The sequence below is a fragment of the Eublepharis macularius genome, chromosome 5, assembly GCF_028583425.1.
Source record: "Eublepharis macularius isolate TG4126 chromosome 5, MPM_Emac_v1.0, whole genome shotgun sequence".
NCBI classification, from domain to species: Eukaryota; Metazoa; Chordata; class Lepidosauria; order Squamata; family Eublepharidae; genus Eublepharis; species Eublepharis macularius.
The window spans coordinates 6,476,754-6,620,404 of record NC_072794.1 but is presented as its reverse complement, the minus strand read 5'-3'; the positions used below and the strand labels follow the sequence as shown (position 1 = coordinate 6,620,404).

The window sequence follows — 143,651 nt, the reverse complement described above, 5'->3', positions numbered from 1 at the left end:
ATCTCTTATTTGTTTATTACACCATATGGGCTTTGGAAACAATTTTCTTTGGATAATCAGAACAATTTATTCACAACCCTCAGCAAATTTGAAAGCAAATGGTTTGATCTCAGAAAAAATAATGATCAATAGGGGTACTAGACAAGGGTGCCCTCTATCTCCAACTCTCTTTGCAATTGCACTAGAACTCTTGCACTATTGATCAGAGAGAATAACCATATTAAAAGTATTAAAATTGGTTCAGAATCTTATAAAATAAGCATGTTTGCAGATGACATGCTGATTTATGTAACAAAACCACTTTACTCTCTGCATTACCTTCAACTTACCCTTACAGAATTTGGAATTATTTCTGGCTTAGTGGTCAACCCAACAAAATCACAGATACTCCCAATCAATATTGAAAATGACAAAACAAAACAAATTAACCAACTCTTTAAGGTTCATTGGTCAACAAAAGAAATATTTTATTTGGGCATTACAATTCCATCAAATATCAATCATCTTCTAAAAGCAAATCATCTAAGAATTATATCACAGATTAAAAATCATTTATACAAATGGAACAAGTTAAATCTTACACGGTATGATATATTTCATTTAATTAAATCATTTGTCCTTCCCAAATTGATATTTATGTTTAGGTCTGTCTTGATTATAATTCCAAACAACTTATTAAAACAATGGCAAGATATTATAAACAAATTCTTATGGCAAAATAAAAAACTGAGAATCACATTTTAAATATTAAAACTTAAAAGTCCGCAAAGCGGCTTTAATTATCCCGATTTAACATTATATCATACTGCGATAATACTATCAAATCTTCTTCAGCTACAACTCACAACAGAACCTTCTGATTGGATCGCAATGTTCCATCCCATTCTAAATCAACACAGTATGCAACAAATAATCTGGAACAAACCAAACATATGTCCATCTGAAATAAAAATAACTTTTTATTAGACTCAGTACTAACTATATGAGATCAAAACAGAAACAAACTTATGCTTGAGATATCGAGATTTTCCCCTTTGATGGAGAACGGAAAAGACTTTCCTAGCTCAAGTAGATTATAATTATGGAGTACAAATTAATTTCATGGAATGTTAATGGACTCAATTCACCCTCTAAACGAAAAGCTGTGTTACATTGGCTGTCTAAACAAAGAAGTAATATGATTTGCTTACGAGAGACTCATATTAGAGATCAAGATGTTAAATATCTATTTAATAAGAAGTTAGGAAAACAATTTGTTTCGGCAACAAAACAAAAGAAGAGGGGAATTGTTATATATATTAAGGAAGAATTGCAGCCCAAATTAATAGTTTCTAATAAAAATGGAAGATACCTGGCTGTGGAATTTTTATGTAATGCCAAAAAAACGTTGATACTTGGAGTATATGCACTGAATGGTTCTAAGGATTTATTTTTTAAAGACTTAAGAGAGCAAATGGAACAATGGACTTATGATCATATAATTGTAGCTGGAGATATGAATGGAGTTGTGGATTTACAGTTGGATAAAAGCTCATCACCAAGTAAAGTAAGGGCAGGGAAATTACCAAAGTCATATTTTGAAATTCAGGAACAAGAAAATTTAGAGGATATTTGGAGAAAATACAACCCTAAATCGAAGCAATATACTTTCTTCTCAACTAGTCATCAATCCTTTTCTAGAATAGATATGATCTGGGTGTCTAAAGAACTGGTAGTATTTGCTAAAGAGATTGATATTTTACCGAAAATTAGCTCAGATCATAATCCTGTGATGTGGAGATTTGGAATGAGAAACAAGAAATGGAGATGGAGAATTAATGAGGATCTTTTGGGAAACCCAGAATGTGTGGAGGTGCTTAAAAAAGAAACAAAGTTTTTTATTCAATGTAATGTTGATAAAGGAGTGTCAACACATAAGGTCTGGGATACATATAAAGCAGTAATTAGAGGTGTGTTGATGGATTTAAATGGTAGAGACAAAAAGAAAAAAGAAATGAAGTTAAAAGAGATTCAGGGAAAAATTATTCAAGTAGAACAGCAATTGAAAAAGAGGCCAGGTAAAAAGAAATTGTTGTATGAAATAAAGTTATTGCAAGAACAAATTAGGGTTATGGAAAATAAGGAAGTGGAGTGGGAATTGAAGAAAATGAAGCAAAAATCGTTTGAAGGACCTAATAAACCAGGGAGATATTTGGCGTGGCAACTGAAGAAAAAGAGAGAAAAAAGAACAATAAGTAAAATTATGGAAGAGGGGAAGGAATTATATGATCAAGGACTGATTGAGAGAGCATTCTATAAATATTATGCAAGACTATATCAGAAAAAAACAGTGGACTATGAAAAGATAAAGAGACTATTTTGACATGATTGATTTACCTAAGGTGCCAGAGAAGCTGAAAGGGAAGCTTGGTGCTGAAATAACAACAATGGAAGTGGTGCAAGCAATACAAGCTACTACAGTTGGTAAAGCTCCGGGACCGGATGGAATTACAGCAAAATTTTATAAAGTGATGGTAGAGGATTTAAAATAATTGATGCAAAAAGTGATGAATGAGATATTGGAGGGGGCAGAGATGCCAGATACATGGAATGAGGCTAATATTACATTGATACCGAAGGAGACATTAGATTTAAGTAATGTTAAGAATTATAGACCAATATCTCTAACTAATAATGACTACAAAATATTTGCTAAGATATTAGCGGAAAGACTTAAGGTGTGGTTAGTGGAATTTATAGAAGAAGATCAAGCTGGTTTCTTACCGGAAAGACAAATAAAAAATAACCTACGAGTATTGCTGAATGCCATTGAGTACTATGATAAAAACCCAGGGAAGCAGGTTGGGGGTTTTTTTTTGTGGATGCGGAGAAAGCTTTTGACAATTTGAACTGGGAGTTTATGTTTGCAACAATGGAGAAGATGCAGTTGGGAGAGAAATTTATACAAGCAATAAAAGCAATATATAAAAATCAATCTGCAAATATAATTGTTAATTTGGATGTAACAAAAAAGTTGGAAATAAGAAAAGGAACAAGACAAGGGTGTCCGCTTTCCCCACTTCTGTTTGTAATGGTATTGGAGATTTTACTTAGGCAAATAAGAGAAGACAATTCAATAAGAGGACTGAGGACAAAAGGATTTGAATATAAAGTGAGAGCTTTTGCCAATGATATAATGGTGATAGTGGAGGATCCAGTAGAGTGCATGCCAAAATTGATGAAGAAAATGAAAGACTTTGGAGATTTAGCTGGATTTGTTATAAATAAGGTGAAGTCCAAAATATTGTGTAAAAATATGACTAAACAACAGCAAAAGGAGTTGATGGATAAGGTAGAATGTGAAGTAGTGAACAAAGTTAAATATCTAGGAGTGGAAGTGACAGCGAAAAATATTGATCTATATAAGAATAATTATGACAAGCTATGGCAACAAATAGATTAAATGGATTTGTCATGGTTAGGTTGTATTGCAGTAATTAAGATGAATGTTCTTCCAAGAATGATGTTTCTACTACTACAGACAATACCTATTGTTAAAGATAGTAAACAATTTGAAAAGTGGCAGAGAACGATATTAAACTTTGTTTAGGCTGGAAAGAAACCCAGAGTTAAAATGAAGGTACTGTATGATGCAAAAGAAAGAGGAGGTTTACAATGACCAAACTTTAAATTATATCATGAAGCGGTATGTTTGGACTGGATAAAGGAATGGTTGGCATTGAAGCACTTGAAGCTGTTAGCATTGGAAGGATATAATAAACTATTTGGATGGCATGCATATCTATGGTATGACAAAGTAAAAGCAGACTCTATGTTTTTACATCATTATGTAAGAAGAAGCTTGTTTGCTGTATGGACCAAATACAAGAAATATATGGAAGAGACTATACCAATGTGGATTATTCCTGCTGAAGTAGTAAATCCAAGAACAGAATATGCAGGGGAAGAGTGGTTGACATATAAAGAAATTCTTGAGATAAAACAGACAATTATTTGCTTAAAGACAATGACGAATTGCCATTCCAATATGGATGGTTTCAATATATGCAGATAAAAGATTTGTATGAGAAGGACAAAAGGAAAAATGGTTTTAGGCTACAAAATTCTGAGATTGAGAACTGCTTGCTTCAGGGGGGGGGGGAGAAAATGATTTCTAAAATATACAAGATATTATTGAAATGGTTTACAGAGGAGGAGGTTGTTAAAGTTCAGATGGTTAAATGGGCAATAAACTGTAATAGGGAAATTTCAATGGAAGCTTGGGAAAAGGTATGGAAAAATACAGTTAAAATTTCAGCATGTACCACGGCGTGAGAAAATGTTTATAAAATGATGTATAGATGGTATTTAACACCGAAGAAGTTGGCCAATGGTAATAGTCAGATGTCTGATAAATGTTGGAAATGTAAACAACATGAAGGTTCATTTTATCATATGTGGTGGTCTTGTGACAAGGCAAAACAGTTCTGGGGGGATATAGTAAAGGTTATGTCGGATATTTTACAAAGGAATATAATTAAAACCCCGGAATTGTTGTTATTATGTATGAACCTAGACGACTTTGATAAAATGGACAGAGTTATGGTATTTATATGATTACGGCGGCCAGAATGTGTTATGCACAAGTTGTGGAAGACTCAGGAGATACCATCTATGGAAGACTGGATCTTGAAAGTTCTGAACATGGCAGAAATGGACAAACTAATGAGGAAATTGAAAGAGCAAGAAGTATTGGAATATACATTAAGCTGGGAAAAATTCAAGAAATATGTGGCGAAAAAGTGGGACATGAAGGGGAAATTGTGGTCTTTGGATAGTTGTTAAGGGGGAGATAGAAACTTACTTAAGGTTAAAAGGGGGTATATTTTAGTATAGAGTTATAGTATTATAGTATTATAAAGTTAAGAGTAAGACAGCATATTCATATGGGAAGTAATAAGGTTGAACAATAAGGTTGTATAGGTAATAGGGAGTATATACAATATTTTAGTGATGTAATAGAAGCAATAGATTTATAATATAGATAATAGGTATTTAAGGATTAGTATATTATATATATATAGATATTTTTAGTTAGTATATGTACCTGTTATATACTTATATATTTTTTATACTCTTAATTTAGATAAGTATTATATTAAGATAGTTAATACAACTAAATAGACTAGATTAGTATGTATTATATAGAAATATATTATATATATTATTATAGATTTTAAGAATTTATAGTATATATTCTTTAGGTTAAGTTGGGTATGGAAAACTGTTGGAAAATGCAATGAGGTGGAAAATGATAATGATTATTATGTTTATGTTTGTAAACCCATCCAATAAAAATTCTTTTAAAAAAAATACAGTAATGTACTAATTAATAAGAAGTTTTTGTTACTATTTTGTAAATACGTTTATGTAAAGTACCAGCAAAGATAACAGTTGTAACTGGCAAATTTTCAATAAAAAGTTAAAATGAAAAAAAAATACCAAATTTCTTTTAAACCACGAACCTCACATGAAATGGGGCCCATGTGAAAATACACCTTAGGGTTAACAGACTCCAGGAGGTGGCTGGAAATCTCCTGGAATTACAACTGATCTCCAGGTGACAGAGATTAGTTCCCCTGGAGAAAATGGCTGCTTTGGAGGGTGGATGCTATGGTATTATACCATTCTGAGGCCCTTCCGCTCCCCAAACCCTGCCTTTTCCAGGTTTAACCCCCAAAATCTCCAGGAATTTCCCAACCTGGACTTGGCAACCTTTGATGGTTTTTGTAAAGCTAGCTGGTGGTGGTGTAAGGCATTTTCTTAGCAACAACAATTAATGACTTACAACAGGACCTCCGAGAGGAATTTTATGAGGTGGTGCAAAAAAATTTCAGGGCCCCTTTCCTGCTCCATTAGCCATCATTTTTTTTAATTCGTAATGGCTTTAAGCATAAGGTAAAAAAAGGTTAAAAATAGGCTTTGTATTTACTTAAAAATGAGCTTTCCTTGCCTTTTTTGGTGAAAAATTTCTAATGACAGCACCAAAATTCATTGTTTTGGCAATGTTTGATTCAATACTCAGCCTGGCCAAATCCACAAGATGTTCTTGAGACATTGTAGAAATTAAAAAATTCTTAATCAGCTTGAGTTTGCTAAATGATCTCTCTGCAGAAGCTACTGTTGCTGGAATTGTATATTTAAAACTGCATTAATTAACTTAAAGAAAGTTGAGATACAACCGAAAATTTATGCTGACCATAATCCCTTACTGATAGAGTGGCAAGAAGAACGCATGAAAAGAAGATGGAGGTTGGATGATAATATATTATTACAAGATAATATCTTAAAGAAGTGTAAGAAAAACTTAGAAGAATTTTTTAAATTGAGTTGTACCAATGACGTTTCCGTTACTACAGTTTGGAAAGCAAGTAAAGCTTTTATGAGAGGGAACCTGATAGCTTGGATATCTAAAAAAAGGAAGGAGAAAGCAAAAAAGATGAATGAAATTATAGCCAAAATCCAACATTTGGAAGAACAACATAAGAAATCACTTAAGAAGACAATATTGACTGAAATTAAACAATTAAGAAATCAATTGAACTTATTGCAAGTGGATTAATGCAGGAGAAATTAAGTTTCATGAAGCAGAAACACTTTGAACATGCAAACAAACCAGGTTGCTTTCTGGCTTATTGTCTAAGAAATGAAACTGAGAGAAAAAAGATCACAGCAGTCAAAAAGCATGATGGAATTACATACATAGAAAAAGGAATACATCAACAATTTACTTCCTTTTTTGCTAAATTATACAAGAAAGAAATCTTTACAGAACAAGGAATGGAAGACTATATCAAAGATATATTAATCCCGAAGTTCAAGCTAGAAGATAAGGAAAAGTTGAATCATAACATTACAGTGCAAGAGATCTCACAAGCTATAAAAAAATGAAAAAAGGCAAAGCACCAGGCCCAGATGGACTAACCATCATGTATTAGAAATGTTTTGAAGAAGAACTGATACTGCCGCTTCAAAAAGTAATGAATAAAATATGTGAAGATAAGACTTTACAGGAAACATGGCAGGAGGCACATATATCGCTGATTTATAAAGAGGGAAATGATCCAATGTTACTACAATCGTATAGACCTATTTCATTGCTGAATGTGGAGTATAAATTATTTTCCTCCATTTTGGCAGAAAGACTTAGAATCATAGAATTGGAAGGGGCCATACAGACCATCTAGTCCAAGGGCGTAGACTTTCCATTTTCCCGGGGGGGGGGGGGGCTGGGGCTGGGCCAGAGGCACTGCTATATCTGGTCCTTAAAAGAACCGGGGTCCAGTGACATCATAGGGAGGAGCCAATGACATCATAGGGAGGGACTTCCATTACCACCATCTATGGAGGTGGGGCCATGGAGGATTTACGGAGGGGCTCCCCACAAATTTAGGGGGACCCAGGCTGGGCCAAACCTAGGAAAAGGTGGGAGTTGGCCAGTGGCTATAGTGCTATCTCAGCAATCTCCCATTGTGTCCTGTTTTTGAAATTCACTTTTAGGATAGTCACTTTAGGACAAACTAATGGTCACAAATTTGACACTAAGAAAGTCAACACAGAAAAGCCTGTAGGGAAAAATTTGTTGATTTCCTGGACGTTCATTTACAGGAGTCTTGATTCTGCCTTATTATAAGGGTGACTTAGTACTGAAATTTACTAAATTGTGGTATTGCAGATGCCTTCACTTGGTGAATGTGTGTTTGAAGTTTGAACCAGGGCAGAATACACTTGATTTCTGAGCAATGTACAGAGTTCAGAGTAGTAGCAATCTCCTTTTTCTCATTTCAAACTCATATCCACTAAGTGAGTACAAGCACATTTTGAGGCAATTCAGAACAGTGCTAGTCACGACCCCAAAGAAAACTCACAGTTATACTACCTAGGATTGTATATACCTTGCTTTCTTAGCACACTGCTTAAAAACTCCACCTTAAAAACACAGACATTCAGAACACATTATTAACAAAATCACATAATTAAGTGCACATTCCTTGCCAATGTTCTCTCCAGGCTGCACACAGGGCAAAAGGAATTTTTTAAAAGGCTGATCTGCATCCCCCCCTCCCCCAAATCTTGTTCATGCGGATGGGCTTTTTCATTGTTTCAGAGAGACAGCACTCAGGCCGCCATTTTAGGAATTGTCCTTTTCGGCAATAGATACCACCTCTCCATTTAAAAATGGAATTGAAATTGAAAGAGGAGCTTAAGAGTGGCTGAAGCACCTCCACACACTACCATGAAAAAACTAACTGTTCTCCCACACCAAGCCCCGCCCCACAAAAAAACAGCAAGCAAGCAAGCAAGCAAAGCTATTTCAGCAAGGAAACAAGGTCTATCCCTTCCCAGTGTTCCATTTCCAAAATACAATGTAATGATAAAATAACTGAAAAGTAAAATAAAATAGACTCATTTTCCCTATTAAAAGGAACAGAAGCTGTTCCTTAACAGAGTAGCATTAATTGCAGAGAAAACGAGATGATGGGTGGTTGGAGCATGCTGGCTGGTGTCAGTGTAAAAGAGAAAGAGAAAATAACAAACTTATACTTGCCTTAGTTTTAGAAAAGAAGTAAGAGTTCTTTATTATAGGATTTCTATACTTTGTTAGGAAAGTGGAGAGAAAATTCCTATCTACCGACCTATTCCTGAGGAGAAAGTTCTGAGATTAACAATCTACACATCAAAGGATTGTTCAGGGCAGTAAAGGAGTAAACAAATACCCTGACCTGTCTATCTTTCTAACTCTCTGGTTTTTCCTCTTCTGAAACTTGAAGAAAAGGACAGCGTTAGAAGTGAAGTCTTGTTGTTGTTATGTGCCATCAAATTGCCTCCGACCTATGAGGACCCTATGAATGAAAGACCTCCAAAACATCCTATCATTAACAGACTTGCTCAGATCCTGCAAACTGGAGGATGTGGCTTCTTTGATTGAGTCAAGCCATCTCATTTTAGGTCTTCCTCTTTTCCTACTGCCTTCTACTTTTCCTAGCATTATTGACTTTTCCAGAGAGTCTTATCTTCTCATGATTTGACCAAAGTACAATAGCCTCAGTTTCGTCATTTTAGCTTCTAGGGAGAATTCAGGCTTGATTTGATCTAGTATCCACCTTTTTGTCTTTCTGGCTGTCCATGGTATCTGCAAAACTCTCCTCCAGCACCACATTTCAAATTAATCCATTTTCTTCCTGTCAGTTTTCTTCACTCTCCAACTTTCACATCCATATATAGTAATGGGGAATATCACAGTTTGGATTATCTTGATGTTGGTTCCCAGAGAGATCTCTTTATTTTTAGGGATCTTCTCTAGCTCCTTCACAGCTGCTCTTCCAAGTCTAAATCTTCTTCTGATTTCTTCATTCTCCCTTTTGGGAGCCAAGGAATAGCCAAGGAATAGAAAAACTTGCACAATTTCAATTTCCTCATTCTCAACTTTAAAACTGTGTAATTCCTCAGTAGTCATTACTTTTGTCTTCTTGATATTTAGTTGTAATCCTGCTTTAACGCTTTCTCCTTTAACTTTCATCAGTAGTTGTTTCAAGTCTTCACCATTTTCTGCCAGTAACGTGGTGTCTTCTGCATATCTCAAACTGTTAATGTTCCTTCCACCAATTTTCACTCCACCTTCTTCTAGATCTAATCCATCTTTCTTTATGATATGCTCTGCATAGAGGTTGAACAGGTAGGGAGATAATATGAATCCTTGTCTGACACCTTTGCCAACTGGAAACTGTTCTGTTTCCTCCTGTTCTGTCCTTCCAGTAGCCTCTTGTCGAGTACAGGTTGCACGTCAAAATAATCAGATGTTATAGCACCCCCGTTTCTTTTAACAGTCTCGATAGTTTTTCATGGTCCATACAGACAAAAGCTTAGCTGTAATCTATAAAATACAAGCTGATGTTCTTCTGAAATTCCCTGATATGTTCCATTAGCCATCGTAAATTTGCAGTGTAATCTGTGGTGCCTCTTCTTAATCCATTTTGAAACCTGGCATTTCTTGTTCCATATATGGTAAGAGTTTTTGGTTTAGAATTTTGAGCATCACTTTGCTTGCATGGGAAATTAACATGATAGTTCAATAGTTGCTGCTCTCTTTGGCATCCCCTTTTTGGGGAATTATAATGTAGACTGAGCATTTCCAGTCTGTGGGCCATTTTTTTTAAAATGTAAATTGGAGCCAAGCAATTATGTTGCAATTATGTCCAACAGAGGCCTTGCAATCTGACTGTTACTACGTTGAATGTGGGTGGAGCCAGCCAGGGTTAAGGCCTAAGCTACTCAGTGTTGGCCATAGCCATAGGCGTTTTAAGGCATTGTATAAATTCTTTTTTATATAAAATTTTATTTTTATAAATATAAGCAGAACAGAGAAAATACAATAAAAATGATAGCACAATTATAATTACATCAAAAGAAAAAGAAATGATAGAGTAAACATATAATAAACAATATGAATAACTCAGGGTTTTTTATATCCAGTATATATCAATCCTTGAATGTGTTTGGCATCTGTCAGAAAAGAAAGTATAGTCTCCAGTATTCAGATTTTTGATCCTCCAAGCATCTTCTAATTGTAACATTGCCACATAATTAAACACATTTTGGGGAAGTTTGCCTTTGGTTTTTTTCACCTATCATTTTTTTCGATCCATTACCCCATTCATATCTCCAAAGATCATTACCTGCTTGAAAATTGAAAAAGGACTGGAAAACATTTTCATAAAAATTTTCTCTTGCATATATTGTTGCTAGTGTGTAAATCTTGCCTTCTAGGAGCCTGATTTTCAAAATCATGTATCTTCCGTCAGAGTCTCTTAATTCTTCTGTAGCATTTCTTTGTAAATTATTTATATAAACTGTAACTCCTTTTAAAAATAATAAATTCTTAATAAACATAGAAATACATAAGGGCAAAAAACAGGAACAAAGCCCCAAAGAATCATGGAAACTGTAATATAAATAAGAGGGGTGGACAGTCCTGTGCTTCATATGCCATTATAACTGAGTCCCTCATATGAGTTTGTAATTGCTTGCCCCCCTGACCAAATTCAAGGGGGATTGAGCCCCTCAACCCCCGTGTAGTTCACCGGTTGCCCGGGGGGGGGGGCTCAGCCCCCCTGGCCAAATCCGGGGGGGGCTCGAGCCCCTCAGCCCCCCCCGTAGTTTACACCTATGATCTAGTCCAACCCCTGCCCAGTGCAGGATCAGCCTAAAGCATCTCTGACAAATAGTCATCCAGCCTCTTCTTGAAAACTGTCAGTGAGGGGGAGCTCACCACCTCCCTAGGCAGCTGATTCCACTTTTGAACTACTCTGACTGTGAAAAAGTTCTTCCTAATATCCAGCCGGTACCTTTGTACATGTAATTGAAGCCCATTGTTTTGGGTCCAACCCTCTGCTGCCAACTGGAACAGCTCCCTGCCCTCCTCCAAATGACAGCCTTTCAAATACTTAAAGAGAGCAATCATGTCCCCCCTCAATCTCTTCTTTTCCAAACTAAACATTCCCAAGGCCCTCAGCCTTTCCTCGTAGGGCTCAGTCTCCAGACCCCTGATCATTCTCGTCACTCTCCTCTGCACCCTCTTGATTTTGTCCACATCCTTTTTGAAGTGAGGCCTCCAGAACTGCACACAATACTCCAGGTGCGGCCTGCCTAAGGCAGTATAGAGAGGGGCTATGACCTCCTGCAATTGCGACACTATGACCCCTTTGATACAACCCAGGATTAAATTGGCCAATTTTTCCACCACATCACACTGACTGCTCATATTTAGTTTACAGTCCACTCTTACCCCAAGATCTCTTTCACATATACTACTGCCCAGAAGTGTATCCCCCATCCAGTATTTGTGCTTCCCATTTTTGTGGCCCAGATGTAATACTGTGCACTTGTCTTTGTTGAATTGCATCCTATTCACAGCTGCCCACTTCTCCAGAGTATTCAGGTCTTGTTGAATTTTAATTCTGTCTTCTTGGGTGTTTGCTACTCCTCCCAATTTGGTATCATCAGCAAATTTAATGAGCAGCCCTCCCACTCCTTCATCCAGATCATTGATAAAAATATTGAAAAGTACCAGACTTAAAAGATGCATAGCGAACATAATACATCCTAATCAGATGGGTTTTGTGCCAAAGAGATATATGAAAGAGAACATCTGATTTGTAATTGATGCAATGGAGTTAGTGGAAAATAAAGGATATAAGTCGGCATTCATTTTCTTAGATGCTGAAAAAGCTTTTGATAATCTTTCCAGGACATAAAGTAATACAAAATCTAAACTGTGACTTAAAGTTTGAAAACTGGATAAAAGGAATTTTTGCAAAGCAAAAGGCAAAGATTTTAATTAACAGAGCATTAACAGAAGAATTACAAATAGAAAAGGGTACCAGACAAGGATGTCCGTTGTCACCACAACTATTTATCTTGGCAATGGAAATTCTTGCTTCAAAGTTAAGGCAAGACTCCAAAATCAAAGGTTTGAAACTGGATGAAGAATTTAAATTGAAATGCTATGCAGATGATGTGGTCCTGACAATTTTAAACCCACAGGAGACAATACAACATGTTATGGATCAGCTTGTGAATTCTGGAAATTATTCAGAATTCACAGCGCAATCCTATGGCCGGCCCCAACGCCGGCGTGCCTGCACAGACGGAGCAGTGGCGCCGCCAGGCCGTATCCTGTGCCAGCGAAGTGCAGCGGCGCCAGCCCCGGCAGCAGCGCAGAGATGCAAATTGGGAGAACCAGAAAGCGTTGTGGGCGGGCTTGATGCGCGGCCAACGCCGGGCGCAGCCAAAGGGCGCTGTTCCCCACAAGCAGCAGGGGGAGGGGCCAGGATAGGCGCAGCCAATGGGCAGCACGCGATCCCGGCCAGGCCCCAGAGCAGCAGGCAAATCGCGCCCATGCCGGCAGACCACCCCGGCTCGTGCGTTGGGCAGGGCTCGCAGTCGGGAAGGAGAGGGGTGGGCATGGTCCGAGGAGCCTTTCCACCGTTTGCCCAACGCAGCGCCAAGTCCGTGGCGGCCGTGTCCAGAGAGGTTGGCATGGGACTGGCAGGTGCCCTGCCATGAGGAATCCAGGGCAGCAGCCAGTCCCGGCAGTAGGGAACAGCCACCAAGTCACGCCGAAGGGGAGGGTGGGCCTGAGGCCGCCACCAAGAGGCAGAAACAGCGGGCCCGCCCCCGTCCCCATCCCAAGGCAAAGACCACAGACACCCGTTGCACAGAAATCAGCCTTTATTATTATACCATCCCACCTCCCCCAGCAGACGTGAGGAAGGGGAGGCGTGTAGGAGAGGGTGGGTGTCAAGGGACCATGGGGAGGCAGGGCTGGGCAGAGCCCATTTGGAAAGACAGGCAGCCAGGGGCGCTGCCTCGCCAGCCCCCCCCCCGCTCGCCCCCTGTGCCGTCCGGCGCCTGTGCGAGTGCATGGTCAGAAGCAGCTGCCCCTCCACCCAGCCTTCCCGGCTGCGGCGACCAGGCCATGCGACCAAGCTCCGCTTCGCTGCCCCCCCCCCCAGGACCCTTCCCCTTGTCTCCAGCAGCTGTATTACACCCTGGGCTGCAGCCCCGCCTGTCCAGCAGAACACCCCACCCCCCCGGAAGGTGGCAGCGGGGCTCACCGGCGAGGCCGGCGGCCAGACCCCCTTGGCCGTCCACGGGCCCGGCCTCTTGCACGCAACTGGGCCCGAGGGAGGGGCGCCTCTGGGGCAGGTGGAGCTGCTGCAGCGGGCAGGGCCAGCGGGCCCAGGATGGTGACGAGCCGCCCGAGCAGGGCTTCAGCACGGGCTTGAGAGGCGCGGAGCCCCTCTCCCACCTCCAATACCGCGGCCATGAACTCCCGCCCGCGGTTGTTCGCCTCCTCCCATGCAGCGTGCACCTCTAGCCGCTCCCTCTCGATCGCCGCCCACATCGCGGCCAGTGTCGGGGGAAGCCGCTGGGCAGGGCGGGGGCCGCGAGCCCGTACGTCTGGAAGGACCCCCTCCATGGGCCCCTCCCTGTCAGAGGCGGAGCCAGGTCCTTCCCGCACATGGCCCATGGCACCTGGGAGTGGGGGGGCTGGAGGGGAGGGTGCTGCAGCCTGGGGTGGCTCCTCGAATGGCTCTGTTGACGAGGTGTCCTGAACCAGCGGGGTTCCAGGGCCACCTTCACCCTCCACCGACACAGGGAAGCCGAGCGACTGCAGGAGAGCCGCTCCGGCCGCAGAGGTCCTCCGGGAGGGTGGCAGCCCGCGCAGCTGGGCAATCACATCCCCTCCTATCTCCAGGCGCATGGTCCCTGCCAGAGAGAGACGTGGGTGGGAAGAGGGCCCAGGGAAGGAAGAGCAGCGGCCTGGCATGGGCTGCCACAGGTCACCGAGCCGGGCCAGGCACACCCATCCCAGCCGTGGCCGCAGCCCCCCTCGAGACCGGCAGGCACCACGAGGGGCCTGGGATGCATGGCCGAGGCCTGCGGCCAAGCCAGTCCCTGGCCCCACCAACAGCAGGGCTACAGATACATACCATGCTCCGGCTCCATGCCCCCCGACGGGCCCGGTTGAGGCTCCTCGTCACTGGCAGCAGGGGCTTGCTGCGGCGGTGGAAGGGCTGCCTGTTCCTGGGACCCGCTCTCTGCCAGGAGGGGCACAGACCCTGGTGCCTCTGCCTCCGCCTGACTTGGGTCCGGACCCTCAGGGGCTGTGCCTACCCACGGGAGAGGCCCTGTCACACATGCCCCGCGATCCATGCTTTCCCTCCCCCCCCTCGCCTCCCTGAATCCACAAATACTAACCAGGCAGGACCTCGACGCCCAGGCCGCCCACCACCGCCTCCGGGATGACCGCTCGCATGACCGCGTCTGGGCCTGGGAGCCCCTCGTCAAGGGCCCGCTCATAAGGAACCCCCTGAGACATGAGGAGGCGCACTCGTTTGCGTGCGGGCCCGAAAGAATCATTCCAGCGCTTCATTGTGGAGTGAGCAGTGCGGGGCGCATTGCCCATGGCTGAGACCCTCTCAGCTGCCATCTGCCAGAATGCCCATCATCGAGACCGGGACGAGGCGCCCCTGTTCGTGCTCAGGGCGACCTCTGCATTCTCCACCACGAGCCCAAAAAGCAGCACTCTCTCAGCCTCCGTCCAGTTTGCCTGGCGCTGGCTCCCGCCGCCACTGGTGCTCACAGCAGACATGGGGGCAGTGCCCGCTGGAATGTCCGGTCCCTGAGATAAGTGGTGGGAATCGGCCACCTAGTCATGTGCCCACCCACTCCCTTGGCAAGATGGAGGAGGGCACAGGGAGTGCAGGACGAGGAAGGGCGGCTGGGACGGCCCATGCAGCGGACAGAGGACCCGCTCCCGAGCGCCACTCACAACGGGCCGCTGAGACTGGTAGGCTTGCTGCTTCCAGGTGGGGGGGGGGTTCAGGGTGCTTGAACTTAACCTGCGCTCCTTCCAGGCAGGACCCCGGTCATCCCCGCCTGGTGCCCACCACTGCTGCCGCGGCTCCCAGCCATCCGGACCAGCCACCTCCTGCCGGCCGTGTATGTCTGAGTGGCCCTCAGGCGGCGGCGCCTGAGATGCCGCCGCCGGTTCCAGGAACAAAAAGAAAATAAATGGCCTCTCCCGTTAATGTCTAGTAAAAATAAAGAAGAATCCCCAAGGGAGAGTCAAAATTACTCGACTATTTATACATATAATAAATGTATACTGTATGTCTTATCCATTGCAACACAGTGCTTAATAAACATACATATATTTAAACATATTTAACGAAACTCAAAGTCCTTGAAATTATTCACAAAAGCAGTCCTGTATCCAAATGGTCCAAGGCTTGTATTCCGTTGAACATGGGAGTGCTGAAAAAGCAAAATCCGGGCCGTGCGCCCAATCCGGGGCCGGCTGCACATCAGATTTCGTAAATTCCTTCTTCAGGGGCGTGGCCTAATAATAATAATGAAATAGTACAAAGCAGTCAACTCCTCCCCCATTAACAATATCCAAAACCAGACCAAATCCCTCTTAATACTGACCTCTGTAATCAACTTCTTAAACACTTTACACGGACGCTCCAAGGACAAGGCGGCAGTATCTTCGATAGCACGCCCAGAACGTCATTGGAGAACCAGTATAAGTATATTTCTTCCTTGAGTTCTTAAAGGGAACGCACCCACGCCTCACACCCCATTACAAAAAACAATGCAAAGACAAATCAAGATTCAGACCCAACGGATGCTTGGTTTGTAGCGTGTGTATCCAAAATGCTTCTTTTTGTAGCAGCATTTTATGATCACCTTTCTGTAAAACACTTAATACTGCCACCCGAAAGTCCACTCCAGAGTGTTGATGGGAGAGAAAATGTTGTGTCATAGGGGCCTCCATGACCTTGTTCCTGATGGAATTCGGGTCGTTTCACCCATATTTTCTTAAAGCAAACATCCCTTATGGTCAGCTGTTGCGCATTAAGCGGAATTCTACAACCACACAAGATTTTGAGAGGGATGGTAGAGCGCTTTGCCAGCAATTTGTAAACAGACATTATCCGCAGCGGGTGGTGCTGTCAGCACTTTCACGCGCACGGGCTAGGGATAGAGATTCTTTGTTTCAAACACAGGAACGTACTACTGACAACAGAATTAAGTGGGCATTAGAATTCTCTCCTTTAGCCAATGAAATTAAAAAGATCGTTAATCGTCATTGGTTGTTAGTTAAGGATATTGAGGGTTGTGCTTTACACCCCTTATGTGGTTTTCGACGCAACAAAAGCATACGGGACTGTTTGGTCAGGGCAAAATTAGCTGACGTCTCTGTTGACAGGCACTTACCGGTAGGTAACTTTAAATGTGGACATTGTGGGATATGTAAGAACATTTGGCAGGGCCAGGAATTGGTTATCAAGGATAAGACAATTTCCATTAACCACTTTGCCACGTGCCAAACATCCAATGTGGTATATGTAATTGAGTGCACCTGCCCCTTGTATTATGTGGGGTGCACCACACGACCACTTAGGACACGTGTTTGGGAACACATTTCTCGCATCAGGAACAAGGTCATGGAGGCCCCTATGACACAACATTTTCTCTCCCATCAACACTCTGGAGTGGACTTTCGGGTGGCAGTATTAAGTGTTTTACAGAAAGGTGATCATAAAATGCTGCTACAAAAAGAAGCATTTTGGATACACACGCTACAAACCAAGCATCCGTTGGGTCTGAATCTTGATTTGTCTTTGCATTGTTTTTTGTAACGGGGTGTGAGGCGTGGGTGCGTTCCCTTTAAGAACTCAAGGAAGAAATATACTTATACTGGTTCTCCAACGACGTTCTGGGCGTGCTATCGAAGATACTGCCGCCTTGTCCTTGGAGCGTCCGTGTAAAGCGTTTAAGAAGTTGATTACAGAGGTCAGTATTAAGAGGGATTTGGTCTGGTTTTGGATATTGTTAATGGGGGAGGAGTTGACTGCTTTGTACTATTTCATTATTATTATTAGGCCACGCCCCTGAAGAAGGAATTTACGAAATCTGATGTGCAGCCGGCCCCGGATTGGGCGCACGGCCCGGATTTTGCTTTTTCAGCACTCCCATGTTCAACGGAATACAAGCCTTGGACCATTTGGATACAGGACTGCTTTTGTGAATAATTTCAAGGACTTTGAGTTTCGTTAAATATGTTTAAATATATGTATGTTTATTAAGCACTGTGTTGCAATGGATAAGACATACAGTATACATTTATTATATGTATAAATAGTCGAGTAATTTTGACTCTCCCTTGGGGATTCTTCTTTATTTTTACTAGCCGCCGGTTCCAGGCCAGGGTGCCATCCCTGCTCCTGGGCGACATGACTTGCCTGGACCGCTTTCGCCTGGACAGGGCAGCCATACAGGCTCTGTGCAAGGAGCTCGCGCCTGCCCTTCAGGGGCAAGCTGTGGCTCCCCGGGGCATCCCCGTCCTCCAGAGGGTCCTGCTGTCCCTCCGCTACCTTGCGACCGGCTCCTTCCAGGGAGTGATGGCTGAGGCCTTGGAGGTCTCCCAGTCATCCGCCAGCCGCTGCCTGCATGCCTTCCTGGATGCCCTAGTTGGTCGGATCCGCGAGCACATCCACTTCCCCACCTCGGAGGCAGAGTTGGCACCCATCTGGGCAGGCTTCTCCTCTCTCGCGGGCTTCCCCAATGTGATTGGCGCAGTCGACTGCACGCATGTGGCCATGTGTGCTCCCAAAGAGGAGCCACAGGTCTACAGGAATCGGCACCAGTTCTACAGTATCAACGTCCAGGCGGCCTGTGACCACCAGGGAGTCTTCACGGACCTCGTTGCCAAGTTCCCGGGAAGCGTCCACGATGCACAGATCTTCACCACCTCCGGCCTGAACAGGCTCCTGTCATCATGGCCCGAGGGGAGAGGCTGGCTCCTAGGTCAGGAGTTAGAGGGGGAGCCGTGGGGGGACTGGGATGGGAAGGGAGATCCTAATGCCGCCTCCCCTTGCAGGTGACCGTGGCTATCCATTGCTGCCCTACCTCCTGACTCCCTACCCTGCGGATGAGCCCGCCGACAGAGCCAACTACAACCAGGCCCACCGGCACACGAGACTGGTGATCGAACGTGCTTTCGGCCAGCTGAAAATGAGCTTCAGATGTCTCCACCACACGGGCGGCCGCCTGGCCATGCAGCTGTTCACTGTGGCCAAGCTCGTGGCTGCCTGTGTCATGTTGCACAATATCGCCGTGCGCCAGCAGCTCCCCTTGCCAGCCACGGAGGGCCCCGGCGAGGACCCCTGGCTGCCTCCTGCCGGCCGCCTTTCCCCCGATGCCCCTGAAGAGCCCCAGGAGCATCACCAAGCTGTGCAAGACAGGGTCGCGGAGCACCTGTGGCATGCTGCGCGCTGAGGGCCATGCCTGGCCTTGGGGGGCTCGGCCGTCCAGACACTCGCCCTTTGCACCCTCATGGTGTCCCAGGAGGCCCCTCCAAGTGCCTGCTCCCGTGACCCCTGCATATAGAGAGCATGGGAAAGCCGCCCCGGCCGGCAGCCACCGCCCCCATGGACAGGCTGCACTGGAAGAGCAGTTAAGGAACTTGACTTTATTCCCAATCGTTTCCAGGGCCGCATCGGGCACCCAGAGAGCAGCTTGCCAACCCAGCATGCCGGCCTCAGCAGCCAGGAGGGTGAGGGCTAGGTAGCGCGATGGAGCAGGGGGAGGCAAGCAGCCCTGCCACAGTGTCCCTTTCACAGGGCAGGGGCCCAGCTGGGGTCCCAGATGCCTGTGGCTGGGACGGCATATCGGCAGCTGCCTGGCCCTCCACGGGGACAGACTCCAACTTCGGCCGCTTCCTGCCAGTCTCCTCCACTGGGTCGCCCTCTGGGTCTTCAGCAGGTGGCGGGTAGCGGGGTGGAGACCAGGCGGTGAAGCCCCTCCCAAGTTCCTCCTCATCTGGCGAGGGGCTCCGGGCGGGCGCTGCTGTAGAAGCAAGAGGTGGGGGATGGGGGCGTCAGGGCCCCTGTGGGCTCTGGGGCCTCCGTCATGGCCGCAGTCCACCCCACCCCATACGTCCATGCCCCCCCTGTTGTCGAGACTCACATGGTGCCGCTGCTCGGGCCTGCTGGAATGCCCCATAAACCCGGTCCATTGCGGCCATCCACCTGTCATTGATGGTCCCTGCAGAGGGGGGAGGGAGGAAGGGCACCCGTTGGTGGCAGCCCGGCATGTGCTGCAAGCACCTGCAACCTGTGCCTCGATGGAAGCGGCTGGGATGCCTCTGGGCCCTTATGGCCTGCCCTCCGCGACAGCGGAGGAGGCCCCCCAGATGGCGCTCAGGCCCGTCCGAAGTAGAGGGACCCCAACTTACTGCGTGCGGGGCCCGCAGCCACCTCCTCTTCCAGGAGGTCATGCTCCACCTCGCACAGCGCCGCGTCTAACCACGCTCGCACGAGGCGGGCCTCCTCCGCACGGCCCGGGAAGAGCTCCTCCAGGTAAACTGGGCGCGCTGTCATCGCACCCTCATCTGCCAGGAGGTCATTCCCGGCTGCCTTGGCAATGAGCTGGGCCCCGAGCCTGGCTGCCCACTGCTCCCGCCACCCGTCGCCCTCCATGCTGCCGGAACCGCTGTGGGTATTGTGTTTCTGTGCTGCCCACTGAACTACACCACTCGCCGGCATGACCTTGGAGGGTCTGAGATGTAACAATTCCTTATCTTCTGTCTGGCAGCTACATAGGCCAGGGATAGGCTCATCAGAGGCCTCCCGGCTCGGACCTGTGGGTTGGAGGGGAGGGGGCCGCGGCGGTTGGCTTCCTATAGCCCCAGGGCCCTCATGCCTTTCGAGGATGCTGCGCTGCTCAGGTGCATCCTTGCCACGTGCCAACCCTTTGGCCTCACCCTATGGCACGCTGCAGGTCTGGGAATAAAGCTTATCTGCCCATGGACCCGTGTCTGCCTGCAATAATTCGGAGACCTGCCAGCCATATCCTGTTCTGGCACCATGGGCCCATGACCAGGCCCGCGCTGACAGCGCATCCCTTCCAAAAGGGAGGGGGGTGGAAGAGAAGGATGCACAAGGACTGGCCAGCGGCCGCTCTGGCATGTCTTCCATATCGCCCTGACGCACCTGCCCTGCCTGGCATGCCGCCTTGAGTTGGGGTGCTCGCGCAACTTGCCATTGGGTGGGCCCTCCCCCTCCCCCTCCCCCTCCCCCTCCCGGGGTCTGGGGTGGCCACTCAGCCTGCATGGCCCGGGCGGGGGGGGGGGGAAGCACTGTGGTAGCCAGCCAGGGGACCCCGGGCTCCTGCGTTTCGGCCACTTTGTGCGGGTGGCGTACTCCTCCACTGCCCCTGTGGGCGGGGCCAGCGGCCTGCCCTGCAGGATTGGTGGGGCTGTCAGCCTAGGAGTGGGTCCCCCCCCCCCCCGCAAGGCAACGCAAGCGGCCACGGATGCTGAAAGCAGGAGATGGCGCCGGGCCAGGGCGGGGCCACGCGCAGCCTCGGACACACCCCACCCCTCCCAACAACCATGGCATGTTGGCGTGGGAGGCTGGCAACTGCCCCGCAGGATTGGATGTGAGGCGGGACACCGCGGGGTGGAGGGTGTTGGAATGACCAATGGGGCTGCCGCAGACACCTGAGGGGCTGGACCCACTTTGGGAGGCAGCCGCTCATGGGACTTTGTTGCTGTGGCTGCGGCTGCAACGGGAGCGACCCTCCCCAGGCGCACGAGACCTCCTGCCTGGGATATGGCATCTGTCTGCCGCTACCCTAGTTTCTTCACTGATGGGGCTAGGGATCCAGTGAGCGGACTGTTTCCCGTGCCATCTCCCTCCCCCTTGCAGCAGCACCCCCGGCCACCCTCTCCCTGGCTTATCGGGTGCCAGCTGCTCGCCCTACCAGGGATCGAGCGCCCTCGGTGGCTCCCCCCTCCCCGCTGACATGCCCTGCCCCAACCCTCTACCTGACGTTACTGTGAGGGGAGGGAGGGGGCGGGGAGGCAGAACGGGGTCTGTCAGATACATTTGTGGCAATGTGCAGGTGGGGAGATGTGACGGGAGTGTTGGGGGAGGGGCAGAGGACGAAGTCAGGCTCGCAGACACAGAAAGTAGTTGTTTTACAACTCGTTTTATTGCACTGGAACAAGTGGGCTTGTTTTTAGGCTAGCAAGGGAGCCGGGGAATTCTTCACAGCCCTCCTTCCCGCTCGGCGGGGCAGGGCTGAGATGCAGGTCGCGGCGCGAAAGTGCTTCCTGGGCTGCAGCCAACCCTCCGTCAGAGATGTTTGGGGAGGGAGGGACGCGGGGGAGCAGCCCTGCCCTGGACGTGCCTGCGGGAGAAAAAGACACATGTGGGCTTTGCCTCGTTCCACTGGCAAGGCAAGCCCCACACTCCGCCATCCGGAAGGATGCACATAGTCGAGGGGAACAGCAACCAGCTGATGCACAGCAGTCTGGCGAGGATGCACTCGGCCTTGGCAAGCCTTTACCTTTAAGGGAGGAATGAGCTGGTCATAACAAACACCTGGTCGCATGTGGTTTCTGGGGCGCCTGCCTCTGAGGCGGCCAGGGGCGGCCATGGTCGCCCCCCACCCCTGCTGGGCCTCACCCGAAGCGGCAAGTGAGCGGGTGGGGTCAGGTGAATGGGCGGTTTGCACTAATTCCCCCTCCCCTACCTCCACCTCACCTGTCAGCGCTCCGTCAGTCAACACCAGGCGGGAATACCGGAGTCAGGGTACCTGCAAGGAAACGGGAGAGGCTGCTGTAAATACGCCAAGTGTCACTCCCTTCTCTCACGGAAGGGTTAATTTGTTTGTGCTTAGTTAGAAGCAACTAGCTTGCATGAGTCCAGTTAGATGTTGAGTTGTTCTTCCTGTCGGGGTAAAAAGGGGGTTAGCCAGACATTTGCACTTCTTCCCTTTTATGGGAAGTGCGCCCACTTTTTCGCAAAGTCCCCTGAGTGCATTCTGTGCCTGCCACCGTGAATGCCCTCACCCCCGTTCGGTGTTCAAAGGGGCAACGCCACGCAGCACACGGACAGAGCCTCCGGCGACGTGCTCACTTACCTGAGGGTTTTGGCCGGCGCTGGCTGGATGTTTTGTAGGGCGCGGTCGCAGGTGATTGGGTGCGGAGAGGGGGGCTCGTCCACGCCGGGCGCGCACGCTGATTGGTCCCCGGGATAGTTCGCATCCTATGCTCCTTCGGGCCATGGAGGCGGGGCTGGGCGCTCGGAGAGGGGGCTGGTTTTTCGCCGTTCCATGAGTGCCTATGGGCTACGCCTTCTTTTTCCATGGCGTAGCTTTTTTGCGCCGCTGTGGGCGTTCCCGCTTCTGGAGGGGCTTAGGGAGCAGACTAACTCCGACCCCGCCCTGTTCCCCACCCCCCCCTATGCCGGCGCAGGGCTCTACGCTGCTCCTCCGCCTCCGCCCGGGCGCCTGAGGCTTGCGCCAGTGCAAGCCCGCCGGCGGGCCAGTGCCACGTCCCAGCGCGGGCGGAGGGCGACTTACGTGGGCGTAAAGCCGAGATACGCCGTCGCAAGCCTTAGTTCGGTTCCTATTCACTTTCCCCGCCCCTCTTAGGATTGGGCTGCCCAAGTTAATAGGAAGAAAACAAAAATAATTCCCAAGTTTTTAACAACAAGAAGAAAGAATTTGGGAAGCATCGGGATGTGAGATAGCAGTAAATGCAGGGAAATATTTGGGCATAAATCGAACATGACAAAAAGAAACATTGTTTAAAGACAACCATGAGGTACTATGGAGAAGAATCCAAAAAGACTTAGAAAGATGGTCCAAGCTAAAGCTGTCCTGGATTGGAAGAATTTCTCCAATCAAGATGTATATCTTACCAAAAATTAACTTTCTTTTTCAAATGTTACCAATTAGCATAAAAGATAAGACATTGAAAGACTGGCAGAGACAAATAAATCAATTTATTTGGAATGGCAAAAAACCAAGAGTAAGATTCAAGGTACTACAAGATGAAACAAGTAGAGGAGGGCTGGCGGTCCCAAATATCACGTTATATTATCAAGCAGCTGGCTTGGTTTGGGTTATTGATTGGATACGAAACCCTAAGAACAGATTAATACGACTAGAGGCGGTGGATTTATCAGATGGGCTACATAATCACCTTTGGGTGACAAGAAGAACAAAAAGACAACAATAAATTATGTTACAAGAGACAGCCTGATTCAAATCTGGGAATCGGTTAGAAAGAGAGTAAGTCCGCTGATATCGCCAATATTTTCACCAATTAATGCCTTATGTGACAAGAATCAGAGAAAAGACAACGACCTGATAACTTATGGAGATATGATAAACCCTCAAGGAAACAAAATCATGGCAAGAAATTCAAGATGAAGGAATAAAAATACAATGGTTGATATATTTTCAGGCTGTCTCTAGACTAAAAGAAGATTTTAAAGTGTACATAGGACAGTTAAGTGATCTTACTGATTTTGAGAAGATAATCATGAAGAAGAAGGAGCACATTCTGGATCAAATTTATAAACTTTATAAACTGTGGAGAAGTCCACAGCTTGGCCAAGGACCAATAAATGTCCAAAGATTTTCCCACTGTTGAAATGTTATTTCTTCTCCAAAATTTTACATACATTTTATCATGCAAATTTTAACTTGTATAAACTTTTAATGAGATACGACCTGTTGGCGTTAACAGGACTTACAAGGGGTTGGATGAGAGGTGCTGTAGATGTCCAACGTACACTAACCCCAGTGGATTTACAAATAATGGGGGACCCTGGATTATCCCCCAGCAACGTGGAGGAGACATCAACACAAGCACTACTCGAGAATTTACAAATACAGGGGGGTCCCTGGATTACTCCCTGGCAACGGGCAGAGTTCCCAGGACTACATAGGTGAGAACGGTACCTACACGCTGGACTAGAGTGCAGCCGGGCCATCAGACCCGATCGGGGGCCAGACACCACAACCAAGAGAGGTGGAAGACAGGTACCAGATCGTCGACACCCAAATGGCAATGATGAGAGAGGAGTTGGGGCAAACTGCCCAGCTAGTAAACAAAATGATGAGCCTGCTGGTGGGACCGGTAGTGAGGGAGAAGTCCACAGCTTGGCCAAGGACCAATAAACGTGGTGGGATCAACGCCTTTGGAAGGGGAAGGCTGCTTTTAGTAACTCCTGAACAGTTTATGGGAACTCAAATAATTCCCCCGACTACACAGTTTCCAGTAGTTACTGGAACGGAGAGAGGGAGATCCATTCCGCCTCCCATTATAGTGATTGCCTCTAACATACCTTCCCGGGGAGTGGGAATGGGTCCATCTGGGGGAGCACAGCCTTTGATTGTTCCTCTGGTCGTGAGCGGCTGTCAGACTATGGAATCCCAGTTATCCAGAGTTCGTCTCCCCCCCTCTTGCAAGAAGCACAAGGTTTCTCGATTCCAAAAGGTTTATTGAAAAGACTATGCTCATGATACAGGTGTCCATACTCCAAAGGCTGATGAGGCCTTGGCTGAACGAAAGCTTTGTTGAGAATGGCATGTAAAAGGAAAGTTACAACACTTCAAACACCCATTCCCAGCCTCCCCCCTAGTCCTGTCTGCGAAGCCATGAGAAGACGAGAACATCAAGGTTGTTGGCTGGACTGGATAGGTAAGGCTCTTCGCTCCCATGGGTATGAGTGGCCTGGTCGACACCTGGCCCTGGAGGGAGGAAAACTAGACAACTACTGATTATAACACAAGCTAATATGGCGTTACCCTGGCTAGAGAACTGACATCCTGACAGCGGTGCAGGGATGAGAGTGTCAAGGAACCTACAAGTTCAAGCTCCCCCAACAGTAATGACAGTTCTCATTTTACCACCCCACAGGGGGGTGGGGCTCCAGCAAGGGGGGACACAGCCAATGAGTGTACCACCTGCTGCAACAAGCACGGGGCATTGGTTGCCGCCATAGGGATGAGGGTGCCCCAAACTGGCCAACCACAGGGGACCCCTATCGTAGTCCCAATGGGGACAGGATTACAAATGGGCCATCGGCTCCCAGAAGGCCCCATAGTATATCCCGCTCAAAGAATATTGGGGGGTCAAGCACAAGCCTTTCAAGCACCCTACAGTGGGGTGCCTCAAGCTGCCCCTATAGTGTATGGAGCAAACGGGGCATATCAAATACCCTACATGGCACAGGGACCTTTCCAGCCACCTCCCAAGAGCGGCCCCGATCCAACAGCCAGCAGGGCATCAGGGAGTCGGAGCCCCTGGCACAGGACTGCTGCAGGGATGGTTTAAATTGATTTGATGGAAACCCTGAGGACTTGGGGTTTTTCATAGTACAAGCCATGGAATTTTTGCAGGATTGGGGGCATTTGTTTCCAACAGAACACAGTTGAGTGAGCCATTTAGGATCTCAATTAGGGGGACCAGCAGCCGCATAGTATGTGACCTTATATGCAATGGGAGCACCCGAATTATACGACTTAAATGCTTTTGTTTATGCTTTGAAAGCTTAATTTGAGGACCCATTGGAAGAGGAAAGGGCTTGAAGAAAGCTGAGAACCATAAGGCAGGGGTCTAGACCCCTACGACAGTATGCTGCCGAATTTAGGAAATTAGCCACAAAGATTCATGACTATCATGAAGGTGTTAAAATTGAACTATTTCGAAATGGACTAAATGCTGACCTGCTAGATAGAGCACTGATGCAAGACGACCCCCAGACTCTGTTGGGATGGATCCAATTAGCATGTGAGGTCGAAAATAGAAACCAAGTGGTGAAACTCGTGAGAATGCACCAACATTCGGGGCCAAGGAGACCAACCACTGAAGGAAGGGGACGTACACAACTAGAACCACAGCATTCCATCCTGGGAGCGGGAAGAGAATTACTATGGAGACAAGGACTATGTTTGAAATGTGGAGGCACTGGACATTTTGCAGTCCAATGCCCTGTATGGTCAGCACCAGGAGGAAGGAGCCAAGGCGCACCGATACCCACGAGCCCTCCTAAACCACCTGGCTGGAGATTGCATCCGAAATGTGGGAGGCCTGAGACCGGGTTGGACGCCGAAGAGAATCCCGGAGAAAACCAGGAACCCGCACAGAATGAGGCGGAGGAGAGCCTCTCCCCACCGTTGGGAAACGAGACAGACCTGCCGTGAAAAGGCCTCAACAGCAGGTCCCAACAAAGTCCAAGCCGCCAGAGGTGAGAGAAAAAGGGGCCAGTATGTTTACTTAACCCAAAAAAGGGAACACATGTGAGAGTGAGAGTGAGAGAGATTCAGGATGCACTCAGGACTTGATATCACCAGCCCTGGTCACAGGGTGTCAGGTCTGTTACCCACAGTCCCTCCATCTTTGTGAACTTTGCAATCATCTTCTGTGTGTATATGTAGTTTTTCACATAGGCGGTCCAGCTCCTGGGAAGACTTCACTCTTATCTAAGATGGCTCACCACAGCGGCCTTGGGACAGCTCCTTCCTACTCTCCCACTGACTATGCCCAGCTGGTCGGGCACTGAGGGTGGGGGCTTACAGAGAGGGACTGAAACTTTGTAGCAAACATTCCATACGTCATTCTCAACAAGAGTTCTGTGTACAGCCAGACGCTTTTATTGCCTCTATGTAACCTATGGACATATATACGCTGTAGTTATGATTTCTCATTAAAAAACCTTGACTCAAGAGAGCTTGGATTTCTTGCTGCAAGGGGGAAGTCAGCTCCAATGTATCCTGTTCTCCATAGTCTGACACAGGGTTGGGGCTATAGGTGGTGGAACTAAAAGACCCTATAGTATTTGAACAAATGGATGAGTCCAATATGACTCCAGTCCCTTTCAGAACTGAACTCCCCTCCTCGGGCATGGGAAATCACTGGGAGAACAGAACGTATGTGATCAGTGATATTGCCAAATATCCCCTAGTACTGGGAAGCTGCTGGCTTTGGGACCATGACCCGTACATCAAATGGTCCACTGGAGAAGTAATTTTCAAAGGAGATCATTGTGCAAGGCATGTATGGACTAAAGTGTGGGGACGAGAAGCACCCTCCCCATTAGAAACTGTATTATTAACCACTGAGGAGGAAAAATCCATTCCCCTCGAATACCAGGATTTAAAACAAGTGTTTGATGAAAAAGAAGCTGATGAGCTTCCCCCTCATAGAGACATGGACTGTGCTATTGAATTAATCCCAGGGGGAAAGTTACCTAAAGGAAAATTGTACTCTATGAGCCCAGCAGAAAGGAAGGAACTAAGGGAGTTGATTGATAAAAACCTGGAGCGAGGATTCATCTGCCCTGCCAGCTCCCTGCAAGCTGCGCCTGTGCTATTCCGCAAAAGGGACAGGGACGTAAGTCTGTGTACTGATTATCGTGGAATAAACGCTGTGTCCATGTTAAATGCTTACCCCCTCCCCTTAATCAGAGACTTGCTCAGTGTGGTGGCACAAGGGAAGATTTTTTCAAAGCTGGATTTAAAAGATGTTTTCTTCTGAATCAGAATACAGGAGGGGGATGAATGGAAAACTGCCTTCAATACCCCCCTGGGGCAATTTGAATATCTTGTGATGCCTTTTGGCCTGCAGGGGGCACCTGGTGTGTTTATGAATTTAATCAATGAAGTGCTACATGAGTACCTGTACAGAGGTGTGGTGGTTTACCTAGATGACGTGTTGATTTATTCTCCTGATAAAGAATCCCACGTGGAATTGGTCAGAAAAATGCTGACCGCCTTAAAGAAGCACAAGCTGCCAATAAAATTGTCTAAATGTGAGTTCCATAAAGAGAAACTGGATTTTTTGGGGTACTGGGTCTCTCATCAAGGACTAAAAATGGACCCGGCAAAAATTCAAGCGGTAGTGGGGTGGGAACCCCCCAAAACAAGAAGGCAGCTGCAGGGTTCCTAGGGTTTGCTAACTTTTACTGACCCTTCATAAAGAACTTTGCTCAAATCACACTCCCCTTAATGGACTTACTAAAAACAAAGAGGAGGGGACTGCAAGGGGAAAATCCCAGCACTAAGTTGAATTGGTCTACAGAGTGCCAGGAGGCTTTCGATAAGCTGAAAAAGCTGTTTACTTCTGAACCGGTTCTACAGCACCCTGACGAGAACCGGAAATTTGTGGTCCAGGTTGATGCAAGCGACACCACAGTAGCGGGGGGGGGGGGTGTCCTCCTACTCAATAAACAGGGAAAACTGTATCCCTGCGCATACATTTCTAAAAAATTCTCTGAATCTGAACGCAATTGGAGCATATGGGAGAAAGAAGCTTTTGCGGTAAAATTTGCACTTACCACCTGGCGGCACTGGTTAGAAGGGGCTAAATTACCTTTTGAAATATGTACTGATCATAAAAACTTAGAAGAATTACGCACACCCCACAAGCTGAATGCCAAACAGTTAAGGTGGGCAAAATTTTTTTCCAAGTTCAACTTCACGTTGAAGTACCTCCCTGGCCAATCAAATTTTCTAGCAGACGCATTTTCGCACATGCCCCAACACGAAAGCCAAAAGGAGGAAATAATTGATAGTCTTCTCTCCAGCTCAACTAGGAGGAGTGGTGACAACTAGGGGTGTGCAGCCTGAAAATATTCGGGTTTCCCTCTTCGGGTTTACCCAAAGCAGGGAAAAATTTCGGAAATACCATAATTATGCTATTTTACTTGCTTCAGTATGCTCCGTAAATATTCGGAGCATACAGAAGTGAGGGGGCAACTCCCTCACACCCACCTCCCACCCCTGCTGGGGAACCCCTCCACCCCCCGGGCAATCTCTCCCCCCACCCACTTACCTGGTTGGAGGGAGGGGGAGGGACATCAGCTGGGCTGCGGGGTTGCTGCTGCTGTGGAGCCCTATGCAGCAGCCTGGAGCCCTGTGCCACCGCACTACCCCCTGAGGTGCAGGCTGAAGCCTGCGACCCCCACCGCCTCTGTTCGCCCGCTAGTTTCAGGGACATCTCTGACACCTGTGGGTGAACTGAGGCAGCGGGGAGAGTGCCCGGAGAGGGGGGGCTGAAGCCTGCGATCCCCGCCCCCTCCGTTCACCTGCAGGTGTCAGGGACATCCCTGACACCTGCTGGTGAACAAAGGCGGTGGGGAGAGCACCCGGAGGGGGGCGGCGGTTGCAGGCTGAAGCCTGCGATCCCCACCTCTTCCGTTTGCCCGCAGGTGTCAGGGACGTCCTTGACACCTGCGGGTGAACGGAGGTGGCGGGGAGAGCGCCCAGAGGAGGGCGGTTGCAGGCTGAAGCTTGCGATCCCCCTTCCCCTCCTCCAGCCGGTTAGGATAGGAGGGGGGAGACTTGGAGGCGAAGTGCGTTCCCCCTGTGGCTTCTGACCTTGTACCCTGCTCACTCCCATGCACTATTATGTTACAACTTTGATCTCCTGCTTTCTCAGTGTCTAGACTTGATAGTACGAATATGTGAGACATTCTCAGGATGCTTTCGTGTCAAAATTCTTGTTTGGCTGATGAGAGGGGGAAGGAGTAAATGTGTGAGTTAAGAGGAAAGGTTTTCTCACAGGTTGCCATTCCTGTCAAATTGATCCTTACTGCTTAGTAGCTTACCTTGCTTCTGAGTAACCTTATGGACATATCTGTGGAAATAATTTGATTTCTGAATAAAACCATTTAACCAAGAGCCCGGATTCTTGCTGCAATGGTACAGGGATCTATCTGCCATAGCCTGTCATCCATAGCCTGACACCAATAGATTTTTTTTTAGAGTTTAATGAATAGTAAAGTGGCAAGTGCTCTAATAAATTAAGTTAACCAGTATGAATAAATGTATCATAAATACAGATTATTCCTATAAACAAAATGTAAAGAACAAGAAGATAGTTTTGCATAGCCGCCAGGCAAAAATGCTAAGCTGCACAGTGCCAGAAATAGTCTATAAATACTTGAAAGTGACGTAGTTTTTTCTTCTTTTTATAGGTGCAGCTGGAGAAACGATGTGAGAACATCCAGAGGGTAAGTATCACAAAGGTCAAAGGTATAGAGTAATAAACTGCATCTCTTTTTTCTTTAGGTGACGCCAAGAAGCCAGTGCCCAATAAGCAGAAACCCCTCCGCCCTACACTACACAAGGCCAGGCTGTAAATCTCGGTGTTTTGTCAGCTAGACTTCTTCAGAGGCAGTTTGGGGCTCACCTAATAGAACTCTTCATAAAGCATGGAATTCTCAAACAGTACAATGGTTCTTTCTTGTGGCGGGTACCTATTTAATTTAATCAGGGAATACAAATAATCCACCATGCATCCACTGACACACAGCCAAAACACAGGTTGAGCCATACACTGCTACAAAAGAGGGTCCATGTGTGCCAGTGGATGCATGGTGGATTATTTGTATTCCCTGATGAAAATACAGAGATTGCCTTTTGTTATACTTTGGATACTCACCGCTTTGAAGATTGTTTATACATTTCTTGTTCTAACCTGTTGAATTTCTGGGTGAATGTATTACTTTTTTTGGCAGTCTTATCCACTTTGAGAATATTGTCATTTTGTATAAATCTTAGATTTTTATTATACTTCTTAAAATTTGATATATTGTTAGTAGCACTTTGCACTTTTTCACTGATTAAATTATTACATTCTATTAGCTCCCAGTTGTGGGATACCATTCTTGGCTTAGATCTGTTTATCCAGGAGAGATGCTTTGTTTTTTGGCTTATCCACACAGGAAAGCCAGACCCCACAGGGAGATTGGCAACCCCACTGAACTTTGAGGGGAAGACTGGGAGGTGCACTTGACCTCAGGACACATTCAATGACTCCCAATAGCAACTGCGGCTGATTTAGAAGGTAGAGGGTGAGGACCAATCAGGCTGCATATGCAAATGACCTTGAGAGACTGGCCCAATCAGGGAAGAGTGGCTGAGCTGGCAGTGGGCGAGGTGCAAGGAGGCAGCAGTCTGCCAGCCACAGACGGAAGCTATATCCCTTTGGGAAAACACATTTGACCCCTTTTTACCCCCTTAGGAGGGCAAATTTCTTAAAATCTCTTCTTAGTGGGTGTTTACATTATGAATTTCATGTTTCTAGGTCTAGGGGTTTGGGCTGGGCATTGATGAGTCAGCCAGGACACTTGTCTTTATATAGATGATCACAGCCCCTTCATAACCAACCAGAGAATCGGAACAATCTTGTATCTGAAGAATGGAGCTTTGACTCTAGAAATCTTACACCCTGGAAATCTTGTTGGTCTCTTAAGGTGCCGTGGGACTAAAATCCTTCTGTTCAACTGCAGACCAACACAGCTAACTACCTGAAAGTAGAAGGGTGTGTTAATCTGTTGTAGGAAAATTGAACATGAGGCCATTGGCACCTTGAACACTTCAAAGTTTTTTAAAGCATGTATTTAAAACATCAAAAACCCTTTTAACAACTTAGGACCCTAGGAATTGTGAACCGTGACTCACGAAAGCTTATGCTGCAATAAATGTAAGGTGCTATCCAACTAATTTCATTTTACTCTTTAAGTACTTAGTCCTCTCCTGGAGTTTGCCCCCGTTTGCTCAAAAAGCTTATTTTTAAGTTGCTTAATCCTCTGTAGGATTTTGGCCCTTTTAAGACCTAGCTGGGTGAATTCCAGAAGATGCCTTCAGAATAGCTGCCCGCACAGCCAGGCTATTTAAGCTGAGGATGAGGAGAGGAGCTTTGCTAGATCAACTGGTTTGTGAGGCTGCTAACCTAATCCTAACCTTCCCAACGAACATCGTATCTGTCTTGTCTGGGTTCAATTTCAATCTGTTCATTTTCAGCCATTTGACCACAGCTGTCAGGCAGCAACCCAAGATTTCTACTGCATCCTGTGGGGACTTGGATAATGAGATATAGAGTTGGGTGTCATCTACATACTGACATCCCACTCCACAGCTGTGAATGAGTTCTCCTAAAGGCTTTACCTAGAGGTCGAACACGGGAGATAAGATTGCATCCTGTGGAATCCCGCAAGATAATTCCCATTCTGAAGATAACTGGTCTCCAACAGCAACCCTCTGAGTCCATTCCATGAGAAATGATTTAAACCAGTCCAAGGCACATCCTTTGATGCCCGCTTCTGTCTCTAGACACCTCAACCGGATGGTATGGTCTACTGTGATGCTGTTAACATGTGCATATACTATCTAGGGGGTGTGTGTGTGTGCACTTTTTTCCTGAATAACCCTAAAGTAATAAGCTTCTGGCCCTGAGGGCTGACAAAGGCATGGATGTGTGACAGAGAATGTGTACAGCAGCTGAGCTCTGATAAGTTCATTTATACAACAGAAATTCACATTTTCAGGAACGAGTCTCTGCCTTCGTATAATACTTAACATCTACAAGGTGCCATCTAGGTGAGACCTCCAAGCTCAGCTTCCAATGCGGTTCTGTCCCTTTACACTTAAAAATTAGCAAAAAGCTAATTGCAGTTATTGTAAACGTCTGGGTTTCAACTCACTTGTTTATATAGGATTTAGATGTTGCATTTCATTTTATTTATGAGATGGTTATCAATGACTGAATTATAGTTTGTGTGTTTATGTTGGAGTTTATTTGAAATAAATAAAAAAGCTTTAAAAAACACGTTCTTTTTTCTATAGGAGGAAAAAGAGGGTTACATGGGTTACACAGAAATATCAAATTGGAAAAGGTAAGGGATCTGAAAAGGATCTGTAACAAATAATTTATATGGATCACATCTAATGACTATTTAGAGAAAATGAAAAGCTCAGAGATTTGGATGTCAACCTACCAGGAATACTTTGGGTTATTGTTATTACCTTTGTTCCATTAACCATTCTACATTTGCAATATGATCTCCTGTGCCTCTTTTTTTTTTCTCGAGAGTCTTTTGCTGTAAGAATCTTAAGCATCACGTTGCCTGTGTGGGAAATTAATGCAATGTTCTGAGAGCTGCTGAATCTTTGGCACGTATTTTCAGAACTGGAATATACATTGCACATTTAACCCTGTGTTAAGATTTTGATGGTCAGTGAAATCAGCAAGTTTAGACTGAACATATGCATTTTTATTACCCTTTTAAGGGCTCTTGAGCTGAATAAATTCCCAATTCCCCTGTATTTTCATAATCCCAGTGACTCAGAGCCAAGCTACAAGTGACGCCTGACACAAGTTGGACACTTGTCAGCTTCCCTCAAGTTTTGATGGGAAATGTAGGCATCCTGGTCTATGGAGAGCCAAGCTGTAAAACCAGGACACCTACATTTCCCATCAAAACTTGAGGGAAGCTGACAAGTGTCCAACCTGTGTAAGGCGTCACTTGTAGCTTGGCTCTCAGACCTGGAAGGCTCATCAAATGGGCTCAGCAGCAGAGACCATAATTTGCCTAGCTACATGTGCCTGTACTCAACATGCTGAACGATCCAAATAGTTGAATTAGTTCCCCAACAAAACTTATTTTACTGCTTGAGCCTACTCATTTCCTGATTTTTTTTAGGAGTTTGTCCTTCATACCATGACTGAGCCAAGTGTGGCTAGTGCTTTAGGAAACACTATATTCAAATCTAGAATACAGATGATATAATGGAAACCTCTTTGTATAACCAAACTAAGATTACTTTTAATATAAGGAGAAGTGCTTATCTTTTTACAAAAGCCTAAAGGGGAGGCTACAAAGGTTTTTTTTTTTAAACTAGATTAATTAAGATAGCCCACACTCTCAAAGCTAAAAACATTTAAAGAGGTCAGTAGTTAATATTTTTCACATTACAGATCAGATAAAGGACTCATGGGGGGTGGTTGCAATAGCAAGGCACGACTTACAAGGAACTCTTGAAACAACAGAAGGGGACACATACTAGCCCTGCTGCTGGTCAGCCAGGGCTAGCTAATGCAAGCCAGATGGCTTCTTGGAGCTGTTAAGATGTGTGGAAGGCAAGCGCTTGGAAAAAATAAAAAGTGGAGACAAGTCTGTGTTTCTAATCCAAATGTATTTCTCTTTATTCAAACCAGGGATAATCACTGGTCAGTGCAAAATGCACTAATTTTTGTTTTGTTTTTGCCTGAGGGAAATCTACATCTTTGCAAGGCCTCCATTAACCCCTTAATGAAATCCACATCCCAAAAGGATATTTTTAAAGAATCTGAAGCCCAGATTGAAATGCTGTGCTTCGGAAGTGACACTGTGCCTTTCAACAATTCTGCCCCTGCGCTGTTACCAGCTCAGAAACGGATAAAAAAAAGAAACAGACACACACAGTAGATTCCTTCTTTTAAATTCCCAGAGTTTCTGGACCAACCACACTAACAAAGGAGGCTGGAAGCTGACCCTCGCTTGCATCTAAGCCGTGCTAACGGAAACCCTGTTTTTTTTTTTAAATTAAAAATAAGCCAGCATACATAGTAGAAAATTTTCTCTTAAAAATCTCAATCTGTAAATGTATATATTTTCTTCTTCTTTAAACATAAAGTTTACAATATAATGGTAAAACAAAGGCTCAGGAAAAAATTAAATTTCCAACAAAAATAGAGAAAGAAACCTGAAGTTTTTAATTAAAGCTGAAGACGTTTTTAAAACCCTGTAGTTTGAACCAGTGACACTCTCTTTATTTGTGCTGATGGGTTAGAGAAAGGAAAAAAATTAAAAACTGCAGTCCAAACACTGCCCACAGCTGCATTTTCAAAAGCCTCCTCCTCCCCGCAACACCCCCCCTCCCAAGATGTTATGTTTGTGGTTTTTTCCCTCCGGCAAGTAGGTGATTGTCACAAGTTCAGAAGTCTAGGATTCCTGGGTTCAGCTGGTACCAGATATCCTGCTCTGGACAGAACTCCCTGATTTCTAGGCGGTTGGTGCTAGCGTCGGTAGGGGTGAAAACCTTGAACGTTATGGTTCTGTCCACGGCCAAAACCACTGCCCCCTGCAGGTGGCCCACTTGAGGGTGGCACGGAAGGGCCTCCATAGGAGGGGGGCTGCTGGCTGGGATCGGAGAAGCCTTGTCCAAAACCACTCAAGTCTTGTCCATACCCTAGGCAGAAAAGAAAGGGGTGGGGGGAGGAGACGAAGGTCAGCATCTCTTCCACTAAGTACCCTCAGTGCCAGAATACAAAATGAACAACACAACATATCACAGTGCACAAAGAACCTCAGACCCGAGTTGTTAGGTGTTACTTTCAGATTTTGTTCTCTTGATGACAAGACTGTATCAAGGGGGGCAGGGAGGAGATGGGAGTGAAAAACAAAACTCCCAGACTTACACATTTGCCAGTGCATTTCTTACTTATTTACAGGAACCAGAAGTCCTGTTGCAAACTGTCTTCATTTTGTGGGGCTGAAAGGCAGTAAGTTGCTAGGCTCTTCTGAGAAGAATGCTTCTTTGCAAAATGGTTTGACACAATCAGATTGAGCAACAAAAGCAGACCCAGAAGAAGATGAAGGGCGGCCATGATCTCCCCTGACCAAAGTATAGGACTGTCCATGATTTCCCTCCCCAAACAAAAAGCAAAATAGAAAGAGGATGAAGTAGCAGATAAGCTAGTCTGGGGTACTAACTTATCTTGCTAGATATTGACAGGATTTTGCCTGTTTGAATTGAAAGCATGTGATAAACCTGATATATCAAAGATAGCTTGTGCTTCTTGTCCCTATGAGAGACATTTCAGATCCACAAGAACTCAAATACCACCCCTTTTGACTGAACTGTGTTAGTAGGTACCATGATGCAGCAAGATTTCACATAGCTACCTACCCACAAACTGAGCTCTGAACAGTCTCATCTGAATGCTAAAACCCGAGTAATTACTTTTAGTCAGGCTTCAGAGAGTCCAATTATATTTCAGCCAGTTCACTTGTGCAAACAGCTGCTTATATCAGCAGCATGTTTCACGTGCAGTGTAATGTCAGATGTCCAAAATCGTACAAAATCATGGCTCTTGCTTTGGAAGCAGGGAGACATTTTCCTGTTCACAGAAAAAGAAGGCTGATCAAGTGGCTTCTCTCCCCATATAGAGACCACCTGCATACAAAGGTATCAGCCAGCTTGCTTGTACAGGAATCTCACTGGAACCAACTCAGTCACTTCTTCTGAGCCTCCACAATCAAGGATGAAAGAACTGGAGGGGATGGGGTCACTCCTTCCACTTGGATGGCACAAAAACTGTGAAACGGACAGAACTGGATTCAGACCAGTACAGGAGATGCAGCTCCAAAGTGGCAAGACAGTCCCCAGGGGACCAAGCTACGGACAGCAGCAGCCTAGAAACTTGAGTTTTTTTATCTTGTCATTTCCTCTCTCACTTGGAAGTTCAACTCAAACTTGCAGAACAGCTTCTCAGAATCTTACACCTGCATGTATCTATAATGCATTTTCCACAGGCATCTCCTGAGCTCAAAATATCTATTTAAACATACCTACAAGTTTACAGGCAGCTTTGTATGCATCTTGATGGTCAAGTCAAAGGTTTAGAGAACATGAATCTCTCTCAGTGTTGTCTATGGCTTAAAGAACAACAGGCCTGCTCCCCTTCCCATGAGTGGAGGGCACCACAAGAGAAGCCAATTTTCCTATTAACTTGTGAAAATATTCCCTGTTCCATCTACCAACGTACTAGAAGCATAAGGACACATTGCTCTGAGGGAACAGCAAGGCTGGGACCCTCCCTATCTCTAGAGATGGCTCCATACTATGAGTCAGCAACTATATTGCCTGGAAGCAGCAAGCTAACTCCTTTCCCAAGTCCATCCAACAGTGTAGGAGGGGGACTCTTCCTCACCCTACAATAGCAACCAGGAAATATCTGTTCTAACACTATAGTGTTCATGCAAGTATACTGTATGTGAACCTTCCAACACCTCCACAAAGGAATACCACTCCACCCTTCATTGCTTCTGGGTATCCCTGCAAACATCAAAAGAGAAAGATGCTCTCATGTCTGACCTCTGGACATCCACTTTTTCCATTACAGGCTAATGGGTGAAGAAGGGATTTTAATCTATGTTAGCAATATACTCAGTATTCTAGGGTTAATATTTAATCCACTGCAACTAGTGTAATGCTTACATTTTTTAAAAGGAATGTTTCCTAGTTGTGGTGCTTAGCCGCAGGCAGGTAAGGAAGGGGAAAACTGCAGAAGATAAATTTTTAGCACACCCTCATCTATCTATCTTGGGCTGGCTTTAATGGGTCCTTTGCAAGTCAAATTTAGCTGCTGGCTAGTGTTGCACAGGAAGCATCACTACCCAAGCTGAGGCTGGCTGACTCTTCCCATATTCTGGCCTAAGAAGCATCAGCATCCTTAGCAGCTGCCTTCTCTAAAGGAAAACTATTGCATTTGGAGAAACAGTGCTGAGCAGCAAGTTACTGAACTTTGTCAGAGACGTACTATTTAAGTGGCACCTTCTACAGTCTACATAAGCAACAACATCTTGTGTAAAGGGTTTGTTCCTTAAAAAAAAATATCTGTCCAGGCCTAACAACTAGTTAGGGTAAAGGGAAGATAGGATCTTAAAAGCCATGAACACGCAAAAAATTACTGCAATTTAACACCTTTCTCCTTGCAGTGAGGGCAGAGCAGGTGTATGAACTCTTAGTTGGTTATCTGAATATGTGCTGCTTTGCCTCTCTCGGGGTGTCCCTGCCCATCACAGAGATGTCTGCTTCTTCTCAAGCAAGTACAACAGGGAAGAGCTTTGGGATATCCTTATTTAACTTCATGTCAAAAAGAGATGGGGGGGGGGACAGAGGTGGGAAGTTACTCTCAAATATCCAGTCTGTCTGGACAGAGCAGAAAGTGAATAAATGAGAATAGGTATCTTCAACATTATTTTCTGGTAGTGAATAATGATGAAACATCTGCTCATGGGACAGGGAAGCAGAATACTTTGAACAGGAGTTAGTGACTGCTTGAAGTCAAGAAGCCACGGAGAGGGCAATCATCTCCCCTCCAGCCTCTGAAGAGGGGAACCACCTGCAAGAAAAACAAGGTTACTTCTCCCCAACCCACCCCCAATCCCTTCAACACACAGATTACAAGCAAGAGGTTTGGTGTAAAGATGCTCCACCTACCTAGGGTAACTCACTTCTCAGCCTGACCATAAGTGTGTAAACAAAGAATTGGCCCGAAGCCTGAAGGGTCTTGAGAATAGGTACCCAGCCCTGGTAAGAAATGGAGGAAACCAGGGTGACTAAACCCCCAAGAGAGCCCTGCACAAAACCTACAATTCTCTTGGAAAGGGTGAGGGAGACTTACCCACAATGCAGTGTTTATGGTCACCCTAGCTGTAAAGGACTGTCAGTGTTTCAAAGACACTGCCTGAGGGTATGTTAGATGCCAGAATAATTTCAGCAATGTCTGTAGCCCCATTTAGAAATCTTACCAACTATGCATCTTAAAGTAAAAACGTGCAGAACAGAAAAGAAAACCCTGCTGATATAATACTGCTTAGTACTGGATGATAGAAACATACATGTAAAGCAAGAATTATTTGGAACCTGTGGTATATGGCCTTAAATGATCAGGTAAAAGGATCTGGAAATTTAACTGGCTAGCCCTGAACCATTCCAATCCTGAGTATCAAGCCTTTCCAGTCCAGAGAACAATCTAAGTTAGGATCTCTTATACTGCCCTATCTTGAGAGTTCAAGAAATGCTTTGTAGCTTCTTTCCTAGGAGAACATGCCAGACAGCAGGAATTATTTTCTGACTTTCCGCTGTATTTTTTCCTCACTTCTCTCTTAAATTTGAGGGACAAATTTCCAAATGTAAAGGAAAACCTCTGCAGTTATTGGAAATAAGCAGTGGGATTACAGCATGTTTATGAAATGATCATATGAGACACCTCTCCCCATATGCTTGCAGGGTCAGCTTAATCCTGACCAGCACAGAGAAGAAAGCCTTTAAGGATCTTCTGTAATTCAGAGGTTTGTATAGAGATGCAGTTTGCAGTGTGTGGATGGGGAAATGACACAATTTTCCTTTAAAAAACCCCACACAACCCCTTAACCCCACACAACCCCTTTCCCATATTACAATCCTGTCCATTTCCTTTAAACCAGTTAAGGGGCCTTTCTAACCAGCTGATTACAGTTTAATGGACCACTGCAAAACAGACAACAAAGCAAACTTATCCATTCAATAAGCCTCCTCTATCACATGCAGAAAATTTCAAAGCAATGCTTGGATTAGGAAAGCTTTCTGGCACATCGAGAATAATAATAATAATAATAATAATAATAATAATAATAATAATAATAATAATAATACAATTCAATATATATACTGCCCTTCAGGACAACTTAATGCCCACTCAGAGCAGTTTACAAAGTGTGTTATTATTATCCTCACGACAATCACCCTGTGAAGTGGGAGGGGCTGAGAGAGCTCTGAGAAGCTGTGACTGACCCAAGGTCACCCAGCTGGCTTCAAGTGGAGAAGTGGGGAATCAAATCCCATTCTCCAGATTTAGAGTCCTCCTACTCTTAACCACTACATCAAACTGGCTCAAGAATACATTTCTTCACCATCTCAATATTTCCTTAAGATGTTATCTCAAACTTCCAGACAGCCTCGCAGTTCCATCCCCCATATGCTAAATATAGTTTGCTGACAGAAAATTTCTTTGGACATCACAGAATCACAAGGTGTTCCAGAGCCAGCAAGAGCACCCAAGTCTGCAATGGGTTTTTCTGGTGCTAGAAATCTCCAGAGTCAAAAGACCCCTGTGCATTTTAAAAGTCACCCTGCAGGATCAATGTTGAACAACCCCCTATTTGGAACCCTCTCTTTACTCCACACCAGCCCATATAATCTGCCAGTCATATTTCCAATCAGATGATGCTATATTTGCAGTGATCATGAGAAGGCGACCTGACCACTCAAAAGCTTGCCATGATGGCCACATAACCTTTTCCCTATCTAGTCTGGGTTTTCCCTGTGGAAAATCTTTACGCTTAGAGTAGGTTGGGTCTCTGGGAAGGAGGAATTGCAGAACTGCAACAAGAGGAAAGCAAGATATCCAGGAACTTTAGGGACTGTGGTTCAGGGGGAAAGGGAGGGACTGATGGGGCCTGGGAAACTGGAGTTCATCTACGTAACATTAAAACATTTGTGACAGCCTGGATACCTCAAGAAAGTGATTTCCACACTGCCTGGAGATGAATGATAATTCTTCTCAGATTCAGGCCGACTCTTCCATTTTGCTTCCAAGATCAAAGCAGAAAGCAAGTCCATTTTGCTATGCCTTCCTTCCTCAAATGTCAACCCAATACCACCACCACCACCACCCCGGCACGTTTGTGCTAGAGTCCAATGCAAGGCTGTAGTCCTACAGAAAGGGGCATAAATGTCTTAAAGCAACCCTGACACAAATTCTCATCCTTCCAAGGATAACATGACCCCTCAAAACACAACAGTCAAATCCTCTACAATCTGGCTGCAAATCAAAGGCCCTGCTACCTCACACTATTGAACTGCAGGGACAAAGCCTTCAGGAAAAGTGTATATGTAAAACCTCTCCAGGAGCAAGCCCACCCCAGCCCATCTGACAGCAAGGCCAGAATCAGCTGGCTTAAGCCCCTGGAGCATTTCCTAGACAATCCAATATGTCTGGAACATGTGTCTAAGAGCACTGAAATCAACACGCAGTTAAATTAAAACCATAAAAAATTATAACCATAACTGATCCTGGAAGTTTTCCTCTGTGAAGCCCAAAGGAACCCACAATTTGCAGTTACAAAATATCCACAGAAGATTATGTAAACTTACACTGGCCAACTCAAGTTTGCAAATCAGCACTCCTGCATTTGTTTCAATTTTTCACAAAATTATGAGTCAAATGTTCTTTTAAAGCCCTTTTCAGGCCTGGAATATTACTTCCAAGAGGGGCCTACTCATATAAGCCAGGAATTCAGTTAGATGAGTTGCTCCACTCCAAATTCTTCAGGGTAACACCCCCCTTCTTAGACCTTAAGCTTCACTTGAATAATATTAAAAAAATAAAATTAAAAAAAAAGCTTCACTTGAATTGCAGCTGACACTCAGTATGATTACCCTAAGTCTTCTCCCACAAATGGGTATTGTGTTCATATGAGGCAGTTCTGCCAGATGTGGGAAAGTTCTCAAGGGTCAGCTTTTGCTTAACACCGACGATCACCGCAGGCCAAGTATACTTATTCCATAAAAACAGGCCAAGTGTATTAATTCCAAGAAAACACCTTTGAAAAGGCAGAGATGACCACAATCTCAATTATGTATGTTTTTGAAACTTTTTGCCAGAGTGATTCTATGGCAAGATCACCAACCTTTTTTCAGCCTGTGGGGCACTTCTGAATTCTGACACAGGGGCTGAGCACAACCACAAAATGGCCACTACAGGAAGTGGAGCCGATACATACAGGGAGCCCGTGCAGAGAAGAAGGGAATTAGAGAAAATAAAACTAACAGTCTAGTGGCAGCTATTGCTGAAACAACATTTTAATCTGCATAGTCAATCAGATATCCAATGACCTATCAGAAGCCCTGCAGGGCAAGAGCTCCACCCAGCCCCATGTGCTTTATAAAAACACTTGATGGGCACCAGGAAAGCTGTACACAGACACCATGTGACCCCACTACATTGGGGACCCCCTGTCTTATGCTACTTGCATGCAATCCCCTCCCAAGTCATTATAAATAAGAAAAAGGAAGCTGAAAAAGCCGGGAGGAGTGATTGAGACCCACAGATTCTATGCCAAACACTTACCAAACTGACTATAGGGGAATTCTGGTTGGGCGGTCGGTGGCTTGCTCATGTCCTGAGTTGGCTGAGATGGTGGTGGTGGTGGTGGGAAAGCTAGTGGTGCCGCCCCAGGGGTGGCAGGTGGTGGAGGAACGCCAGGAGGGGCAAACTGGTCAGGTGGAGGAGGCGGAGCACCATATCCAAAGCCTGAGAGGGGAAACAGGAGGGCGAACATTCACTACAGTATGACCACCAGGGCTCTGTCCTGGGCTACACTATGCTCCTACTTGTTCAGCTGAGGCCCAGGTGGGGAAGGAATGCCCTCAAGAAGCCTTCCCACTTCCCTGCCCCCTTTACAGACTTGAGATAAGGAGAGCAAATCAGTGTGTGCCTGCAAGCATCGACACGCACTGAACCCTGGGGCTGCTACAGTCAGGAATACTTACTGAAGGGAGGTGGGGTGCCATATCCTTGTGGGAAGCCCTGTGGGGGTGGGAATCCTCCTGGAGGTGTAGAGACGATGTACGAGGTAAAAGCTGGTGGTGGAGGTGGAGCTCCTCGACCTGGAGGAGGGGGGCCATATGCACCTGGGCAGAGAAGTAATGAGAAAAAGGAGTTTTAAAAGCCTGAGGTTGGTGAATTCTAGATCAGAATCAGCCCTTGAATGTCACTGTTTACTATACCTCAAACTATTTCAGAAATCTGTATAAATAATTATGTGTTTTGATTTTTCACCTTGGGCATGCAGTGCTTCATCTCCTCCCATCAGCAGAAGTCCAGGGGAAAACTTCTATGGAATTTTTTGCATTGTTTGGGGGTTGGTTGTATCAAATGTGTAGCATTACAGGGAAAATGTCTTAGGAGAGTAATCTGGTCACACATTAGAGTGCCACAAACGTACAGTTTTATTTTCTTTAGCAATGCAACCACATTATTATGCAGCATCAAAGCAAGTGCACAATACTCTCTACATACTGATCTCCCCAACAGCTGTTCACAACTGAAAAATCCTAGGCTTAGTACAAGAAAAAAACCAAATGCAGGAGAACAAGCTGTAGAAATCAGAGTTCAAATATCAAGAGTGCTGCCACACACTCTTTTAACAACCTCACAACAATGCAGTTGCTAGGGGCCTTTGGAGGATGTAGAAAAGAAACACATGCATATTAACTATTCTAGATCATGACGCTGATCATTTGGCTTCGCAAAAGTAATTCCTGCCCTAGGATCTTCAATGCTTGTAACACACTTACCAAGCGCTTGTCCTGCTGGTACCCACATACCTAAGGTGAGGGAAAACAAAAAGAGGCTACATAAGGCTCCTATACCTACTTCACCCAGAAGAGTACAGGTGTTATAATCATCTCTTATTTCCAGAAGGGCTGTGAGAACATCAAAAAAAATTAAGTCCACTAGAAAAGTTATTCACTGTGTACAGTACACTATTATTTTGATGTGAAGTATTCCTACCAATTGGTGGGAAATGCCTCACAGGACTTTTGAGATGGGGCTGCAGACTCAGAGGTAAAAGGCTAGTCATGTGAGATGCAGCAGACATCTGAGTTGAATGAGAGATCAGGTCAAATACCGACAGCCCATAAGTTTAAAGAAATAAGAGACAGACATACCAGTTTTAGAACATTTCCATGTATCCAGTAGCCATTCAGAAAGCAACAAATATTAATTTTCATTTAAACAGCTTTTAGGGCTTAAAGTGCTGTTGTAGCTCACTTTCTGTGCAATTCCAAATTGTATCCTTCCACTCTGCTCGGCTAGTGGTGGCACCTTTCTCTGATGCAGGGAATGGTAGGACAAAACCCACTGTCCACAAACATTTCAAACTGAATGGGATACAGACAGGGCTTCCAGTACACAGTGAGCAGAATATTCAGAATACCTCCCTCCACATCATGGGGTTGGGGGTTAAATTCACATAATGCAATCTTTCAACATAATTCTCTTAATGAGGCTGAGTTGCAACTTCATCAGAGGCACGTCAGTAAATTAGATACTGTCCAACTATTTTTGTTTGTGGTTGGTGTTTGTGGCCACACCATGCAAAGAGACACAGAGAAGACTCACATGGCCACAGCATGTTTAGCTGCCTGCTTGGAGTATGGGGGGAAAGGAGGGGCATGTATTCCATCTTGGAAACAAGATCTCTGCTTTCAGGGAAAGACTGAACTGGACTTGGGAGCAAACAGAAGAGGAGCCAGTTTGAAATCTAAAATAGAGCCTTAAAACAGTCTTGAGAAGTCAACCCAGGATCCCAATGTTCACTGGAAAGGGGTACCTTGAGGCCCATAGCTTTGCTGCCAGGTAGGTGGGGGCTGCCCTGCCCAGCCATTTGCAGCACTTGGCATGATCCGGCTTCCCCACTGGCTGGTGCCTGTAGGTCCTGGAGTCTGGCTTTTGCTATCCCGAGGTTCGGCCCGCTTTACCTCCACCTAAACAAAGAGACCAGATGCTCAGGCGGGAGACGCCATGTGGTCAACTGACTCCCTTCTTCCCTTTCTCACACACCCATAATTTACACTTAAAAACTCTATCTTAGCACCTTATGACTTATGGCTAAGTACTTTAAAAAGTATTAAAAGCTCTTATTTAAGGACATTTTATTTTTAAAAGTACATGTTTCTCAGGTACCGTGGATGTCAGAGCAAGCCATTCCAAGAGTCTTCTCACTTCATGCAAAGTTAGGGGAAAACAGCCCCTCAGCAAGATTTCTCTTGCATTAAAAGAAATCATTTTACTTTCTAGATAAGAAGCAATGGTAGCTACTCAAAGAATTTTCACTCTCAATTTACAGCTCTTTAACATCTTGCCTCACAGGTATGAAAGGGTTACAAGTAAAGTTGAAGAGAGCATGATAAAATAAGGTACTAATGTTTTAATAAGACTTTCTTTTTGGTAGTCGTGGTTGTGGGGTTTCACTGAAGGAAGCGATGGAATTTACGACAGAAATCCACCACTTCTAAAATAGCAATTTCAGCTCTGTTCATACCTGAGAAACACACATTTAATTTTCAGTTTCTTTTTTAAAAACCATTTTTAAAAACCTAAGGTTTTTTAAAAAAATTTAAAAGTCTAATGGAAGAGAGAGACTTACCTTCCCCAGGCTAACGCTTAAAGAACCTCTATTAACTCAAACAATGTCAGAAGGAATGGATGTGATAAGAGAACCTTACATTACATCTAACAAAAAAGTAAACAAACATGCAGGTAATAAAAAAATGGACAGTTGAGTCAATAAGAAGCAAAACCTTCATACTGTGTTAAGTCTGGGTGTGTGCGTTTTGCAAATAAAAGGTCACATTTCCTTTAAGAAAATGTACACCAGTGCTCCACAGCCAATAAGAGTATCTGGTCTACCTCAAGTGAGCTTCTCATCAAGTAATACACTTTGCTCAAAAACATACACCTTTAATCTAAATCCGTCAACTTAAAGCTTGCAATAATTTGATTTGTCTTGGTTACACTTAACCAAATCAAACAAATTAGCCTCTCTGAAGAGTCCAGGGCACAATCTGAAAGTTATATGGGGTACAAGCAACCCCCGCTGGTACTAAGCTGGCCTCGGTTTAGGAGGTATCTGCGTGGAGACCATCAGTGCCCTGAGGTCTTGAGAGGAAAGGTGAGTAGCAATGTAATAAATATACACAGTTGCACAGGCACTTCTACTGAATTGAAAGCCTGATGTATGGTGAAGGGAACAAGGAGGGCATACCTGTCAAAAGCAATGAGTCTTAATGCACTCAAGCAACATGGCTGCTATTCACAAAGGCAAGTTTTTCTACTGAACTGTCTTAATCACTTTCAAATAGAAACTACGGCTGTGGAGTTGCTTTGTTGGCAAGATGCTTTCAGAAATCCTCCAGACGGTGACAGTGTTTTAAGGACATTTAAATGTCACTTACAAGGGGATGAGATGTTCAAAGATGGCAATTTGGCATTTACCTGGTAAACAGAACATCCTGACAGACATGCATCAGAACACCTTTGGTCCAAGGTGCATCAATATGCTTTAAACATGGTTCTGCTTCAATTCGCATAAGACTGTATGTAACATTATGGCAACATTCCCATCCAGTTTGTGCTGGAATTTATCTCCATTTGCTGTTTTGGCATGCACTTTGTGCAGAAAAAGGATATTCCATACTCAACTGCAATAAGGCCTACTGAGGGTGCTGCCTTTGAAACTGATGCCAGCCCATTGTCTTGTACCAAGGTATTCTGAAGCCCCTGCCTGGTATGTTCTGTCAGTTTGCCAGCAGCTACTGAGTGTGATTTTGTGCTGAACTATCAACAGGGAAGCAAGAGCTCCAAGTTCTCACATGGGTGGATTATTCACCTAAATTGCCACTTCAATAGTAATTAGAATATTCTAGTAGGCATTTTCTAGAGAGCTCCAGGGAATCGTTGCATACTTATTTTTATCTTTAAAAAGCAAGTTTCTAGTACTTATTACGGTAAAATTAGCAGACCACTGAGAGGCTCCAATCAGAAAAAGGAGAGAAGAAAACGGAAATGAGATAGGGGCAAGACTTAATTCTGTATACCTGTTTTTCAGTAAAAAAAAAAAAAAGTCAGTATAACCTTTTAAAATTCCAGAGCTCTGCTATGACAGCTATCAATGTTGGCACCACCATGCAAAATTGGCTACCTGCAAACATTTTGGGTTTGCACCAGAATCTCTCATTGTCCCTTCAAGTTTCCCTCTGCAGTAGCAGGGGCAATTTCAAGGCTGAGCTTGCTGTGAGGAACTACTCAGGCCCTCCTTCTTCTCCTGTAGCTGACTTCCTCAGGGGAGAAGCTATGCTCAGAGGAGGGTAGCTTTATCAGAGTGAGAGCAGGAAGGCAAAGCCCTCCCACCCATCGAGTGCTAACAACACAGTATGAAGATGACAACAACCAAAGGTCACTTAACTGTACTGTGGTTAAAAATACTATTAGCTATAAAAGAGAATGTGAATTCGTATCAAAGTTTCACAGTAAGTGACCCAATTTTTTTTTGTTTAAACCATTCCTTCATGATGCTTTGTCAAATTTGTTCATATTTAGCCTTCAAAAAAGGCCATTTAAAACACAGCCTTCTTCCACTCCTCCCCCCACCCAGCAGAAATATGGAATATGGAACACACATCTGAAGGAGTGGTAATGGGAAACTGAGCCTTTGACAACACAGAAATTTCACTGGCGTTTCAAAACAACCATCTCCCCACCCAGTCAATTTGACTTTTCTACTTGCTTGTGTGCGTGTGTGTTGTGTGAACATGTTCATGTGTGGGGTGTTGGGGAAAGAGGTGGTGTATTCTTGGACATAAAGCACATGTGAACACAACAGAAGATACATCCTTCCAAACAAGGCTTGTGGAAGTACCTAACACCACTTGCCTTTGCCCCCATGAATGCAGCCACACAAGAATAATGCCCTAGATGCATTGGAATGAAATATTCTATACATGTCTTTGAAATTTAAGTCTAATTTTCAAATTTCAGGGAGCCCTTTTTGTACTGTCTGCTTGAGAACAGCTAATTTTGCACGGGGTTTGGAAGGGGATCCACTCTATAATGGTACTTCCTAGTTGGGCAAGGGACCAATTAGGTCTACTGGGTATAACTTTTGCCCTGTCCTCACACAAATCAAGGGTGTTTTCAAAAATGGGGCAACCCTCTCCTATAACTGTGCATTGTGGGTAAAGATGGATAACAAGACAGCAGCTCAAGCAAGCACATCTGCTGACAGGAACTTTTGATAAGGCTTCCATGGAATCCCTCCATTCTAGAAAACACAATTTGAAGAGCATTGATTGAAAGCCTTCTTAATAATTAGGTCTAGGGGTGTGCGCTTCGGGTTTCCCGTTCAGGTTTTTAACACGAATTGGGCCCGATTTGTAGATTTGGGGTTCCCAAATCGACCCCAGCATTGCTGAGCTGATTAGGGAATCCCAAAGCAAAGCTTTCCGAAGCATTTCAGAACACTTCGGGAAGCTTTGTGTAGAGCAGCAGAACTTACCTTGCCATTTGCAAACAGTGGCGAGAAAAGTGTCGCTGCTGCTTTCAAAGTTCTCCAATCTCTTTTTCACCTGATGGGAGGGGGAAAGAGGGAGTTCCCTCTTCCTCCCTCCCATTGGATGAAAAAGCCAGCCTGGAAGTTTTAAAAGCTCAAATCAGCTCTTTTCAGGGCTGCTTTGAGCTTTCAAAACTCCACAGAGGCTTTTTCATCCAAAAGGAGAGGGTAAGAAGGAACTCCCTCTTCTCCCCTCCCATTGGATGTGAGTGCTGCTTTGTGCGCTATGGATAATTACAGAGCATTCTGAAGCAGCTTAAATACCTGAACCCGAAGCAGCTTGCCACTTTGGGTTTAGGGTTATTCCGGATTTTTTCCTGCTTCAGGTAAGCCCGAAGCAGGAAGCCCTAATTTTTTTCAAGTGCACACCCCTAATTAATAATAATAAAAACAACATTAGATTTATATACCGCCCTTCAAGATGACTTAACACCCACTCAGAGCAGTTTACAATGTATGTCATTATTATCCCCACAACAACAAACACCCTGTGAGGTGGGTGGGGCTGAGAAAACTCCAGAGAACTGTGACTAGCCCAAGGTCACCAAGCTGACTTCAAGCAGAGGAGTGGGGAATCAAACCCAGCTATCCAGATTAGAGTCCCGCACTCTTAACCACTACACCAAACTAGCTTTCTAATTAGGTCTACAGAGGGTTGTTCCTTATCCCTGGACAGGTGGAAAATGAAGTTTCTATTAAGCTAAAGCAGATACTTGAGACGTTTCTGAATCTGACTTCATCCTTGAGGATTCTTTCTTCTTCAATACTTCCCAACAAACATTACTCTGAAGCTACCAGGTAATATTCGCCAGACAAATTGCCAGTTGCCCCAAGGCTCAGCTTTATCTTAAGGTAAAATAAAACTACAACTACACACTTTTTTGCCCATGATGTCGTGAAAATGCATGTTGACAGCCTGGTCCACTGATTGTTCGTCCTCGAAAGTAATAAATCCAAAACCTAGCCAACGACGAAGAGTGAATCAAGGTAGCAGGGTGTTGTGACACAAAACAGGATGATGAACAGTATTAGGGGCGGACCAAGGGTTCAAGCAAGGGTTTCAAGTGACATGGAGGCTTGTGCAGGTTCCCCAAAAGCCAACTTTTTGGAGGTGTTCTTGGGAGTGTAGGTACACAATAAGGGGAGTGCCCAAATATGTTTTAGGGGCAGTCTTCCTTGTGGCTTGGCACTTAATGTAAAAAAAAACCCAAACAAGCCCCTGAGATGGATCTGTGCAGAACAGCAAAACTTGTCCCACTGCTGAATGCCATCAACTCAGAGCTGCCATTCGTTGATGCAATCTCCACCTCCCCCGGTAAAGCAGCTTTTATTTTCATTTTAATTTAGAAATTGATAAAATTAAGGGGAAATGGTGCTGGGACAGGGCGTTATTTACTGAAACCCAAGATTTCTCCCTTGGTTTGCATTTTGCTTTGCAGCTAGTGCTGACAGCAGCCATTTTTTGCTCTAAAGCGTTCAACAGAAAAAAAAATACAGTGTCTGTAACAGTTAGTGTCTCTCTAAGCTTATCCAACAGGGTTGGGTAAGCCCATGGAGCCTTATTATAGAGAAGATTCATATTTAAAAAGACACAAAGATACAGGCCAAAACAGATTGCAGGAGGTCAAAATTTCAGCAACAAGAGTATGAAACAAATTAAACAAAAATATGTGGAATGGGGGACTTTTAAAAAGCATCTCTTGCATACAGGAGGCTGGCAGTATAAACGAAGTTAAGTCTGTGATGCAACAGCTGAAAGAACGAAGTCTTTTCATCTTAATATAATGATCTGAAGGTAGAAGAAATTTCTAGCAGCATCTGAGCAATGCCAAGTTATTGAGAGAGATTTCATTTAAGAGGCAAAACAGGTGGAATGGAGAAGTCATCAAGAAAATGTTTACTGATTGCCTTTACAGAAGATCATTTTTCTTCTTCAAAAGTAAGGGAAAAGGGGGAGGTGGCAAGAAAGCAAAGGGATTTCAAAAGAGAGAAAAGATGTGGGAATTCTAAGCAGGAAGTGGATTGGCTTCATGTGCCATTTCATAGGAGTGTAAAGAGAAATCAAATGGAGATAGAACCCCAGAAGCCTTTTTGCTGCTGGGAACTGAAACAGGCTCCAGGATAAGCTGAAGGAATTCCAGTTTCAGTAAGAATAGGGATAGGCAGAGCATCTGAGGGAGGGTCTGAATATTTGAGGAGATGGAAGAGGAGGAGGTTGGTGAACATGGTTTAAGATTCCTTGATATAAATAAAAGGTGTCCAGAAGTGGCTGAGAAAACTGTATGATACTGGAGGAGGGTTTCTAAGACTATTAAGCATTGGAGCTAACTGGACTTGACACCAGCAATGAATGTGCTGTAAAAATCTGTGCTCCTGAAAACATGGAGGAGTCCAAGAACTCCAATCTCTTTCTTTCTGAAGTCTTCAGATTCACAGAAAAATACCTTAATGACTTGGCCCCAAGAGATCAAAGCCCAAATCACAAAGCTCACTGGGGCAGTCTTGGGCAAGTTACAAGTTACCAGTCCTGCCTGCTCTCAGTTTTGTTGTGAGGACAGAGTGGGAAAATAATCTGCATAATCCCACAGTGGGTGAAATGGTTGAAAGAATGTCAGGGTTTAGGACACCTAGAGGGAGTCAGTATTTAGTCTTGGAGGCACTGAGTAATAGCTCAAAACAAGCCATTAACTACTCAAACTAAATGGCCTATCCATAAAAGGGGAATAAGGCACTTGGCAGAGGGATTCTGAGTAAAGCTTCCTGAATACCACATAAGGCAATAAAAATAATTTATGCAAGCAAGATATTAAGGAAGCAGATCTTCAAAGTAAAAAAAGAACTGTGCAGGGTCTTGACAGTGTTTTACAGGACGAGATATTGAGCAGAAAAAGAATCTGACTAAAAACCTAGCTGGTGATTATTTATTTAAAATATTTATATAACTACCTTCCTCCTGACCAAACAACAATCCAAGGTGGGTAAAGAACTGGTCCCCTTAGCATCCACATCTGAGCTGGCTTGCCAGTTATGAAAGTGGTTTGTTTGGGAATAAAAAGGCAAATGGTACCTGACCAGTGAAGAAAATTAGAGGACCTTTCTTTGGCCAAGTGTTTGCTTTAGATGTGGCACTTGTGGTAAGTGAAAAGAAATCATAGGATTATAATGGAACCTATGGGCCATCCAGACAGTGGCTAAATGCTGCATCTTACAAGTGACTAAGCTGCACATGCACACAGCTGCCAATAATTTGAATTCATTGCTAACAGTGTTGCTGTGGGGTCAGGCTTTGCAGCAACACAACATCTAGGCTGCACCCCTGCAACATGGACAGCAGCCCTGCCCATGTTTGGCAACATGAGCTGCCCACACTGGTTACAACACGGCACGCATGGGCAGCACCACCAATATTGCTACTGTCTCTGGATTTTGACTCACATTCGGCAAAACAGGTTGCCATTTTCTCCCTTGTAAGTCACAAGCAGTGATAACAGTTATTTGTGAAGAAGGCCTTAAGAAGCTTTAAAGACAAAACCACTTAGAAAGCCTTCAGAATTTCTTGCTTTGTCAGTGGGCAAGTTGAAAAGACGACTCAAAAGATCACACTTTGGTCTTCAGAGTGGACAAAGAGGACAGAGGTTTTGTCCAGAGGAGAAAATTCTTGTTGCCTTCACTACTTTCTTTTTAAAAAATTACCTACCCACCAAAAAGGTGTTGCTTTTTGCTTTTTCTGTGAATTTTTCTGTTTAAACAATGCAAAACTGTTGCAAAATGAATGAAGGCATCAAAATAAGTCACTCCCTGTTGCCCTTTCCCAAATATTGAAACTTCGTTTACACTCCGATAAAGTCAAAGCCTGATCCTGCCTTCGTTTGTTGAAATGGCCTGTACCTCTGTGATAAATTATCACCTAGAGAGAAGAAATCTAAAGAGATATTAATCACAAAACAGTTCACAGAGAGAAGGGAAAGAAAGAACTTATGTTTACTGTACTTTTACTATGAAACACTTAAATATGCCACTAAAGATGTATGTCTAAATTAAAAATAAAAACTAAGACTTAACAGCTTAATAAATATGAATTGAAAAACTGACATATTGTTTTTAAATAATGGAGTCAAGAAGGAGGAGTGGAGAGTCCAGATGGCAAACTGTTTTCCAGCATGTTCAACATGCTACAGGGTGGCTGGGTGCAACTCACATTTGATGACATTTTTTAAATACTGCCTCTGAGAGTCAACTGAAAGGTGAGTGTTGCAATGGAAAGTTGGACAACACAGCAGCTATTTCTCTGGGACTGAAGACAAGGCATGCTTATTACTCAGCCTACTGACTTGGGGAAAAGCTGTTGACATAAAAACGGAACAGCAGAGATCTTCAGTTACAGCACTTTTCAAGCAGCAGTTCATTAACATGGGTTCTTAACCATGAATGTCAACTCTAGTCACTGGACACACAAAAAAGCATAATAAAATTGGTTCTAGTCTGACAGCTAGAAATAATTGTAACCCTGAGAAGTGAGCTGTTAGGTCTTAATGTGTCTTCAGTTTTTGAAAAAAGGGAGTGACAAAAATTTAGGACTAGCTTGTTACTCCCCCCCCCCTTTGCTTTTCTATTTTGCTACTTGAAACAAGCATCTTAAATTCAGGTGTTGCATGTTTATTCAGGAAAACACCCAGTGCAGTGGGGGGGAGATGGACATGTAACATCCAACTTCAAAAAGACACATATACCAGATGAAATTGCATGAAAAGCCTACATGAAGAGAATAGTTCAATGAAATTTCCTGAGGCAATGGTACACAACAAATATATAAAACTGCTTTTCTGGGGAGAAGGGTAGGATGTTGTGAGAGTTTGCCATCTGACTAGAGGAAGAGGATAAAGAAATTTCCAGGACAAACTAAATTCTCCTTTACCTCGGGGCCGCTGCTTTTCTGCATCATAGATCATTACCACTTCAGTGACCTGGAAAAAAGAAGGGGAAATGCTACTAATGATGCTACAAGGGGAAGGTTAACAGCAGTAATAAGATGGGCTGATTTCCCAGGACTGGGCCACAAAACCGAATTAAATGCTTGGTGCATGGTTATCAATATCCATCTGCTGGAGAATAATACAATAATTGCCTAGCAAGGAGTTTACCATCCATAAGATCAGCTCATACTCTTGCTTAACATGCCAAACACATAAAAATACAATAAATAAAAATGTAAAAAGGTAGATAACTGGGAATGCAGACAACACAGGGTGAACCACCAAAAGAAAAGACTTTAGAAGCAAGGTCCCATCTCTCCATGATCAACTGCTTCTGTCTCTTTTTAAAATTCACCTAGAGCAGCCTTGATTAATTGTGCTAAAGGGGATGGTATTGAGGCTTAATACATATGAGGAAAAGGGCAGATGCAAAACCTTTCTGGAGAAGTCCTGATGTAAAGGACCAAATAAACGTAAGGATATTTTCAAGCAAACTCAATTGTTTCAGCCAAATTGTTCTGAGATGATGAATTCTCAGTTGACAGGAGCGAATGTCTGTACTAACTACCACTTACCTCCAATTTGTTTACATGCTTAAGAGGAGATTCAGAGGCTGAAACAAGCTGGTAAAAGAGGAAGACAGCCCTCCAATGACGGCCAAGGGCTAGGAGTTGATTCTTTGCTCAGCACAAGATTCTTTGCTCAGCACAAGATAAATGATGCCATATACAATCTTGGGATCATCATCTTGGGATCATCTCTGCTGAGACTGAAAATGTCTAAATTGTCCCAAACTGTGAGCAAGCGAGGGTTACTGGCAAGGGTCCAAGGACTTTGCCCACAATTCAAGTAATTGCAAATTCAGAGTTAACATCCCCAAATCTACATCTACTTCCAATTCAAGCATCCTGATTGAGGCCCTAAATGCCAGAAATTAGATGAAGCACATTATTTCAAGAGGACCCTTGCCAGTACAAATTTTAGTGCCACTGTGCTAGGTACTGAACAGTAACACTGAAGTGCTTTAGCCTGAGGATCTACACCTTCAGAAGGATGGGCAACTTAGTGACAGGAAAGTCCAGGGCTCTTGATCAAGAAGCTATTTCCTCCCTGGTAGAATGCAAGTCATCCTTTGACATCAAAGGCAAACTGTGTTGCTGACAATGCACATTTTACCCTGGTGCACCTGCACAGGAACACCAGGATAAAAAGTGCGTCATGGCTACTACGGCTGCCCTCTGCCATATTGGCCACATCCATCCGAGCCAGCCCGTCCCTCTGGAGAACCCTGTGTAGGTGAGATGGTGTTTTAAAAAAACGAGCTCTGTTACTAGTCTTGAGATATTTGTTCTCTGCTTGACTCACGCCAAGTTGTAGTTTACATAGGCTAAGGAATACGCCCTAAATATGGACTTCAGGTCTTCTTTCCCAACCTCAATTCACCCTTTAGTGTTGATATATTAAGTATATCTGGTCAGAAAGCTCCCTCCCCCTCTAAGACACATCCACCAGCTGGAAGGTGCTGCACCTGGCTCTGCTCACCAACCTCTTCCTTGGCTCTCAGTTTTTCCCTGTGGTGGTAGCAGAGGCTGTGCTGCTGGAGGATGGAGCAACAAAGAAGTAACACTGGAAAGAAGAAATATAACGAATGCCAAAAGCTTTAGGCAGCCTTTTCCAAGAAAGCCACAATTTCCCCTTAGGGAGTTGTTTTGGGAATAAAAAAAAGAGTAGCTGCATAATGAGAAGTAATACTATTAGATTCATGCAGCATGAAGTTTCAGTACTCATGGGGAGGGGGTTTCAAATTAACAACCACGAATGGGAATCCTTATAAAATGGATGGGTACTAAAGTGAAATAATTACCATGTCTCACCTACCCCAAAGCACCAGATTTCTGATTCACTTGGGCAAAAGTTGACATCAACTGCTGAACACGTTCAGGTTTGTTTGTTGACTTTTCAAAAGCCAGCCCCTTCTTAGAGCACATTGTAAATAAATGTATGTTCCGTTATCAAATTCAGCAAACTCAATTTTGCAGTAAAACCGCTGGCTGAGAGGAACTCACTAAGCCTTTACTTTGCCAGCTCTGGGGAGATCTTGAATCACACTTACAAACACAGCCTACAGTTCTAGTTTCAGGAGGCTGTATCCTCACCTCCACCAAGTAGCTAGACTTGCTGTGACTAAAGCCAGCATGGTTTCAGCCTGATCCACAGAAGACTAGAATTGGCCTATCTGCTGTGTTGGTTGTCACTGTTCATGTCTCAACCTGCACCTGCATTACCCAGCCACCCACACTATTATGCTGACAAGCTTGATCTTGTGGTTTGCTCAAAACTCTGAGGTACCAAAAATGCTGCCCAGCAAAAGTTTAGTAACAAGAGTGTCATAGGACAGCAATCAGTATTCAGTTTCAGACATTGGCCAGGACTATGTGTGGCTCAAGGCTCTGTAGACACCCGAAGAATTAAAAGCTTGCTACTTTTAAAGGAAGCAGGTTGCTAGTTTGGAAAGTCTGGAAAAAAAGGAATCTGATATGTAGGTGGACATACTATTGGGACAGCTGGCCAGGACTTCTCATAGTGGCCAAGGACGAACTCCAACAGCCTCCAGTTCTCTGTTCTCCTCCTCTTACCTCCAGCAGATTCTACTCCCTGACCCCATCATTTCCATGCCATTCCCTGAAGCCGCTGCCAAGACTTTTGAGCTGGTTTGAAAATTTGAGAAATGGTGCAAAATGAACATAAAACATGTATGTTTCCATAAGCAGGGACTTATTCCCAGAACACCGGAGAGGAATAAGGTAGGCGAGGTACAGAATACAAACAGCCTTGGTAGAAACAAGAAATTATCTGGAACTCATTTCTGGACACACCTGATTAATATCAGTTCCCAAAATTCAGTCATACGGTTACATATCACCTTATATAGCTCTGGGGTTAGTGTACATTAAAATAAACCAACAAATCAAGCAACACAGCCTATGTACTATTTTGATAATCATTCAATAGCCATGGCCTTCTCTGTGAGATAGACTCTAAGCCCTCAGCACCATACAAAAGTTAAAACTGGAAAGCATCTAAATCTCTGCAGGAAAAGCTATAGGAAACTTATGCTTTACGCTGTATGCATATGCTGGTAACACTCCCAGATTTAAGTTAAAACTACTAAGCCATTGCTGTTAAGATTAGACAGACTGTGTTGGATTAATAGAATCCTATTCTAAAAGCTTTCTGGTATGACTAATGCTTTTTTAAAGGCAGTACTAGGTGCTTGGAACGTAAACATAACAGCAAAAGTCATTTAGGGACCGAAGACGGAAGGGTGGGGGCAATTAGACCTTCAGTTATTTTATTTGTATGCTAACCAGATACGTTGCACTGATACAGTAAGATGGAACACACAAGGAAAACAAAAAGAGTCCAGTAGCACCTTTAAGACTAACCAATTTTATTTTAGCATAAGCTTTCGAGAATCAAGTTCTCTTCATCAGATGCCTGATACAGAGACTGGTCTCTGTATCAGGCATCTGACGAAGAGAACTTGATTCTCGAAAGCTTATGCTAAAATAAAATTGGTTAGTCTTAAAGGTGCTACTGGACTCTTTTTGATTTTGCTACCACAGACTAACACGGCTAACTTCTCTGCATCTATGACCAAGGAAAACAAACTGTACTTTCATGAGGGATTGAAAGCAACAACCATATTGTCATTCAGCAAACAGTTTGCTTCCAAGCAAGAAACTACAAAGAGGGAAGAGACCCTTTTTGCCCCTCCCTCATTCCACTGGCTTTTCAGTTCTCCCGGTGCAGTAGTAGTAACAAGGAGCCTGCCTGACATCATATGGAATTGTCAAGAGATTGACTGGGCAGGGAGTCTTGCTTCTGCCTGCATCAACCTCTCTACTGTAGAATCTTCCAGTATGAGAAACACAAAGGACAAGCTTCCCTTCAGTGCAAACACCACAAGACAGCCTACCTCACATCCATGCTCTTCTTTCAAGCTGTCAGGACTCTAACAGCAGAGCACAAGCCTGTTCCTGCTCCTTTGGGGGATTCCCCCTCCTTCCCTAGGTTTTATTTGAAATCCCACATTTTTCTGCATGCTTGAGGTTCCTCCTGGATATGCCAGGATATCCCTTATGGTGATTTTGTTATGCACATCAGGGCTGGCTGGTGGTAGATTATTAGAAGGTATGATAGGAGGCTGCTGAACTTCCTCCGAGTCTGCTGCTGAGTAAATAATTAACAGAATGTGAAAGCAACAAGAACAATTCACTAAATGAAATTACAGAGAGATCTTGCTCAAAGACTGGCTCGTCTTGGGAGATATTTCACTGGTCTCATTCAAGGCAAATGTATGCAAAGATGTGGTAAATATGGAGTAGCTTTCTCAATTTTGCATTTCAAGACCTTTTATAATGGCAAATTGATTGCACTGGACTTGCAAAATAGTACTTTTGGGGGAAGAAATGTCATTCCCACACAGTACAGCCAAAGGCTTTTCCTTACAAATTGCAAGAAATACAGCTTCAAAAGGGCGGGGGAATCATTTACTGGGCACAGAATGTTGCTTTGAGGATTATAAGATAAAAAAGCAGCAGATGAAAAAGGAAGTTGCCTTCAAGAAACTGCTGCCCACCATCATGGCAACTCACCACTCCAAACTTTTTGAAGTATTCCCTGAGCTCCGTCTCGCCACAGTTGTGAGGGATCCCACCAACAAAAATTTTATTTGATTTATTATCACTCCTGGATCCTTTCTGCTAAGACAAAAGGAACAAAAATTCTTATTAAAAACTAGCATTGCCTTGTAACATTTTTTTCATGGGGTATATTCTGCATGAGGGGAAGCAACCACAATCCACGTTGTGCTAAAACTGAATTTCTATCTTCAAGTGTAGCTATAAAATGCTAATGTAACAAGTAAAACCACAGACCATGATCAAATGCTTCAACTGCCTTGCAATCTGAAGGGTCAGTTGTGGTTCCAAGGGCCTCCTGTAATAAATAATTCTTTCCAGCAAGCTAAGGCTTGGAATGACAATGGCAGAATGCAGAGGCAGAGATCAGGAAGGAAAGATGCATGAACACCAAGTTGGCTGCTGCCATGAGAGAAGTGTTGGAGAATGAGAAAAAGACTTGAGGCCAGCTGACAGAGTTAAGAGTTAAGTCCTTTGGGCACCACTACAACAGAGCAACAGATGTAACATTTTAGCCAGATGAAATCAGTAAATAAAGATATTTGTCACACCTGAGAAAAGTTGCACAACACAAGTTGAGGCAATTAAAAGAACTACCTAAAACCATTTCATGAAGTTATCATTTTTTAAGGCATCGTGGAATGTTTTTGCCTTATGGCAACACCATTATGGAATGATCTCAAGGAAGGGCCACCCAGTTACCTCACTTCCTGTCTTTAGTTGTTCAGGTAAAATACTTATTCATCAATTCCTTTTCCTTTTCTGGCCTGTTCATGTTTTATTATTATTATTTTTTTAAAAAAACTATGTTCAGTTTTAGAATTTAGATTACTGAATATTATGCTTGTTTTTGTATGCTGCCATGTGCGATTCTTTGGAAAAGACACAAATATAACAAGTATTAAGTATTGTTGGTAAGAGAATCTGAAGACATCAATACAGATGGTTACAGTTTAACCCTCTGGGCTTCCAAACCAGATTCCGCACTCAACTGTTCTCAGGGCTTATGTATAGCATTTTACATGTCCACCTGTGATTAAGAAATACACTAGTGTCAATGTGACAGGCTACCCATCCCCAACCCTTATCACAGAGAGCAACAAGATCAGCTGAGCACACAAGATCATGTGGGCTACGATCAAATGGAAACCCAACTAATTATAAAGGAATGGCATCTGATGAGTCACCCACAGTTCTGAAACCACAATTTGTTTCTGTTGGTGCAAAAAGATCTCAACTTCTGCTTCAATCTCATGAATAAAGCTCCTCAAAACTTAGACAAGACAAAGCTAGGGGAGAAAGCCTCAACATTTCTGTCAAGAGTATGGAGGGGAACAATGCACAAAAGAAGGTCTACAGAGCTAAAGTAGCTCTCTTACCCATCCCTCCTTGGGCCGTGTTCTCTCTGGTTGCATTCCTCGGGGGGTACAGGGCTTTGGATCAATCTGTTAAAACAAGGTCACAGCTATAAATCTGAAACCATTTTGCTCCATACCAGCCCTCAACAAGCCAGCTGCCAAGTGCCAGCAATTGCCCACGCTTTTTGTCCCTTTTTCCAGGATGGCCGAAGCCCTTTATCTAAGTAACCCACATGGCAGACTAGCTTAACCAGTGGACAGAGAACTCTTAAACAGAGGCAACCATGGCATGTAGCTACCTGCCTCTCAGAGAAAACCAGAGTTTACCAACAGCAGAAGAAACCCCATCAGACCAAAGCAAAGGGAAGACAAACCCAAGGATAAGCTATTTGTAACCTTACTGCAAGGCTATGCATCTGGGGAGAAAAAGAGTGGCCTGCGGGCAACCACGAAGGAGAGCTTTTTGTATTTTTGGAAGAGAGTACGCTCTGTTTTAGAAAGTTGACATGCCTTCAATGGTACATATCAGTAAAAGGACAAATAATATTTATGGACTACTTTGCAAGATGGCCTTGTTTTGTAGCAGAATGGCACTTTTATCTACTAAATGGTCAACCCCACCTTTTCTCCATGGAGTTCAGGGCAGCACACACAGGTTTGCCCTCCTCCATTTTTATCTAACAGCAGCCACCTGTCACAAAGTATGCTCCTCTATCAAAAAGGCAGAACAAATAGCTACTACATTACCTTTAGCTGGGCATGCACAAATAAAAGGATTATTTGACAATGGTAGCAATTATAAAAATAGAAGAGTGGGGGGCTCATATTCCAATCAGGGGGTGAGATCCTCACCTTATACAACCAATTTCCCATCATGATCAGATACATATGAAACAGGCGAACTAGAACATGAGGAATGCTAAATGTTTCCCTTAAAGCTGAAATCTACTTTTGGCATCAAGTACCATCACACCTGGAAAAAAGGGCCGCTGATTAAAGCATTTAGATATTGAGCCAGGCAAGCCAACATACAGTTACATTCCCTCCCCTTCCCTAACTCCAGTGTGGGTTAGACTTACATTTCGTCCATCTAATGTATGGGGCCTGCTGGCCAGGACGGTTCCCACACAGTTGGGATCTTTGAACTTGACAAATCCAAATCCCCGTGACTGGTTGGTTGTCTTATCTTTCATTATTACACAGTCAACAACTTCCCCATATTGGGAAAAGTAGCTACGGAGCGTTTCTGTTGAAAAAAGAAAAGCACACAGATGCTTTTGTTGTGAATTAAGTACTTGTCAAGAAACAGGATGCGGGAAAATGTAGAAATGAATGGATCTATGAGCTTCTCACAATTATGTGTGGTCTCAAGACAGCTTACACTTATGGATAACATATTTACAAATGAAAATAGGAATCTCTCACCAAAACAATGTGCAAAAAGGTTTAGTTACCTTAAAATGTGTTTCCAGCCATTCAATGCTTAGGGAAGTATGGAAATTCTGTTCAAAATAAATTGGTAGGTCCACAGAACGATGGCTTCATGGCAAAAGCAAGAGTGCTGATGTACTCAAGCACTAAAAAGCAGGATTTCTTAAGCCTCATAATAAAATACATCAATCATCACCTTGCCCTGCAGTACTAGGAGGGGACAGGTGACATTACTTCAGACACACAATTCTTGGGGAGCGCCTAGTAGATGGGAAGCAGGAGATACATTTTCCTGACTATAATGGCCCCTTGGGGAAATCCCAGGTGATTTGGGATTGAGCTTTATAAATTCAAATCACATTATGGTTGAGGGCAGAGAACATTGGGGGAAGGCAGGAAGAAAACAAAGACAGCATGCAAATACAATGTGTTGCTCGTAATTAGGAGAAGGGAGAAGGGGGAACCTAAAATCCAAGTGTGTGAGGGGATGGCATTTTTTAAAAAGTTTATGATTGATGAAGGTCATTACCTTGTGTAGTGCTCCAATCAAGGCCACCCACAAACAACTTTCTGTAATTCAAAGAACACATTAGTTAAAACTGGCTGTTCTGAAAATACACCCCAGACATAACCCATGTGCATCTTATAGACGATGTGCTATAGTCACATATATTTTCAAAGGAGAAAATCATGTTTGTGAATAATCTGTAGATCCCAAAGCTATAAACAAACTGGAGACTTCTCCAGTTTGTCTTGCATTATGAAACTATTTTCAAGGTTGTTGAAATAGCTAATACTGAAATAAAGACCAATATATAAATATAGAAAGTTTTAAAACTTTTTATAACTACAAACACCTTTCATAAACTACAGGACAACAAGAATTTTTTCTCTTCAAAAACTGAAACAGAAAATTCCCTGTATTAGTTATTACCCTAATATCAAGCTGCTTCTTCACATAGCATGATATTAAGAGTAAGAACTTGTCTTTTAAAAAGTCAGTTCTTTACCATTCTTATCTATTCATCTAATAACATATTAAGATAATCACATTTTACAGAGGGGGCAAAATCATAGAGACAGCAATTTACCAAGGCAATCGAGAAGGTAGGCTGATCTTAGATCATAGGTAAGCCATTTAGGAAAAAGGTGTTTCAGAATATTTCAAGTCTTGACTAAATAAGACTGGATCTAGTCAGGATGGGAACTCCATGAACACTGCCTCAAATGAAAGACAGGACATAAACGTATTTTAATTAAATAAATATCCCCCAGTGCCACAGACAAGCACACATCTTTTAAAGCACTGAATAGGAACCACATGATAGTTACAGAATACCAGTATACTACACAAAGAAACCTACCCACAAATTCCCACTTACAGGCTTGAACAGCAAAAGGCCTGCAGTTGCTACAACAGGCAACAGGAGTACGTAACAGGGGGTAGTTAATTTCTCATTGGTCACATTCATAATGATATGCACACCACATGCATGCACACAGCCACATTCTACTTGCTGTACAGACAAGCAGGGTATTCTCACCCTCATCTCAGAATGCATTATGCATTTCCACACAGAAACCAAGCAAAGATTATAGTTGCTCCTATATGTAACCAGGGAAGAAAAAGAGCATGTATCCGTGTTCTGCCTTCTGCAGACATTTGGGCAGCATATACTCATAATGCTCCGTAAGAAAAAGAGGATGTTTACTCCTCTATGCAGCATGCCCTTTCACAAATGTCTTTTTGCATGAAACCTAAAAGACCAAGGGACAAGGACAATTCTGAGTTTGAAAGTTGGACAATGAAGAAAGCTGAGAGGAAGAAAACTGATTCATTTGAAATGGGGAGTTGGAGGAGGGTTTTATGGTAACCAAAGAGACAAACAAATGGGTCCGGGATCAAATCAAGCCTGAACTCTTCCTAGAAGCTAAAATGACTAACCTGACACTATTGCACTCTAGTCACATCATGAGAAAACTCACTAGAAATACAATAATGCTAGGAAAAGTTGAAGGCAGTAGGAAAAAAAGATCAAACATGAGACGACTCAATAAAGCAAGACACAGCCTTCAGTTTGCAAGAGAGGAGTAAAGTTTGATTGTGTGCGCACAGGGAACACACATGCATGCATGTGTGTGCATGCGAGGACACACACATGCATGCTTCATCTGTCATTCAAGGATACAGAGGTATGAAAAATCCTTGCACTTTTTTTATTTAAATTTTTTATTTTAACAATGAACAATAAACATTAAAGATAAACAGTAAATACAGAAGGTGTAATTGTGGAATAACAATAAAGTTGCTTACAACTAAACTTTTAACAACAGGATGTTGGAAATTTTTATCTTATACAACTTGTAAACAATGTGCAAAATGTGGTTAATGTAATGTGCTTGTAAAACTAGCTATCCAAATTTTTTTGATATAGATGATTTGGAGGGTGTGCTTCTGTCCTGTCTATAAATTCTAGAAAATGCCACTATTTTTCATAAAAATTAGATGAGGATGAATCTTTAGCTAAATTTTCTGTTATTTTGTCTATAATAAGTTGGTCCCAAACTTTAGATAGCCAGTAAGAAATTGATGGTGGTGTTTGTTTTTTCCAAAAGTAGGCTATGGAGGATTTGGCAATGGTTAATAAGTTGTTGATTAGGTCTTTCTGTGAGGAAGGTATGTTTTGATTTTGCCAGAGGTTTAGAAAAATTAATTAGGGGTCTAATGGAATATCATAATTCGTTATTAACTTTATTTGTTTTAGAATTTCTACCCAGAATGCATTTATTTTAGGACAATTGCCACCAAAGGTGAGCAAAAGTACCGACATTGCCGCAATTTTTCCAGCACTTGGGCGAATATTTTGATGATATAAGTGATAGTTTCTTAGGAGTTAGATACCAGCGTGTGAGAATTTTAAATGACTGGAGTTTTATATTTACTGCTTTGGAATTTAATGTGGAGGAAGACCATATCTGTTTCCATTGGTCAGAAGACATCAGAGCACTACAGTCTTGTTGCCATATTTTTTGATAGGCATATTGTTTTGGTTTATGGAGAGTCATGATAATTTTATAGATTTTGGAGATCAGTCCACGTCTTTGTTGGTTGTCTATATCCAAAAGCTCTTCAAATTGAGTTTTTGGTTTTGACATGATATTCTTTAGATGTATTTTATTTCCCATATTTGTCAGTTGTAAATATGTGAACCACGGGATAGTAGTATTTAGTTTCATTTCCAATTCTTGTTTTGTTAAAGTCCCCATATGAGTTGGTATGTCACAGAGTTTTATACTAGCCAAGAATGTCCATTGTTTGCGGTCGGATCATGTTGCAGCCTGGTGGGAACCAGTTTTGCATGAGTATGGTGGAATAACGTGATATTGGTGGGACTAATCTGGATTTATAGTGATCCCATGTTTTGAGTAAATTTAACCAGAAAATGTTGTTTTCAATTTGAGACGGTCTGAGATGATGCTTACACCATAGAATCTCCTGTATTGAGATTGGAGAATGTAGTGGTTCTAGAATTTGTGACCATAGTGTTCCTTCTGTAGATTTCATAATTTGTGTTATTGTTGAAAGGTAGATTGAGTGTGCGTAGAGTTCAATATCAGGATAATTAAAGCCTCCATTTTTAGTATTTTGACGTAATATATGGAATGCTATCCTAGGTTTTTTGTAGCTCCATAAAAATTTATCAAAAATCGACTGCCACTGTCTCATCAATTGGCATGGTATTGATACTGGAATAGTGCGAATTAGAAAGATCAATTTAGGGAGCAAAAAGTTCTTGATCAGATGGAATCTAGAATACCAATCGTGTTGTTGTTTATTCCATACTGAAATTTTATTTTTTATATCTTGGATTGTTTGTAAATGGTTAAATTTTATTAAGTGGGTTAAATTAGATGGAATATTAACTCCCAAGTAGGGAAGATATTTATTTGTCCATTGAAATTTGTATTCTGAGGAAATTTTGTTTTTATCTGATTGTGTCATATTAATTGACATTAGTGTTGATTTTTGTATATTGACTTTCAGACCAGAAATCTGAGAAAATTTGTCAAGAGTATCTTCTAAGTGTTTTAGCGAGGTTTCTGGATTTGTTATACAGATGAGCATGTCGTCTGCGAACATGCTCAACGTATAAGTTTTAGAGGCGATTTTTATTCCACGAATTTGTGAGTTGCTTCTAATTTCATTAGCCAGAGGTTCTAATGCTATAGCAAACAGAAGTGGTGACAGAGGACACCCTTGTCTGGTACGCCTAGAGAGTTGATGTTGTGTTATTTATTTGAATTTTTGCTTTGGCTTGTGAATATACTGCTAGTATGGCTTGACAGAAATTGGGTCCGACGTTCATCTTGTAACAGAGAGTGAAAGTATGATGTTTCAAGGGTATCAAATGCCTTTTCAATATCTAATGATGCTAACAATAGTTCTGATTTCTGTATTTTACTCAGGGAGATGATGTTTAAAGTTTTATGGATGTTGTCTGTTATATCTCTTCTTGGGATGAAGCCAGATTGGTCCTGATGGATATAATGTTTAATTATGGAGTTTAATCTTTGGGTTAGTACAGAAGTAAAAATTTTGTAATCCTGATTGAGAAGTGAAATGGGGCGGTAAGAGGCCGAATTGAGGTGATTCTTGCCAGGTTTTGGTATGACTATTACATTTGCTTCCTTCCATGTGGGGGGCTGTGTTCCCGTGTTTAGTAAGAGATTACATGTTTCTGTCAATGGTTGAGTTATGATTGTGCTAAATTTTTTGTAAAATTTCGGTGGAAAACCGTCGGGTCCTGCAGATATTATTTTTCAAGTTTTTTATTACTGTTTGAATTTCTATATTTGTGATTGGGTTATTTAACAACTGTCTGTGTTCCTCCTTTGTTTAATATGTTTTGATGTGGATAAAAATTTATTTATCTTGTCTGCTGACGGGTTAGTTGAAGAGTATAATTTGTTGTAAAAGTCTTTAAAGCAATTTGTAATATCCATTGATTTGTGTAATATTTTGCCATTTTTGTCTTGAATTGCATTAATTATCCTAGATGCTCTTTTTTCTTTTGTTTTCCAAGATAGTAATCTTAATTGTTTTGGCGAGTGGAACCAATATTTCTGTTTCAAATAGAGGAGGTTTGATTGAATTCGATTGGTTTCAAGTCAAGTCAAGTTAGCCTTTATTGGCATATAGCAGCAATTCAAGTTATCCACTTACAAAAAAGAAAGAACAAAGTTAAAAGAATGCTGTATTACAAATACAAAAATACATTTAGAGCTTAACTCCATGATATCCTTTGACGCAACTTCAAGGCAGAATGGAGAAACTCAGTCACCTTCTTGGTGACATCATGAAAGGAATCGTTCAACAGTCTATAGACTTTGAGCGAGTCAGAACAATCCATCATACTAGTTAAGACAGCTTTTAAGTATGTTTGATGTATACCAGCGTACTAATGACAGTGCAAAAGGACATGAGTAACTGACTCGACACATTTTTGTTCACATAAACAGCATCTAGCTGAATAGTCTATCCTGTTAAATATGCCATGTAGAATGGCCGAAGGCATAGCATTGCACCTGGCCAAAGAAAAAGCTCTATGAAGTTGGGGCACCTGCAGGGAGGATAAATATGGAGCCATCCTCCCTACAGTGAGGGGGACTTCAAAGCTCAGGGGAGAGCAGGTTTTAGTAGCCAGGCTATATAACTTCTGGTGCTCGATATCTAGCAACCTACTCTTAATTTGATGAAATGCCGCGTTTGATGTTAACATAGACAGTGAGTCCACAGATATACCCATGCCTTCCATTTTTTCCATGATATACGCTGACCAGTTTGACACATTGGACTCTGAAAGCATTTGATATATAAAGCTCCCAGGGTCAGAATTATAATGTAACCGTAGCCAGTATTTAAATGTCATAAGCCATGCCCTCGTTTCCACTAAAATTAAGCCAGTTTCTAAGCAAATAACTGCATATGGAACACACTTTGGTAGGCCCAGGATTTTTTGCAGAAATTTAGATTCGACATGTTCAATGACCCGGTCAAAGGCCCTAATCCAAATCGGAATGCCATATAATAGTTGTGGAATCACTTTGGACTTAAAAATTTTGGAAGCAGCTGGTACAAATTGATTACCTCTGGAGGAAAAAAAACGTGCTATAGCTGAAGTACTAATGTCAGCTGTCTTTGCTGCAGACTTGCGGTGGGTGGACCAAGTCGTATTATATTGAAAATAGATACCTAGGTATTTGTAATATTTAACTTGTTCTATCTCCTTCCCATCCATGGCCCATTTATATGGTCTCCAAGTTTTAGAGAAGACTATGACTTTTGACTTGTCATAGTTCAGCTGAAGCTTGTTTTTAGCAAAGAAGTCGATACAGCAAGTCAGCAAGCGTCTTAAGCCAATTCTAGAGCAAGACATCAAAACTATCATCAGCGTATAGAAGCAGAGGCATGTGGGTCACACCAAGTTTTGGGCTATGACAGTCAGCATCAGAGAGGTGTCCAGCAAGGTCACTGAGAAAAAGATTAAATAAAAAGGGAGCTAAAATACAACCTTGTTTGACACCCTTGTCAACAGGAATCTTTGGAGTCAGTGTGCCTGCTAATGAGCGCTTAATCTGGCAGGTGTTTGAGGTATATAATTTCTTAATAAGCATAAGAAGTCTTTTGTCCATATTTAACTGATCTGATTTGGTCCAAAGAAGATCCCTGTTAACTGAGTCAAATGCTCCCTTTAAGTCCAGAAAGGCCACAAATAATTTCAGATTAGTTCTCACAGTGTACTTATTAATTAAATGGGATAGGGTGATACAGTGGTCAAACGTGGTCTTCCCTTTACAGAAGCCCAGCTGTTCAGGGCCTAAAATATGCTTCTGTATCATCCAGAAATTAAGCTTGGCCAATACGTGCTTAGTGTATAGCTTGCCCATTATGGAGAGTAGGCTAATTGGCCTATAATTGGCAGAGTTAGTATGGTCGCCCTTTTTATATAACTGGACCACTATTGTGTTCAGCCACACCGTAGGAATTATGCCTGTTCTGTCTACTATTGTAAACAGAGATGCAAGTGGGGCAGCCCACCAGTCCGGGTCTAATTTTAAAAGTTCAGAGGGGATGGCATCAGGGCCAGGGGCCTTTCACGATTTCAGTTGCAGGATTAATTCTTTGATTTCCTCTGGTGCCACCGGTGGATCAGCAGTACAAATTTGCTCTTGAGAGAATGATGATGAGAAATACTGGAACCAAACATAAGAGGAAATGGCAGACATAGAGGGATCGTCAGCACGAAATGCCCCCGAGACTATAGCCCAAAATTTTTTTGAGCTCTTTAAGGTCGAGGCATAATATAGCTCGTCCCATTGAGTCTTAATGTATTCATACCTCTTTTTTTGGTAAGCTGATGCAGTTGATTCTTAAGGTTAAAATATTGGTTTCTAGAGACTCTAGCAACTTGCGTTCATTTAACAGACTACAATAAATTTTATTGCTACCTGTTCTTTTCTGCTGTTTCTCTAATAAGGCAATATTTTCCAATATTGATTTTTTTTGCAGTTGTTTAGTTTTGTTAACTTGGGCTGAAATTGAAATTAGTTGTCCCCTTATTACTGCTTTTAAAGCGTCCCATCTAAAATGTGGGGATATTTCTGGTGAATCATTATCCTTGAGGTAATTTATAATAGCTTGTTCAATGAGCTTGGAGGTGTTATTATTTTGAAGAAGAGATTTATTGAGACTCCAGTACCTTTCAGAAATATCTGATGAGTCCATGGTTAATGAACAGGAGACCCAAGCATGATCCGAATTTGTGAAGTTTCCTATTTGAGAGTTAATAATCTTACTTCTTATATTGTTGGTTGTTAGGATGTAATCGATTCTGGTGTATGTGTTATGTCTGGTTGAGTAGTAAGTAAAATCTTTTTCATTCTGGTACGTTAGACGGCATATATCGATTAATTGAAATTTTTTCAAGATTGTTGGTAATTCCGTGTCTTGTTTTTTCCCCCATTTTTGGAAATTATACGTTGATTTGTCTAATCTGTAATTGCATATGTAATTAAGATCTCCTCCAATAATTGATTCACCCTCTCGAAAATTAGTTAATTTGCTTAGACAGTCTTCTAAAAATCCTAATTGATTGGAATTTGGAGCATATACTGAACCCAATGTTATTAGTTGATTGTCAATAGTGCCTTTTATAAATATGAATCTCCCCTTAGGGTCTATTAATGAGGATTTATGTTGGTAATCGGTTGATTTAGATATTAATATCGAAACTCCTCTAGAGTTGGAGCCCTTTGCATTATACTGCTGCTGTATCCATTTTGCCTTAGTACTGAATTTCTGGTAGAATGAAGATGTGTTTCTTGAAGAAAAGCAATGTTTGTTTTCTGTTGGGCCAAATCATTCAGAATTTTCTCTCTTTTAATTACATTATTAAGACCTCTCACATTATAAGATATTATGTTTAATTTCAATGGCATAGTAATGATAGGGAAGTTGCAATATAAATTACTATTTTAAGTTGTCTGTAGAGTACTTATAATTAGTTTTCTATTAGCTCTGTGTGAGGTGGTAAAATTAAATATCACTTTATTTTTTGTTTTTGTTCAATATATCAATAGAACCCTAAACAATGATACTGTTGGTTATAGATTGGTGAAAAGAAAAGGAAAAATTAACTCTATATATTTTGCTATAAAGTGCAAATGTAGTTTGTTGCTCAATATGAAATATATTTTGTTAGTTGTATAGATAAAGCTGTTATAACAAGATCTAACAAAGACGGGGGGCGTGGCGTCGCGGGCGCAGGGATGGACGCGTGCTGAAGAAGCTCCGATCCCCTTCACCCCCATTCCTCCAAACCTAGCGTCATAACCGAAACTTTATAGTTATATTATGAAAAATCGAACATCTAAAAAGAAGAAAAACGACCTGGGAGCTGTTAAAAACCTGCAGCCGCTTTTCTCAGCTCCAGAGAAAGGATTCCAAGGCGGGAAAGAAGCAAGGGAGTGGACAAAGATGGCGGACGGAACTCCCTCAATCGTGAGTGAAACGACTCGCATAACTGAAGTGGTTTTAGACCCACAACTAGATAAACTAAAATCGGACATAGTGGACCACATGTCTAAAATGCTTGCCCCTTTAACGGCACAATTGGCAGATATTAAATTGAATCTACAAGCAACGAACTTGAAAGCTGATAAAGCTTTGGAGATGAGCTCTATTACACAAACAGAGATGGGAAAGATTCATGATACCATCAGTAATCAGCAAGAAAGAATTATAAACTTGGAAATCCAAGCAAGGCAACATCATTTGAAGCTGAGGGGAATAAATGATCTATTATTGCCAAAGGAAGACTTAATTCCCACACTCACAAACTGGCTTGTTAAGCATCTGGAATTAAAAGAAAGAATGATCCCCATTATAACTAAAGCATATAGGCTTGGAACACCCAGGCAGCACAGAAATAACTCGTTGCCAAGAGACATCATCATAGAAATATCTGATCAAGATATAAGAAGGAAAATAATAGAGACTGCTAAAATATCTGGATCGATACTGTTTAATGGCACTCCAGTGCAAATATATGCAGATTTGCCAAGGGAAGTTCTACAAATACGGAGAGAACTAAAACCCATTACAGACGCCCTGAGAAGAGCAAATATAAGATACAAATGGTTAAATCACATTAAAATCTTAGTGATCCTGAATGGTAAACATCACATCGCGACGGATCTAAATACAGGAACTGAGCTTCTGAACAGAATCGGTGTGGAAGAACCCATGGAGACAAGCAAGCTAAATCAAAAAAGAAAATCAACAGACTCGCTTTCTCCCCAAAAAGGGAGTAAAATTCCGATACGGAACGCCTGATAGAAGAATGAAGATAAACGGTTCTAACTTATTAAGCAACTATGGTTATGTCTCTTAAGCTATGTACTGTACAAGGGAGGTGGGGGGGGGGTAGGAGTCTCAGCACTGCTCCTCATATATAGAACTTTACACTTGGGAATTTAGTTTCCAAAACTGTGGCGTGAATACAACGACCCAGTTTGTAAGTTCTACAAAGCTATTGGTTTTAGTAGTAGTTTGTTAAAAGTGTTCAAGTTGCTTAAGGTTAATTATAACTCTGATTAATACTTTAAGGGGTAGGAAAGGGGAGGGGAAGGGAGGGGGGAAAATTTGCCTTGTATAATTGGCAATAGGTAAATTGATCGTCAGATTGTTAAAGTGTTAATTAGATAAGTGTGTTTATAAGGATATTTGATATTCTAGGGATAAAGGGAGGGGAGGGAAGAGGAGATCTTAAGGATTTAAGCTTATAACAGACGCAAATTTAAACAATTAAGAGAAGGAAGGGAAGGGTGGTACAGAGTAGTATAATACAGGAGGTAACAATTCTATAAGGAAATTTTACAAAGCTAATATATCTACTAAGTTAATTATATTTTATAAGGAAATTGATAAGGGAAAATTCCCTAAAACAAATAAACAAACTAACAAACAAAAGGAAATATAGGTGTATATATATATGTATATAGATATATATAGTTATATACATAGGTGTGTATGTGTGTGTGTATATAGTTATATATAAAATAAAAATAAAAAAAAAATTAAAAATTTTTTTTAAAAAAATAATAATAATAATAAAAAAAATTATTATAGATAAGATATAGGGGTCTAGCTATAAGGATTTGTGAATTAAGAGTGTGAAATCAAAACAAAGTGCCAATTTGCAGGCTGTTTTACTGTTTGATATTATTGTTGTAAATTGAAATTTATTTTTATAGGACAGGCAGACTTGTATATCTCTAATCATGGCTTCTAAATTCAAAATAACCACTCTGAATGTAAGAGGTCTGGGAAACCCTGTAAAGCGAAGAAGAGTTATTTCTTTGTTGGCCAAAACTAAATCTCAGGTAATTTTTCTACAGGAAACTCATGCTAAAAATAATGATATAGATATATTAAAGGCAAACTGGATCCAGTCACAATATTATGCAGCTGGTAATTCAAAATCAAGGGGTGTTGCAATACTATTTGCAAAGGATCTTTCATTTCACCATAAAAAAACTTTCAAAGATCCTAAAGGGAGATTCATTTTTGTTAAAGGTTCAATTCAAGAACATAACTATACCTTCGCATCCATTTATGCCCCTAATAATCAACAATTAAATTTTATAGAAGAAACATTAGGAAAACTGGAGAAATTTCAAGAAGGTCATCTTATAGTAGGGGGGGACCTAAATTATATAATGGATTATAATTGGGACAGAACATATTTTGAAAAAAACTCTACCAAAAAGAACAGGAAGACAAAACTGCAATCCATCTTAAAAAGACATAATCTCATGGATATATGGAGGCAGCTACATGTAGGAGAAAAGGATTATACTTATTATTCTCAAAGACACAACACATATACTAGAATTGACTTTATTTTGATTTCTGAATCATTGCTTGAGCAAGCGGTGGACTCCCAAATTGGACCATGTTTAATTTCGGACCATTCCTGGGTCAATGTATTAATAGCATCAGAAATACAAAAACAATGCCCCAAACAATGGTGCTTACCGAAACACTTACTTTATAACCACCAAGCAGCCAAAGAGATAGAAAAAATCTTAGAGAGAGTTATAGCTGATAATAACTCTGAAGAAATAAAGGCTAATATACTCTGGGATACGATTAAAACAGTATCAAGAGGACATATTATAGCGCTCTCAGCGAGTATAAACAAAGAAAAATTAAAACATAGACAGGATTTAGTAAATTCAATTAAAAATTTGGAGGAAGAACATAAATTGACAGGAAGCAAGAAAATATACCAAAAATTAACTACCCAACGTAAAGCTTTAGAAACGATTGACAGTAATAATGTACATAGAAGTTTAATTAAATCTAAACAAAGATATTGGTTTAATACCCCTAAAGCCCTAAGATTTCTATCGAATAAAATAAAACAGAAGAATCTGAAAAATAATATTCATCTACTTCAAGATGAAAATAAAACAAATTGTCATGATTCCCAAACGATTTTGCAAGTATTCAAAAAATTCTACATGAATCTGTATTCATCAACAAACCCCAAACAAATTAAGATTATGGATTTTTTACACTCACTCAAAAATGTAAAGAAATTGGAAGAAAATCATAGATTACTTTTAGAAAAACCTATCTCCCTGCAGGAAACCCTAGAAGCAATTAAGTTAGCTAAAAATAATAAAGCCACGGGACCTGATGGATTCCCATCAGAGTTTTATAAAAAATATGCTATTTTACTAGCTCAACATCTAACTAATACTTGCAATTTAGTTTTGGATGAATGTAAACTACCTCCTACTTGGAACATGGCCGATATAGTAGTTATACATAAACAAGGGAAAGACCCAACAAAAGCTGAATCATATAGACCAATATCACTTCTCAATCATGATTATAAATTATTTACATCAATCCTAGTTCGACGTTTAAACTCATTCATAAGCAAATATATTCATAATAATCAAGCAGGTTTTATACCCAAAAGAGAAATCACAGATAATATATATAAAACGTTAAATTTAATTGAGCATTGCAAAAACAACAAGACTGAAGCACTGTTCCTCTCATTAGATATTCAAAAAGCCTTCGATTCGGTTGAGAAACAATACTTAAGTAGTACCCTTCAATTCCTAGGCTTTGGTGAAAAATTTTTAAACACCATAGGAGCTATATATCTGCAACCTACAGCTAACATTAGACTGAACGGTTTACGTTCAGGAGAAATTGTAATTAACAGAGGCACTAGACAGGGTTGTCCGCTATCTCCCATGCTTTTTGCCATAGCTTTGGAACCTTTTGCAATTGCATTAAGGGAAAATGAAAATATATTTGGAATCCCCATTAAAGGTAGCTCTTATAAAATCTCGCTTTTCGCTGATGATATGTTAATCTATTTAACTAACCCAATAACCTCATTGACACATCTTCACCCCCTGCTAACGGAATTTGGTACTATATCGGGCCTAGTTGTAAATCAATCAAAATCACAAATTCTTTCTATTAATCTCTCTAAAACTACTGAAAAACTAATTTGTAAACAGTATAAATATCAATGGGCTTCAAATTATCTTACTTACCTTGGCATCAATATTACTCCCAATTTAAACGACCTCATTAAATTAAACCACCAAAGAATAGCAAACCAAATTAAAATAGAAATTATTAATTGGAACAAGCTAAAACTTAACTGGTACGATAGGTTCCATTTAACAAAATCATTTATATTACCCAAATTTCTTTTTATTTTTAGAGCAATTCCAGTAACAATTCCTATAAAACTAATTATCCAATGGCAAACAATGATTAATAGTTTCTTATGGCAAAACAAGCATCCAAGGATAGCATTTTCCACGTTGAGAAGGAAATCTAAAGATGGAGGTTTTAATTATCCAGATTTGAATCTATACCAAGCAGCAATTAGACTTCTAAACTTACTCCAACTCATCTCCGTGGAAACTACAGCAGAATGGCTCACCCTCTTCAATACTTACTTAAACAAACTCTCTTTTAATGATTTAATATGGAACAAACAAATAAACAGACCCAAAAGCATTAACAGAAATATGTTTTTATCAGCAATTTTGCAGATATGGGATAAATTCAAAACTAAACTCATCCCAGAAAAATCTAGATTTTCCTCATTCCTTAATCAAGCTTGGTTTCCTCCAGGTCAAGAATCAGATTTTATAAAACTATTCCAACAGGCTAAAATGACAAGGTTAATTGATATTGCTACAAATTCAGGCCTGATGGAAAAATCAAAAATTGAAGACAAATTAAAACACAATCTAGTGTGGTTCAGATACTTACAGATTAAAAATATGATGGAACAAATAGGTATAAAATCAATAATGAAAACTCCCTTGACGGAATTTGAAATGATATTACGATCTTATACAACTCAAAAAAAAGGAATGATATCCATATTATACACTACATTACTGAACACACAGAATAAAAAGCAAATTCCTTGTCAATCTAGCTGGGCTAAAGATTGCAATGTAGAACAATCACCTCAGACATGGAACAAGATCTGGACCTCATCTATATTCAAATCAAAAGTTACCTTAACTAAGTTCCAAACGTTTAAAATTATTCATAGGTGGTATCTCACGCCTAAGAAACTATCCTATATATACCCATCAGCTTCCCCAAAATGCTGGAAAAACTGTGGAGAGATGGGCACGTTTGCTCATTGTTGGTGGGGATGCCCTATCATTAAAAGTTATTGGGAGAAAGTAATTGATTCGATCAAAACTATTACAGGATATGAAGTTCCCTTCGACCCTAAAATCCTCTTTTTAGATCAGTGGGAAGAATTACCTATACCTATGATTAGACAAGAACTGATTGCAACTCTGTTAGTAGTAGCAAAGACTGAAATAGCGCTGGTCTGGAAGAAAGATCATGCACCCTCCATAGATTCATGGTTTGAAAAAGTATGGAATCACTTTATTATGGAAAAAACCCATAACGACTTATACATAGCTGAACAGTTTCCTGCAAACTCCAAGTTTATGGAGAAATGGCTTCCTTTTTTTGAATATGTTGATACAAATAATATTCAGCCTAAATCAAAAATACTTCAAACAATTACTCTCTCTAGAACTTTTATGCTTTAATTTATATGCCTTGTCAAATTATATAATACTTGACTGTATATATCTAACTCCCTCCTGTATCAAAATAGTTTTGTAATGGTTAAGGTTTAGATTCATAGGTGTTTGTTTGTATGTTGTATGGTTTAATTATAATAAAAAATTTATTAAAAAAAAAAAATAAATGTCCTAAGTTAACCCTAAAAAAAAAAAAAAAAAAAAGATCTAACAAAGACAAAAAATGATGTCAACAATTATTCTTAACCTGCAACAGTTTCTAAAAGTGTGCAATATTGCTACAATTAGCAAAACCGTACTTTTCAATTATCAACCCAAGTCACTTTATAATTTGTCGTTACAATCGCTAATAATTAACAACAATAGATTGTGAACATTCAATAATACTAATAACAGTATTGGTAAAACTCAGTCTTAGAGGATTAATGGATCTTAAGGCTTTAGTTTGTAAATAAACCTGTATAGACTGTCTATTGTTGTATTTAGCCTGTTGTGCTTTTAAAAGAAAGTAAAAGTACTATCAGTATAGACAGTCTCACAGCTTGATACTCTTATAATTACCAACGTTCTCTTAGTATTGTCTTTCCCAAGAACTCTCTATTAACAATAGCTTTATATTCTATGAATTCTGGAGATAGCCAATTGTCTTATTATCTAAAGGTAGAAATAATGTGTAGGTATTATTTCATAGAGGATATATATAAAGGAAAAAAGAGAAAGTGTATGGAGTTATGAAAAAGAAAAAATATTTACCAGCAAGATTTCACTATCCACAGTTAACAATTCTCAATAAAGGAACAAACTATATGTACCTTAGGAATTTATTTTCCTTGGTTGATTATTACTTTTTCCCTTTCTCTAAGCCCACCCCCTCCCCTTTCCCTTAGAGTATTCTTCCTAGTTGTTTTATACTCTACCTATAGTATAACCCTTTTTCCCTCTCTTTTTTTATTTTAATTTTTTTATATTAATTTTTTTAAAATTATTATTATTTATTGAGTATTCTTATATTGCTGTATAATATTCCACAATTCACAACAACTCTTTGACTCAACAATTAAACTTAATATATCCCACCCTTTCCCCTCCCTTTTAATCCCTCCCAATATTATAGTCTATGGAAGTCTGAATTTGGTTTTAATTATATTCTATCAACTTAACAGTTAAGGTTCTTAAATGACGAGGAATACACTAAATTTCTATCTAACCCACCCCTCTTGCACCCCAACTATTTATAAAGTTCCCTCCCCCCCTTAAAGTCTACTTAGTAACGTGTAATGTAATTATGACTGTCACAGCTTCCTGTGGCTGAGGAGTTATTCTTCACTCTCCAGCCGTCAGTTCCAGACCTAAGCTAACAAGCTGTGAACACAAGAAATTTTTTTCAAAGTAACCAAAAACAGGGGCAACACTTGAGTGTCCAGCCCCTCCCTTGCATGGAACCCTCAAATGAAGTGTTAGCATTAAACCTTAAACCTTAAACTTTAAACTATACCCTTGTATTTATTATTCAGAAGTCTCTCTTTTGTGTTCAAGTTGGTTGAACGGGGATCTTGCTTCCTTTGAGGGGAGAAAGAGCTTGATCCATCTTCCTTTTTTGCGAAATTTTGTCCAGTTCCATTGGTATTTCAACACTGATTTTTTTGCAAAAGTTTGTCCAGAATCTTCATTGGTTGCAAATAGATGTTTACCTTGAAAGTTGACAGATAAGGTGGATAAATTGGTCCATTTGTATGGGATTGCTGCTTGTTTTAAGGCTTCAGTGACAGATTTCAATTGCTTTCTTCTGTTCAGAACTTCGCTGGGTAAGTCTGTAAAGACTAGGATCGGGCTGCTGCCGTAGAAAAGCGATCCTCTTTTTCTAGCTTCGGATATAATTCTTTTACGGGGTCTAGTGTCCTGGAATTCGACCAGAATATCCCTTGGAGTGTTCTGATGTTTACTGGGACCCACTCTGTATGCTTGCTTTATTATTGGTGTTATTCCATCTTCCAATTGTAAGGATGACGCTAGCCAATTTGCCATAAATGTTATTAAATCTGAGTTCTGAGTTGCCTCTTCATCTAGCCCTCTGAAACAGAGGTTACGCTGATGGGTAACAGCCTCCAGTTGTATAATCCTTTCTTGCAGATCTTTTTGTGTGTCTTTCAGTGCATGTACCTCACTCTGAGTCTCTATGCTTAATTTGATAGCTTCCTCCGCTTTTTTATTTGTTTTGTGTGGCTCTGCCTTTATTTCGGATAATTGTAAATTAATTGGTTGTAGTAGCAGCGGCATCTGAGTAAGGATACTGCGTTCCAGTGTCGCTAAAGGGGGAGGCAGATCAGAGCTAGGAGCTTTGGAAATTAAAGCTGCGTCATTCCCCCGTTCGGCCGCCATTTCTATAAGCTCACCTCGCTCTTTCTCTGGCAATGCCGCTTGATTTGCTGTAGGGTAGAAGTCTTGCAGTTTTTTCACCACTTTATTTTGTTGTTTCTTTTTGTCGATATCTTGTTTACCCATATTAGAGTGGCAAGGGTGGTCATTTTATCGAGTTTGCAAGGGTTATTGGCAAGAGAGGGACGGAGCTCAGCTAACACGTGTCCATTCTCGCTGGCTCACACGCCACGCCCCTCTTGCACTTATTTTCAAGTTATTTAGTGCATGTTTTTAACAAGTCAAGTGATATCAGTCATCACTTTGCACACATCAGCAGAGCAGGTGGGTACACACTTTCCTTGCATGCCATATGGTGGAAGAAAGCCTGTTGGGAAATCAAAAGCAGCAGAAACAAAGCCTTTCTTTCAAAAGCATACCAAGCAAGGTGCAGTAATTAAAAGTCCAGGTACCATTAACTTCCATCACCTGGTTATCCTGCACTGAGTTTAGGATATGACCTAATAATAGATTTAAAGAACATCAAAATTCTCCTCATCTTCTAATTAAGAGACTTTACCCTCCAGGGGAACTTGCATCCATTCAGCTACTTTATTCTCAAAAACAACTGAAGGTGTGGGAGAGCAGGTGTTTTAACTTCATGAAATGAAGCAGGTAATTTAGTCTAGCAAAGAGGAAAGAATACTCTGAAAGCGTGTTATTGACAAAAAGGAAAATTGATATCTGCATATTATATGGGATTGAAACAATCATGGTCACCCTTGGTAGATGACCTGCGCTGGGAGATGGATGGGGGAATGAGACCCTATTAAAATTCCCAGCAGCTTCTGATACCATCAATCATGGTATTCTTCTGGACCATCTTTTGGGGTTGGAAGGCACTGTTCTGCTGTAGTTTTCAGTCATACCTCAAAGGTAAGTTTCAGAATGTGGGGCTGGGAGGCCACTGCTCCACCCCTTGGCTTCTGAGCTACAGCGTCTGCAAGGTACCATCCTGTCCCCCATATTTTTCAATAGCTAGATGAAACTGCTGGAAGAAATCATCCAGAGATGTGGGCTGTGCTGCTCCCAATATGCAAGCAACATTCAGCTCAATCTTGTGTTTCCACCTCCTAAGGAGGCTGTGGAAACTGTGAACAGGTCCCAGGAGACAATTTTGAGACGGATGAGAGCTAACAAGTTGAAATTTAATCCCAACCAAATTGAGGAGCTACAGGTGGGGAAAAGGTTTGATCCAGAAATTGGGATGCCTCCTGTTCCAGATGGGGCAGCACACCTGCTAAAGGACTAGGTTCATAGCTTGGCAGTGCTGTAGGACCTGGGCCTCCTTTTGGATAAAGAGATGGCAGTGGTGGCTATGGGCGACTTTCAGTAGCTCTTCCTGGGTGATAAATATTTTACCACTGTGATGCATGCCTTGGTAACATCAATACTAGATAACTGCTCAATTCGGGCTGCCCTTGAAAACTGTCTGGAAACTGCAGTTAGTACAGAATGCTGCAGCCAGAATGCTGACTGGAGTGGCTTGCTGGATATCATTCCATTCGTGTACACTCTACACCAGCTCCCAAATTGCTTCCAGCCCCAATTCAAGATGCTGGTATTATAATAATTTAATAAATTATTGTCTATAATTTGTGCTTTTTGACCTCCAGTGTGGGTTCTTCACTGAGTTATTTGGTATTATAATAATAACAACTGTGCTTATATACCTCCTGTCAGGCAGGCAAGCCAGCCTGCCTGCCATATTTGTAAATGTATGGCTACTGGGGGGATTGGGTAGTGGGATCGGAGATGGGAGCCGAAGCTGAGGAGAAAGGCACTTGAAGGGGCAGCCCCGACCTACTTCCAGGAAGAAAGCTGCAGCTGTGGCAGCGGAGTGCCAAACAAGTCCATTTCATCCCATGCTCTAAGTTGCCAACAGCCAAAAAGTTGGCCACATTGTTCATACAGCATATAGTAAGACTCCATTCATTTCCTGACAAAGTAATATCAGATCGCGTCCACAATTCATTGCCAAGTTTTGGTGGGAGCTGATGGAAATAACAGGAATGACTCAAGGTTTGAGTTCAGCATACCATCCCAAGACCGATAGGCAATCCGAAAGGGTTAATCAGGTCCTGGAGCAATTTTTAAGATGTTATATTAATTATCAACAAGATAATTGGACTGATTTTCTAACGTTTGCAGAATATTGTTACAATAATAGCGTTCATAGCTCTACAGAAGCATCCCCCTTCCAGATCGCACAGGGCTTTGAAGGCAAACCCTTGCCTTTTGTGAAAGACACCCGCCCGGAAGTGGGGGGGGGGAGATCTCAGTGCTTGGTGGAACTCTTATCGTGGAACAGTGGGATCTAATAACAAACTCTGGAAAAAGCCAAACCACATTACAAAAAACATGCAGACTGTAAACGCTCCCCCCTCTGGGAGCAGAAACCTGGAGATGAGGTTTATGTGTCCACAAAAAATCTCAAAGGGGAACAACCAAGCAACAAGTTGGGATGGAAGTACATCGGGCCTTCTAAAATTCTCGAAATAATAAATTAGACTTGCCAAAGAATTTAAGACACATACACCCAGTATTCCACTTCAGCTTACTTAAGAAAGCCCTGGAGGCAGACACCTGGCATCCAAAATCTGAAGTCCCTCCCCCCCTCATGGTGGATGGACAACCTCATCATGAAGTGGAAATGGTGTTGGACTCAAAATGGAAAAGAGAAAAATTGTTTTACCTCATTCAATGGAAGTATTTTGACCAGAGTCAAAATGAGTGGGTTCAATCTAAGGATGTAAAAACTAAAAGACTCATAGAAGCTTTTCACAAATGTTATCCTGATAAACTGAGGGAAGGGTGATCTTATTATAGATGTAATTTGGGGCAAGCCAGCCTGCCTGCCATACCCGTAAATGTGTGGCTACTGGGGGGATGGGTAGTGGGGTAGCTTCCTCCTTCACTGTATCTTGCTTTGCTTGGGCCGAGTGGTCGTGCAGGTCTTTCACTGAGGTTGTAACTCACAAACGTTTATTTAGAACATTTGTATGCTATCTTTCTACCCAGATAGGGTCCCCAAGGTTGTGAACATAAAAATATTAAAAAATTTAAAACATTTTAAACAATTTAAATTTAAAACATTTAAAATAGTATAAAATAATTCAATAAAAATACTCAAACACAAAACACCAAGGGCCACTAGCAGTCATTGAAAGAACCAGATCACAACTGTGCCAGCAGAAGTAAAACTTTAGCCACTGTCTCATCATAACGGCTTCCTGTGTGCAAGAACGCAATTGAGACGAGATCTCTCTTCTACTACACCACTACAATGCCATATTGCACTGCCATGTGCTTAAGATGCCTGCTCTGCTAAAAAACCCCACCTGGACTGTGTTGGAAGAAAAACAGGGGTATTCAAATGGCTAAATAAATATAATTGATTGTCAGTTTTGTTTACCACCACAAAGGATACTCAGTCTTTCTGGCCAACAAGACCGCAAATAATATATGTCAAGCCTCAGCTGCACCACACTTTGAGTGGTATTCCCCCAGATGTTTTCTGCACTAACATCCTTAAAGAAAACACAATTCAGAACTCATTTTAGACGGGAAATGGCAAGTGCATCTACATGGTTAATGTACTGAGGTATGATAGCATTCTTACAAGGTGAAGTTAAAATAAAATCGAGAGGATGTATTAACAGAGGGACACACTTGTCAATGGTTTACTTATATGAAAACTTTGGAAAGGTTTAAAGTTGACAAGATGCAATATGATTTTGACCAACTTAAGACTGAATTTAAGACAGGTTTATGTACAAATGATGAGCATGTTATTGCCAAAATGTATAAATTCGTGTTGAAATTTGAGACGGAAGAACAAGTGAAAGTGCATGATTAAATGGGCTAAAAATTTTGGATACAATATATTAATGGAATAGTGGGAAAATATGTGGTTAAAAGGGTTGAAATTTACATTAAGTTCTACTTTTAAGGAGAATTTTTATAAGATGATGTACCACTGGCATATAACCCCTGAGAAACTGGCTAGAATATATAAGGGTCCGTTGAACTTATGCTGGAAATGTGGTCAACGTGAATGATCATTATTCCATATGGGACAGACATAAGAAAGCAAAAAAAGTTTGGACACAAATACAATTATTAATCCAGAAGATTATAAAGGTCAAAATACAATTGAAACCAGAGCCCTTATTGGGAATGATGGATCCTCAGTCAGAAATAAGTTACGGAACTCTGTTTTTATATATGACTAAAGCAGCAAATATGCACAAAATTGGAAGAGTCCACTACTGTCTGTAATGGAGGATTGGTTGATAAAAGTGTTGAAATTTGCAATGATGGCAAAACTTACTTCACTGATTAGAAAGAAGACAATACGTTTGTTTATTGATTAATGGAAACTCTTAATAGAGTTTTTGCATGAAATAGATAATATTGGATGACTTTTGGATTTATGGATGAAGCAACTTGGACATCAGAAAAAAAGCTTTTAACTTTAGAGTAAGAGAAAATCACAAGTCTTCCTTAAGTTTATATAGTTTTTCTTTTCTTTTTCTTCTATGTTCCTTCTTTGCTCTGTTTTGTTATTTTTGTTTATCAGTTAGGGTTTTTTTGTTTGGCTAAGTCTTGTGTAACTGTTTGTTTTATGTACTGTCCTTTTATTACATAAAACTGAATAAAAAAAAAGAAAACACATCAGACTGCTTTCACTGTCCCTCATGTAAGATGCAACTGATAACATCAAACAACCTCTTCCTTGCTTTGATTACCCCATACAATCATACAATTCTAGGAAGCACTCTTACTGTAGCAGCAATCCTCATTCATTCTGTTAATTTCTTCACCCTTTATTCCATCCATATCTTTGTAAAGGCTGCTGACTTTATCATCATCAAGACAAAAATATCTTAAACCCCCCAAAGCACGCGTGCACGCGCGTGTGCGTGTGTGTATATATAAAAGAACCAAATTTGTTCACATATTATACTGTGCATGGTTACCAGTATCAGCACAACTCGAATCGAACTCGAATCAAATACCTTTATTGGCATAACAGGACATACATATGCATAGTCAGCAAGGAGACAAAAAAAATCCCTTGCCCCTTCTCTTAAACCATTCTTCTCCTCTTCGATGCACAACAAAGAAATTTAGCCACAGACTCAATGATCCCAGGGTTATGTGAGGATAGTAAAAGGTGTGTCTTACTGTCGTCCAATTGACCTTCATGATTTTGAAGCAAAGGTTCTAGATAAATGGCGCGGATATCACAATACAATAAGCAGTACAGGAGAACATGTTTAGTACTTTCTGTATCACTGAAGCCACAGGCACAATACCTTGTGGAGTAAGGAATTTTCTTAAACCTCCCATGGAGTACTGCAGAAGGAAGAACATTAAAGAACGCTAACATAAATGCTCTCCGAAGGTGAGGGGAAGTCAACCCAGAAAAATACTCTGCCAGAGAACCATTAGAGGAAATCCCCCATCTCATTGGGAAACATCTACCAGAAGCGAGGCTCCTAAGTTCTTGCATCTCAATATCTACAAGTCTTTGTTTAATCAAAGCAAATGCAGACCTCTCGGAAAGAAAAACTAATTCATCAAGGAAAAGCCCGATTACAGAGATTTTTTTTCTATATCAGCTAACCATGTAAAAGACTGGGATTCAGTTAGCATGTATGCAATAAGACTATTGGGGCTGCTCCAGAAGTGCAAACACAGCCAGAATTTAATTGTTAGAATCCAGGCTTTTGTCTCTAGGCGTCTTTGGTTGGTCTCCAAACAAACAGCTGCATAAGGCACACATGATGGCAGCCCTAAAATATTAGTATCATGTGAACCACTCTCCAAAAAGTGAAAGTTAGTATTAAGTGTTTGACAGATTGCAAGCATCCTCTTTCAATATGGGGAATATTAGGGATAGCTTTCATATTTTTAGGTTCCTAAAATGGTTCCTGTCAGAAACCATTTTTGGGCAAATGCTAGACCAGGATTCAGAAATAGTCCTGAATCAGTTATTTCTCTGACCTGGCATGAGGTCTGAATTCTTTGACTGACATGGCGTAAGAAATGGGACTTTTGAAGGAACAAGGGACTTGCATGTATTCCAAGGAAAAGGAATACTTATGTAAAGAATTTATGCCAGCATATCCCTTGAAGAACCCCTGAACAGCAAGTTGGTGAGAATCCAAGTGATGACATCATCATATAGCTCTGACATAGGGAAACTTGGGGTTTTATGAATGGTTCATTGGATTAAGGCCATAGAGGTGGATCCATGATTTAGAGTACAATAGGAAGGTTTGTTCATGATGGAAGTGTGTGCGTGCACTGCAACACAGAGGGGAAAAGGAATTCTTCTAGAGCTCTTCTGTTTCCCTCATTTCCTCATACAGATACCGTCTCCAACCCCTCTTCAGTAAACCAGGAACTTGCTGACTGGAGGATTATTCAGCATGGCTAAGCCATTTCCTTGCAAGGTTGCCTCTCTCTCTCCCCCCTCTCTTTGTGGCTGGTAAGATCATGACATTGTAATTATGTATTGCACAGGATTAGTAGCTAAGATAAGCTTAGTGTATGCTTGAAATTTCTTTATGTAATGGGGAAACTGGTGAACTATGGAAGTTCTCTCATGGGAATGGTGGGGAAGAAATTCTTAAGCCTACGTATCAATAAAATATCATAAAAGGTACATACCGCTTTATGAACAGTTCTTTTTCCTGGAAGTATCATTTTCCTGCCTAAGATTTAAAAGATCCTTTTCAGGACCCTTTTTGCCTGAACAGCACACAGGCTAACTCAAGGCACCTATTTAGCTGGTTTTCTACATCTTAACATTTTTTTTGTTCTCTTGTTTTTGAGGGGAAGAAGGGGGAAAGCAACAGCTACTGCATTTTTTGATCCCTTTAGCCAAACTAGGTGTTTTTGCAACTCAATCATCAAAATTCCCGTTTAAACCTTTCTTCCGTACCTGCAGAGATGGCAAAAGCTAAGGAACCACTCCAAGCACTTTCTATGCTACGCTTACGCATTTTTCTGTGACTGCTAAGACCAGAGGCACAGGAAGGAATAATGGGCACACTACGCCTCCAGCCTCCTCCATCAGAGTTCTCCCTACACACCAACTTGGTGCATCAAATGGCTGCTTGGGCAATAAACTGGTCCTGCTCTCCTGTTTCAAATAATACCAGACTGGCATTGGTTTAAATGAGTAACGTTTGGTTTTTGCTTTGAATACCCATATCTGAAAAAGAAAGCCCATAATTTTGAGTCTGGAACATAATTCATTGATCTCTGGGACCAGATCTACTATCAGAAATAACTATAAGTAGCTATTGGAAAGCACACACGACCCACCTCATCTAAGTATCTGCAGTCTCAGGTTGGCTTGTAATGGACAAGCGATGAGCCAGCCTAAGACAATCTGTGATAATAATTAAAGTGTACAGAAGTGTCCTCAGAGATAAAATTACAAAATTAAAAGGTTATTCAAACAGAGGATAAAAGAGGACTAGCTGGGGAAAAGCCAGAGAAGATTTCTCATAGCAACCAACAGGATGCGACAAGTGAAAGCAGCACTTGGTCTAAGAAGTGCAACTTTTCTGCTCTTCTGGATGGCATTCCAGGATCATCATGCATCTACTCCTCTGTTTATAAAAAGAGAAACAGATGGGGGGGGGGGCGTGATTGGGAGAAAATACTGAACAGGGGATATTGGTACAGAATCCTTACTTAAGAAAAATTAAAAATCATGAACGTATTCTTTGGAACTGTTTCATGAAAGTGATGTGTAATAAAAATTTCAAAGAAGAAACAGGATCCTTTAGACATCAGATAAACAGGTTAGGCCTGTTTAAAAATCTAATTCCTACTGTTAATACTGACTCAACACTTGCCAACTTCCACTTATAACCAACTAGGCTCCCCCGCCATGTTCACATGAATACGTGCAAGATGAAGCAGTTACTCTAAACAAAACAAACAGAAGTTAAGAAGCCCAGGCCAGTGTCCTCATATAGTGTGTGTGGTATGTGTGTGAAATTAGCCAGCCACAACTGAAAATAATTACACCATATTCAAATATCTTTCATACTTTGCACACAAGATTAACACTACCAGGGTTTATGATTACTTTTAAGACACCCAGTAAAACGGGGCACAAACAGGCAACTAAAATTTATGTTCTGTCACAAACGCTAGCACACAAAACATTTCCCAGGTGGCAAACAAGCAATTAGACAATTCTTGAACACAATGACATGATTACCCCACAGGAGAGTGAGCCAGATGTATGCCCGGAGATGCTTAAAGTAATCTTTATTAGTGAGAAAAAAATTCTCACTATGCATTTGTTTCTCTAGACGAGAGTCAATACATTAAAAAGCCAATTCAGTTTAAGCAGAATGATGCTTTTTTAGCTATCTTCTAAACCAATGGTATAGACACATTGCTTAGACAGCTACACAGCTATATCTAGCTAGGCTACCTTACAAAAAAACTATTCACATGTTCCATAATTAAAATTAGCCTAAATTATGAGATGTGCATATTTTATTAAAAACTGTTCAAACTGTGAGCTGCATTGTTTTTCAAACATCTGGTGTTTGGCAAACTGTTGTATGAATGGAAGAAAGAAAATGGTTCTCTGGGGGCACCAGAAGTGTATGGGTAAAGCAACATTACTAAATACACAGGAGTGGAATGAAGTCACACAATCATGAGGGCTAGAATCTTGCATAGTAAAATAGCCCAGCGCTGGCTGATGAGTCAAATGACCCCTTCAGAGTTGATGAGCACAACCCTCATGGTGGATTCTAAGAACACAATCCAGGGCTAGGAAATACAGTACGGGACAAGATCTCTATAAAGCAGCCAGGTATTTAGCTCTCAGATGCTCAGCTCAGATGGAAAGAACTGGACACTGCTCCATACCACACACGTAACACCTTAAGTTGCAGCAAAGCTAAAACCAAGGTCATATAACATTGCAGTTTCACTTATGGCTAGGACATCCCAAGTTTATTATGCCTTCTTGCATTTCATTCACCAGAGGCTAACAACCTCTGTCCTCACCCTTGCAGACCAAAGGCAACACAGAAGGAATTAATGAGCACATCCCAATGCCAGGAGGGCCCTTCCAGTTCCATTTTTTCTAGACACCAGATAAAAGGAACCTACCCTCCCTGGTAACTAAGACCTTTGTCTCATGAGCTTGATTCAGAAGGAACTGGATCTACTCTGCAAGTAAGCATGCCCTAATAACACCTGCCATTAGATAGCCAGGTCTCACTGATGGATAGGTGTAAAGAGCTGCAGGAGACTTAGTAAAGATAGAGGCTGGACTAACTGAATACCATCAAAAAAAGGCAGAACTGGAGGGTCTTGATCTAATGAAGGCAGTCTAAGCAACACCAGAAAACAAAAAGCCCATCATACACATTAGGTACACTGTATTAGGGGTGTGCAATTCGGGTTTTGGATTCGGGTAAAGTACCCAAATCGGACCCGATTTGCAATGACTCAGGATTTAAATGTATTGTTTTTAATGTATATGCATTTTTATTGTACCTTAATTGTATTTTTAATATGTTGGTATCTGCCCTGAGCCCACTTGCGGGGAAGGCGGAATACAAATTTGAAATAAATAAAATAAAAAATAAATTTCTGAAAATTTGAAAAAACTCGAACCCAAGTTTCCCAAAGCGATTTGTATCGCTTCAAGTCAAGGGGTTTAAATGCCCCTTTCCATACTTCTAAGGAAGCATGGAGGTTTAAATGCCCCTTTCTGTGCTGCTTTGCAGCAGCAAAGAAAGGGGTATTTAAACCCGCGGATCAGCTGTTTGGCGGGGAGATTCCCCGCCAAGCATCTGATCTGGGCCTTCCCCACTGCCCTGCTAGCCACTGCAGCCATGGAGGTGGCGGCGGCCCCGGAGGAGCTGGCTCCAGCCTTCCCCGCTGCCCAGCTGGCCACTAAGGTGGTGATGGTGGTGCGGGCCCCGCAGGAGCTGGCTCTGGGCTTCCCTGCTGCAGCGGCGGCGGCATGGGCCCCAGAGGAGTTGGCTCCAGCCTTCCCTGCCACCCAGCTGGCCGCTAAGGCAGCGGTACAGGCCCCACAGGAGCCGGCTCTGGGCTTCCCCACCACCCAGCTGTTCGGCCTCCCCTCTCCCTGCCGGCCAGGTAAGTGGGGTGGGTGGGTTTCTTACGGAGCATGCTAAAGTGAGCTAAATACCAGAATCCCAAAGCAGCTTGCTCCTGATATTTTCTACACAATTATTCCACCAAAAGTTATAAAACTGTCTTCTGGAATGAAAAGTTCAATAATAACAACATTCAATTTATATACCACCGCCTCAGGACAACTTAACACTCACTCAGAGCGGTTTACAAAGTATGCTATTATTATCCCCACAACAATCTCTCTGCGAAGTGGGTGGGGCTGAGAGAGCTCTGGAGAGCTGTGACTGACCCAAGATCACCCAGCTGGCTTCAAGCGGAATCAAATCTGGTTCTCCGTATCAGAGTCCCATCACTTTTAAACACTACACCAAACTGGCTCCAGTCAGTCTAGAAATAATTCCAACACACTAGAATGAGGTTTCCAGAAATCCACCCCCACCCCCAAGTTTGTACAATTCACAGGATGTGGGTCAACGAAGAAAGGAAGGAGAAGGGAAATCTTCCTCCAGAACAGACCAAGTTCCTCTAACTTCATTTCGATGACTGGCAAAACTGACTTGCTACAAAAGCTATTTCCCTTTGTGAATTCTTTAATGATCTTTTTTTAAGAGAAAGAGTTCCTACAAAATGGTTCAGCCTGTTCTTCACTATGGAAAACGAGTGGGAGAAGAGAGCTTGTTTGGCAACAAACAGCCAGTTCAGAAGTTTGCAACTCACTTGTGTTTTTCATATGCATGCAATTAATGCATACAGAGAAAAGGGGAGTTGATGACAAGTGCTCTTATTCTATTTGAACAATCGTCAAAAATTCTTTTGGCACTTTATATAATCCTTATACTTGGCAGCTGATTACAAAGAGTAGGTACAGCTGCCCTTTCAAGCTGGAACAGCTACAAACCACCACCAGAACATCAGGAAGACCCTGATTGCCAGGACAGGGATGCCAACGCCTCTTTGACCTTAACAAAAAGCATTATATTGGATTTTGTGAGCTCCATAAAAATTAATGTGTTTAATGGTTAGAATGTCAGACTAGGCCTGGGAAGACCCACATTCAAATCCACACATGGCCATGGAAGCATGGTGGGTGAACTTGGGCCGGTCACACCTTCTCAGACTAACCTACCTGACAGGGTTATTTTGAGTGTAAAATGGAAGAGCAGAGAACAATGTAAGACACATTGGATTCCCACTGGGGAGAAAGGTAGGACATAAATGAAGTAAAATAAAAACTAAAATATACAGTGGAAAAGTAGGATAAGTATCTTTTAAATAAGTAAATATTCCCATGTTACTTATAATACAGAGTTTGTGATTTGTGCATGATTATCTAAGTGAGGCAGCAAACTGGAAATCCCAAGAGATGAAAAACTACATACATGGGTTCAGTGTTACCTTCCTTTGATACTTCACCTGGTATTTTCTCCACCACATTGTATTTATTCTGTATCTTTTCTCTTTATTCAATGGAGTCAAGGCAGCAAAGACATTATGTCCACGACACTAAGAAAATGACTACAACATATAAAAATGGAACAATGCTTAAAGCAAGCATCTCTCTGTTAAGGAGGGCTAGATTTTTTTAAAAGTGAAAGCTGAGAATCCAATGGAAGACAGAGGGTTGGATTCAGCCAGCTTTCTTACTCTTGATAACAGGAGGGCCATCTTGTCCGGTTCTCCAGCTCCATTATATACGACTTTTTGCACATCCAGGTCCCACGATCCCCAGCATAGCCTTTTTTCAACCAGTAGAAAAGCTGATTGCGTCCAACCCAGATAAAGCAGACTTCTATCATTGTACATACCTGCTAAAAAGTAGCACCAGTGGTATGAACTCATTTGTGCTTTACAGAGCAGATGCATTTCTGACATATTACACAGTGGTTTGCATGGTGTTCTCAATCTTCATTAGCCATTTCAATCCCCCTGTTCCATTCTAATGATTCCTGGCTACCTTGACAATAATTCAAACAAAAATGGCAGGGCTTTTTTGAGGAAAAGCAAAGCAGTGTATGTAAATAGTGCTGCTATTCATACACAGCTCTACAGATTGCCACAAGGCAGTTTTGGCCTCTGGCTTTGTGATAGATTGTAGTACACTGACTAGTTAACCAACACTGCAGACTGAGAATGGGTTTTTTTTAAAAAGCATGGACTGCATTAAAAAGCCCAGCTCACAGAAGCCAACTACCGAACATCAAATAATTCTCACCCTCCATCATCTGCTCTCTTCCAGTTACCTGTTTTACCTGCAGCTCATCTTCCATTGCAGAATGCTTCTAACGTGAAATTCCCATTCCTTTCAACTTGGCAAGGAACACGGGTAATTTTATGGCTTGGTTTTCCTCATTGCTAGAGCAAGCACAGCCCAATAGAATTAAAGTACAGGTAGTTCAAGCACCAATCCAGACAAAAGAAAGAAGGCAGCACACCAAACAGAACCAGTATGGTAATATGGTAATATGACCCAAACATTCCACACACTCAGCAGGATTTCTCACAGGAAAATATTTCTGAATAGCACCTGTAGTATTTACTGAATCAAATGCTCAAAGGTCACACCCTCATTTACTACTTAGTACTGAACTCAGAGCCAAACTACATGAGACATCAGACATGTGTTGTTCACATGTTGGGTCCTGCAAGGTTCCCTGGGCAGTGTAGTCTTACAAAAAACAGTCGCTCAATGCGATACTCCGCTGGAGAGAAAGCAATGTGAGGGATTCAATGTGAGGGATTCTTTCTCTCTGGGAGCTTGGGGGGCAGGGGACATAACAGGAGGCAGGAAATCCAGGGAGGCTTTTTGCAAGAGCGGCTGTTCTTTGTAAGGCTACACGCCTTTTTGCATTAATCTAAATGCTGCTCCTGGGGGCTAAAAAATAGCAAGGAGGATCAAAGGTCCTCAGTGAGAGGGAGATGCAAACATGTTCCCAATACAGTTCACCGAAATCCTCCGCAGGCGCCAAGCCATTAAATTCAACCTTTCAACACACTTGCAAAAGTTACTAATAACAAAAAAACTGTGATCAGGCAGGCCGGATCATTTATTTAAGTTACCTAAAAACCATTTTCATTATTTTTTCTTAGTAACTCAAAAAAAGAATCACATTGGTCATAGGCGACCAACAACCCTGAAGTAAATCAGTAAAGTGCTTTTCCCCCCCAACCTCTTGCGGACCATCAACAGATTTTAACTTCGGTGCAAGTGAATCATATGGAGAAAACAATCTTGAATTCATGTCCCTTTCAATGCAATTTATATAGCAACAAACAAAGCTCCATGCTCCAAAGAGCTTACAATCTAAATTGCAACCTTGAGGAGACTATCTAGGAAGAGGCAGGAAGGATAACAAAAGACAAAACTTGAACAAATGCAGTCGTGTGTACCCAGGCTTCATTTCAGTTGGGAACAACAAAGGATTATAAGAAAACATTAACATAAAAAGTCTTAAAGAAATCTGACTAAGAAATCCTGACTCCAGAAACCAAAGAATCACAAGGGGCCAGCAGAAACCCCTGCGCTGAACAGAAACAATGGAAAAGTTATCCCATGCTGACAGTTTACTTGCAATGTTGGTCTAACATCTCAATTCATGCAAGCTTATCACTGGAAGCACAGAAATGATGGTAAAAGAAATTGTATAGTTACTGTAAGGCATTAGCTCCCATTGTATTTCAATTTTAAATGTAAAATGCAAAGCAACACAAATACTACAGAATACTAGTTCCATTTTGCTGTTCAAGAACAAGTTTGAAATCATCTTATTAATACACTTAATAGGCCACTCTGAGCCTGCATACAGGGAGAGTGGGGTACAAATGCAAAAATAAAATAATAAAGTGTGTAGTTCATGCTTGTAATCACCAAAGCAGCACAATGGAGCCACCTACATAGTTTTGATGCATTTAGGGGACATCCCAGAAACACATGACTTTGTATGATACCCCAAAACTAGCAACATGTGGACTAAGCACATTACAGGAAGTATGGAATGTGGAGAACTCTTGATAGTTATTTGCATGGGGAGGAGGATATGAGGAAACTGGCCCTCTCAAGCTCTTGAAAGATTACAGAATCCTTGATGAGATTCATCTGGAAGGGATTTCCAAATCATTTATTCCACCCCCCCCCCCAATAGTTCCTCCTGGGGTACCCAGCCTGTTCCCTTAATAGTAAACACTCAACCATGAAGTGCAATTTATCACAAAGGCTCCAGAAGGAACCTACAGAAAAGGTCACTATTTCTGCATAATTAGGAGGATCTCAGGAGAATAATAAAAAAGTTGAAGAATTAATAACAAGAAGCACCCATCAAAGCAATTGGGCTGAGCATGCTCAATGCCCTCAGAATGCTGAAAGCAGTTGAGTCAGTTAAGATGAAGGAATAATGAGAGGTTTCAGCATACCCAAAGAGCTTATACTATCCAGAATCCAATTCCACGGGGGGTTCAACTAGTTTAGCACAGCCTGAAATCTCACCATTGCTTCTTGTTTCACTGCAAAAGGGAGCCTAGTAAGTGAGGGTTTAAATATTCTTCCAGCTCTTTCCCTACATACTGCAGACATCCTGCTCAACGTTTGGAGCAGGGTGACTAAGGAGAACATATACAAAAAGACTCAACTACTGAGCTATTCTGGGGTTATAATGCTTTTAATGCACAATCTCTTAGAAGGCTTGAAAAAAGTTACTTTATTCTTTTCAAATCCAGCCCTTCTCACAATGAAACTGATCTGCAGAACAAGCAAGAACAAGCAAGAACAAGCACATAAAAAAGCATATGAAGGCATCCCCATCTGTATGTGGTAGGAGAAGCAGGGAGGTCGTAAGAGATACAAAGAGCATCTTTTAAATCTGCTTCCCTCCAGCAGAGGTTGTCTCAGTCTCAAAGCCAGAAAGCAAGCCATGCCTCTGTTAGAACCTCTATACGTAAGAGGGTGAATCCCAGACTTCATGACCAACTCTGATGAGTCACCATATTTCATCCTGCATAGATGTTAATTATCCTTCAACAGCAGGTAACATATATGAGACACTGAGACAGCAGCAAGGGCTCCAAACAACGGAGGGACACCAGAGCTAGGAAAATGAACAAGGAGAGGCAAGGTTAAGCAACATGCCCTCTCCTCAGACTGCATGTAAAAGAAGGAAAACACACAAAACAGCTGCAGTTTCATGAGGGATCCCCATATGACCTTGAGCCCTAGTTGCAGGCTGGTGCAAAGCTGACAAACTCTCCTGAGTCCTATGTTTATGTCACCATTAGAAATGGAGAAACCAAGGACCAAAAAAGGCAAGCAACTAGAATGGGGCCTCACAACTCAGGATAAAGAAGGAAATCTCTTCAGTACACAAATGACCTGAACCTCACTTGAGTCTGCACACACAAGAAGTCCAACCTCAAACTCTCAGAAACCCTGAAAGAACAGAGCCTTTGGAAAGCATGCGTCCAATCTGTTATTTACCAGCTATACAAAGACACACGTATGCATGCACGCATGCCCCTCCAGATCTATCCTTCAACAGTTGCATAACCTTTACACACAATTGCATTGAGATAATAGCATGCATATACATGCACACACAGCATTTGATCCATATAGTTATAAACACCTCAACCACCAATTTGTCCTATCTAGGTCACCATCGTCTCCTTGGCTCTCAGGGTATCAGGCAGAAAAAGGCTATTCCCTACATCTGTTACCTGAAATTATTTAATCAAATACTGACCTGTGCGTACAAAGAACTGAGCCTTCTGGTTTGTGAGCAACTCCACCATTCAAAGTCCCCAACTCAAGCCCAAAGGCCTTAAGGATCAGTGACCGTTATTCTCCCTCATTAATTCTTTTCAGACCTGTGCCCACCCATACAGTTGCTCTTTCCCTCTAGTACCAAAAAAGGGACTCCACTCCCTCATCCTGTGCAACAAGATGGAGCTCAACTCCTTCAAGTCCTACTGATCAGGAGAAAAGCAGGATATGATAATTATTTTAAATTAAAGAAATGAAGTAAACAGACAACCTTCCCACTGTTCACTGCAACCCCCCTTCTAGCAAGCTCAGCTTTGTGCCCGACCAACTCCAACCTGTAAGAAAGCAGTGGATCCAGCTATCCTCCAACTTAAGTTGGAGGAAAGCTCCCTAGAATGGAGGAACGATTCAAAGTCATGCCCAAAGGAAAAGTAGGGTAGAAATATGTTTTGGTCAGTGGAGTAGTAGCACCCACCCCAGCAGCTGACCAGCAGTGTTCAGGCAACCAATGTTTTTAAAGGCACTCGACTTGCCCCAGCCTAATTCTAGTTGCTGACCTCCCAACCCCAAGCTTTACTCTCCACCCAGCAAACTATAATCCTCTCTCTTACACACAGGCCGCCTCATGAAGCCCACCAGCCATTCACACCTGCTAACCCCCACTGTCCCACAATCAGCCTAACCCAGGGTCACAAGCCACCCTACACACTGGTCAAGACGGGTGGGTAGCTGTGTTGGTCTGTCTGTAGCTGTAGAAAAGAGCAGGAGTCCAGTTGCACATAGAAGACTAACAAAGATTGGGAGTAGGGTATGAGCCTTCGTGAGTTTAGGTATCTGAAGAAGTGAGCCGTGACTCACGAAAGCTCACAACTTACCCCAAATTTTGTTTTCCTCCGGGAACTCTGACCCTGCACTGGTAGGAAGTAACCCATTTCCCGCCACCCCCCTCCTAAATCCGAAGGAGCCCCCTTCACACGCTCTTCCCTCAGGCGCTTACATGCAGGTTGTATCCCTTTAGAACCTGCCGCCTTTCAGCCCGACTTGGGGTCCCCAGCACAGCCCCCTCCCCTGAGGCACACAGGGAACGGCCTGCTCCCCGCACCGGACCACGAGGGAGCTTCTCAGGGGCGGGGGGGAGGGAAAGAGGGCAGCCCCCCTCCTGGCACCCGAGTTCCCCCACGTGGCCGCCCTTCACCCCCCCCCCCAGGGCCCTCACGTGACCCGCTCCCTCCTCAGCCCCCCTCCCTCTCTCACCCAATCTCATCGGCGCCCCCAACGCTGTTCATGGCAGCGGCGGGGCCGGGCTCAATCGGCCGCCCCTTCGCTTCTTCCAACGGCGGGGCCGCGGCGGCTGCCTGGCTGGGTCGGCTCCCTTCCTCGTTCCGTTCCTCCGGCCTTCCTCTGGCCGCCGCCGCCTGGCTTTTCCTCGCCTCCTTTTACCTCACACAGAGGGCTCGGAGACAGGCAGCGGGCGTCTCGCGCGCGCACGCGCACGCGCGCCTCTCTTCGGCTTGGTCGGCTGCTGTTGCCAACGGCCGCTCCGACCGGCCGACACTGCGCGCGCAGCCCCCTTCTCCTCGCGATGCCCCTCCCGCCCCGTCAGAACGTCATCGGATACTACGGGGTTTCTGGGGTCGAGAGGAAGGAGAGGGGACGCCGGCGAGAGAGACTGACGCCTTTAGCCACGCACGGTCCGGAAGTCCGGAGCGAGAGGGTTGACGGGAATTGTAGTCTTAAAGGGACCTGAAAGGGGGAAGTTGAAATAGTGCCTGCGCGTTAGCTGCAGAGGCGCAAGGCATCTTGGAAGACGTAGTTCACCATTGTAATATCTACCTTATTACGGCGGAGGAATGTCTGTCAAACCAGCAGGGCGCATTCAAGGTATTTTTGTCATCCCAAGAAACAGTTTTGCTTCCGTTAGTTCCTAAGCAGCCTAACCCGGACCCGAGTTTTCTGGGATATATATTTTTTTCCTCTCCTTTTAATTTCTTTAACGTTAGGTCTGCATTACTTTGTTCCTTAACTGCAAGAGATTCTAACTGCATGGCAAAAGGGAATGCATTTTTAATCATTAATTTCTCCCCTTCCATGGACACGAAAAGGTATCACCAAGAGTAATAGATTTATTGCAGCATAGATAATTGCTGGATAAATAATTGCTAAATGAGGATTTCACGATAGATTTTCATACCATCCTGAGCACAGTTACTCCAATCTAAGCCCATTGAAATAAATGGGCTTAGACTGGAGTAACTCTGCTTTGGATTGCACTGTCAGTTGTGATGAGCGCGGCTTAAGCAGACCCCGTTAGGGCTGTTGTGAATGGTCACTGTTTAACACGTGCTTCTGTGTGTTGCATAAAAATGTTTATAGATTGCACCTCGTGATTTTATGGCACTTTTGATCCCACGGTTCACAATCTCCCCTCACCCTTTTGCACACTCAAATCAATGCACACAAAGAGTGGGCATGATCAGATTGACCGCACTAGACATGAGACCACTAGTTTGTTAGCACAAAGTCTACACATGCAGAGTGGTGGCCACGTAATACGGAACCTTTGAAAAAGCAGCACTCTGTATCCCTCACAGGAATATGCGACCTATGTGCTGCATACTCTTCCTATGTACTTTGACTCAGTTTCACAGGCTGGTGATCACATGTATAAAGTGTATGCGACAATAAACCTGTTGCTCTTCAAAGTACCACAAGACTCCTTTTTTGGGTTTGCCACAACAGACTGGCATGATATTTGCCTCTGGAATTAATTATTTGCAGTATGCCAAGGTTTTCATTCCATACTGATTTTGCAGCACGTGATATAGGGCTTCCCTTTGCCATCATGAATCTACTGCCAGTGAAGTAGAGAAGAATGATCTCCGTTGACTCCGTGTCATGCATTATTGAATAAGCGTTCATATTTTAGTGGGTGCCACATTCCTCACCTGTCACAAACCAGACTGCACTGGCCAATATGCCTATTAGAGGTTCAGGAACCAGGGATGAAATCGATTGCTGGGTCTCGAGGGTGCCAGCTCCAACTTCTGAAAGGCTTTGAAGCAATGGCCCAAGCCTCCCGCTGCTGCCGCCCTTCAGAAACAGGTGTTCCAAGATAGACTGCCTTTGAACATGCATTTTCTATTTAGCCACCATGATTGACCTCACACATGAATTTGTCTGCCTTTCAGCACCATCAGTATATGGAAAGGCAATGTTGTGTAGTGATTGGAGTGTTGGACTAGGATCTGGAAGACCCAAGTTCAAATCCTTGTTCTGCCACAGAAGCTCACTGCTGATCTTGTTTTTTCAGTCTAACCTGCCTCACAGGGTTGTTGCGAGGAGATGAGAATGATGTAAGCTGCTTCGGGTCCTTCTTGGGGAGGAAGTGGGATATAAATGATGAAATAAATAAGTACTTCCCATGGCAGTGAGCCCCACAAGTTAATTATGGATTGTGTGAAGAAGCACTACTGCTTTTCAGTGTCTGTGGAGGCTCACAAGTTCTAGTATTATGGGAGACCAAAAATTCCCCCTCCTTCGTCTGCACCTTGCATCATTTCATCAGTCTCCAAATTGCCCACCCCCACCCCCCTGGGCAATTCATAGGTTGTTATGAAGAGATTTAGAAGAAGGGCCTGCCCGGGGGCAGTGGGCCTTCTGCATTGTGAGCCCTCTCCAGCAGATGTCCTCCGATTCCTTCCCCGTTTGCAACTCTCTTTTTAGCACTCAGAATCAGCCCCCACTTCCCCCTCTGATCTGTCCACTCAGCTTTTCCTATTTAAAGTCAGTTCAGAGTCCAGGCAATTCCTTTCCTGATCTCTTTCTCTGTCCTGCTTAAGACATCCTGGTCCCTGCCATACAAAACTAGCGATGACTTCCTCAATGGCTGGGCAGCCCATCTTTCTGGATGGAGAAAACTGCAAGCCTTCATGGAAAGGGGCGACTGCAGGCTACAATCCAACAGACACCCACTTGGAGATCATGGGGAAGCCAGTTATGGAGCGGTGGGAGACCCCTTATATGCATTCCCTTGCCACTGTGGCAGCCTCCAAAGGTAAGATAACTGTATCGGTCCACAGAGAAAATCTAAAAATGAAGTTTGTGCAATTTTTTTAAACGACTATTTAGAAAGTTTGTCTGCTGCCTCTCAAGGGAACCAGCTGGAGGTGGCATACAAAATAAAGCATTATAAAAAACATAAAGAGCATATAAAAGTTATTAATAACCCAGCCAGAGCATAAAAAACATAAAGCATCCAGCAGCTCAAATGAGTCTCAGATAGTTCTCAGGCTGAAAGCTGGCCATAAAAATGGGCGTTAAAAGACAGAAAGACCCAAGCATTAGTACAAGCATTCGAATTTCCTGGGACCTTACATTATACTGGATGTTCAGTGCCGATACAATACCCGCAAAAGAATTTGTGTTGCGGCTGCAGCAAAGTTACCTCTGGAAAGGTCCTTGTTCCTCTGGCTGACCCTCTAAGGAACTGTAGCCGCCACTGAAGGGATCCTCCCAGAATCAGCACCCCTTTGGAAGCATGGCCTCTTTCTGGTTGAGCTCCATAGTCTCCAGCTTTGTGCAGCCCAGGGCTTTTTTTCAGGGGGAATGTGGGGGAACGGAGTTCTGGAACCTCTTGAAAATGGTCACATGGCTGGTGGCCCCGCCCCCTGATCTCCAGACAGAGGGGAGTTTCGATTGCCCTCCGCGCCGCTCAGCGGCGCGGAGGGCAATCGAAACTCCCCTCTGTCTGGAGATCAGGGGGTGGGGCCACCAGCCATGTGACCATTTTCTCTGAGGGCAACCCACTGAGTTCCACCACCTCTTTCCCCAGAAAAAAAGCCCTGGTGCAGCCCATCTGTCAACATGTCGCCTTGTCCACGCTCCTTCTGCACCTCCGAGGGAGAGTAAAGGGGACATGTGTTCAGTGGATCAGTTTTTTTAAAAGGGTAGACTTCTTTTTTATTTCTTAACTGTTCCCATGTTGTTTCAATTTTACTTGAGAAAAGCAAGATACAGTTTTTTAGACAAAATATCTGTTCTGTCTTGGATACTTAGTTGGGGGGGGGGGAGTGGCAAAGCAGTGTATGTGTTATATGCTGTCAAGTTGCCTCCGATCTATCGTGACCCTATGAATGAAAGACCTCCAAAATATCCTATTATGAACAGACATGCTCAGATCCAACAAAATGGAGGACGTGGCTTCTTTTATTGAGTCCAGCCATCTTGTTTTAGGTCTTCCTCTTTTCCTACTGCCTTCCACTTTTCCTAGCAGGGCAAAGCAGAAGCAACCCCTATTTGTTATTGGGATATCTAGAGGGGTGTGGGTGGGTTCTTCTTCTGTTTCAGGACTGAACTGGGGTAGCCACATCAATTATGTTAAAGACTACCCAATTTATTAAAGCATGAGCTTTTGTTGGCTTAGAGTCCCACTTCACTGGATGCATGAATTGAAACCTTTGCCAGCAGAATATATACCCCACAGCGAAAAAACAGACACAAAAGTTATGAACAGTGGTTTGAGATGGACATGCACAGGAGATGCACCACAAGGTTTTTAAGCATAGGCTACATGGCAATCTGACAGTAATGCTGATTCTGTGAACCTAGGCAGATCATGAGGGGGAGGGCAGGAAGGGTTACATCAGTGCTTATTTCTTGTGGCCCGTCTTACATGCCCAGAGTAATGCCGATCGCCACCTTGGGGTCAGGTAGCAATTTTCCCCGGGCCAGTTTGGCTAGGGATCCTGGCAGTGTTTTGCCATCTTCTGGGCATGGAGCAGGGGTCACTGGGGCAGTCGGGGGGGGGGAGTAGTTGTGAATTTCCTTCATTGTGCAGGAGATTGGACTAGATGACCCTAGATACCTTTCCAACCCTTTGATTCTATGATTCACAACAGCTGTATTTGGTGATCACAAGTGTTAAATTAACACTTGTTCTGAGACTAAGAAAGACACCTGTCCATTTAACTTCTTGTTGATACAATCAAACTTCCGGATAAATTTTAATTTAGCATTTTCTCTCTTCGAAGTTCCCTTGTGGTGAATTTCAGGTCAAGCAAAGTGTGTCCCAGCAAACTGCCACAGATTTCTTCTTTGTACAGACATCCCCACCCCCCACTCACTCTGTTCCTGTTCAAAGCAAGCTTTTCTCAGCTGAGCTTTGCTGGAAACCTTCTAACCCACTCCTCAATAGCATTGCAGCTAATAATAGCCGTGCAGTGAACGCTCTCCCGCTTGTGAGCTTGCTTCAGATGGAAAGTTTCCTGCAACAGCTGCAGTCTGCGTAGGATATGAACAGGAGAGAGGAAGAGAGCAAAAAGTCCATCTAATTCAGTATCTCGTTTCCTGCAATGGCCAGTGAGCTCCCTCTGGGAGCTCACAAGCAGACGACAAAGGTAATTTGTCTCTGGGATGAAGGTGCAGATTGTCTCTGCGCTCAGAGGTTTGTTTCTGTTCCGCTATAATCATTTAGTGTCCCCTTCATATCAATGTATATATGAATTCTGAACATGGCCAAATCTGTGACTACTTCAATCCAGAGACTGAGGCTATGTATAGACAAGTGTTTTGCCAGCTTCTGCGCATGGAGCAGGGGGTCACTGGGTGTGTGTGTCTGTGGGGAGGGGTAGTTGAGAACTTCCTGCATTGTGCAGGGGGTTGGACTAGATGACCCTGGAGGTCCCTTCCAAACCTATGATTCTAAGTCATTCTACAAACCTCAAAAAAGCCTAAGTTTTGCAAAAAATGTGAAATCTTTTTTAAAAAAAAGCATAGGGAGGGAAGGAAGGAAAGCTGAAGATGGGCCGTATGAAGGAAGGTTGTTTGATGGGTGGGAAGGAGAGAAGGAAGCAGGAAAAAGGGAGAGGCTATGAGGACTTTCAGGGTAGAGAAAAAAAGAAATAGTGCAGGAGGGTTAAATGAAATGCCCCCCCCCACAAGTTCTTGCTGCCCCCCCACAAGTTCTTGATATAGACACACTTGTGTGTGTCTATATCATCCTTTAAAAAAAAAAAAGCTGCCTAAGGAAATGACCACCACCCTATTTTGTAGCAGTGAGTTCCATAAGCAAATAACTCATTGTGTTTCATCTGTCCTGAATCTACTGTATGTCAGTTTCATTGGGCAACTCCCCCTCTTTCTAGTATAATGACAGAAATTATATTTAATTTTATAAGCCTTCTCATCAGTCCCCTTAGCTGACTTTCTAAACAGTAGAAACCCTAAATGCTTTAGCCTTTCTTCATTGAGGGAAGATGCTCTAACCATTTTGCTTCCTTATTGCAGCCTCCTTTCTGGCAGTACAAATAACGTTTTTCCAAGGTGGGACAATCAGACAGTATTCCATGTTGTGGCTGCACCATAAATCCACATACAGAAATTAACTGGGCTCCCTGGAAAGTCTACAGTTGGCAACTGGCTCTCCTCTCTTTGTGTGTTCAGGGGGCCGTGTGCTGGAGGTGGGGTTCGGCATGGGTATTGCCGCCAGCAAAATCGAACAGTTCAACATTGAGGAGCATTGGATCATTGAGTGCAATGAGGGGGTGTTCCAGCGCCTGCAGGAGTGGGCCAAAACACAGCCACACAAGGTACGAATAAGCACAAGACGGCAAGGAGGGTGCGATTCTGGGTTATGGCCCCAGAGATAGATTGCCAGCCCTGCCCCCCCCCCCATTCCAGATTCTGTTCCCCATCAGTGTACCTAGGAAGCTAACTTCTACTGAGTTAGAGCCTCAGTTCATCAGGTATTGTCTACTCTAACTCCAGGGTCTTAGGCCAAAAGTCTTTCCCAGTACCTTCCCCCAAGATCCTTTATGCCAGTGATTGAATCTGGGACCCTGTGCAGGCAGAGTAGGGGCGTCGTCACTGAGCTATGGGATTCTGCCCCAAACTAGACATTGGGAGCTAACATGGAAACCTTGCAAATATATGTTGGTCCCCTTAGTTCAGTATTGCCTGCTAGGGCTGGCAGCCACCACCCAAGCCTGGCTCATTGCTTGAGATGCCAGGGGTTGATGCTCACACTTTCTGCTTGCATTTTCACTGCAGTGCATTCATTCCAAGAGAAGTGTAGGGGGTGCACTTGCAAACAGGGGCCTTGTTCTGAGTTGCAATGAATTTTCCAAAGCAAACCTCCTAGATCTCTTATCTCCAACACTCTTGCCTTGATAGTTATACCAGTTTAAAGATTGGAAGTGCAGATTTGTTCTTTGATCTCAAGCACTGAGCAGACAACTTTGGTCACTTCCAACCACTTCAAATAACCCAAACAAGTTAAACAGCAACCAAGAGGGTTGCATAAAAGATCCGACCAAGGCTGCAAGCAGCTGTGTTGGCTGAGCTAGAAAAATGCCCAGAGTCATGTTACACTGCTTTTATTCAGACCAATCAGACCAAATCATTGCAGGGTAAAATTTAGCAAGCCTGCTCCCAGTTTGTGACATTTGGATTGAGCTGAACAACGGTACTTTTTGGTTTTGAGAAGATAGAAAAACACAGTTGTAAAGTTTGGTTAAATGTGTACCTGCTCTGCTTTCATCCCCAAGGTCGTTCCCCTGAAGGGGCTGTGGGAAGATGTCGTCCCAACACTGCCCAAAGAACATTTTGATGGTGAGAGATTTTGCTCCACAAAGACGCTCTCCAAAAACCTGTGTTCTGCTGACCACCATTCCAGTGTTTTCTGTGGTTTTTCCTGTCTCCCCCCGCCCCCAGATCCAATTTGTGGTATTCCCCCCCCCCTTTACCTGAAACACAATTGCCACACCAGCCTGTGTTTTCTGGCAAAGTTACTCCCCTGGGCTACTGTCCCTTTCAGTTCTGCTCCTTCCCTCTTTACCTGTTTCCTGGCTCAGTTCGCTTGCAATGAGCATTTCCAGATCAGTGAGTTCTTCTTTCGAGGGAATTCACTGCTGCTTTTCTCTTTGCAGCTGGAACAGCTGTTTATTAATTACTTTTATTATCACAACTGCACAATTGTGATAGAAAATAAAAATTAATGGGTGACTGATGATTAGGTATTTGTTTGTAGGATAATAAAAGTTAATCAGTAGTCACTTTGCCTGCAAAAAGAAAAGCAGTAGTTAAAGCAGTCTTCTTCCCTCCTTGTTTTTTGGAGCAGAAACTTATTTAAGGAGCCAGGAACACAGCCACTGTGAGTGAACAGGGAATAATTGAGCTGAAAAGCAAAAGAAAGGGAGCAAAACTTGAAGAAACAGTTGTAGGGAGAAGGGAGAATCTTTCCTGAATGAGCCTGACATCCAGACAACATACTCATGAAGCATTGCTGGAGTTTTCTTGGGAAATACAGTCCTGAGTTAAATGCCAAGTGGAGCCACAATCTAATCCCACTTGCAGCTGATTGTGGAAAAGGAATAACCAAGCACCGCAAAAAGGTCCTTAGATGGAAGCAACCCTGGTCACAGGCCAGCTATAAATAATCAGTAGAAACCAGGAATTATGCCAATGAAGTATCAGGCTGCACTAGCCAGGGCTGGGCTCAGACACCAACAGTTCTCGAGAAGACAGGCTGCAGTTGGAAGCAATGCTGTGGGAGGGACAAACCCCCTTCCCAAGAAATTAGGTTCACCAAAGCATGGGGGGACATGTAGCCCTTTCTCCCATAGCGGTGTCCTCCCCTAATAGAAGTCATTTGCTTCTATTAGGTAAAAATAAAGCATATACTTGGGGATACAGCCATGGTGGGGGGGGGGGAGTACCAAGGAGCCCAGCATGGGAGGAGTTCAAAACATACCCCCCCCCTCTTTCAAAGAGCCTGCCCATCTTTCAGCCCCACCTGCTACAACTTCAAACCTTTTGCTAGGGGATTAAAGTGTAATAATGGAAGAGTGCAAATTAGCAGTGGGGAGTTTTATTGCTGACTCCCTTACAGTTTCCTGGCTTGCTACAAGCTTTGCTGCTGTGCATGTGTGGGCGGCGGCTCATAAGCCCGAGTAGGATGGCACCAAAGGGGGCCTTCAGGCAATGGGGTGGATCAGGAACTGAAGCAAACCAGGTGCAATGGAAAGGAAGCAAGTTCATTGCTTCTGGAGAATGGTTACATAGCCATAGTCTGAACAGGAGAGAGTCCTGGTGTGACTAAAGCCCGGGGTGGGGGGTGGGGGGTGGGGGGTGGGGGAGGGGTGGAATGAAATAATCAAAGGTTCCTTGTGCCCACAGTGCACTGAAGTGCAGCCTGAAAGATTTGGGCTGCAAATCTTATGCTTATTTATGTGGAGGCCGGCTCTCTAGGGGAGGGAAGGTGGCACGGTCTAGCTAGCCCAGTCTCATCAGGTCTTGGAAGCTAAGCAGGGTTGGTCCTTGGATGGGAGACAACAAAGGCAAACCACCTCTGCTTCTCACATGCCTTGAAAGCCCATTGCTAGGGTCACCGTCAGTCAGTTGTGCCTTGATGGCATTTATTAGGCTCCATAAGACAGCACCCTCCTAATTGTGTTCTGTTTCTTAGTAACCCAGGATCTTCTTGGGGAAATCCTCCTTCAAATTTCCAAGAGGGTATTCCCAGATGTGTGACTCCTTGGCTATTCAGAGGCTAGGGCTTGGCCTCGCCCAAGGTCACAGAGGGGCTAATGAGTCCTTGGCACTTGGAAGGTCCCCACTAGGAACTCAGAGCTGAGCTACAAGAGATGAATTACACGAGGATGCTCACGTGAAGGGAGTCGCAATATTAGCCGGGAAGCCAAGTTTTAAAAGACAGATGGGAAGGCTCTGTCAATTTCACCTCCCCTTCTAGGAGGCAAAGAGGAAATTAACAAACCCTCCCAGCAGGGATCTCCCTGGCTCTGTAGAGAGGGGAAATTGACAAAGCCTTCTGATCCGTATTTTAAAACTCAGCTTCCCGGCTACCATTGCGACTCCCTTCACATGCTCCTCTTCCTGTAATTTGTCTCTTGTAGCTTCACTCTGAGTTCATATGCACATGGGACCTGATTTGGATCAGGAGAAGGGGTTTCACCTCCCCCCCTCCATTTTCTTGACCTGAACAGGTTGCTGTTTGCCATGCCAGAGGATCCACATGTAGTAATGAAGGACCCAAATGTCTCCCCAGTTTCGTGTAGTGGTACTGGTTAAGAGCAGTGGGACTCTAATCTGGAGAACTGGGTTTAATTCCCCACTCCTCCGCTTGAAGCCAGCTGGGTGACCTTGGGTCAGTCACAGCTCTCTCAGACATACTTTGTAAACCGCTCTGAGTGGGCATTGAGTTGTCCTGAAGGGCAGTATATACATTGAATGTTGCTGTTGTTGTTATTAAATGGTGCTCCCTGGAGCCATTTTCAGGTAATGGGAAGGAATAAGACCCTCTCCCACACACTCTGGTCCCAATCCAAATCGGTCCCACATAGGTAGGAACTTGTCCATACACGATGGTTCTCGTTCCAGGCCCAGTCTCAGAATGGTGTGTTGTAAACCTAAGCCCAGAGAAATCTGTACCTCCTGCTTAGCAGCTACAAAGCAGGGACCTAAATTCTCCTTTGTGATTCACGTCAAGGATCTGCTAATGATTGCCAGGTTAGGTTAGCGGCCTTGGGGGCATTGAGCCTTTGCTGGCCAACGCTAAAGTCTATCATTTCTCCTCCTCCCCCCAGGAATCCTCTACGACACCTACCCACTGTCTGAGGACACCTGGCACACACACCAGTTTGGCTTCATCAAGGTGAGACCAGAGTAAAACATTTAGATGTTGTTGGGCAATGTAGCTTCACATAAAAGTATTAATAGTTCCATAACTTCTCTCTCAATGGATTGTCTACATTTCCTCCCAAGGAGCTTAGGGTTGCATATGGTGTGGCCTCCACCGTCTCATCCTCACAACAACCCTGTGAGGTATGTTAGACTGAGAGGGCAATCAGCTTGATGTTATTCTGTAAGCTTTAATGACTGAGTGGGGATTTGAACCCAGGTCTGCCCAGATCTAGTCCTGTACTCTATACCAGTGGTTCTCAACCTTTTTGGTAGAATGACTCTCACAAGTCCAAATTTACTTGGTGTAGTGACCCACTGGGGAAAAAGTGGAATACACAAATCAACAAAATTGCAAAAGCCTGGGATCCATTTTCACAGGTTCCACTTTTGGGTCAGGACCCACAGGTTGGGAGACCCTGTCCCATACTCACTATGCCACACTTCCTCTTCTGTAACATACCATATCAATACACAATTCATAGTAATTCTAGTTCAACAAAGCTTCATCCATGGGCAACTTCAATCCCGAGAGTCGCAGTGCAAGGGGTACAGCTGCCCTTCTGGCTATTTTAGAATGTGGTACAGCCCTCAAGGAGAAGGACTGGCGCAATGTAGCTGTGATCAGCAGGGTGGCGGGTTCCAGCCACCCCTCAGGCACAACCCATTAGGTTGCCTTTGGCAAGACACTCTGCTTCTGCAGTGCAGTACAATGAAACTGACCTGCCCTTGAAAGGCTGATGCATGGATTATCATGAGCATGTGAGCAAAGCTTGGAGATTTCTCAAAATTCAGAGTGGTGGCTAAATAGGATTTCTGCATCAATCAAAATGACTTTTTTTAAAAAAAAACAGCATAACTTCTCATTGGCATGAGCTATGTGAGTAACAAACCTTATAGGAGAATTTTCTCTCTCCTACCTGGAGCATACAGAGCTCTGACAGGAGAACACGGCCATGTTTAATTTCCTGAAACAAAAGCTGCGGGCCAGGTGTCCAAGGGCGATCAGAGATTCGATCCTGGTGACCAGCAAGGGAAGCCTTGCACTTTGTCACATGAAAGAACTGTTCTAAAGAGCTACCAGCATCACAACCTGATCCAAAAGAGTACCAGGGTGTGGTGCCTAGGGTGGGGGCACAGCATCAAGCATGGGCTGCATTAATAATTTGTTATATTAATACCCATGCACACCCCCGTTACTGTTCAGTAAAACTTCCTCCATGAAAGAACAACACTTACTTGACCTTTGTGGAAGAGGAAGTGTAAAAGCCAGGGCTAGATGGCTACTGGTAAACAGTGGCTGGCTAACTAGCTGGGTCAGACTTTGTGGAACCCCCCCCCCCCCGACATGCTTGGAAACTGCACTCTTGAGCTTTCCTCTTTATCCTGGTGAGGAATGAAGCAGCAAGTGAATACATGGCTCCCAACAGAGATCCTTGCAGAGACTTGAGCCCCCACAAAACCGTACTGGTGTCCATTGCCTCACCACTCATGTTTCCACACAGGGTCACGCGTATCACCTGCTCAAACCTGGTGGTGTTCTCACTTACTGCAATCTGACATCTTGGGGTGAGCTGCTCAAGAACAAGTACTCCAGCATCGAGAAGATGTTTCAGGTGAGGCTGAGAGTGGAGGGCCCTCTGAAGGTGCTGAGCTTGTGGCTTTGCAGGCACCACAGTGTGTGAGAGTCAGAAGAGAGAAGAAGGCTGGGGGTACAAAGGAACCAGGCCAGGTGGGGCTCTAGCCTAGCCTGTCAGCATCTCCATGGTACAGACTTCAACTGGTTTAATAGTCATGTCTTCTAAGGTGCACCTGGACCCGGATCTTGCTCTTCTACTGCAGACCAACATGGCTGCCCACCTGACATTGCAGGAACTGTTGTTCCTCTAGAATTCTCTGCAGTGTCACCACATCTTCAAGATGGTTTGCAAGACGGTTGCTTTGGTTTTATAAGTTTATCATACAAACATCTGCTAATATATTCAAAGAGATTTGAGGGGTTTTTAAAATGTGTATTCCAAGCCCTCCACCCTTTTTTATATTCTGAATTTGTATACAAGGAGGACTCTACTGCATAATTTTGACGAATATGTGGAACAGCTATAGCTCACAGTTAGAATTTGAGATGAGCCTGGCTATCTAGTAATTATTTTCTTGGGTTTCATTAAATTTTTTATTTCTCTGAGGGCAACAGAAAACAATGAAAATCTTTAGAAAAATTTCAGTTTCATTTAATGAAAAGATGTATCCATGGAGTCATTGGTGCTGAGTATCCGTCTAAGCAGGGCTTTTTTTCTGGGGAAAGGGGGGTGGAACTCAGTGGGTTGCCCTCGGAGAAAATGGTCACATGGCTGGTGGCTCCACCCCCTGATCTCCAGACAGAGGGGAGTTGAGATTGCCCTCTGCGCCGCTCGGCGGCGCAGAGGGCAATCTCACTCCCCTCTGTCTGGAGATCAGGGGGCGGGGCCACCAGCCATGTGACCATTTTCAAGAGGTTCCGGAACTCCGTTCCACTGCATTCCCGCTGAAAAAAAGCCCTGCTTCTAAGCTAGGGTTGCCAACTTCCCTGGGGCCTCAATCTCAAATTTCAGTGGATCTCCAGGCGGTTTCCCTGGGAAAAAATGGCTGCTTGGGGTTGACACTCTGGCATTGCAATCTGCTGTGCTCTAGCCGCTCCCCAAACGCTGCCCTCCCCAGGCTTCACCCGCAAAATCTCCACCTATTTCTCAAACTGGAGCTGGCAACCCTACTTTTAGCTCTTGTTCTGTATTTGCAGCACGTTGTAGTAGTCCGGATTAGGGCAGATCGATAGTAGTGGTCTCCTCGTATCATCTGCAGTGGCCTTCCAACTTTTTCAGCTAAAATTCTTCCCCCTGCAAATGGTTTAAAAGGCTATTTTGCTGGGTTGGGGGAGTGATGGAAAGCACTATGAAATGTTTACACAGACAGGCTCTTTTATAAACCCTCGCACTATTTGAACTTGCCTTAAGACACTGTCTCTCTTAGGAAACCCAAGTAGTGCACCTGGTGGAGGCTGGCTTCAAGGAGGAGAACATCCACACCACTGTCATGGATCTGGTTCCCCCAGCTGACTGCCGGTACTACTCTTTTCCCAAGATGATCACCCCCACCCTCATCAAATAACATCAACCTGCGCCCCACCCCAGTCGCCTGATTCCACTGAGAAAGGATGGAACGGAAAGCTCCCTTAACCAAAGACCAAACAGAAGAAATTGAATCTCCCTTCAGTGTCTGGAGAAAAAGATATTCAAAGGAGGCCCTGAATGTGGTCTACTGAGACTTGTTGGAGTGAGAGGATTAGTTTCAACTGCCTGTTCTGGCATCATCTGTCTACTAACTGGACTACCACTGCACCTGAGCTACTGGCAGGTGGACTCAAGTTAACCCACCCCATTTGGAGAGTCTAACAAAGTTTTATGAGCACAGTTGTAAAATCCAATGCAGAATACACTCTTTTGACATCCCTGTTTTCTTGTTTTTTTAAAAAAATCAGTTTCTGCAGTGGTAACCTTGAAGGCATTTTTGCTCTATACTTTGAGAAATCTAGGAAGCCATCGAGGGGGGTAGAGACCGAGGGGGGTAGAGGTGTTCTGGCCCCTCCAGTTGGAGGGGGGTGCAGGGCATCAAAGCCTCTCTGCTCAGGGATAGCTCTTGGTATACAACCCCCCCCCCCTGCCCTTTTTATCAAAGTGGTGCAAGGAAAAGGAGAGAAAAAAATGTGGAGTGCCAAATCTATACGCATATATATAAGTTTATTAGGGAAACGTGAAACCAGCTTAAGTGCGTCCAGGGTGCCTGCTTACAGTCCAGTGGCTTCAGACATGCACAAAGCTATTTGCGATACCAGATCTGGAGCCTCTTCTCCTGCTTAATCTTCTTCTGCAGCTGCAGGATCCCATAGAGGAGAGCTTCGGCCGTTGGCGGGCAGCCTGCAAGAGGAGAACCAGAAAGGGAGAGAGGGCGGAGCTAGGAAGTCGCCAGGCCCAGATCCCTGAGCGTGCCGCTTTGGAAAGAGCACACGCTGCCCCAGGTGGCTCCAGCAGGGCTCTGGACTTGTAACGTTGAGTGAGAGTTAAAAGTTGGCCAAGAGCCTGCCCAATGCCTTGGCTTAAAAAAAAATTACCTGGAACATAGATGTCGACAGGCACGATTCGGTCACAACCCCGCACCACAGAGTAAGAGTAATGGTAATAGCCGCCACCATTCGCACAGCTGGAAGGTAGTAAATGTTTTGTTAGGTTGTGCTTAAAAATAGACAAAATAGTAAAGAGTCCAGTAGCACCTTTAAGACTAACCAATTTTATTGTCGCATAAGCTTTCAAGAACCACAGCACTCTTCGTCCGATGATGCATCGGATGAAGAGAGCTGTGGTTCTTGAAAGCTTATGCGACTATAAAGTCTTAAAGGTGCTACTGGACTTTTTACTATTTTGCAACTACAGACTAACACGGCTAACTCCTCTGGATTAAAAATAGACAGTATCCTCTTGCTATTTGAGGTACATGTTGTAGTGTCGTGTGCATGCATGCGCATGTGCATGCACGCGCGCACACACACACACAGTCATAATGCTGCGTTTTTCAGGGACTCCTTGGATTTTGATGGGGAGACCCCTGGAGTCAGTTTCTGGGTGGCCCCCATCCATCTTGCCAATCCTCCCCACAGCACTTCAATGATTCTGGATTGGTGATTCTTAACCATTAAGCTGCAACCAGCCTCCAAGCGTGCAAAATTATCACTGCATTCCCCATAAGTTAAAAAAATCAGGCCATAAAAACAGCAGCCAGGCAAGCCAGCTGTTTCTATGCAGGTACCGGAAGACAGGCCAATCTCAGGCTCATAATGGTCATCAGCCAGCATCATAGTTTTAGGCTAGCATCCTGTTTTCATGTGACACTTTTTAAAGGGCCTGGGAGAGAAATCTTGAACTGGGATTTAATCCTCAGGTTGAGGTAAACAGCATAAAACGGCTCTCCGTCACTAGCTGTTATTGCAGGTGGGGCAAAAGGGCTGCCCAAAATCCACCTCCCCCAAGAGTTCCAAATGCCTTCAACATTTGAAGACCCCCCCTTGGGTGGGACTATATGGCCTTGGACTGGATCCTTCCTAAAAACCCTTCTGGCTAATTCCGGCATAACATTTGCAACCTCAGTTTCTCAAAGACGACGACTCCAAGGGGCACCCATAGGCAGCAACAGGCGACAGGCTAAGGGTTGAGGAAGGCCAATCATCATCATTACAGGGCCAAGCGAAGCTGTATTCTGGGAGGGGCCGGAAGGCACGAGAGTTAAACTCACATCCCCCAATGAGAACAAAATAGGAGAAAGAAATTTTTTACCTCCCCATAGAGACTACGTAACGTGGCTCTGGCATCTGGTCGTAGACCTGCCAAAAGAGAAAGCGTGGGAGCTTTTGTGCTTGGGACCCCCCCTTCTGCCTAGTTACCGACCTTGTCTGTTTTTATCCCACCCTTCCTCTAAACAGCTCACGTTGGCACACAGGGTCCATCTTTTCTCATTTTATTCTCAAAAGGACGTTACAAGGTAAGTTAGGCTGAGAGTGTGTGACCTGCTCAAGGCCACCTAGTGAGTTTCATGGCAGAATTTGAACTTGGGTCTCCCAGATCCTAGTCCAACAGTCTCATCCATAGACCACATCAGTATGTTAGATGCAGTCAGGCTGCGGTCGCTGGGGTGCCCAAAATCTGTGCAGAGGATGGAGAGTTTCCACATTACATTTTCGAATTAGCCCTTCTTTAAACACTGCATTTGATACTTCTTTAAACACTGCATTTGAGACATTTGATATTGCTGTGTGTGTGTGTGTGTGTGTGTGTTTGGTGGTGTGGGGGGAAACAGCATCAAACCATAGCGACTGCATTCTTTGATCAGGAAATACCACTGCAAAGAAAGCAGTTGGTTGTGGCCCTGTTCATTGACCTCTTTACAGCAATTATTGCTGTATTGCTGTATTATCATGTATTGCTGGTAGCCATTTGTGAACATACATAACTGCCTTATCTAAGCAAGACCACTGATCTGCCTAGCTCAGCTCGGCCTGCTCAGACTGGCAGCAGCTTTCCAGGGTCAGTGCAAGCTCCTTCTTGACACCCGCTACCCAGGGCCGGGGGGGGGGGGTAGTCTGCCCCTGGCATTGCCAAAGAGCGGGCGCTGGGCGCAGCTGCCAGCCCCAGGAGTGTGCAGGCAGCAGGTCGGGGGGTGCGCTTGCTGCACGCCCCCTGTCCTACGGGGCAGGCGAAAAGGCAGCACGGGTGGCTGGGAGGCTGCATGTACCATTTGCCTGCCCCGCAGGACGGGGTGCGCAGCAACCTGGCCGCAACCTGTCCTGCAGGGCAGGCAAATGGTGCGGGCAGCCTCCCAGCCACTCATGCTGCCACTGCCAGCTCTGCGGCATGCTTGGACAGCTAGCTTGCCACAGGGCGGCACGTGCCACTCTGCGTGATGACATCACTGAAGTGACATCATCACGCAGCGCCGGCAGCACGCGCAAGTGGCTGGTCTTCGGTTGCCCTGGGCACCAGCAACCGTCAATCTGGCCCTGCAGCTACCTGAGAGCATTTAACTGGCAATGCTAGGACTGAAACCCAGGAATTTTTGAAGGCAAAAAGCTGTTTTGTCTCCAAACTGCAGGCTCTGCATCTTTGTGAAGCCAGAGTGGTGAAAACAGCCCCTTACCTCAACCCACCTTGCCTAGTTGCCTGGAGGGGAATCTTGCCATAGAGGAACAGGCGAGTAGCCTGATAGAGGAGCCTCACCGGCATCTTCTGCTGTAACAGCCAGTGCAGATTTGGGAAGGATGGTATATAGTATAATCCTACCACCCAATCAGGAAATAATCTTAAGGGAGGGATCACCTGGGAAGGTCCACTAGGACCAGCAGAGATTCAGTTCTCCTGTCTGTAACAGTCCCTTCCCTTCCCTCCCCCAAGCATGAATGGGAAGTTTTGCACGCAGGAATGTCCTGCCAGTACCACATCATGGAGTTCCCTGGCTAAGCTCAAGGCCGGCAGGAGGCAAGGGAGCCTGAAGGGCTTCTGGGCAGTGGGAGGGGAGGACTCTGTGATCCCATAGGAAGGAGATGCCAAAAGGGGAAGATGCCAAACAGGAAAGTGAAAATAATAATACTGGCAATTCTGTAGCACTGTGTAGAGTGTTAAAACACTTTATCAGCAATCCTGACAACACTGGTAGGCCAGCACTGTTGGCAAACTGAGGAGGGGCAGAGGGAGCCAAGAAGAGCAGATGGCCAAAGACCCACCCCCAAGTTTATGCAGAAGCAAGATCTGTCGCTCCTAGGCTATGGCTCTGCTGATCCCAAAGACCCAATGGCCCTCCTCCTCCCTCTTCTGGAGGGTCTCCTCTTTGGTCTAGAGTTACCCATGGGAAGACTCTACTCCCTCCCCAGGGGCCAGGCATCACACATACTTTTCGGAGTGCAGGTGCCATCTTGTTGGTCAACGTGCCTGCCACAATCATGACATCAGCTTGCCGTGGACTAGCTCGGAAAACCACCCCAAAGCGGTCCATGTCGTAGCGGGGGGCTGCCATATGCATCATCTCAACGGCGCAGCAGGCCAAGCCGAAAGTCATTGGCCACAAGGACCTCTGCAGCAGAGGGAGGGGGAGAAGTGGTGCTGGAGTCAGGAGTGCCAACAACCCTTTTTGGGAAAGACAATCTCAACCCCCAACCCCTTCCCCCTGGTTTTGCCAGAGCTCATCATGTGGCCACGGGCTAGTTGTTACATTTCGTCCCCAAATTTTAAATTGTCTTGGTCCAATTGTGAGATTTGTAGCCAAAAAGCAAAGAACAAATGAATTCACAAGAGTATAATATAAGAACCCTAAATGTCTTAACACAAATGGTCATTTGTTGCTTAGCATTCAATTCTCAGCAGAGGGCAACCTTCAAGGAACTCACAAGCTGCGGTTTGGATGTCCTGCCTAGGAAAACTGAAGGGTTATTCTTTGCTATCCACAGCCTGCAGTTTGCATTGGGAGACATGTTTTCAATAATCTAATTCTCAAAAAATCAACGAAGGTGGTGAGTATTGCACCATCCAGTGGCAATGAATCCTACAGGTTAATTCATCTGAGAAAACTAGGCAGATAAACCTAATACATCCCGATTCTTCTGTGACGGTGGTGGAAACACTTTTCTTTGGGTCTGAACTGGGAAACTTCAAGGTGCATCTGCTTCTCTAAAGGTATGTCACACCTTGGGGTTCAGCCCTCTCTGACCTGACCACAGACATTACAATGCACCTATCCTGAATTCTTGAGACAGAGTGGGAGTCAGTCTCTAAACAAAAACCATTGTTAACATCTATAATGTGCATAGTCTGTGCATAGTTTGAGTCCAAATCGTGGCTTCACCGAAGCCTCCCGGGCTCTGGTGGATAGTGGGAAGTCACAGAGCCCATTTAGCAATGAGCACAAAGGTGGATATTAGGAAAAACTTTTTCACGGTCAGAGTAGTTCAAAAGTGGACTCAGCTGCCTAGGGAGGTGGTGAGCTCCCCTTCACTGGCAGCTTTCAAGAAGAGGCTGGATGAATACTTGTCAGAGATGCTTTAGGCTGATCCTGCACTGGGCAGGGGGTTGGACTAGATGGTCTGTATGGCCCCTTCCAACTCTATGATTCTATGATAACATTTTTACGGTTGAGGGTAGAATACTCTCTATCATGTAGTGTTCACAAAGCCATGAAAAAAAAGGACAGCTTGGTTTGGGAAAAAAACCTGCCAATTTTCAACCCACTCTTCCCCCTGGATGCAGCCCACATGGAGTTCTGCACGGGCATAAGGTGAGATACTCGGCCAATGAGCACCAGACCTATGTTCCGGCTGAGGTGATGCAGTCTCTCTAGGCTCTTTGCACCTGTGTTAGAAAAGAAAAAGGCCCTCCCCATGGGTTGGGAGAAGAGATCTTACTCACCCGGCGGGCCCAGTTAATCAAGTCATCCAGCTTGGTGACGACATATTCACCTCGGCTGCTGGGGAGGGAGGGCTTCTTCTGAACCACGGCAGTGCTCCTCTGCTGAAGCTGAACAGAACTTGGGAAAAGAGCACAGCCCAGAATAGCGTGAAAACCCAGCCCTGAAACGCTCCCACCTCACTGTCAAAACCATGTCAGATTAACCCCTAGAGAATCCAGATTTCTACAGTTTGGCTCAAGCTTATGTCTGCCAGATTGGAGTCTGTAAGGCGTTGCAGGAGGGGACCATCTCCCTTCTCTAAGCTATCAGGGGCCTGAGCAGGCCCCTGAGAGCATGAGCACAAGCGCGTGCACACACGCACACACTCTTTTCTCCCTTTCACTGATTGTCACAACAGCTCTCAGTACTCCAGGCCTCCTGAAGCAGGCTCAACAGGATTTTCTCCTTCATTTACCAAGTCACATTTTTATGCATACCTGGAGTGTCCCCTGAGATACTTAGGAATACCCCTGCATTAGCTGTAGTTGGCTCTGCTGTGCTGTTTTCACAATTGGCATACAGCACCCCACTTGACTAGCTGATCCAGTGACATACATCACAAATCCCATTGACAAATGTGGCTCGCAGACAAGCCTGTCAGATCCTGCCTCCTTTGTCCAATGTGTGGCTGAATGGGGACCAAATTCCTAAACTGCAGAGCCCACCTGTCGGGCTGTGTGCCTCAAGGAACCTTGGCCAGATCTACTGAAGAACTCCAACACATTGCAGTGGATTCTGGGGCATGTTCCTGGGTGCACACTCCGCTCACATGAGGCCTGGCTCATCACAGGAACTGCTCCGGTGTTTTTCCGGTGTTGAAAGTCACAGCCTGATTGGCTCATTTAGGATCTCAGTAAGCCTTCAAAGGGCTCCGGAACACAACCTGAAAACCACTGTTACAGACAATGGGCCCTCTTCCTCCCCAATGTGCACCATATACAACTATGTGGCTTGGCACAAGTTGCCGGCAGCTTCCCCACAACCAAGGAGTCCAGGCTCTGAAGGTGACTTCCTCCCCCACTCCCCAGTTATGCAAGGCTTGCAAAGCTGAGATTACCTGTCAGCCCCCTCAGCTGCTGGTGTCGGATGGAGAGATCGGGCAGAAGCAGAGGATGCTGGGAGAGGCCTGTTGCGTGGGAGAAGAGCCGAGAGTCAAGGCCTAAAGTGGAGCTCCTGGGAAGCCTTTGGGGGAGAGTGGATTCCTCCCCACTTCCCCCTCCATTGCCCTTGTACCCCCTGCCATGCAAGCAGGAGGCTCCCAGGCCCCAGTGGCTCTTGGTGCCTCTGGAAGCCAAGAACAAGCAGCCCATAGTCTAGTTCTGCCCTTGCCAATCCAAAGCCAGAGTGCAGGGTCACTTGGGGGCTGACTGCACGTGCACACTGTAATGGTTACAAGAGGCTTCCTTACCTCCAAAGGGATATGCCACATGGGACAAAACGAGAAACTGAGGGGGGAAAACACACAAAGTGAAAAAAAAAATCACAGCATGAAAGCAAGATGGGGTGTTCTGAGGAAGTGACCGTATCTTGTTTTTAAAGAGCAGCAATTTTATCTATAGCAATAACAGTGGACCTCCCCCCTCCCCAATACCAGCCCAGGCAAACAGCAGCAGAAGGTGCTGCAAGCCCTCCCCAAATAAAGCTTCCTCACCGCTCCCTTCCATTTCTCAGCCACAGCTGAGAAAGCCTCCTTGATTGGGGGTAAGAAAACAACCGAAGTGCACCCTGGTAACCAGATAACAAGTTCAGCCTGCAAACCGGCCACCTGTGGAAATGTGTCAGCTCTGAAGTGCCTGTCAAAGCTTGGCCGTGTGCCTCAGCACCTGTTCCACAGTCCTGCCTGCAAGGTGCTGGTTTATCTCCATCTCTCATTCCCCCTTCCCGTGACCATTTCCCACCATCTTTCTGACACTGCATTCATGCCCTCCTTTCCTGTCCTACCACCAATAGGTATCTTCTCTTCCAAGCCAACTGACCAAACCCACTCTGACTTCTAGGCAAGAAAAGTGACTTTGTCCTGACCCCAGCACCCCAAACTACGGAGTGACTTGCTCTTTTTTGTGAGACTCTTGTGATTAAAGTCGTACGAGGATTTGGCAGCTAGGTAAGATTACCTATCCGTTCTGTTTTATCCCCCTTTCCCCCAAGGAGTGCAGAACCGCGTACACAGCTCTCCCCTCCATGTGAGGGGAGGTTAAGCAGAGAGAAAGAGAGACTGGCGCAAGGTCACCCAACCAGCTTCCATGGCACACGGGAGATCTGAACCCCCATGATCGGAGAGGGCGGCCACCCAGCTGCACACCCTGCTCAAGGAGAGGGAGAGGAGACGAGCTTCTTCCCAATGCCAACTCAGTGCAAAAGCAGAGGGACCTGTTCCCAAGCAGTGACAACTGCAGACCAGGAGTGATCCAAACAAAACCAGCAGAGTTGTGGTGTGCCTGGTGCCTATTGAGCCTCTTTCTTTCTGCACCCCAAGAAAGATAGCCTCTTATAGTGACCTTAGTCTGTTTAACCAAAACAACACAACAAGGGCATGCCGTAGGGTTTTCTGATGTGGAAATGTCACTCAGGTTGTCACTGTTTACAACCTTGTACACAGAGATGTTTGAGAGATCTCACAAACTCCACCTTTATCTATATGTATAATATCTACTAACTGAGTGGAGCTGTAGCTCACAAAAGCATTTGCTGTAAGGAACTCCTGACAAAGTCCAGTCCAAGAAAGTCTGCTGGAATCCCCATTCATCTTTACATGTAAACCTGTAAAGCTGCCTTACAGCCAAACAGGCCCTTGGTTGAAGTACTGCCTACTCTGACTGTAAGCAGCTGGTTCACTTTTTCACATTAACTACCACCCGGTCCTTTTAGTTGAAGAATGATCCTTGGCCTTTCTGCAAGCAAAATACAATGCTCCACCACAGAGCCGCAGTCTCTTTCTCCCCTAACAGTGCTCACTGTCAATAAACTCGCTAGTAGACTTGGGCATGAATTGAAATACAAACCAAAGTTCGTCATGAACCGGGCTGTTTTTTGGTTCGCAAACCAGTGATTTGTTGGAGCTCATTTCATCAACTGTGATGAATCGCTACGATTTTTAGACCGGTTTGTTTGGTTCACTTTTCAGTTCGTCACAGCTTGGCACCAATCAATCAGTTTCCTAGGCAACGGGGGGGGGGAGGCTTTCTACAGATCTTCTGTTGCCCTGGAAGTGACGTATTCACAAACCAAATTAATTGGTTCACGAACCAGGCAATTTCATGTCAGTTCATGGTTCATGAAACGCGACGAACCATAAACTGCAACACATCGCCATTTTCCTGGTTCGTGCCCATCTCTACCCACTTGCTTTTCCAAGCTTCATGGTTGCCCCAAAAGGTTCACCACAACTGCTTTAAGTGGAGTCAGAGGGCAAATGCACAATACCTCAGCTGTAGTGGCGAGTGTTGGATTAGGATCTGGGAAACCCAACGTCCAATCCCCCCTCTGCCATGGAAGCTCATGGGGTGACCTTGGGCCAGTCACGCACTCTCAGCCTAACCTTCCTCACAGCGTTGTAGGGAAGATGAAAGGAGACCAGTATGAGCAACTTTGTGTCCCTACTGCAAAGAAAGGCAGAGCATAAATGAAGTTAATAATTAAAAAGAGTTTAACTTCTTATTTGTGCCCTGACCTGGATAACCCAGGTGAGCCTGATCTCGTCAGATCTCAGAAGCTAAGCAGGATCAGCCGTGGTTAGTAATTGGATGGGAGACCTCAGAGGAAGACCAGGGTGGCAGAGGGAGGCAATGGCAAACCACCTCAGTCTCTTGCCATGAAAACCCCGCCAGGGGTCACCATGAGTCAGCTATGACTTGAGGGCAGGGGTTCATTTAATTTCAACTTCTTGTTTAGAACACCAATCAGCTGCCCTTCCATCAGCACTGGGATCGCTAACAACAAATGTTAAAAATAGTTCTAGGCAGGTGAGTGTTAGTCTGCAGTAGAACAACAGGATTTGAATCCAGTGGCACCTTTGAGATCAGATTTTCAGACTGTAAGCTTTTGAGAGTCAGAACTCCCTTCTTCAGATACCTAAATATAATTTTTTCACGAGGTTGATAGATTTCCACTTCATGTGGCAGAATGCAGCTGTCCACGAGGACAGTTTTAGGTAGGTAGCAATGTCGGTCTGTAGAAGAATGGCAGGATTGGAGCCTAGTGGCACCTTAGAGACCAACCAGATTTTCAGAGTTTAAGCTTTTTGAGTCAGAGCTCCCTTCTTGATAACTAGAGATTCCAATTCAGATTCCAGTAATGTATGCAGATACTTTCATATATCTGAAGAGGGGAGCTCTGACTCTCAAAAACTCATACCTTGGTCTCTAAGGCACTGGTGGTGGTGGAGAGTGCCCTCAAGTCAGAGTTGACTTATGGTGACCCCTAGTGGGGTTCTCAAGGCAAGAGACTAACAGAGGTGGTTTGCCATTGCCTGCCTCTGTAACCTTTGTCTTCGATGGAGGTCTCCCATCCAATTACTAACCAAGGCTGACCCTGCTTAGCTTCTGAGATCTGACCAGGTCAGGCTCACCTAGACTATCCAGATCTGGGCCTCTAAGGGGTCACTGGATTCAAATCCTGCTGTTAAAAATAGGAAACTGGTTTTAAAGAAAGCCCCATGCACAAAAAAACCCCAAGCCACTAGAAACCTTCATCCCCCAAAGCCCATCTACATTCATGCATAATAGTCTGTGAGGGTGCGAGGTGTGTGTGTGTGTGCCAGCCTTTCCCCTTGCCCGCCTCCCCCTTCCAGGTGGGGGAGATGTAATTTGCTTATGTCATTTATAGTCCGCCTTTCTCACTGATACTCAAAACGGATTACACAGGATGAGATTAGCACTGTCAACCTCAAGGGCATTTCCATAAACAAGACCCTAGGGAGAATAAATGCAAGTTTACAAAGACTAATGTTTGCAAAACATTAGCCAAAAAATCTGGTATTTTATTTTTATTTTCGCAGATTTATACCCCGCCCTCCCTATGAACAGGTTCAGGGAGGCTAAGAACACACATTATACATTAAAACCATATACATCTCTAAAACCATATGAAAGCAATACAGAAAACTGGCGCCATTAAACAATTCAGGCTATAGTAAGATCCAGAGAAGTTAGCCGTGTTAGTCTGTAGTTGCAAAATAGTAAAGAGTCCAGTACATCTTTAAGACTAACCAACTTTATTGTAGCAGAAGCTTTTAGAATCACAACTCTCTTTGTCAGATGCATCTAACGAAGTGAGCAGTGGCTCTCGAAAGCTTATGCTACAATAAAGTTGGTTAGTCTTAAAGGTGCTACTGGACTCTTTACGATTCTGCAGGTTATAATGTATCCAAAAGCCGCGTCTATAGCTCACAGAGTCTGCTTGCGGGGGCCCCTTGCACTCACCGGGCCGCGCCGCCATCCGACCTCCTCGCTGCCCCTCCGGCCTGCCCGCAGCGCACCCTTCAAGCCACCTCTGCTGCTAGGCGACTTCCCAGGCTGACGGTGCGTCGCCTCAGAGCTCCGGGTAGAAAGCAGCCGCCCTCCTCGCGTTCCGAGCAGCGGGAGGCGCGGCGGGCTGCGGCGCCCCCTGGCGACCGGGAGGGGAACCGGCACGAGCTGGGATTTCCTACACCGCACGCGGAAGGAGAAGCCTTTGCTGGCAATGGGGAGAACCGCATTTGCAATCGGGGAGGGTCCCCGCCGCCCTTCTGTAGCGTCTGCGCAGCTTAGGGGCTTTGGGGGACCGTGGCAGATCTGTGCTGGCAGCTTGCAAAGGGTTTCCTGCAAGCGGCCAGAAAAGGGAGGCTCCCTTCCGCACTTAAAGCCATCCTCAGCACACGCCCCTTTCATCTCCGGCATGCTCTTTTACTTGCGTGCAAAGCTCGCGGAAGGGTTTCTTCCGATTGCTTCCCAATAAGAAAAAAGAAAAAAGAACTAGCCTCGTCCCTGGGTGGGCTCGAACCACCAACCTTTCGGTTAACAGCCGAACGCGCTAACCGATTGCGCCACAGAGACCTGACGGACAGAGAGTTTTCTGATGCTCTTCTTGAAAAACATGCGAAGGGGAAAAAACGAAGCCAATCCTCAAAAACTCTGGCCACGATGCTCAAGGTGCTTCGTTCGGCGAAAGGCTCAGCAGACGTCAGGGATGGGGGAGGCTTGCAGGGGGAGCATCCTGAGCAGGCACTCTGCGTGTGCTGAAGGACACTCGTGGGGAGGGAAAAGATCCCGAATGGAGCCACGTTGCCAATCTACTCTTGCCATCTCTGCAGGAGAGCCCCTTCCCCTCCTAGGAAGGGCGAAGGCTTCGGTGGCTTTTTTAAATTGAGAAGGTGGCTAAGGGGGAGACACGAGAGAGAGAGGGCTAAGACATCATGCATTGGCTGGAGCCTGGGGAAAATAGAAAGAGGGGTTTTTTTTAATTTCTCCCTCTGCTCTAATGCTTGAAGTTGATGAGCAATAGATACAAGAGGGGCAAAGGAAGTCCTCCCAAGAGCATTGAGCTCACAGCGGTGCCTGGCGCTGGCTGTAGAAAAAGTTGTACAGCCACCCAGGGGCATAGTAATGCTGCCCAACCTGGGTGGCTGTACAACATTTTCTAATCCTTAAGCAACTTTACAACCTCTCTGCACTGGAGGATGTTATTACAAAGCAGCAATCTGTCTCAGGTGCCAGTGAAAACAAACTCAAGTTTCAGGTTCAAGAGTCCAATATCTGAAGAAGTGAGCTGTGACTCACGAAAGCTCATCCCCTCCCACCAATTCTTTTCGTCTCGTAGGTGCTACTGGACTCTTGCTGTTTTCCACCGCTACAGATAAACACGGCTACTCATCTTGATTTTTCAAGTTCAAGTTAATTCAAGTTTAATAGGCCATACCTTATAAAACATAAATTTAAGAACAGTAAAACAAAAGTTCACCACGTCCACAATGTGGCTTTTGCGGAGGCTACTCAGAAGTCATCTTAATCCTTAACCAGTCCTAGAATTGCTTATGTTCTGTTCCAGCATTTCTTCCACACTGCATTGGATTCTTGTAAACTTGCATTTATTTACCTTATGGCATTGTTTATGGAAATGTCCTTGATATTGACTGTACTAATCTCACACTGTGAGTCTCAGTGAGAAAGGTAGACTATAAATGACTTTAATTAATTAATATCGAACAGCCAGAGATGACCGAGTACTTCAGTAGCTATTTCCTAAGAAATCGCTCTCTGGCTGTTGCATGCTTCGGATACTAGAAAAAAGTTTGAGACAATGAATCAACCACAGCCAAAGGACAGTCACAAAAGTGCTGATCTGCAGGTGTCTTTAACAATGAAAACTAGTAGAAAACAAAACTAGCACAGTTGCAACAACAGGGGACTATGCTTTTGGGTACTATCTGCTGATGTAGAGAAGCTTCTAGTGGATAGTTCAAAGTTGCTAAAGATGTCGTGTTAATTATGTACGCTTTAAATTCAGAAAGGTTTCATCTATGTGTTTAGTTGCTAGTTTTCAAATTTGCAGCTCCCAGATCCTACCGTATCTGTCTTTATTGAATGTCCTAACTGTTGTTCACTTTTGCTCAGTGAATGTCCTTGCTATTGATTCTATTGTATTCACTTGCACTATGTAATCCGCCTTGGATCTCAATGAGAAAGGCAGACTATAAACAAACAATAATAATAATAATCCATGCAATCCCTTTTACTGGTCCAACCCAATGAGCAGAAAACTCCGAGCTAGCTTTTTTGACAGCCACTAGTTGAGCTAGCTTTACTTGTGAAGTTTTACTATTTAGACAATTTCATGGAGGAAGAGAGGGCCACAAGTCCTACACAAGACCTCCACATTCAGAGGCAGAAACCCTCCAAATTGTGTGGGGTGGGGCAGACAGAGAGCAAGGGGGTGCTGTCGGTCCTGTACCTTGCTTGTGGGTCTTCTGGGGAGCTGCTGTTGACACTGTGAGCAAGGGGATGCCAGACTAGATGACCACTTGGTCTAAGGCAGCACAGCCACCATCCCCAAAAGGGGCCAGAGCAGCCAGCTGCATCCAGTATGCACCCTACAGAACAAGTCACACAGTTTCAGGGGCCCTTGGAGGAAACAATGAAAAGACCTACCCATTTCGGGGGTGGGGGTTCATTCTACCCTTGAAACCCACGGACTAGTTCCTCAAACCAGATGAGGGCAAAGATTTGCAGGTGCAACACTGAGATGAGATCATTTTGATTTCTTCAGGACGAGGGAGAGATGTCTATTCTTTGCCCATCAATTCACCTTTAGCTGGAAGTTACTTTTGTTTTGCTGTCCAGGAATATGCACCTAGAATACACCAGATTCTATCCCACTTCTGCTCCTGCACCATCAGATTTTGCTAGCCAGATAGTACTTTATGGAGGGATCTCCATTTCTACGTGTATCTGACAAAAGGAGTTCAGCTCTTGGAAGCTTATACCCAGGAAAATCTCTTTGGTTTTTAAGCCAACCTCTACGCAAAAGAATAAATGGACACAAATCTGACATTAGAAATGGAAACGTCCAAAAACCAGTGGGAGAACACTTCAATCTACCAGGACATTCCATCAAAGACTTAAAGGTCGCTCTAGTTCAACAGAAACCTTTCAAAAACAAAATCCAACGGGAGGCTGCTGAACTGGAATTCATATGCAAATTTGACACTGTCAAGCTGGGACTAAATAGGGACTATGAATGGTTATCACATTATCACAGGTAACAGATTTCCTTTACAGAGGCGGGGTCTGGGGGAGCCCATTGGCGCCTGGCGTGGGCTTTCAGGGACCACAGATCTCTTTGTCAGATGCATCTAGCAAAGAGAGCTGTGGTTATCGAAGGCTCATACTGCATTGGAATTGGATGGTCTAGCTGTTTGGCTGCTACAAACTAACAGGGCAAACTCCTTTGAAGCCAACTGATCCACACACCAAAAGGAGATGTTTACATATACTAGCAAAGGAATGTTTTGGTTTCCCCCCCTAATTGCCTCTTCTCTCTCCTCCCCTTCTTTCCCTCCTCTTCTGTATTTGACCAGTCTCTGTATCATGCATCTGACGAAGAGAACTTGATTCTCGAAAGCTTATGCTACAATAAAATTCGTTAGCCTTAAAGGTGCTACTGGACTCTTTTTGGTTTTTAAGATGTTACTGGACTTGAAACATGATCTGACTCTGTTATGTTAGTTTTACTTAGTCCTATTCCTTTTTTAAAAAAAGTTGCAAGACAGCAGAAATGTAACAGACTATTTTCCTCCAAGACTCCACCCCTAGCATAGATTCCTATTGCTGTGGGACACATGCAAACACCCAGGGCCCACAATCCATTTTTAAGCGTGTTTTAAGCACACTTTTCAAAAAAGTAACTATTTGCTACTAAAAACAAGATCTTGAGCCATTGAAGAGGGGTAGGGGGAAAGGGTAGGAAAACAAATGGAGAAAAAAGATTCAGCGTAGACATACAGAAAAGGCAGTAGGGTAGCCATGCCTTATTCCAATTAAGCGGCTGGGAAGGGGAAGGGGATTCTGCCCCTCATCGCTGCCCTTTCTCCTCTCTCGCCACGCCCAAGAACCAGGCAGAAAACATTCAAACATGCCAGCGAAATGAAGAGTGGCACTGGCTGCTCCAGCTCCCAGTTAGGGCAGAGCAAATCTGCCTCTCCAGGACCACCACCTCAGCTCTTTTCATGGTCAAGCTGTCTGCTCCTACCAGTCCTTGTGCCCACCTCCCAGCACCAGCCTTAATGCCCAAAGCTGTTGCAATGTACCCCTCACTACCCCCACAACTTGGAGCAATTTAAGACATGAATTTGTTTGCAAGAGAGAGAAGTGAAAGCATTCAATAGAATTTCCCATTCTTGATCCCACCAAGAAATTAGGATAACATGAGACCACACGGATTTATTATTTATTTTAGTTTATTATCTGCAAGTTTATTATCTGCAATTTTTTAATTAAAATGTTTTACAGTGTAGGCAACAGGAGCGACAGAAGAGTTCAGCCCATCACAAGCCTAGCAAATTAATTTTAGAGGCCCAGAAGATTTTAGGCAGCCTGGAGCCACAGACCAAAGGGTTAGGCTAGAAGCTCTTTTCTCTTACGAGCAGCTTCTCCCAGGCTGTTGGGATGGATTTGCATGGGGGGAGGGGGATTAAGGAGACAATGACCTGTGCAAACACTGCAGAATTTTGGAAGAGCTCCTCAGGATTCAGTTCAGCTAGACACCCCACCCCACAGCGCACACAGAGGTGATGGTGGGTTGGAAGAGAGATTATGGCTGCCAGTTTAGCAGACTTTTGTAAGGCTTCAGGTACCAGGCAAAACTGTTTAACCACAGTTAAACAGGTGGGGGGGGTAGAAGAAGGGTGCAGTCACTCTCAGAAGCAAACCTTCCTCCAAGAACCTCAGATTTATTGAGAGCAACTGATTGCTGGGGGGGGGGGGGGGGTTGTCACAAGACATTGATCCCCACCGCACAGCACACTTGAATTTTGGCCAGTGCCAGGTAAAAGGGGGGCAGAGAAGTCATACCAAGCAGGCTGGTCTGAGTGTTCATCCTTCCAGCAAAGCACAGTTGGGGTGGGCTGGGGAGATGGATATCGCCCGCTAGCTGAAGCACTGAATATACACCTGGATTATAAACAATTTTTAAAAATTAATTTTGCATACAAAATAATTGTGTTTTCATCTCTACTACACACGCATGCGGGCCGCTGCCACAAACTTGAAACTCAAACAGCAGCCAGATTTACAAGCCGTCTTCGGGAGAGAGGGTCTGCTGCTGCTGCTTCTTTTTCTTTTCCAAGATTTCCTCTTCAAATTTCTCCCTTTCCCTGAAGGAAGCAAACAAAGGAGGATCGGTTCTTTAAAAAACGACGACTGTAAAGCCGAGGAGGCTTTCCCGATCTCTTGAACCGAGCACAAAAGACGAGCGCTGAGATATTTCTGCTGCCCCTCGCCCATCTGCAGAAGGAAAACAGGCCCTGCAGAAGAAGCCAGCCAGACTGTAGCCTCCTCTTGCATTGCTTGGAGTGCACCGCTTGGACTGGACTTTTTAAAAGTGAGCACACAACGCATGCACATTCCTTGGTGGGAGGGGGGGGGGCTTCGATTTTAGAATGTCTCACCCAAAAGGACTTTTTGCATTTCTGAAGTATTTGGTTAACAAAGAATTCATTTATTTATTTCATCTATAGTCCACTTTTGACTCAAGGTGGATTACACAGTATGAGATTAATAAAATCAGTGTCAAGTACATTTCCATATAGTATCAAGGACATTTCCGTAGAGTGTCAAGGACATTTCCATAAACAATGCCAGAGGGTAAATATATACAAGTTGACTTAGCAAGTATCCAATACAGAGTGGGAAAATGCTGAAACAGAACATAATCAATTTTAGGACTGACATTAGACAACACGAAGCATGGCAGTACATAGGAGTACATATTTAAAGCAGCAGATAATATGTAAGGCAACACAGTGGTGAAGTCTATGGTCCCTAACTCATTAGTGAAGCATCTGAGACTTCATCCCCACAATATAGCCCTCCTAGCTGACTAAAAAGCCTTTCTGAATCATTTCGTTTTGCATCGTTTGCGAAAAGCCAGGAGTGGGGGCTCTCCTGACCTCCTCAGGCAGACTGTTCCACAGGGTAGGGGCCACCACAGAGAAAGTCGGTGTACAGGCTGCTGTTGATTTTGCTTGTGTGCAGCCTGGCACCTGTAGGAGACCCTGTTCAGATGAGTGAAGCTGCTGTGGGGGAACACAGGGAGGGAGGCGGTCCTGTAGGTATGTTGGACCAAGGCCGTGAAGAGCTTTGTATGTAATAACTAATACCTTGAACTGAGTATGGTAACTGATAGGTAGCCAATGGAGTGTCTGTAGGATGGGAGTGATGTTCAAGCTGACCACACTGCCTTGTTGTGTGGATAAAATTGAGAAGGGGGAGTATGCCAATCAGGTCTTTGGAGAAAGGACAGGATACAAATCAGAGAAGAGAGTCTTGATGACTCTTTTGCAAGTCACCCTCAAACTATCGTGTACAGTTTAAATTCAGTTTAAGAACGTACCTGTGGCTGAGCAGTGGCCCCTTCATGTATTTTTCTTCCGCCTTCTTGTAGTCAATCCGATCCACGGCTGAAATTGCATATATAATTGCCTGGCAGGTGGAAAACAAAAGGAGAACTCCTATTGTAAAAGGTCGGCATTTTAAACCAAGAGGCAAATTCCAGACTGCTAGAATGAAGGAAGAATTATGCTGCTTGGCCTGCTAGCCTCATTTGTGGGCCTTTAAACCAAACAGTTTAGCCATGATACACCAACCCCACTTCCATCAGGGCACAACAATTCCTCCCACTGTTTGCCATTACGGCTGCAACACAAGCAGTGTTGGCCCCTGTGTCCAAGGCACCTGTTGGATGCAAACACACACAAACTCACACACCCAAACCTAGTAGACGGTTCAAGCTACAGGGCTGAAATCTCACTACAAAGAAGGAGAGGGGAGAAAAAGATACCTAATGAGCCTGGAAAATAACACATTATGGAACTGTAACGAGCTTTTGCCTGTGTCTGAAACTAAGCTTCTACTAGCCAAAAGAAAGATGTATCTCTCTCCTGGAAAGCTTTCAGCAATTAGTTCTCAGACCTGTCAAACAGATAAGTTCTTTGAACCACCTGTTTATCAGTACATTTATTTATATAGGGTTCAATATTGCTTTGCAACTCTTTATCAAACACACAGACACCTGTCTAGCGTTTATTTCACTTTATTGAAAATACACCCTAGTTTTTTAATGAAGCAAGTAATCAAAATATAAATGGTTATTAATATAAATCCTATAAAAACAGAACACAGAAAGGCAATAAGAAATAAGTTTGCTAACATTTCTTAATAAATTCCAAGTTTAACATAATCAAAGTTTCTATGAAATGCATGGGTAAAAATAAGTTCTCACCTAAATTCTCTCAAGAGATTTCTTCCATCAGAGCTCTGCCATTCTATCTGAGTTTGCAATTTCATAAGTCATCATATGCAAATATTTAAGGTCTATTCACATGATAGCACAAACAAACGATAATTGGTCTGATGCTTCATCGAATATTCAGTTTCTATTGTACAACCTTCCAATTAGTAAAAAATTACGTTATACTCAAACTTGCAAAACAAAACTATAAATCTCTGAGAAGTGTCAGAGAAAGTTGAGAGATCACTGTTCGTTGAATCTCTGATAGAGGAACATTAATCTCGATAGAGTCCACTATTTTAATTAACTGTCAAAAGATTAAAGCACACCTGTTAGAATTACCTAACACTTAGAAAAAACACACAGACGGTTCATGCAAAGTCTGAACGTCCATCTAGAATACAAGTGCTTGGCCTAGTATTGCTCAGTATTGATTATTGTCAAGTGCTTTTGTCTCTATTAGCGCAACAGAACTGTTGAAAGGGCAGTGGAAGTAAAAGCAGTTTCCGTCTCCGAGATGTCACATAATGTGGTGAGGAAGGAGAGCATGAGAAATGAGACTGAGCTGCAGTGAGCCATACTCTTGTCACCTGCAGGTTCAATCTCTGATGCACTCACTCAGCAGACGGCGCAGAAACTTCAATTAGCCACAGAGGAAATGGGCGTGGATTACAGGCAACACACCACACCCATTTTTAAAATTCTTCACTGGCTGCTTGTTGGCTTCCAGGCCCAATTCAAAGTGCTAGTTCTAAGTTTTAAAGCCCTGCATGGCCTGGGACTTGGACATCTGAAAACCACGTGCTCCCATACATACGTAGACATTCTCTCTAGCAGGTATTGCTTCATGTCCCTTCCACTATTAGCAGCCAAGTGAATGGCCATGAACAACAGGACCTTGGTGGTGGCTTCCTGGCTCTGGAGTACTCTTTCCTTGGTTCTGTTGCAGATCATTGACTTTTAAAAACGTCAATGGGCTTTCAATTAGGAGACAGCTCCTCTACGGATGGTTTGTGCTCCTCTGTGAGTATTACAGATTGCTCAACACTTGTCAAGCATGACTTTGGAGAGATGGTATATAAATTTAAATAACTAAATCAATTATTATAAAATAGTAAAGAGTCCAGTAGCACCTTTAAGACTAACCAACTTATTGTAGCATAGTCTGTTGAGAACCACAGCTCTCTTCGTCAGATGCAACTTTACTGCAGCGTAAGCATTCGAGAACCACCGCTCTCTTCGTTGGATGCATCTGATGATCTGCAGTTCTTGAAAGCTGATGCTACAATAAAGATGGTTCATCTTAAAGATGCTACTGGACTCTTTACTATTTTGCAACTACAGACTAACATGGCCAACTCTTCCGGATTATTATAAACAAAGCTAGCAAGGGGTAGTGGACAGCAGGTTAGGTTCAGACCAAGAGACCTGGATTGGAATCGTCGTTGAGCTCACTGGGCGACCTTAGGCGAGCCACCCAGACCCAGCCAAGGAAGGGTGGGGCAGACCACATCCGTCGCCCGGAGAGAGGACACAAAATATACAAACGTAAGAAGCGCCCTGCTGGATCAGACCCGGAGCCCCTTAGTCCAGCCTCTTGTTCCACACAACCAGCAACCAGCTGCCTTGGAGGACCAGCAAGCAGGGCACAGAGGTCAAGGCATTCCCCTGATGGAGCCTCCGGACACCTGTTTCAGAGTTTTTACTGCCTCTGAATAGGGAGGTAAGGTGGCAGGGTACAGCCTGATCTCACCAGATCTCAGAAGCAGGGTCAGTACTTGGATGGGAGACCACCAAGGAAGCCTCTGCAGAGGAAGGCAAGGGTGAACCACCAGTCAGTTGTGACTTGATGGCACTTTACACACATGCTGCCTCGGAATATGGATGTTCTCATAGAGGCAAGAGTTGCTAGAGAGGCAACAAGAACATGGTCTTGGGGTAGGGGACGCCACCTCAAGAACTGCTGGGCGGCTCTTTTGAGGGAACGTGACATAAAGTACAAATGGCTACTCCCGGAAGGAATCGGGTTTTAGTTATAAAGATCAAGCTCACAAGATTAATTCGGAAGATCAGCTAAGAGATTTTGTGGATAAAAATCCAGAATTTGGACCAGACACCAAGCAAAAAGAAGAGGATCCGAAGCCTGAAGGGAGGGGGGAGGCAATGAGCGCTCCGGCAGTAGCTGGGCAGAGGGAATTGCGTCCGAGGCCCAGGGGAGGGAAAAAGATTTAATTTGAACTGTAATTTGTATGATCAACCACTCCGTCACTACTTTATTAAGCTATTTTTTTACTATGGCAGTATGAATGGAAAGCATTGAAATGTAGCGTTTAGTGTTTGTAGGTTACCTTCCCCTTTTTTTCCCACCCCCCTTCCCTTTCTCTTTTTTCTCCCTTCTTTCCCTTCCCTTGTGCTATTGTAGTCTTTTGTAGTTACTGTCATTGTAGTTTTGTATGTTAGATATTGAAAAATAAAAAATTATTAAAAAAAAAAAACTGCTGGGCGGCAAAGTTATTTGCTTACCTCTGGAAACAGGACATCCAAGACGATGCTGTCACCGTTGCTGCATGGAAGCAGCTGGGCATCGACTTCCCGGTAAACCCCCTGCAAATATTTAACTACAAGATCCTGTTGGTCGTCATCTTCCAGGTACGTCTCGATGCAGGTCAGATACGGAGGGGGGCTGAGGAACTCATTCAGCCACCGTGACTGTTTTTTGCTCTTCAGGATGGCTCGGAGATGCTCGTCCGCCCCTTTGGCCTTCACAATGAATTCGACAATCTTCTTATTGGCTTTGTCTCTGGCTGCTCTCATCCTGTCTGGAAGAACTTTCTTAGCAGGCTTTGTGGGAGTTGCTTCAGGCGGAGGCTTTTCAGAGTCCCCCTCCTCAGGCGGAGGCACTTCAGAGTCCCCCTCCTCCTTTCGGGGGAAGCTTATCTGGGACAGAATGTGATGGGTCTGTTTTCTTACTGGGTAGCCTTAAAAGAAAAAGGAAAGGAAGCCAGGCCTAAACATCATATTTTCATCCATTATGGGAAGCTACCAATTATGTTCTATTTTTATTTATGTCCTGAGGAGTTAACTGTATTAGTCTGTAGTTGCAAAATAGTAAAAAGTCCAGTAGCACCTTTAAGACCCATCTGGCAAAGAGAGCTGTGGTTCTCGAAAGCTTATGCCTCAATAAAGTTGGTTAGTCTTAAAGGTGCTACTGGACTTTTTACTATTTATATCCTGCTTCTCTTCCCAACAGATGTCATGGATAGGCCTCCACCAATTTTTTTCCAGTGTGAAGGTTGATTCACTTTTTCTTGTGACTATTTCAGTGAAAAGAATAGTAACAGTGACCCGGACTTTCATGTTTTAATAAGGATCTAGGCCTGCTTATCCAAACTGTTTCATTTTACACTCCCTCCTGGGAAGGCATCGAGAGTCTAAACTCTGAATGTTTTTAAAGATTCCTATCTGGAGCAAAGGGACTTGGCCGAGAGCAGATGATTCAAGATTATGAGGAGTGTGTGTGAGCACGTATTTGGGGGGAGAGGGATTTTATGACTTAAACCATGCCTAGTTACACTTGACCATGCTTGTACATTTTACTGCCATTCTTTGCCTTAATAAAACTTAAGAAGACATAGTTACCAAAGAACTTACTTGTTTTATTGTCTGCGAATATGTTCACAAATGAACATCTCTCCTTTGGATGGGTAAATTTTCATCAGGTTCGGGTAACCAGGTCCAGGTTTGACCAGTGTCCTTAGTCCTAACTGTTGAACTTTGCCAAAAAGGGTCAGTGTGACACAGAGACCCAAAGCAGCTTATAACTCGGTTCTCCTCTCCTCCGTTTTATCCTCACTGCCACCTTGTGGGACAGGTTAGGCTGACAATGACTACCCAAGGTTACCTGGCAAGCTTCCAAAGCAGAGTGAGGAGTCAAACTGGGGTCTGCCAGATACCAGTCACTAGACACCTCTACTTTATCCAATCCCAAACTGAAAGTCAGTTCCTTCTGTGCACCAACTGAACCCAATCTTTTGTCTCGGATCTTTCAGCCAACTACAAATTATAAGCAACAGTTTAAGCAGTGACTGCTTAAAACACTCAGAGGGAGGTAAGAGAGGGGGCTTTGTTCAGCTCCTAGACGTAAAAGCATTCAGCTCCTAGACATTAAAGAGATTCACGAGAAGAATCATGATCTCATGGCATACTCACTCATATCGTCAGCACAATACTCCAAGAAGGTGCCCGTGAAAGAATGGCAGCCTGGAGAAGAGTGAGACAGAACCTCAAGTCAGCTAAGACATGGGGGGGGGGGGGGCTTTGTTGCACAGAGCTATTGGGGTTAGCTTCCCTTTCTACAATGGAAGCCAGACTTGGGTTTAAACTAAACAGAGTCTGATGCATCAATACCAAGTTCTGTCTCTTTGTCATAACAGTGTGAGAGCAGTAGGACAACACTGTGGAAAAGCTCTCTGGAACCCCTGGCTACTGCAGAGGGAGGGAGCCAGTAGCGTCTGGAGGAAGGAGCCCAGACCTCCCACCAAGAGCCAGAAAAGGTTGCCACCATATCTCCCTAATATACTGGAATCCTTAGACTGAATTTTAACTGTTGTGAACCACTTTGGGAGATGAGCGTAGCTGAAGAGTGGGGCAAAAATACATCCAAGATGGCAGCCCTTTTACTCCTGAAGAAGAATGAATTTTCACTGCATGCACAAGGAAGCCATGCTAGGTTTGGAAGACGAATGCAAGGGATCTCTGTACATAAAAGAGGGGCTGTGGAACAAGGGAAACAGGCCTGGAAGAGGGAGGGACGGAAAGCAGTGAGCCAGAGCCTAGTTCTCACGGGGGCATGCCTCACATCTAAGAGGAAAACCATGCATTTAAAATTTTCTGCCCAATGCACTCACTTGTCAGTAAGGACATCAAAGAAGAGGAAACAAGGAAGAAGCAAAGGTCTTGGGGAGAAAAGGTGATGAGTGGTTCAGCCAGGAAAGGGTTAACCAATTCAGCTCCAGCCATCTTGCCTTCCTCCATTCCTTCTTGGACAATCAGAACAAAAATTGCCTACACATTTTGCCCCTTTCTCCACAACAAACAGGGCTAGAGACCTGAACAATTAAAGCTCGGAGTTCCCAAAAGGGACATGGTATTATTCGAGGGGAAGCATTGTTCCCATGTGCATGGGGGGTGGTAGCTATGGGCCTGTGTTAAGCACCCAAGAAGGTGAATTCAGCATATTCTCTTCTTCCTAAAAAGGAGGGCACTGCACTGAAGAGAAGCCACTGCCCCATCAGCTTACCTACTCGTATTCTATAGTCTGCAATCAGGTCAATACACCAGTTGATTTCATCCTGAAAGCTCTCTCTGGCTTTATCCTAGGAAGAAAACCAAAAAGGAAAATATAAGGTGAGACTCTCGGAGGCTAAGCGAGGCTTCCTTTCCATTCACGCCCCCCCCCCCTCCCGCAAGGATCACAGCAGCACCTTCAGGGCTCCCCCAAATCTGTGTACTGCCACAGTACTTACTATCAGCATGTCTTTCTCCTCACAGTCAAAGTGTTTTAAGTTTCTTAGATAGAAGGAGAATCTGCATAAAACAAGGTAAAAAAAATATTTTGTTCCCTGCCATTCTATGCAATACATTCCCACTCCTCCCTTCCTCCAAGGAGGTAAGAGCAGCATACACAGTCCACCTTTCTTCACTTTATCCTCATAGCAACCTGTGAGGTAGGCAGAGCTTAAAGAGAGAATGTGGCTGACCCGAAGTCATGCAGCAAGCTTCATAGCAGATGATGGATTTAAATCCGTGTCTCCCAGATCCTCACCCTGCACTCTAACCACTATATCACACCATCTCTCCAAAAGCCAGCACCTTCCATTTCGCTCTTTTAACCCCCTTGACACATACTGGGGCAGTGATGTTTGCCACCACACCTCTGGTTGCTCCTCCAGGCAACATTTTATGACTTTTGTCTTTGGGGCTGACCTTCCCTGAAAGTCATCACCCTGATAACACACAACCAGCCTAAGAATATATACTATGCATAACATGGAGAGCAGCCACGGACACGAGCATGGGATGACTGCCTCAGCTGGGGTTACCCAGGGGCATAGAAACATACCCCTGCTACAGCGGCAAGTGAGATGGGAATGGGCAGGGGGGGCATCTACACACCTTGCTCTTGCTCCACCCATTACTGCTGCTGTCACTGTTCTCCACCTTTGCTCCTCCCTCTTTTCTCTATCCCACCTGCACAAAAGTGCAAATGCAATGGCTTTTTTAGCATTGTGTCCCTCCTCCACAGCTTACATCGAACTCAACATGGAAAGGAAAACAGCCATTCAAAAGGGAGGGGATGGCACATGGCAACAAGTGGCTTCTTGTCAGGCTGAAAACTGAGCTTAGCTGTACTCTTGATTTCTAATCTGATTTGGAGAATCCATCAATGTCCGCACAGCTTGCTAGCTGGATGGGGCCAGCCCTGCTCCCAGCAGCAACAGAGTGGCCCAGGATGATGGGGGGTGGAGCTGGCTGCAGTTGGTGGTGCAGACAGCAAACTTAAGCACAAGAGCACTGCCATAAATTGACATCATGCATCTGACTGTGGAACATAAGCTTTCATGTAGGTAGAACATACATGAACGTTCCGTGGCATCACGACGCTCAACAGCAAGATGCATCAGAAGCCAGTTTATCCAGTCTCTGACCAGCTGAGTTTACCTTTTGGATTTCTTGACATCCATACACTTTTCTATGAGCAGCACACTGGCCTTCTTAGCTTTCCGCCTCACATTTTTCACCTATTGGAAACAAATCCAGAAGTTAAACTCTTTTTCAAAAAAAGGAAGTCTTATATTACCCAAAGCATGAACAAAGTTTCTGCATGCATTTTTTTAAAAAAGCCACAAACTTTTATATCAAACACGCAAGAACCCAGCTGGATTGAAACAAGTATCCCTGTACTCTAGCATGCAGTCCTTGGCACTGGCCTGTCAAATGTTTCTGAGAAACTGACAAGTCAGGCATAAAGGCACCTGATTCCATCCGCCAGCCCTTGTCCCCAGAAAATGATATTCAAGAGGTCAAGAGCCAGAAGCAGGGTTTTCCTAGATGCCGCCCGAGAGTGACGGAACAGCCTACCAGGAGAAGTATGTCAGAGCACAACCCTGATAGTCTTTACTTGGGACATAATCCCCTTCTCTCCCTTTACAAGAAGGGTTTTGAGAGCTAGTGGAGGGCAGTGATGGACATTTTTAGAATTTTCTCACTTTAGAAATTGTGAGTAGCCTTGCAAGTAGGAAGAGGGGTGATTCACTGCAGGCTTTTCTGAATAAATCCTCCAACTGCTAATTATTTTGCTTAATTACAAACAAAAAATCAGCCCCGCTCTAGCTTATTCTAGCCATGCAGCCCAGTCTCCCATCCAAACTTGCTGTCCTCTTCCCAATTTGGGTCTTCCCCCCTCCAAGTATGGAGGTCACTGGCTTGTAAAGCAGATACTATGAATTCCTAGCTGGTTAAGGTTTCATTTCATTTGTTTTTCATAATTCTGGAATCCTCCTTGAATCTCAGTGAGAAAGGCAACCTCTAAATTAAAACAACAACAACAACAATTTACAGTTACTCTGAACAACGACACTGGTTGAAACATGTTGGCTAATTAAGTTGTATTTCTCCTTCATTACTGAGCCTCCCCCTAATTTTAAAGAATCACAAGCTTCTGTTCACCAGCCAGGGGAGCTGCATAGCTAAAGGCAAGGATTGGGAGCAGAAGAACAGAATCCAGTGAAACGAGAAACGAGTCTGCCCAGAACAAGGAAGGAGGGATAAACTTTCATGGCAGGCAAGTGCTGGACATCAGGAGTGTCAACAGACATCAGTGGAGAAAGAGCAGAAATGGGACGACAACCCTATAGCCACACGCTATTGCAGCCAGACTCCAAAAGCAGAAGTTGTGCAATACCTTCTATTAAAGTGGAACAAGACACCACAAAACACCATACAAGCTTTGGGAATTCTCCAGAACTCTTTATCTACTACTGATGAGCGGCAGGGGGGAAGCCCTCTGCATCCCATCTTGGAGGAAGGACAAGGTTCATAAATAAAGTGTTAAGAGTTCTCACCACAGCCGGCCAATATGGGTATCTTCGGAGCTTGCACCAAACCAGCATTCCTGTTTCCATCAAACAAGGCTCTAGAGACACAACACAACACAGAGACGAGATTTAGACAATGGTAGGCCAGGAGTGGTGTGGCCTTCTGGACGTTCTACAAAGGATGAGGGAGGGGGGGCTCCATGGGCACAACTGTGATTACCAGAGCTGTCAGACTCTCCCTCTTCAATACATACGCTGGGCTTGGGGCACACAAACACCCCCCAAAATTCAAAAGGAGACCTGTGCTCACAGTACACCTGAAGGTTACATTGCACCTATCCCTCACCTTGATACAAGAGGATACTGGGGAGCTCTTCCTCGTCCTCTGTTGCTTCTTCAGCCTCAAAAGCTGAGCTCAGACATGACTCTCTGATAGGACTAAGTCTCCGCTCTGGATCAGTGGAAGACCTGCGGCCTGCTAGTGAAGTAATAAACACACTCAATCTTTCTTTATACACAGCCCAAACAGTATTGAAATATCCCTTCCTAGTCACAAAACTAGACCTGTCCATTCTACATACACATACCCCGACCAAAGCTCAAGGAATCTTAGATACAGGAGCTTTGGACTCTCTTGTAATAACAACAGCGCACTTATATACAGCTCTTCTAAGCAGATTAGTGCCCCACTCAGATCAGTGAACAAACTCAGTGTCATATTATCCCAACAAAACAGCAGGGGAGCTGAGGCTGAGAGAAGCGGCTTGCCCAAGGCCACCTACTGAGCTCATGGCAGTAGTGGGATTCTAACTAGCAGAGAGCTGATTTGCAACCCAACCACCTAACCACTATGCTACAGCAGAACTGTTCTATTACTGCAGGAGAAACTACAGGGAAGAAAAAGGTGAGAAGAACTCCATTTGAAGGTCTAGTAACACATCCTTTGATCAAATGGAGAGGATGGAAAAGTCTTTATGATGTGGCAGTAAGTGAGGGACAGAATATATGTATCTTACTAGCAACAGATGCATTAGGACCAGATGCTCAAATTTCAGTAGTAACCAGGAAGACAATATTCTCAAAAACAAATCCTTCCAAAGGGGCACATGGATTCTGAAACCTTTGCAGGTAGCAGGGGGACAAAAGAAGCACACCCATTGTGTTTCCCCTTTGTGTTTCCCCTTGCAAATGTGATTATTATAGGCCAGATGTAAAAGAAGGGGTCATTAAAAGAAAAGCTATACCTTTGGAACTAATAGCTTTGTAAGAAGAATGTTAGACCACAGAGATGGCAATGTATCCTTCCTCTTCCAAAGATTATCTGATAATGGCATATATCTCTTACAGTGTTCAGGTAAATGACATGTGCAATTCTTTATACCTATTAATTGTAAAAAAGTCCACCAGGAAATTGGACCTGTTGGCCACATAACTGGAGAAGCAGATACACTCATAAGGACTGGTTATCAGAAATCAGCAGAGTAACACAAGACGTCCTCTTCCTTTATACCAAGCACTACACATCAGTTAAGCCTTTAGTGTAATATCTGTGCTCCACTTGGAAAGCAGAGAGAGGCTGTGTGACAAGATGAGGTTTTAGTTAAATGCCAAATGGTAATTAATGACTGGAAAAACTCAATGAAGAAAGTATCCTCAGGAAAAACTGAAAGGGGATTTGCTACTGCTAGGACCGCCTATGATCAATTGGGTTGGAAAGGTCTAGGCCTGCTGTCTGGTGGAAGTCTAATCTGACACTCCAGAGCACAATCCGATTTTATCAGGACCAATCAAATTACACATAACAGTGTGCACGCTTTCACCAGAACTCTATAAGACTACATGTTTCTTTAAAAATCTTTAAAATGTTTAAAAAATAGAAAGGAAAAATTCTTCAGGACACGATGGGCGACTCCAGGTCAAGCCTGCAGTGTGTGCCGAGCTGCGCTTCAGTTGATGCTGGCTTTAAGTTGCACCCAGGGCAAGAGGCAATAAATCAATTCAACTCCACAGGCATTAACAAATTCCAACAATCATCTCTAGCTACTCTCTAAACCAGCAAGACCCCATATCCCTTTTCAGGAGAGAGCACAGAAAAAGGTTGGCAGTCTTTGTCCTAAACTAAGGACATAAAAGTAAAATGTTGCATGAGTCACGGAATCAATTGGGCCAGATTCCTGCTAGTCACTTTATCTTCCAGATGTCACATTACTCTCTTCATCAGCTGAATTCAGGGACCATAAATATGTAAGTCTAAAAATTCTATGTTTGAGTCAGTTGACCAAACGAGGAGTTGAAGAAAATACGGTGAAGGAAACATAGGTGGAAATTAGGGGAACTGGAAAGAATTAAGAGACCAGCCAAAGAAAGCTTAGACATAAATGCATCAGAGACAGAGAGGTCAAAGTACCCAGTCAGAATAATTAAATCTTAGCATCAGCAGATGTTATTTTCTTCTGTTTTGTCTCCCTGAATTAATTATGCTTTGACATCTGCTGTTAAAAAGTATTTAAATCCCGAAGGAATAATGAAACGGAATCCATCCCTACAACTGAAGCCTGGCAATATCACTTTCCAGAACAAATTCTTAAACTATGCTCAATGGGTGGTAGAGAGTGCCCTTAAGTCATAGCTGACTTACGCCGACCCCTGGAGGGGTTTTCATGACAAGAGACTAACAGAGGTGGTTTGCCATTGCCTGCATCCGCGCTCCTGGTCTTCATTGGAGGTCTCCAGCCAATTACTAACCAAGGCTGACCCTGCTTAGCTTCTGAGATCTGATGAGATCAGGCTCCCCTGGGCTATCCAGGTCAGGGTATGCTTAGGGGTACTATGGGGCAAAGAAAGAGTAACCTCAAACAGTAACAGTTCCCTTGGATGGATTGTGGGTCATTGCCCCCTTCACCTGCACAAGGACAAGGCCATCAGACATGGAGGGGCAGATGAGCCAAGTCTGAAGCCCTCCTTCACTTAAGTGGCTCTTCTGTTGGAGAAAGAGTCACCTAGGTTGGGGGAAGGCTCCTTCAGAGAGTGGACAGATCCATCCTGGTGTTTCAGGACCTATTTAAACATGATGCAGGTGTGACAGGTGGGATGTTGCATTCACATCAGCATCTTGTTTAAACTGGGCTGCCACCAGAGCAAAGCAGGTACATGTACTTAGCTAGCATGCTAGAGGCTGACAAGCCGTGACTCTAAGGCCTTTGTTTAGCAGTGAATTGCTTACTAGAAGGGAATGAGTTGCCTTTTTACATTTTCATTAGATCTCAGTATCATGGCTGATTATGGAAGTACTGTGCAATGTTGTTCACCATTTAGAGGGAAATGTCTACTCAGCTGAACAGAAAGCTAGCCAAACTCACCCAGGGCACCTGTTCACTGCACTTGGCACCAGCTTCTAGATGTATGTATGCGAAGGCATCAAGTTGCCTCTGATCTATGGTGATCTTATGAATGAAAGACCTCCCAAACATCTTGTTAACAGACTTCCTCAAATCTTGCAAACTGGAGGATGTGGCTTCTTTTATTGACCAAGATCAAGATAATCCAAATGGCAGTAAAGAACCTTGAGACAGCCATCCTTGAAATAAAAGGAACAGCACAGCGAGGCCCGTTTCACCCAAACATAAATGAAACTGCTGGCTGCCAGCAAAAGGAGGAACAGCTGCCACCCAGCACCAAGCAAGAGCCACCTGCTCAGCTGCTGCCCCTTCCCAATACGCCTGTCCTTTGCAAGGTGTTGAGCTGGTGAAATTTAATATTTTAGTGTCATTCAGAAATGATTTTTGCTTGCCACTTTGAGAAGGTATTTGATAATGAAAAGCAGGATGCTAGTTTGCCAGATAAATAAATAAAAGTTTACCTTTCTCTTCTAAATAACAAAACAGGGAGTTTTTTGCTTCATCTCCACAGGGACATGGGTTTTCCTCTTGGATGCGATCCAGGTTGGGTCCAACAGGATCAGGGCTGTAGGCTGAGCTCTCATGGAGACTCGCACATCTTCTTTCCCAGCCAAGAGAGGCAACCACAGGAGTTGGTTTCTGACAGGTGCCTTCCGAATCCTGGGGACGCTTCTGGCCACTCATGTCTTTGCTGTATTTCCTAGGTGGAAACTCTTCTTTCTCCGAGGGATCTTCTATCACTTCAGCTGATGGACAGTTGACAAGTGAGCCTAGCAGCTCCCCGCTAACCCCCAATTTGCCTCCAAGCTTTTTGTCTGGAGTGGACTTGGCCCAGTTGTGAAAAGAGTGAGCTGGGGGGCTTGTTCTAACAAGACATGGAGAGGTAGTAGAGGGGGAACTCCTTTCGCTCCTGGACTTGTCTTGATAGTGCCTTTCATCCCCCTTTGACAAACATGGCGATCTTCTGTTCGCACTGGAAGATCCCTCAGCTTTCGCTCCAGAACGAAGCCAACGTTTATATTGGGTACTCCCAATCTCTAATACTGCAGATGCCTCAGAGGTCTTCTCTCTCCTCTGCTGCGTATCATTTTGAGAGGAAGGCAGGTGATGGACAGTCCCATGTGTTGATGAAGATGGTTCTTTGACTTCCTTCCAGGCCACTACTTTACTTTTTCCCATCTCTAAAAGGCTTTTTTCTTTGAATGATGCGTCTTGATGCAAAATATTCAGAGCCTTCCGAAGAGCTCCCCGGTAAATCAACTCTTCCACGACCTTATGACTCTTCGTGTTCTGAGCTATTAAGAAACACACCTAGATGTACAAATGTGATGGATCAGAACCCCCAAGTCCACTTCCCTGATATATATATCTTTATGCATCTCTATGGGCATGAGGTCACCATCAGCGGAACCAGTGGAATGCTCCCAATGCAAGGCAACAACTCTAAATCAATCCATACCTAATTTTGAAGCAATGCTGCCAATGCTCTCCTCCTTTAAGGGTTCAACATCTGCATGACGCACCTTGGCCCTGAAAACAAAAAGGCAGTGAGAGAAAGATAGCTCAGTGGGTGACCTTGAGCTAGTCGCTCACTCTCAGCCTAACCTACCTCACAGGGTTGTTTTGAGGATAAAATGGGGACAGGAGAAGTATGCACATTGACCCAAGCTCCTTGACAGACAGCAGGATAAGCAAGCAGAAACAGACAGATGCCAAACAGCGGTACTTAACTGTTTATCTGGACCAAGGATTTCAACTAAGAAAAAGGTTGCTGCATCTTTAGGAGCCTGTCGTTTCCTGGAAGCACAGCTCCTAGACAAAATCTGAAGTAAGGAAGGGGAAGATGTTGAGCTTTTCTTGAAAAGCACGTGTGCTAGAGAGCATAGCGTTATGGCAGATGTAACATAAAACACAAGAAAGGTGGGAGGAATTGATTGGAACACATTTCTGAACACTGCACCATCTCTCTCACTAATGTCTATTTTGACAGGCAATGGTTCTCCAAGAGGAGGAACAGGTTTCATTTATCTATAGAAGTTATCACGCAGTATAAGGAAATAGATCCAAACGTCCTTTTTTTTTTTTACTAAAAATCTATCTTCCCACATGCTTTTAGCAAACTAATCACCTTTGCTGGCCACAAACGCTTCTTCCACTTGCACAAGACATATTCTCCCTCATTCATCGCTGAGTTGGAGGGAGGGGGAATAACACGTTGCAGTCACTGGAAATGCCTTCAGGCCTCAGGCATTCTGAAAGATAAACAGGAAAGTGTTTTGCACCATCATTACTGTTCCTATCCACCAAGGGGTTCAGCGTGGTGCTTATGGGACATCCCATTTTATCCTCAAAACATCCTGTGAGGTAGGTTAGGTGGGGAGGGCAACTGGTCCAAGATCAGTCCGCGTGCTTCATTCTGAGTGGTTATTGAATTCATCTCCTCCCGATCCAAGCCAAACACACACTGGCTGGACCACACACATAAACATACAGCCAACAGTAGGATGAGCAGCAAATTTAGGCACCTGCAGCCTCTACTCCATGCACTCCAACAACAAAGGATATTACAGCAACCCAGATGGATCAGATCTACAGTCAAGTCCAATACATGCTTTCTACAATAGCCAAACAGGTGCCACTGGGAGCCCAAGCATGGGCACAGAGGCAAAGTATTCCTCCACATTTGTGCCTGCCCCACAAGCAGGGTTTCCAAGACAGCCTGCCTCTAAACAAGTTTTCACTTAGTCAATGTGACTTATGGCTACTGAGAGACCTCTGCTGCACGACCTATAAACAGAGCAAACAGGTCACTACAAGTAGATGCTACCCCCTGCCCCCTCACAACAGGGGGCAAGCACCCTTATTCCTTTCCACCCCTCATCAACGGGGAGATCCAACCTCCTCTCCTTAATTCCTCTACAAAGGCAGCAAATAGACAATGCACATCCCCAAGTATTATATGTGGAGGGGATCTATTTTCCAACTTGGGGGGGTGAGGCGGGGAATTCTCTTGGTCTCCTAGGACGGCCGGATCTCCCTTGTTTCAAATATAGTGGGAATTTCAGTCCTGATGCTATTTTTGCTCTCAAGGGAATGGGTTTATCCTTGGATCCTCTTCATGAAAAAAGCATGGTGGGGCTGAATTCGTCTTTTTATCAGGGTGGCCAACCTCCAGGTGCGGCCTGGAGATTTCCTGGAATCACAACTGATCTCCAGAAGAAATAGATAGATTCCCCTGGAGAAAATGGCTGCTTTGGGAGAGGGACTCTATGGCATTAAACCCCACTGAAGCCCCTCCCTTTCCTTAAAACCTGCCTCTCTGACTTCCACCTCCCACATCTCCAGGAATCTTCTAACCTGGAGTTGTCAGGGAATGCTGTTGTGTTTCCCTATTTTCAGAGAGGTGGGGATAGTTTGGGCTTTTGGGGAAGGGGCATGGAGAAAAGGGCCTTCCCAGGAAGATCCTACAACACACCACCACCACCAAAAAAGGGAGCAGGATAAAGAACCCAACCGTGCCCGCCTCCTAAAAATCCCCCCCCCCCAAATCCCAAATATACACACTTCTCTCCTCCATTTTATTTAGGCCCAAGCCTATCTTTTAATAACCCTGAGCAAAACGACGCTCTTTCCCCAAACGTAGAAACCACGCCCCTGCCATTTCTAACCTGAACCCCCCTCAATAATTACCTCCGTGCTAAGGTAGAGGGCGATGGGATTCGAACCTGTCATTTGGAGGGAGGGAGGGAGGCCCTTCCACGCAGCTTGTTATTTTAGGTCGCCATTTGATGACGACAAAGCCCCCCCCCGGCGAGCTGCTTCCCCGCCCCCTTTACAGTCTCGTTCTTTTCTCCTATTTCGCAGGCCCAGGCTATTCCCTTACTGGTCGGAAAAGGAGCCAATCACCGGACGGCTTCCTTCGCCCCCCTCCCCCCCGCGAATCATGAGAGCGGGGAGGGGGAGTCTTGCTTATTAACTGGGATTTTAAGAAAATCTTTTCTCCTCTTACTTTAACGGAATAGAAGAGAAGCCAATCCAATGGCCGATTTTTTGTCTTTCCCGCCCCCGCTCGAACGGACAAGAAAAGCAACTAATCAGATTGCAGATTTCGGTCTTTCTTTCTCATCCCTCCGCTAGCCAAAACGAAGAACGTGAAGTTTGGCGCTTCCCCTCGTCACCTTCCTGCCCCGAGCCTCACAGATTCATTTCAACGGTCGTTCTGGTTGCCCCAGGAAAGGAGAGGGAGTGAGAAAAGCCAATCAGAAACGCAGGTTCTCCTTTCCTTTCTCTGATTGGGTATCAGGTTATTCACGCCTTTCCCCTATTCCCATGCCCCCGGCAACACCTTTTTTGTTGTTGTTGGGGAGGGACGTTGCCAACCTCCAGGTTGGCTGGGGAACTAGAATTACGACTGATTTCCAGGCCAGATTTCACCTCCTCTGGAGAAAATGGCTGTCTTCTAGGGTGGACTCTATGGTCTTTACCTGGCTGTGGCTCCTCCCCTTCCCAAACCCTGCCCAGGCCCCGCCCCCCAAATCTCCAGGAATTTCCCAACCTGGATCTGGCAACGCTCCCTCAGAGGGAGTGTTTCTCCCAATGCTTTTTGGTGACAGAAATCTAATTGTAATAAACTGTATTTCTAGAGTTGTATAATCTAAATAATAAGTTTAGTTTTTACACACACACACCCCAAAGAGACTTGTCTTCTAACTATGCCTGTAGAGGCAAAACCAGAACAGGGACTCATACTGAGATTCTACAGACACCCTCCTCTGTCAAGTGCATGTAAAAAGAGGAGTTCTGTTGT

General features: G+C 43.9%; 4 protein-coding genes and 1 non-coding gene across 16 annotated transcripts; 1 reads left to right on the top strand and 4 right to left on the bottom strand.

Annotated features, from left to right (window-relative positions):
- Positions 1 to 34,376: 34,376 nt before the first annotated feature.
- Positions 34,377 to 95,241, bottom strand: DAZAP1 (DAZ associated protein 1). Of its 4 annotated transcripts, XM_054979436.1 has the most exons (13): positions 94,915 to 95,241; positions 61,180 to 61,220; positions 60,299 to 60,465; positions 59,241 to 59,306; positions 57,817 to 57,924; positions 53,101 to 53,149; positions 49,063 to 49,145; positions 44,409 to 44,562; positions 43,369 to 43,398; positions 42,562 to 42,702; positions 42,140 to 42,322; positions 38,467 to 38,556; positions 35,342 to 35,430 (listed from the first exon to the last, which is right to left on the bottom strand). In XM_054979436.1, exons 1-12 carry the CDS (start codon positions 94,944 to 94,946, stop codon positions 38,477 to 38,479), a joined length of 1,134 nt encoding a protein of 377 aa, XP_054835411.1. In that variant the 5' UTR covers positions 94,947 to 95,241; the 3' UTR covers positions 35,342 to 35,430; positions 38,467 to 38,476. The 4 variants fall into 4 exon arrangements, with proteins under 4 accessions (XP_054835409.1, XP_054835410.1, XP_054835412.1 ...); XM_054979434.1 differs by lacking the exon at positions 38,467 to 38,556 and having other exon boundaries at positions 34,377 to 35,430; positions 94,915 to 95,234; XM_054979435.1 differs by lacking the exon at positions 38,467 to 38,556 and having other exon boundaries at positions 34,377 to 35,430; positions 57,817 to 57,921; positions 94,915 to 95,233.
- Positions 95,242 to 97,447: 2,206 nt separating this feature from the next.
- On the top strand, positions 97,448 to 108,838 carry GAMT (guanidinoacetate N-methyltransferase). Its single transcript, XM_054979439.1, has 6 exons — positions 97,448 to 97,714; positions 101,101 to 101,246; positions 102,204 to 102,267; positions 105,261 to 105,328; positions 106,860 to 106,970; positions 108,361 to 108,838. Exons 1-6 carry the CDS (start codon positions 97,531 to 97,533, stop codon positions 108,496 to 108,498), a joined length of 711 nt encoding a protein of 236 aa, XP_054835414.1. The 5' UTR covers positions 97,448 to 97,530; the 3' UTR covers positions 108,499 to 108,838.
- A 270-nt stretch (positions 108,839 to 109,108) lies between these two features.
- On the bottom strand, positions 109,109 to 119,898 carry NDUFS7 (NADH:ubiquinone oxidoreductase core subunit S7). The gene is made up of 8 exons (XM_054980943.1): positions 119,790 to 119,898; positions 115,778 to 115,814; positions 115,427 to 115,495; positions 114,330 to 114,447; positions 112,822 to 113,001; positions 110,715 to 110,761; positions 109,499 to 109,587; positions 109,109 to 109,304 (listed from the first exon to the last, which is right to left on the bottom strand). The coding sequence occupies exons 1-8, from the start codon at positions 119,803 to 119,805 to the stop codon at positions 109,207 to 109,209; spliced, it is 654 nt and encodes a 217-aa protein (XP_054836918.1). The 5' UTR covers positions 119,806 to 119,898; the 3' UTR covers positions 109,109 to 109,206.
- Positions 119,899 to 120,327: 429 nt separating this feature from the next.
- On the bottom strand, positions 120,328 to 120,401 carry TRNAN-GUU (transfer RNA asparagine (anticodon GUU)). Its single transcript has one exon. It is a non-coding gene; the product is annotated as a tRNA-Asn (tRNA).
- Positions 120,402 to 124,280: 3,879 nt separating this feature from the next.
- PWWP3A (PWWP domain containing 3A, DNA repair factor) lies at positions 124,281 to 143,090 on the bottom strand. 9 transcript variants are annotated; one of them, XM_054981094.1, is made up of 15 exons: positions 142,535 to 142,638; positions 140,973 to 141,096; positions 140,576 to 140,667; positions 140,304 to 140,374; positions 139,306 to 140,139; positions 135,793 to 135,924; positions 135,474 to 135,544; positions 134,071 to 134,150; positions 132,876 to 132,936; positions 132,650 to 132,725; positions 132,258 to 132,389; positions 131,560 to 131,610; positions 129,874 to 130,328; positions 126,454 to 126,542; positions 124,281 to 125,215 (listed from the first exon to the last, which is right to left on the bottom strand). In XM_054981094.1, the coding sequence occupies exons 2-15, from the start codon at positions 141,027 to 141,029 to the stop codon at positions 125,131 to 125,133; spliced, it is 2,286 nt and encodes a 761-aa protein (XP_054837069.1). In that variant the 5' UTR covers positions 141,030 to 141,096; positions 142,535 to 142,638; the 3' UTR covers positions 124,281 to 125,130. The 9 variants fall into 9 exon arrangements, with proteins under 9 accessions (XP_054837069.1, XP_054837074.1, XP_054837067.1 ...); XM_054981092.1 differs by lacking the exons at positions 124,281 to 125,215; positions 142,535 to 142,638 and adding exons at positions 125,229 to 125,757; positions 142,854 to 143,089; XM_054981091.1 differs by lacking the exon at positions 124,281 to 125,215 and adding an exon at positions 125,229 to 125,757.
- Positions 143,091 to 143,651: the final 561 nt, after the last annotated feature.

Excerpts from the sequence above, each read along its gene's own strand:
- PWWP3A (XM_054981092.1), bottom strand. The coding sequence starts at position 141,029 with ATGAATGAGGGAGAATATGTCTTGTGCAAGTGGAAGAAGCGTTTGTGG. Across the intron at positions 132,937-134,070 it reads GATGTCAAGAAATCCAAAAG|ATTCTCCTTCTATCTAAGAA; the intron begins GTAAACTCAGCT and ends TGTTTTATGCAG. Across the intron at positions 132,390-132,649 it reads AGACTATAGAATACGAGTAG|AAGGAATGGAGGAAGGCAAG; the intron begins GTAAGCTGATGG and ends TGATTGTCCAAG.
- NDUFS7 (XM_054980943.1), bottom strand. Across the intron at positions 110,762-112,821 it reads TGGCACCTGCACTCCGAAAA|GTCTACGACCAGATGCCAGA; the intron begins GTATGTGTGATG and ends CTCTTTTGGCAG. Across the intron at positions 109,588-110,714 it reads TACGTAGTCTCTATGGGGAG|CTGTGCGAATGGTGGCGGCT; the intron begins GTAAAAAATTTC and ends ACTACCTTCCAG.
- DAZAP1 (XM_054979434.1), bottom strand. The coding sequence starts at position 94,946 with ATGAACAGCGTTGGGGGCGCCGATGAGATTGG. Across the intron at positions 42,323-42,561 it reads TGGCACCCCACCTCCCTTCA|GCTTTGGATATGGTGCTCCG; the intron begins GTAAGTATTCCT and ends TTCCCCTCTCAG. Across the intron at positions 35,431-42,139 it reads ATTCCCCTATAGTCAGTTTG|GGTATGGACAAGACTTGAGT; the intron begins GTAAGTGTTTGG and ends TTTTCTGCCTAG.
- GAMT (XM_054979439.1), top strand. The coding sequence starts at position 97,531 with ATGACTTCCTCAATGGCTGGGCAGCCCATCTTTCTGGATGGAGAAAAC. Across the intron at positions 97,715-101,100 it reads CACTGTGGCAGCCTCCAAAG|GGGGCCGTGTGCTGGAGGTG; the intron begins GTAAGATAACTG and ends TTGTGTGTTCAG. Across the intron at positions 102,268-105,260 it reads GCCCAAAGAACATTTTGATG|GAATCCTCTACGACACCTAC; the intron begins GTGAGAGATTTT and ends TCCTCCCCCCAG.